We start from the raw sequence: 144,179 nt of genomic DNA on the forward strand, positions 1-144,179 counted from the left end.
ATTCATACCCTGCTTGAAGGAAGCTTACATGAAACAAACATATTACATTCATACCCTGCTTGGAATGTGCTTACATATACAGAGCATGACATTCATACTCAGCTTCAAGTAAGCTTACATGAAACAAACATATTACATTCATACTCGGCTTGGAATATGCTTACATATACAGAGCATGACATTCATACTCAGCTTCAAGTAAGCTTACATGAAACAAACATATTGCATTCATACCCTGCTTGGAATATGCTGACATGAAGAAAACATTACATTCATACCCTGCTTGGAGTAAACTTACATGAAACTGACCTTTCCTTTCAGGCCCAGTTCAGATAAGACAACTGAAGTCAGGGCAATAGTGTCCCAAGATGGAGAACTTGAAGCCATTAATCCCAGCAATAGATACATTCTAGTCCCTGAAGCTTTTACTGTGGTTGATATGGGTGACTTACGAGTATTTATATGTAATCTACAGACATACATCTCAAAAGAAAGTGATTAAAAGAAAATATTATTTACCTACATTTATCACGATATATGTGCTTTGTCATTTGTATTTGTTTTGTCATTGTCAGGTGCCTGTCTTTTAAACATATTTCTTACTTTGCTAAGGAATTTCATTGATCCAAGTTCATGGATCCTAAATAAATGGTGATAATAATTGTGATGCAATACATTTTAAGGATCATGAAAAATCAATCTGTTACTCTGTTACACTTCACAAAATGTTTTTCTGTGTGTTGGAATAATGTAAAGGCCTCTCATTATGTACAGATATAAGCACATTCTCTTCCTTTAGATAATATAATCGATGTATAGGTTCTGTTAGCATTGTGCAGCTTAGAGGAGTTGTTCTATCCTGACAACATCCATCATGTGATGTACATTTTCATTCAAGCCTTTCTTATTATCCATGTATATGTGCAGACTTACTACACTAAAGTCTACACAGGCTGTCTTACTTTGATAATAAAGCACTGTACACCTCAAATGTGTGTCTGAAGTATGTGCAGTTTGTTAATTTAGGCTGGAGGAGCAGTAGTGTATCCTATTGGTTAAAGTGTTCACTCGTCATGTCGAAGGCCCAGGTTCCATTCTCCTTATGTGTTAAGCCCATGTCTGGTGTAAAGTGGTATAAAACCCTACTCACTCTCACTCATGTAGAAATTCTTTTGTTTGACACCACTATGTAAATCAGATGCAACAAGCTGAGAGAAGGGTTTTGTCCTTGGTCCACATTCACAGAACGACCTCAGCTCAATGGTGATTGTAACTCCTCCAGTTTAACAGAACTTACGATAGTGGTAGCTCTAAGATTTTTTGTGTAAGTGGACCCTGGTCTCAGTAAGTTTGTCAGGCCTGGTACATACAATGTGAACCTCAGCCATCCAAACTTGACCACAGCATCAGTGTTGTGTCAGGCTGTCTTCCTATACAGGGTACCTTGTCATGCTGCTAGTCATAGGACCATGATTTTGTTTGTTTCATGTTGTTTAACGCTGCACACAGCAATATTCCAGCTATATGACGGTGGTCTGTAAATAATGGAGTCTGGACCAGACAATCCAGTGATTGACATCATGAGCATCGATCCACACAATTGGGATGAAGTGCATCAACCAGACAATCCAGTGATTGACATCATGAGCATCGATCCACACAATTGGGATAAGATGACGTGCATCAACCAAGTCAGCGAGCCTGACCACCCAATCCTATTAGTCGCCTCTTACGACAAGCACAGTCGCCTTGTATGGCAAGCAGAGTTTGCTTAAGACCTTTTCTACCGCAGATCTTCACGCGTACATAGGACCATGTACCTCATGGTATCTCCAAATAAACCATGCACCTGTCGTGGTAACTTTCGTGAGGAAACCTGTCAGTACTATTGTAGTTATAACACCTTAGTGTACCAATTAATTTGCTCTGCAGAATAGGGTATGCCAGAATTCTCTGGTTCTGGGTTTGAATGCTTGGAATAAATGCTTACACGGAAAAAATGCATAACTTTCCTACCCTGCTTTGAATATACAATTACACAGAAAAAATGCATTGCTTTCATACCCTGCTTGGAATACGCTGGCATTCAACAGAGCATTACATTCATACCCTGCCTGGAATACGCTTACATTCAACAGAGCATTACATTCATACCCTGCTTGGAATACGCTGGCATTCAACAGAGCATTACATTCATACCCTGCCTGGAATATGCTTACATTCAACAGAGCATTACATTCATACCCTGCTTGGAATACGCTTACATTCAACAGAGCATTACATTTATACCCAACTTGGAATATGCTTACATTCAACAAAGCATACACTGCAAGAACGCATTACTTTCATACCCCGCTTTGAATACGCTTCCAACTGAGCATTAAATGTACCTGAGCTTTCCTTTCAGGCTGAGCTTGGAATAGGCTTTCAGGCTGCGTTCAGATTCTGACAGGTGGCATCAGGCCTATACTGTCTCAAAGTTCAAGATGGAAACTTTTTGGACATGCTCACCTTGTGGTAAATTTTATGAGGTGATCTGAAAGTATTATTCTAGTTATAAACACGATAGTGTACCAATTAATTTGCTCAGCAGAGTTGGGCACGCCAGAATCCTGTGGCCGTGGGTTTGAATCCCAGATTCACCCTGATTATGAAATTTGCTTTGTCAGCACAATGCTTGTGCCCGTGGGTTTCACCAAAGTGGTAAACACAATGCCAGAGAACAACCAGTCTCACTTATCTGCTGACACAGACTCCTGGGCGCAAGGGCAAAACAGTGAAGAAAAGCATATGAATGAACCACTGAAAATAAGTGATGACGCCAGGTGTTTGCAGAAAGGGTAAGCATGTCCTGCTCTGTATGTAGCCGCGTCCGTCGTCTAGTGGTAGAGCGTCCGCCCGGAGAGTGGAAGGTCCGGGGTTTGATCCCCGGCCTCGTCATACCAAAAGACGTTAAAAGATGGTACTTGTTGTTACCCTGTCTGGCGCTCGGCATTAAGGGGCTAAAACAAGGGCTGGTCAGCTCGGAGTCAGTATACTGTGTCTGAGTGGGGTATTCATGTTAAAAAACTGCGGCATGGTATCTCAGTGGGCTAGCACTATAAATCGGCATCAGTCCGGACTAGTACAAGCAGCCACACACACACACCACACACACACACACACACACACACACACACACGTGCATGCACGTCGCTATATAAGTGCAATAATCGACGTTAACCCAATTCCACCTCACCACCACCACCTGTCTGTAGCATCTGCCACTCAAACAATTTGCATAAAATAGTAAGTGTTGCCTAACACTGCACAGCAGTACTCCTGCCATACAACGGCCGCCTGTGAACTATCAAGTCTCAGACAATGCAGGGCCACAATAACACATTTACTGATTTTGTTGAAACCAAAACCCATGTTAATTTTGAATAATGTCTGCTGTCTACAAGTGCAGAGATTCTGCTGCTCACAAGTAAAAAGAACAACCTAAACACAAAATGTCAACGCCAGAGAACAGTCAGTCTCAGAAACATGTGTTTTACAACGCAGTTGGAAGTGGGAGCAGTTTTAATGTCTCGGCCCAAACTAGGGACCTGCATCGCTTCAATCTTTCCTCCCATATCAATCTGTCATGCTGAAATTCTGTTAAAATCCTATAACACCCGGGACACATACCTACAAGTACATATTTGAAAAAACAACCAACAATTGTTAATTTATGAATGTTTTTAATCATAAAATGATTAAAAAAAGCATGACAAACACATACATTACAGAGTGTATCAATAATTATGGCAATACATACACAATGTATAAAACATAAGAGCCGACATAGAGCCACTTAAAGGAGGTCCTTGAGACCACAGTGGCATACACATAGCGATGATAACATGCACTAACACTGGACGACACTGGACTGATAAAGTATACACAATACTAGGTGTGACTATGACAGTGAGCACATTGTAGTCTCCTGCTACTATTCATTATAATACTTGAGCAGTCAAAAATTGCCTCGTTAGCAGATATGCATACATAACATGCTTAATATTCATGATCCTATCTGGATTTGTTGTCATATCATGAAATCAATAATCTGTTTCGAAGTAAGCTAATAAAGCCACTAGATTAGAAAAAAGGATCAATTTTGAAATTATTATCTGTATTAGGTAACCCAGATAAAACCATATACTATCAAAGAGATATCACATATATCACAATTTGTTTGATAGAAAGGGCACCATTTCTAATTTTGCCTTCGGTCGACCATACTTTTGAGTATAATTTTTTTTTGAAGAAATACAAAAATATTCCCACCAACTCAAACCTGACCGTGTTAAAATCACAAATTAAGCAATAATCAACAAAATATAGGGTGTCTTTTCCTCAGGTACCGAGCATACCATGTGTACAGCATTGCTTCCCCTCTCAACCGAAACCCGTTTAAGTATATAAAACAATGCCTTTGAAAGCAGGAAATACATTTTAAATGGAAAATCATCATGTCTAGTGATGTTTTATATCAAATTTCATACTTTTATTGACCAAGTTTGTTATAGATCTACCTGCTTATTCACCTGAAGGGATACGATGTGTTTTTTTGTTTTGAAAGCACATATTATACTCGATAAATCTTTTTTTACCCTATGAATCATAAATAACTTCTATTCTAATCTTTTTTGAAACTCTGAAATGTGCAGCGTAGATCGTGTTAGGTAGGCAGAGAATGTATACTGTTTTGTTGGTCATCTACCACCTACGACTCGGCCTTCGTTAAACTGCTGATAATCTATAACACTCATCAATTATTTGGACCCCGAAGGTAGCGTTGTAGGGAGGGATCACTGTACCATGCTGGTGTTTTTCTTTGTGTAGGAATACAAACAGTTCCATTGCTTGCATTGGTTACACAGACTAGGAATACTGCTCCATAAAGACAGCAAATCATTCAAAGGGAACTAGATTCTGAGTGAGTGAGTGAGTGAGTGAGTGAGTGAGTGAGTGAATGAATGAGTTTGGTTTAACGCCGCTTTTAACATTTTTCCAGTTATATCACGGCGTGTCAGCTTAATGTGGGAGGAAAGCCCGAAGTGATGCAGGTCTCAGATGTTTACCACTTCGGTGAAACCCACGAGCACGGGTATGGTGCTGACAAACCTAGAAACATAATCGGGTCGAACCAGGATTCGAACCCACAATCATAGGTTTCTGGCGTGCCCAAGGGACGCAACTCTGCGCAGCGAATTGCGGCGCCTTAGACGACTTGGCCACCCGTGCCCCCAGTTGGCATGATGAACAAGGGTGATAGCTCTATGGCTATACAAGCTATTGCACTTAATGCCATTGTAATACAGAAACTGGATATCCAGAGAACTATCTCCCTTCTGAAGAATTTGTAAGTTCTAGAGAAGTTCATTTACAATGTTTAAGAAACACAGTTTCTCCATAACTCAAATTCAGTTTTGCAGATCAATCGTTTAATAAATACCCTAATAACAACAAGACAGTTATTCAGTTTCACATAATGTCAGTATTTACAATGTCTTGATCTAGACTGGAACAAGGCATCTGGCCATGAAGCACAGCCTCCCTGTTGATGTTAATTGTTATTTGACAATGCGTGACAATCAGAGTCAGTCTTGGATTCAACTATGAGACCAAATGTTTTGATTTATGGAAGAATTACCGCATTCAACGTAATAGCGCCCTGCTCTAATAAGTGCCCACGGCGATATTTGCTAATATATTGGCTAGTGAACAATCCCTATTAGCACCCCTTCCGATTGTTCAATGTACACAAGACTTACTTATTCGTGTATAATACGCACTTGTGTGTTATATGCATCCTTATTATGGGCAATTAAATTCGGGAATAATATATATGTCGTATGTACACATTTCAGGCTGTCAGCATAAACCACGAAATTTACAATCTTTCAACTCAAAATAATATTCTAATAAGCGCCCCCTATTTCTAATTTTGAGAGCGCCCTGGGCGCTTATTATGTCAAATACGGTAAGCTAGGGTCTCACGAGGTACTGTAGTTCTAGAAAGAGTTGCATCAAACTCATCACATCAACTATGGAATCCCCATGGAATTCTGGTAACTTCTAATAATGCCTTTTAATATCAGTAACCATGAGGTATGTATGAAGGATGTTTTAATCACAAGCAACATGTTTTAATAAATTCATCAAAACCAGAAAATGAATTACACTAAAACAAAATACCAACATAAGTGCTTTGGCAAGATTAACATAATTAACAAACCATAAATCAACTAAAACCTATAAACATGATAAAATGAAGCAGTTAAAAAAATAAAATATTGTGAAAACTCTAATGCAGGTGCAAAACAAAATGTGCCATCAATATATCTCCAAAGTCAAATGTCAAGTTCCAACAAATGAATGCCTGTTCTATGAATGGCTCTGGACATGATTAGGCTGATGATGTGGAGTCATCTCCATCATTTGAATGAAATAGAGAATCATATCCACCACAATGGTCATTAAGCAAACTGAAACATCAACGTTAATTGCCATAAGTTTATTGAAACACAGAAACTATATTTCTCCAGAATATACCCCTCCCCCATCAAAGCTCCCCCTCGAAAAAATAAAAAATAAAAGAAGTAAAAAAATAGAATGCGTTGAGTCAATAATTTCCTTAAAAATTAGTTTTTTTCTTTGTCATCATAATCATTGAAACAAAACTGGCAACTACCATACAAATGGTGTTGGAAATGCATTTTTCTGTAAAAAGATGCAATTAATTAAAACTTTACTATTGTCTTTAATTTAATATGTTCATAGCGAAATCCTAAATGAAAATGTGATAGCTCAAGATTCCTGAGAGACAGACTTACCGTATTCGACGTAATAAGTGCCCCGCTCTTAAAGACGCCCACGGCGATATTTGCTAATATATTGGCTAGTGAACAATCCCAATTAGCACTCTTTCCAATTGATCAATGTATACAACATGTACAAGACTTATTTATTCGCGTATAATACACATTCGCGTGTTATATGCACCCTTAATTATGGGGAATTTAATTCTGGAAAAATATATGTCGTACATAAACATATCAGGCTGTCAGCATAAACCACAAAATTTATCTTTCAACTCAACTTATAAGAGCCCCCTATTCTTAATTTTGAGAGTGCCCTGGGCGTTTATTACGTCGAATACGGTAACTTGACATTCTGTCCCATCTACTACATATTGTACACTCTGCTCCACTCCATCGCTGGTTCCTCTTTGTAGCTTACTTATTGTTATTGAAGGACACTGTTGACCAAAAGGACATTACCCCTATTAAAAACACTCACCAATATCACACCACATGAGTGTAGACTTAACGTTAGAGATAAAGGACACATGCTTGTGTTAACAGTTAATGTGGAAATAACACATTTCTGTCTGCAGCTAATGTTTAAGATAACGGACACACATGCATGTGTTCACAATAAGTTATTGACAACAGACACGTGTCCACAGTTCACACTTGATATAACAGACACATGAAAGATGTCACAGTGTATGAGACCGCCAGTGAAATACATTTAATCAATTTCAAATATGTTCAGATCACCTCAGAGAATACTTTTCTCGAAAACAAAAACCACTTAGTTCAAACTGAATGCTTCCAAATACATATTTTAGTCAGATAATTTCTTTCCATCGTTCGTCAATGAACTGTCAAACTTTCCCTGTGGCGGTCTGACCACAACATTACAGAAATAGCACCATGGAGGTATACAGTGTCACTATTTAGCAAACAACAGGGCTGTATGACCAGACCTAAAAGGGGACAACACTCGAACCAATTGTCAATCCGAGGAAGTTTGGTTTGAATCAAACAAAAACAACTTCATCTACAACTTTAACTGTACACAGAAACACTTTGAAAAGTAATAGTGAGTGAGTATTGTTTTACGCCGCTTTTAGCAATATTCCAGCAATATCACGGTGGGGGACACCAGAAATGGGCTTCACACATTGTACCCATGTCGGGAATCGAACCCGCGTCTTCAGCGTGACAAGCGAATGCTTTAACCACTAGGCTACCTGACCGCCCCGAAAAGTAATAGTGGATTTTGACTATGATAAGTAACAAGTGACTGGAAGCTTATGTCCAGGTATGACAAAGTGAATTAGAATTCAAATTTTATTTTTGCAACGTTACTTGCGTTCAGACCTCACTACCACATACCAATTTCTTTGTTTTCTGTCAGTTCGCTGAAAATTATTTCCTAAATTCCACTCTGCATGTTCACAGCGTGTCAGTATATATTAATAAAGCAGTTAGTCATTACCCATGCGACATCTATGTTTCCCACATGGCACTAATTATAATGTCTCGACCCAGGATGAAGATGGGCACGAGACCGTGGAGCATTGTCCCCCTTTAAGAAGATTGTCACTGCCACAAGCACATCCACCTACAACACCTCAATATGCAAGACGATCAGATTGCAGAGTCAGAACAGTTTCAGTGCTGAAAGTTGGGGCTGAAACATAAGAGAAACATGCTTCCTGTGCACATTTGTGTGAGAACAGTTGAGGACAGAACACAAAAGATGGTTATGGAGCCTGACCCCAGTGAGAGAAGTCAAAGAATATCATCTTCGTTTAGTCCTGCGACACCTCAGTTTGACACATGGAACTGACCATGATGTCTAGACACAGGCTGAAAATGGGCGCAAGACAGTTGAGCATAGCCCAAAGTATGATCAAATTATACATTTCACTTGATTCTACTCAATACTATGTATTTTCAAGATTTCAGCATAAAAAAATATTAATTATTTTTTTCAGTATTAAGCTGAGGTGTTTCCTAAGAATCTTATCGCAGAAAAATGGAATAGGATTAATGCAACCTTTGCTATTCACAGTTAGAACATAAACCTATGCACATCCTGACAAAAACAACTACCAAGGCTTCAAGATTCCCAATATATGAATATCTATTATGTCAGTTGAATCTTGTAATATCATTGAGAATTGCACACAAAACTTCCCACTGTAAAATTATAACCTGTTGAGAGATCATATAACAATTGTCTCAACTACTACAAGACAGGTAATTAAAATTATGGCAAAATCTGTTATTTCTCTACAGTGTTGCCACATCAAGCGGTCATCTTGATCCTACAGAACTCTTCCATACTAAGCAAAAACAACCTGAATAGCAATATTCCTGCAATATCACTGCAGTCAAAATAAAAAAGGACCTTCTATTGTACCCATGTGGGATTCGAACGTGTCTGACAATACCAGTGAACGCTTTAACCACTTGACCAGGAAAAGTATTCTATGCCCACAATAAATACATTTGAGACCAAACCTTTCATTCAGTTTGAGACTGTATCTGAATGAGTCATTCTTTCATCATCAAACTTCTTTCTTTGAGGCAATACCTGTATCAACAACAGTTTAATAAACATACAGATCCTATACCATATGAGTTGTCATGATTGTGCTACGAGCATGAGTGGGTGGGTGGGTGGCTGGGCGAGTGAGTGAGTGGGTGAGTGAGTGAGTGAGTGAGTGAGTGAGTGAGTGAGTGAGTGAGTGAGTGAGTGGAGTGAGTGAGTGAGTGAGTGAGTGAGTGAGTGAGTGAGTGAGTGAGTGAGTGAGTGAGACTCAATATTTCAGTCATGTCACTGTTATGTCATCTCAATGTGGGATTAGAGGCAAAGTCAACTGGGGTGGCAGGTGTCCAATCCAAGCTCTCTGCCACCCACCTCCCATTTTGAAAATACCATCATTACATGAACCACAAAAATACATTCGCTATCTGTGATTGTCCAGCGGTCCTACTGGAGTTTGATCACTTACTTTCAAAAACTCTGGATCCACCTCTGAAACCCATGCGCTGACAAACTCGTAAGCTGGACAAATCAAGCCAGTGAATCCTGCAACTAGTACCCTCATGTTATGGGTTTTCGAGCCCCTAAAAAGTACTTCAAATTGTGTGTCTAATACCAATCCAATTAAAATTATGTCTTACCTTTTAGCAGATTTATTTCTGTTAACACTTGGATTGTTAAATGAGCATGTCTTGTTAATAGTGATAATGCCCGCCGAGTGATACCAGTCGATCAGGCACTATCTTGTTACCGTCACATAATTTCAAGCCCCTTCATTACAAGTTAAAAATAGATGCACAACATGATCGGTCACGTGACATAACAGACAGGACGTTTACAAACAGCAGCCGATACATTTTCGATGCATACGGTTGCTCTGATGTTTTACGCCGCTTTTAGCAATATTCCAGCAATATCACGGCAGGGGACACCAGAAATGGGCTTCACACATTGTACCCATGTCAGGAATCGAACCCGGGTCTTCGGCGACATATTCAGAAGGTTGGTCTCAGACTATATCTACATGAGCAGTTATTCAGGTGACCCCAGACCTGGAGATTGGTGAGTTGGGGAAATAGCTTCCAGATACTGTTCCCTGGTATTTTCAGAAAGGTTCTTCAATCATGGAGATGCTGCCACAACATATACACCCTGAATATCCTAACAATGTCTTCACTGTCGTTCTTTTTCTTAAAATAAATCAGCAGTTCATAAAAATTATTGAGGCTCAATTGAGTTTGAAATAGAACATGAAAGACAAAAAACATCGAGGCAACAGAGTGTGCTTGTGTGATAGCATGGTCTATTGGACATGATTAAATAATGTGAATAGTGCTTATTCAACACAATGATCTTTAAGGATAAATTTTTCCACCCTGCATAATCAGGTCAATTTGAAAATGGCTAAATGAGACTAATAGTCTTCCTCAGGATACTGGTATCTCATTTCAAAGTGAACTACTGTTTGTGAATATCAATATTTTCAGGAACATATAGACATCATATCTAGCCGTCTCATTTTTACATTCTCATCTGTATAAGAGCAAGCCATGTTTGACACAGAACATATGTAGTCATTAGGGAAATACTGTCATACACACACCAGTTAATACATCACAACATGGACAACTGTAGGCATGCGAGATTCTACACTTGAGAAAACAACCACTGTGGATACTACAATACTCTTGGCCCGCCACTACTGTATTGTACAAAGTGAAGTTATGTGTATGTACAAATGTTATGTTGGCAGAAATGTATGTATACCAAAATAAATATTTACAGCAACTGCGTCTCAGAGATATGTATCGGAGTGCGGAAGTCGAACGTGGTCGGATCACCATGCCAGTCTTTTGACACATGAGCAAGGGACTATCTAGGCTTCTCAGGCAAATAAGGGACATCGTCTAGGTAACAATCTAGGCTCTTCGTATGGGGTTTCTAGTGCTTCCTCACCATCCTTCTCAGAGCAGAAAGCTGACAACATCTAAGCACTTAGTACACCAGATACAAAGATACTTTGTCATGAATAGATGCAGTCTTCACGTCAGGTTTATACAGTTTGGACACATCTGCCATTATAAATGTATCGTTGTGTAGAATGGTAAGGGTTCTCGGACAGATTATCATAATTCTAGACATCAACTTCCTAACCTGTAAACCATTCAGAGGATCTATGCCTGGTAGTGAATCAAGGAAGCAATATCAAATGTACACCATTCAGGAAGTCAAAAACATCACACTGTATTAATCTGATCAACCACCTGACCCATCTTCCTAAAAATCTACAAACTTAAATGATTCAAAACCATTATTCATTTAAAAAAATGACTAGCATTCTTTAAAGAAATCTTTGTTTGAATGTAACATGAACATGGTTGTCAACCTAGCTTACTTGAGTTCCCTCCCTTTGCTTGAGGAGGAGCTGCTGAGTTGTGAAAGCTGCTGTGCCCCCCTCACACTGCCCTGCCTCCTACGTTACCTGCATATAAACTTCCTGTGTACAACTGTGTGGAGATACAGACTTTGTTTGTGGAATGTGGAGCCGAATGAGGTATACCTTGTTGTGGAAATAACCCAGTTTCTTTACAGTTGAGGCAGTGACAATGTGATTTGGATTGTTGTCTAACCCATGCAGCCATCCCTATTTCTCTTAAATAGTCTCTTAAAGTAGTCTCCTAATAGGATAAATTCTTCACATTCTTCAATGCATGACATAACCTGTTAATATTTGTAGAATATAGAAACTTATCCAAGAGACTTAGTTTTTTATTATTTTTTTTGTCAAAATGTGAAAACATTAAAGTTATCACATGTGATCTGGGAAAATCCTACATATGATGATGCACTATGCACATTTCATGAGAAGTTTGAGAAAATTGAGTTCTTCCAGTATATTTCTTGTTAGCTCCTTGTCACAAAATAGCAAGGCTGAGGAACATGTTTATGTCCAGGAACTACAATAAACCTATTTCTAAATAATACATTGTTTACAATGCAAATTGTAGTTTCAGTTATAATCACCTTTTCATATTCAGTTCAGGGTATTTCTTTACTTCAGCACTGAGTTGGTAACGTTGGTAATATATTACCAATCTCATAACATTAAAATGAATTATGCAAACTCTAGATGCAACAATGTTGCAGTACCTGTACATACTATTGATTTTGAGATATGTATCCCCATTCTCAAGCAAAACTTTCATAAAACGGAATCCTGACAGCATAATTGTACATCGGTCTATATCTCGTCTCTTCCCTTCCACATCAGACCAGTGACGACCCTCAGGTTCACAGATGGAAGTTGATGTCCACAGTCTTACATGTAGGAAACAAATACCTGCCGCAGAACACCTTGGGACTTGATCCTATAACCTTTAGTCAACACTCTATACTCAAGTATAACATTCTGCACATCATACTCAAGTATAACATTCTGCACATCATACTCAAGTATAACATTCTGATCCTTCAACAACTTAGTGTTCATAAACTGTCTTCCATTAAATGTAAACTTAAAACAAGAAAATCACCTGCACTTATATCACACACACAAAATAGTTTGAATAAGTGTACACATTCATTATATGAAGGCTTAACATATACACCGATCCTAACGTCTTAAACATATACAGCATCAATAGTCTAGTAAAACATGAAAACTGATTGATATGCAGTAGGTATGTAAAATACAGCTCATGTTTATATACAGTGACTAGATATAAGTAGTACACAAATAATACACGTCATAAATAAAACTTGTACATGAGAAGCAGTCTAGAATCTATCGGCAGTCTAGAATCTATCGGCAACAGCAGATCAGTTTAAACAAGCACAATAGTGGCAGTATCATCTTGCGGTACAGGAAACTCCTGCCTCTTGTATCCTTCATGTCATCTCTGTCGTCGATTGTTCCAACTTGTTGATGTATAATTTGTAACTAAAGTTACATAACTTCGCAGCAAGCTTTTGATTTGCACAACAGGCCATCATTAGAATCCTGCCATTGAAAGTTTAACGACTCACAAGATCGTAGTATCGATATACATACAGGGTAATCTCTTACCATTATCTGGTGCCATCATTCTTCCTTGCTGTACTGTGATTGGTCAATCATTCCTGATTCATCATTGGGGTAATGATTGATAGGACCTCAATATCAAGATACCTGCCATACCATTATAGTGTAATCTTGGACCATTATTTGGCGCCATGATTCTGTTCATGCTGTACAGCGATTGGTCCATCATGATTCCATTGGTTCCTATTGCGATAACATACGGTACATACTCATTCTGATTCAGCGAGAGTTTGTTAATCTGAATACATTCAGACCTTATCAATCTTGACTGATCTGGTTTTAGAAGATTACAAGAAATGTAATATTTATGACCAAACACATCCTATTATTCTGGAGAATCAGTTTTCCTAGGGACGGTGCCATGAAACACTTCACCAACTGGACAATCAGCCAATCAGCAGTGGTGTTGTCAGTCTCTAGACAGAACCACCACATCACATCATATGCTAAGTCTAAACAAGGCCCTGTCAACTACCTTGATTACAGCCTATTTCACAGTATAATCATCTTCCTGTTTTACATGGTGGAAATCGGATACCGTATTCGGCGTAATAGCGCCCTGCTCTAATAAGTGCCCACGGCGATATTTGCTAATATATTGGCTAGTGAACAATCCCAATTAGCACCCCTTCGGACTGATCAATGTACACAAGACTTATTTATTCGCGTATAATACGCACTCATGTGCAATATGCACCCTTAATCATGGGCAATTCTGGAAAAATATATCTGTCGTAAATAAACATTTCAGGCTGTCAGCATAAACCATGAAATTTATCTTTCAACTCTGTTTTTTTTCACCAAAGTAATATTCTAATAAGAGCCCCCTATTTCTAATTTTGAGAGCGCCCTGAGTGCTTATTACGTCGAATACGGTAGTTTGATTGTTAACAGTCATATATCAAGGGAAGTAACTCCAGATCCATACTTCATTAATCAAGATACTTGTTCCTCCAGACATTCATAACAAAGTCTCACTGTACAAAGATGAAACTAACTGATGTGTAATCTTCTTACCCACTGACACAATATGCTGCATATCAGATGTTGCCCAAATAACCAACAACAGGAAGACCACATTTATGAAAGGTTATGTCAAACTTCAGATGACAGAGTCAAAATGGCATTGCTGAGATATTTGACACCTCTGTCAATAAAATTAGTCTTGCTTGTTCCACACATTAGAAACCTGATCCACAGACCATTCATTCGAGAATCCAGTGTAAATATTACAATAATACATTTGATCTTATACACAGAATGTTGTGTACGATTAATAAAATGTGAAAAATATTTTCCATTACCTATCACTACTGGTATTACACTTAAATTATTGTTTTTGGTAAATGACTACTCTTAACACCATATTATTCTGCTTAAATAGTAATATCTGTACAATGCACATACTTTTCTCTACATCTCAAATATTGCGATTACATGAAAACATGAAATATTGAGCCGAAATTATTTCCTGTAGATTAGTATAAAATATGCAGAAATTTGTTATAACATTGTAGAATTAACTGTATAATTCTTAGTAATAAATGTGTTAGTATTTGAATAATTTTGCTTTGTTAATTTCTCTCACATCAACCAACGAACAAGAAGACCGTAAATGCTAAGCCTGTAAATGCATGGTGTTGAACAGAGTGCAACATGGCGGCATTGGTAGACAGCAGATCAGTCATTACTTCACCAGGCTTTCCAGAATCTACTGGAAAAATATAGACGAGGAATAAGATCCATCTCTCCACACCGGAACCTTCCTTCAGTGACACAATGACCATCAGTTTCCCCAATCCTGTTCCATCTCGCTGGTGTAGTTCCAGTGGTAGATGAGGTACATCTGTTTCAACCTCGACTCCATCGATGAATGCCATCGTCAACAACTGATCAACAGCGGAAACAGGCTTCTGGCTTAAAAAATGGACCATTTGTGAATTTAAAAAACAACAAAACCGTTTGATTCCAGGAAGAATTTGTTTCAGTGTCTCTGCAATTTGCAGTATATGACTGTCCGAGCAGCGCACAGTCTGAAACCGACCTACTGACCACATGGGTGACCACACCCTTCCTGTACCACGTTCCGAGCTGCAGATTCCTACTGAAGCATGCTAGAGGAGTACTTTCCTACTGAAATCCCTCAACACAGACATGGTGAGATTCCTTGGCGTAACAGCGCAACTGCCCCAATTTCAGTCACAGATAAAAATCAAATCTGTGATTTCCCATCCCATAAAAACTCCGTCTCGGTAGGATATATCTGAAATTGAATGGTTTGGCAGCAATGTGATGTCCTTAAAGCATCAAGCATATTCTTTGATCTTCCTAGCCAAGTCGTCCCGAACACTTCACTTCATCACAGGGCTTGCATCTAAGCTATTCCGATCTGTGAATTAGAGTCCATTCTCTGTAACCAGCAAGTCGGTGATGCCGTTGTCAACACAAGTCTATTGTTCTGTGAAGTGAGAGGAGCGTGTTATCTTGGACTTGCTCAGCCTTACAGGGGCTACACTCCCTGTCATATATTGGTCTCCGTCTTACTGTTGCTGTGACTCAGGGTTATCGTGTGAGGCAGAGTGCCGTTTTTGCGAACAGAGTTGTGGTGTTTGGGCGAGGAGTTGACAGACTCCCCACCGTCCTCTAGACTTGCCTTGTGGTAGCTCTCAACGGCCTTGTACAGGAACAGGTAGTCGTCCTGCAATGGAAGGAAGGAAGAACGAATGAAGGAGTATGGGTTTTAATTCATTATTCAACATAACAACACCAGGGTGCCGTTGTACAAAGCGTTGTCTTTGCGCTAAGTGATTGTAACTCCCATACCTTAACATAGACTTATGACAGTCACTAGCACTAAGGTTGTTTTGTAAAAACAGCCCCTGGACAACATATCCTTTCCATACACAACATACAAACACAATATTTTGTATTTCAAAACACTGGTATATTTTATTCTCAAAGAATAACCAATCCAGGATCATACATAAAGAAATATCAGCTCTCAGAAAGTGCCAGACAATTAGTTACGTTCATAGATTAATATCTTCAAAAGTTCTATATGTAAATAAGGCAGAACAGTATCACAGACCAGAGAAATCTATATCATATAATTGCAGCCTTAAAGGGGAAGTGTACACGCAAAAATCACTTTCTTTCTTTTTCTAAACAAAACGCAATTTCAGAATTAGTTAGTATCTGTGTTTGAAAATATAAACTAATTTTTTTCACAGTGAAAGTAGGAAGCTCACAATAGTGTGAAAATGATATGCCGTTATGAGGCCTTCGTTTTTCGAGCTGAACAGGCCTGAGTTATCCCCCTTAGATTATGACGTAATTGGTGCCAATTCAACTGGGTCCCTGTCTATTCTCAACGCAAAAGATATCAAGTACCAGTTTTCAGTAAAACAACATGGCCTACGACACACTCCGGCGCAGTGGTGACTCAGCATAACACTATGCTGGCTGGCATCTGAGACGCTAGAATCACACACCTGTACCTACACCACGTGAAGCGGCTCTAACAAAGCATGATGACGTCATAATGTTTATCAATTGGCACCAATGACGTCATATTGTAAGGGGCATAAGCCATGGTGTTTTTGTTATGGAAATAGAACACTTTGTAAATGTGAAAAATATAAATCATTTTAATGCAAAAAATATGTCAATTATTAGTGATATTTTTATATTTTTGTCTATGACACTTCTAGGTTAACACTTTTAATGTGGAAAAAGTACAATAAAAATAGGTTTATTTCCGTGTGAACTTGCCCTTTAACATAGACTTATGACAGTCACTAGCACTAAGGTTGTTTTGTAACAACATATCCTTTCCATACCTAACATACAAACACAATATTTTGTATTTCAAAACACTGGTATATTTTATTCCCAAAGAATAACCAATCCAGGATCATACGTAAAGAAATATCAGCTCTCAGAAAGTGCCAGGCAATTAGTTACGTTCATAGATTAATATCTTCAAAAGTTCTATATGTAAGTAAGGCAGAAAGGTGTAACAGACCAGAGAAATCTATATCATATAATTGCAGCCTTAAAGTGTGTTGGAATAAATGTTTGATGCAGGATGTTTATAATGGCATGATAGGGAAATCATAATGAAAAAAGTGAACCTTAAAAAATATAGTGAAAACTCATTACATTTAAGGTCAGATTGGCTGCTCTCTATAAAAAAAAAAACCAAGCATTTTGGAAACCAAATGTTTTTCATTACGTTTAAATACAAAATGGTTGTCCTCTCCAGAAAACATGCCCGCTGTGCTAAGGATGTAAAGTTGTCTGGACAAACCAGTGGTCAATGATGCGAGCATCACTTTGAACTGCCTGTGTAGGGTTAAAACAATCAACCAGGTCACATTTTGGAGCAGGTGATTGTGGCCACGTGTTCCCCATTTTAGTCAACTCCTGTGACACGAATGAGATAAGCATAACAATCCCCTGGATCCACATGGCGGCCTATTCACTAGCTCAGCACTATTCCATGCAAGCTTGTAAAAGTAGTAGTATATACTTTACAGAAGTTTTGATGAAACTCTTTCAGTCATTACAGAGACAGAAAAAACATTTGGATGATATCAAGAAGTGAGTGAGTGAGTGAGTTAACATTTAACGTCACATCGGCAATATTTCAGCCAAATCGTGATGAAAAGCAAGAAGTAATATATGAAATAGTTAGGGCACAACATAGACCAGATAATTTCTGTTTGGTTATAGTCTTGCCCTAAAAGCATCACAATTACACGTACATTGGCTATCAATTATATCAAGTATTTTGATACAGACAAGTGGTTCAAGGTAAAAGAAAAGATTCTTTCCTTGAGGAAAAAACAAAATTCCCTGACTAAACACCAATTTGAATTAAAGTCATCATTTAGGAGATAAACCTACTGTGTTTTGAAATTTGATGTAGTCCCACTGTAGTCCCACCTCTTTATTTTAATTTCGAACCGAGCGCTTTGTCGGTTGTTTCAATGGGGAAATAGCTTACCAATCAGGGTCACCAGAGAACATTTTCCTAAAGGTTTCATAAACATTTCATTTGTATGCAAAAGATATGTCTTCGTTAAATCTTTTAACGTCATCATCGAAGCGGTCAGGGTTGCGGCCTAGTATGCCCAAAACATTTGATATCAAACTACCATATTTCCTCCATTTGACAATATGCCATCTTTTAATTTCGCGAGAGCCCTTGACTCGCGTGTATTAGAGACCTGGCTGGTATTAGAGACCCAGCGTGTATTGAGGAAATATAGACACGTTTTACAGTTCATATGGGCGGTGATCGATCAGCAGCCATTTATTATGAAACGATATGTAGGCTATCTTTGTATTCATACCCACGTTTTGTGAAGAGGCTAAATATATTTGAAAGGGGTTTCCGTAGCAAAAAGGAAACCTCTTTTTAACCAATCAGAATCAAACATTCATCAATGCCATGGTAGAAATGTCCTTCACTCGGGAGCTACCTTTGTTCCGATGATGCCTGGTCTTTTGAGATGGTAAAGTTTGGCCAGCTGGTAGAGATCCACATTCTTGTCCTGTGTCAGCTGGTTGTACATCGTCCACAGCGCGCACAGCTTCCCCGCTTCCACCCCGCCATACCTGCGGAGGCAGTCACACATGATGAGGACATACAGTAAGGGAGTTCTCATCCCAATCAATAAACTGCGTGCATTCATATTCAGGTCTCTGTTACAAAAACAGGAACCCAAACAAAAAAGGTTTTTGAGATGAATACAATTATTAATGTTTTTCTTTGTTTGTTGTTAACACCACATCTCGCAATATTCCAGCGGTCTATAAATAATCAAGCTGAGCCAGACAATGATTGATACTGTGAACAACGATCAACCAAATCACCGAGCCTGACCACCAGATCCATTTTATCGCCACTTACAACCAGCACAGGTTGCTGGGGACCTATTCTAACCTGGATTCCTCAAGGGGTTACAATTATATTTAATAACAATATTGTTGATGTGATATATAGTAAGGAAATTAAGTGAGTTGGTTTAATGCAGCTTTAAAGAATATTTCAGTAGGATCAGTGTGAGATCACTGTTTGTTTGTTTGTTTGTTGTTTAATGCCGCACTCCGCAATATTCCAGCTATATGACTTCAGCCTGTAAATAATCAAGTCTGGAACAAGACAATCCAGTGATTGACATCATGAGCATCGATCCATGCAATTGAGATACGATGACATGCATCAACCAAGTCAGCGAGCCTGACCCCCCTATCCTGTTAGTCGCCACCTACGACAACAACGGGTTGCTGAAAACCAATTCTAACCTGGAAGAAAACCAATACCAACTGGGAAACACAGCCTGGACAAATATCAGATTTAAAAAGAATACTTTCGAAATTGGAGGCATACAAAGGAGCATGATGTTTAATAAGTCAAATGGGAAGCTGGTTAAACCAGCAAATACACACCATGCCTGGTGATAGGGGAGAAACATGTCAACATCTTAGGCAATGGTCATTGGGTAAAGGGTGAGCTGGTCAGTTGTTTTTCATAGCACAGTCATTGAAAGGAATATCTACCTCTCGATACACCAACTCTTCAGTACTGTACCACTACACCAAGTAGACACAAATGAAATTTGGCATCTTGAAAGTATGTGCAAACTTAGGCTAACTTTCATTGAAAAATCTTGTCTTTTGTCAACTAAGGCCAACTTACATTGAAAAAACTTTTATTTTGTCAACTAAGGCCAACTTTCATTGAAAAATCTTCTATTTTGTCAACTAACGCCAACATACATTGAAAAATCTTTTATTTTGTCAACTAATGCCAACATACATTGAAAAATCTTCTATTTTGTCAACTAACGCCAACATACATTGAAAAATCTTCTATTTTATCAATTAAATCCAACTTTCATTGAAAAATCTTTTATTTTATCAACTAAGGCCAACTTTCATTGAAAAATATTTTACCTTATCAACTAAGGCCAACTTTCATTAAAAAAATCTTTTATTTTGTCAACTAACATCAACTTTCATTAAAAAAACAACTTCTGTGGTCAAATAAGGCCAACTGCCAACGAAAAATCTTTTACACTGTATTTTGTTAACAAAGGCCAACTTTCATTGAAAAATCTTTCGTTTTGTCATGAGTTGAGAGACTTCTTTTACACCATCAGCATAATTTAAGCAACATAATGGCCACCAGTGTCAAATATTCACAATGACCAACAAGTCAGCTTGTGATGTGCAGGGGCCAAATAATTCCTCAGAAATCCTTTAAGGTCCTTACAATCAAAAGACAATGAAATAACAGCTATCAGTTTGACAAACCTATCAACAACTATGACAGGTCCAATGTCATTCTCCAGCTGCCATTTCTGCGCTGTCTCTATCAGCTGGAACACTGTGTGTAGAGGAGAGCATGCTCCCGGCCATCCGTCCACCGTCATCAACTTCGTCTGGAACGTGTAGTCGTACTGGAAAAGACAGATTACATACAACCCTGAATCAGGCATTTTGCCTACTATTTCATGGAACTTTTGAGGACATATTCAGAGTAACATGTAAGCTTTAACAAAGAAGTAAAGAGTTTTCAGACATATAAAACAAGTGCAGAAAAAAACACAAATGAACTGCCATCAAATTGTTATAACAAAAGATTCAAGTACATGGTATAGATCTACAAGCCCTTCACATTGGTAATAGGGGATGTATCCTACACAAAACTTTGCATAAACATTGAGAGCGGACACAAATAATTTGCACAGCAAGTCCCATGGCATGCAAAGATATCATGAAAGTCTATTTAATTATGAGGTGAGGAGAAATGGGGTTTAACGTCGCGTCCAAGATTATTGCACTTAAATAGCAAAAGGCATGCATGTGTGTGTGTATGTGTGCGTGTGTGTAATTGTGGCTGCTTGTACTAGTCCGGACGGATGCCGATTTACAGTGCTAGCACACTGAGATACCATGTCGCAGTTTAACATGAATACCCCACTCAGACATAGTACACTGACTTTGAGCCGACCAGTCCTTGTTTTAGTCCCTTAATGCCGAGCACCAGACAGGGTAACAACAAGTATCATCTTTTAATGTCTTTTGGTATGACGCAGTCGGGGATCAAACCCAGGACCTTCCACTCTCCAGGCAGATGCTCTACCACTAGACCATGGAGGTGGTCCTATTTAATTATGAACAAGAAAAGTTCAATTTTACTGTCCACATTCGATATTCTTTACTTTAATTTTAAAAATTTACCTATTATTTCAAGCAAGAAAACTATCATCTATAATTTACATAAGGGTTCCAACATACTTCATATTTCATTTGTTGTTACCCTGGCATCACCATTATAAGAATGGAACAGCCCCAAACCATTATTGAGGGTGCCTGGGACTCTTGCACAAAGATCCAATCCAATCCCTGGCAATGGTTCCATTACTGATTTAACTCCCAACAGGAACCCCAAAGCCTAAAGTGTCACTGCTTGTGGACGAGGTCATAATCAGGGCAATTCTGGGATTCCAATGTATGGCCAGCAGATCCTGACAGCAAAGGGACACAACTCTGTGTTGTCACTAACCTGTGTTGACTCCAACAAGAACCCTCTGGTGACACATGTGGACACCTGCTCTTCTTCCCGTGTGGTCAGCTTGAAGGGACAAGCCTCAAACTCCATAGGTTCTTCCTTCTTTGGCCAAAATTCTTTGAAATCCTGTTATCAGAAAAATATTATTCACTCCATCATGAAATAATGAGCCAGGGATATTGGTAGCTTGGAGATAGCAGTCTACCATGGCATGATAGGATCTCTTGTAGCAGCAGCAGCAGCTTGCTTTGCTGTCATGTGAGACGTCTCTCCCAACCACTTTGACCAAAAAATATTAGGGCCTTGTTCCTTAAAGCAATCTTAGTGTTAATACTCTTGTAACTCCCATTCTCTAACACAGTTACGATAGTCGTAGTGTTTGCAAAGTATCAAGCTCTTTATTGCCCTTGCAATTGTTCACATCAATAATGAAAACTGGTCATGAAGACATCCTCTATATTTCCAGAGCTTTCATTTCAGTAGCCCCAACACTAACCCCTTGATCCATTCCCGTGGTTCTCATGATCCTAAATTACCCGCCCTTGATTTCCATCAGTGGATTTGATTTGCTACGCTACTTAGTCTAACGTACCAATCAGAATGCGAGTTACAAACCAATGTCTCAATGTTGGCTTGGCGACATCAACATGTTAATACAAGTTACCTCCCTTATCCATTTCCTTTTTCCCTATCTCGATGTTTGATTGGTCGGTAAAATGTGAAAGAAAATCAAGGGTGTGGCACAGGTTGCAGTGTTGTTGGGGAAACCCATCAGTACAGGAATCGGTACGTTTTTTATTATATTTTATTTAACACTGCACCTCATCAGCTAGATGAAGGAGGTCTGTAAATAGTCAAGTCTGGACCAGAGAATCCAGGGAATGACATCATGAGCATCGATCCACGCAAATTGGGATTTGATGACATGCATCAACCAAGTTACCGATTCATTTAGTCGCATAGGTTGCACATGTATGAGGATATCGAACCAATGATCTCAATCAATTTGAGATTTGAACTTAAGATCTATGTATCCTGGCACTGATAAGGGAAGCAACTCTGCACATAGAGATGCAGATCAAAATGTCCTCCTTTCTACTATATTTCACCCACCTCATTGTTGACGTAGGAGAGGACGATGATGACAGGGCTGTTCCTGTCCCACACCATTCTCCAGAAGTCTTCTACAGTAGACTCCAGCGGGTGCTGGGTTACGATGAACTCATTTGACTTGCTGTAACCCTGGCAACAGAGGAGAAATTAACACATAAAATGTTTATCTTGTGGTAATGTTTGCTTTCTTCTATTCCCACACATCAGTGCCACCGTAATGAATAAAGAGCATACATTGTATATCCTTGGCCTTTTAAGATCAAAATTTCATTTTGGGCCAAACAGAACATACTTGCAGATATCCAAATATTACTGAACCAGTATTTCAAATAAGCAAACAGGCTTTTTCATTTTCAGATATTTTGACATTTGACACATGTATGCGTCTGTCCTAACCTGCATGTAGGTGGCGTTGATGTAGTCGGACCCGTCCATGCCTGGCTTCACGGGCAGCAAGACACGCTTGAGATTGACAGGCAGAAAGGTGCTGTTGCGGTTCTTGGCTTCATTGACTGGTTTGAGAGCTTGAGAAATCTCATCATCATTCCTCTTGTGGGCTGTTACCAGCTGGGATTTAAAGAATTGATAAAATCATATTGACATGAACTCCATCAGTACAAACTATAGAGTTCTGTTGGCTTGAAGCTCTGTAGTTCATCTTGTTGTGTTTCCCCCTAATCCCAACCCATGATATGTTTTCAATCCCACGTCCTAATCCAGGATGTGTACCCCACCTTACACCCCGATCAAGGGTACTTCATCTAGGTTATATCCAATCCTACACCCCACCCAGCATGTACTCCACCCTACACACCCCACCCAGCATGTACTCCACCCTACACACCCCACCCAGCATATACCCCACCCTACACACCCCACCCAGCATGTACTCCACCCTACACACCCCAACCCGCATATACCCCATCCTACACACCCCACCCAGGATATACCCCATCCTACACGCCCCAACCAGGATATACCCCACCCTACACGCCCCACCCAGGATATACCCCTCCCTACACACCCAACCCAGGATATACCTCACCCTACACACCCCACCCAGGATATACCCCACCCTACACACCCAACCCAGGATATACCCCACCCTAACACCTCACCCAGCATATACCCCTTCCTACACACCCCACCCAGGATATACCCCATCCTACACACCCCTGCCAGGATATACCCCATCCTACACACCCCACCCAGGATATACCCTACCCTACACACCCAACCCAGTATACACCCCACCCTACTCACCCCACCCTACACACCCCAACCAGCATATACCCCTTCCTACACACCCAACCCAGTATATACCCCACCCTACACACCCCACCCAGGATATACCCCTCCCTACACACCCCACCCAGGATATACCCCATCCTACACGCCCCAACCAGGATATACCCCACCCTACACGCCCCACCCAGGATATACCCCTCCCTACACACCCAACCCAGGATATACCTCACCCTACACACCCCACCCAGGATATACCCCACCCTACACACCCAACCCAGGATATACCCCACCCTAACACCTCACCCAGCATATACCCCTTCCTACACACCCCACCCAGGATATACCCCATCCTACACACCCCTGCCAGGATATACCCCATCCTACACACCCCACCCAGGATATACCCTACCCTACACACCCAACCCAGTATACACCCCACCCTACTCACCCCACCCTACACACCCCAACCAGCATATACCCCTTCCTACACACCCAACCCAGTATATACCCCACCCTACACACCCCACCCAGGATATACCCCTCCCTACACACCCCACCCAGGATATACCCCACCCTACACACCCCAACCAGCATAAACCCCATCCTACACACCCCACCCAGGATATACCCCACCCTACACACCCCACCCAGGATATACCCCACCCTACACACCCCACCCAGCATATACCCCACCCTACACACCTCACCCAGTATATACCCCTTCCTACACACCCCACCCAGGATATACCCCTCCCTACACACCCCAACCAGCATATACCCCATCCTACACACCCCACCCAGGATATACCCCATCCTACACACCCCACCAAGGATATACCCCACACAACACACCCCACCCAGGATATACCCCATCCTACACACCCAACCCAGTATATACCCCACCCTACACACCCCACCCAGGATATACCCCATCCTACACACCCCACCAAGGATATACCCCTCCCTACACACCCCACCCAGGATATACCCCTTCCTACACACCCCAACCAGCATATACCCTCTCCCTACACACCCCACCCAGGATATACCCCACCCTACACACCCCACCCAGGATATACCCCAACCTACACACCCCACCCAGGATATACCCCACCCTACACACCCCACCCAGGATATACCCCTCCCTACACACCCCACCCAGGATATACCCCTTCCTACACACCCCAACCAGCATATACCCCACCCTACACACCCTACCCAGGATATACCCTCTCCCTACACACCCCACCCAGGATATACCCCTTCCTACACCCCCCACCCAGGATATACCCCTTCCTACACACCCCAACCAGCATATACCCCACCCTACACACCCTACCCAGGATATACCCTCTCCCTACACACCCCACCCAGTATATACCCCTCCCTACACACCCCACCCAGGATATACCCCTCCCTACACACCCCACCCAGGATATACCCCTCCCTACACACCCCACCCAGGATATACCCCACCCTACACACCCCACCCAGGATATACCCCTTCCTACACACCCCAACCAGCATATACCCCTCCCTACACACCCCACCCTACACACCCCACCCAGCATATACCCCTTCCTACACACCCCACCCAGGATATACCCTCTCCCTACACACCCTACCTAGGGTATACCCCACCCTACACACCCTACCTAGGGTATACCCCACCCTACACACCCCAACCAGCATATACCCCTCCCTACACACCCCACCCAGGATATACCCCACCCTACACACCCCACCCAGCATATACCCCTTCCTACACACCCCACCCAGGATATACCCTCTCCCTACACACCCCACCCAGGATATACCCTCTCCCTACACACCCTACCTAGGGTATACCCCACCCTACACACCCTACCCAGGATATACCCCTTCCTACACACCCCACCCAGGGTATACCCTCTCCCTACCCCTCACCTTATACTGGTTCTCCAGCAAGGCCTCTGGGATGGTCTCAGCTCCATCTCTGGCAGGCATCGTCAGCTTCTCGATGTACGGTGTGAGAGTGTCTGCCGTCACCTCTGTGTCTCCCCCACCCAGGATATACTCCACCAACACGTCATGGATGAACATATACTGGTCCTGGAACATGCCATATTATCTAATTAATATGTGTCACAAAATCTGAGAACAGAAAAAAGGAGATCGACAAGCAGCCAACAATTTGAAACACCCTAAAGTTCAGTTAAAAGTGAGTGAGTTGGGTTTACACCACATTAAACAGTATTCCAGTTCCAGTTCCAGACATATGTATATCACAGCATGTCAGCTTAATGTGGGGGGAAAGCCACTTTGTGAAATCAACAAGCCGAGTATGGTGCTGACAAACCTAGAAGCATAACTGAGTGAGTGAGTTGGGTTTAACGCCGCTTTTAACAGTATTCCAGTCACATTGCAGCGTTTCAGCTTAATGTGGGAGGAAAGCCCGAAGTGATGCAGGTCTCAGACGTTTACCACTTTGTGAAATCCACAAGCTGAGTATGGTGCTGACAAACCTAGAAGCATAACTGAGTGAGTGAGTTGGGTTTAACGCCGCTTTTAACAGTATTCCAGTCACATTGCAGCGTTTCAGCTTAATGTGGGAGGAAAGCCCGAAGTGATGCAGGTCTCAGACGTTTACCACTTCGGTGACACCCAAGAGCACGGGTATGGTGCTGACAAACCTAGAAACAAAATCGGTGCGAACAGGGATTCGAACCCACAATCATAGGTTTTTTGGCATGCCCAAGGGACGCAACTCTGCACAGCCACCCGTGCCCCCTAGAAGCATTACTGGGTGAACCAGGAGTCGAACCTACAATCAGGTTTCTGGCTGCCCAAGGAACAGTTAAGGCTTGAAAAGAAGTAGGAATACATAAACAGAACTAGTCCAAGCATATGACAAGGAACAAGAAAAGAATTCAGTCAATACAATATTTATTGCCAGGGTATATCTTTGTATCCAGTACCTCAGTTTGCACAAGGAAGTTTCGTTGTTTCCGGATATGCAGGATGAACCCTGGGATATTGATGAGACTCTTTTCCTCCATCTTAGCTATCATGCTGTCAATCAAGATGTAAGTTCCTGTACGCCCAACGCCAGCACTGGAATAGAAACATCTCTATGATTGTACCCATCGTGTTAGAATGAATGGTGGCTCTTGGGTCATTGAGGTTTATTAACTAGCATCTTAATGTAGGGACCCCATAAATACTTAAGCCTTAACATTAGGGCGATGATCAAAAGCCTGTGGTTATCATTCTTTGTAATGATCACTGACAAACAATCTGGTTCAGCATAACAGTTCTACCTACCAGCGGAGCACAACTAGAGGTCCCCTAGATCGACCTGCCTTCAGTGTACAACTTAAGGTACCCTCCCCAAGTCGACTTACCTGCAGTGTTCAACTATAGATCCCCTAGATCGACCTACCTGCAGTGTACAGCTATAGATCCCCTAGATTGACCTACCTGCAGTGTACAACTATAGATCCCCTAGATTGACCTACCTGCAGTGTACAACTATAGATCCCCTAGATTGACCTACCTGCAGTGTACAACAATAGATCCCCTAGATTTACCTACCTGCAGTGTACAACTATAGATCCCCTAGATCGACCTACCTGCAGTGTACAACAATAGATCCCCTAGATCGACCTACCTGCAGAGTACAACAATAGGTCCCCTAGATCGACCTACCTGCAGTGTACAACTATAGATCCGCTAGATCGACCTACCTGCAGTGTACAACTATAGATCCCCTAGATCGACCTACCTGCAGTGTACAACAATAGGTCCCCTACATCGACCTACCTGCAGAGTACAACAATAGGTCCCCTAGGTCGACCTACCTGCAGAGTACAACTATAGATCCCCTAGATCGACCTACATGCAGTGTACAACTATAGGTCCCCTAGATCGACCTACCTGCAGTGTACAACTATAGATCCCCTAGATTGACCTACCTGCAGTGTACAACTATAGGTCCCCTAGATTGACCTACCTGCAGTGTACAACTATAGATCCCCTAGATTGACCTACCTGCAGTGTACAACTATAGATCCCCTAGATTTACCTACCTGCAGTGTACAACTATAGATCCCCTAGATCGACCTACCTGCAGTGTACAACTATAGGTCCCCTAGGTCGACCTACCTGCAGTGTACAACTATAGATCCCCTAGGTCGACCTACCTGCAGTGTACAACTATAGATCCCCTAGATTGACCTACCTGCAGTGTACAACTATAGATCCCCTAGATTTACCTACCTGCAGTGTAAAACTATAGATCCCCTAGATTTACCTACCTGCAGTGTACAACTATAGATCCCCTAGATCGACCTACCTGCAGTGTACAACAATAGGTCCCCTAGATTGACCTATCTGTAGTGTATAACAATAGGTCCCCTAGATCGACCTACCTGCAGTGTACAACTATAGATCCCCTAGATCGACCTACCTGCAGTGTACAACTATAGATCCCCTAGGTCGACCTACCTGCAGTGTACAACTATAGATCCCCTAGGTCGACCTACCTGCAGTGTACAACTAGATCCCCTAGGTCAACCTACCTGCAGTGTACAACTATAGGTCCCCTAGGTCGACCTACCTGCAGTGTACAACTATAGATCCCCTAGATCGACCTACCTGCAGTGTACAACTATAGGTCCTCCCCCTTCTGGGTTCATCTCAGCAGACTTGCGGACAAAGGTGAGACAGGGCAGCGTGTAGTCAGGGACGCCATGATCAGGCCACTCAGTGTAGTGGAACTGGTACACCAGCCTCTCTCCCACACCCTTCACGGAGTGCTTCTAAAGACGAAAACACAACACGTCAACACGGGATCACAAATCCATTGATCAGTCATTTATTTCAGTAATGACATCAATAAAAGAAACATATTTGGTTACCTTCTTCAGAGTTTTCCACAAAAGTCACCTATACATCTGCTATATGACACAGCTAAGGAGGGGAGTCGCCAAAACTTATTACAACTATAAAGGGGGGTGCGGAGAATGAAAAAATGACACAGATCCATTTTTTTAAAATAAAAATATTATTTAGGGACTAGACATTTATGACAGAGAGCGGATCATTAAAAAATGTTACAAGTATTTGGGTGTGTGTGTGGGGGTGTGTGTTTGGGGTGGAGGGGAAGCGTGCGGATGAAAAAAATGGGTGGTTGTCGGCAAAATATGATACAGTCCTTAGACCAATCTCCCCTCCATCATCAATGTACCTTAAACAACCTTACAGCATGAACTGTTTCTATGAAACCGTGCAATCTGCTTTGGATGTGAATGGCGGAGTTCCTGCTATCCTCAGTGTATAGTTCATGGAAAATCAAATCTTTGACTGTGCTATAAGATCGAGAACTTGTATGGACATACCGATATCTATAATATCAATCACAGTATTGTCTAGCCCAGATATGATTATTTACAGACCTCTGTGGTAAAGCTGGAATATAGCAGGAGAAAACTGGACTGTGTCGAAAAACAACATTCCTCAACTCAGAGCTCCACTCAGTGCTAATAATGACCACGTGGTAACCAGGATCCACTGTAAGAAGCAGTGTTCACACCATCCACAACGTCAGTGATGACGGACGAGTGTTTCACCAATATCCCTCTTACTATGACACCGGTCTCCATCAAGACCTGTCAAATCCTCCATAGCAGGTTGTGTCAGGGAGCTGTGAGCGTTGAAAGCCCAATCAAAATGAAGGATGCATAGCTTCTTGAGCCATCACCTGTCAACTTTCTCAAACTGTTCAGCTTCAACCTTCTACCATTCTATACATTATAATTCTAGGTTTGGAAAAAGGGTATTCATAAAATCGTAGAAGGATTCTGAAAGAAATCATATCAAAATGTAAAAATATCATCCAAGCATTGTCTTTTCCACATATTTGTTGCTCAGTGTTCAGCCAAGAAACTGAACAAGTGGGAACAGGGATACCTTCTAAACTTATGGGGCCAAGCTCTGAGAGATTACATAGGTTACTGCTGCACAATCACTGCCCACAAGAAACGTCACTGATAATGTTTCACATGACATCTTTCTCCGATGCAACGGGTTGCAGCAACAGCATCCAATGTCACATACAGTCAAGTCTCCTTAATCCGACACTTGTTAATCCGACAATCGGCTTTATCCGACACTAATGATGGGAAACGATTAAATCAGTGCTATTTAGACCTGTTAATCCGACAGTCTCGCACTCCGACACCCCTAATTTGCAACGAATTACCAAAATCACTCATTGATCAGTCTGGTTAATCCGACACAGTGATCAGTGTACTCCGTGGTCATCTGCCTGCGAGTTCACAGCCCGTGTTTTGATGCGAGACGAATCGGATGGTAGCTAAACTTGCTTAACAATAAACAATTATAAATTGGTCATACAGTCCGTAACAGTTGTTTTGTGTTAAACTTTAGAGGTTGCATGATTAGAAAACATATTCCGCCAACAATGTAACATAACAATATGAATATTTATTTTATATTTTTTATTACGTGTTTAAATCCTTATCTATCGTGTAGTTGTCCGATTTTCGATCACGAAAGTTGATACTACTAAATTTCGTTTATCCGACATACTCGTTAATCCGACACAATCATGTGCAACCATCGATGTCGGATTAATGGGACTTGACTGTACTGAGCCTCAACAGATTGCTTGTGATCACTGCTGTTAGCATGTCTCTTCAAGGTGCTCACTCTAAAATTTGAATTTAGCTTTGTAATTGAATTAAATTGGCCATGATCTACACAAAAGCTGACATGTCGTAGTATTTCTTTCTGAGTTGTGCTGCAACCACGTGAGGTCATGAAGCCAGGTTTGTAGAATATTTCTACCTTTCTCGGTGTTTCTACCTTTCCTCTTTCACCTGGTCACTGTCAGGTTAGCCATAGGAAACTTTCTGTGTATCTCTAACACAACTTGTGGTTGGTGATTCTGTGGAGCAGGGCATTATCAGAACTATGACTACATTATCTGCAAAAATGTGTAAGCTCGATTCTGATTGGACCATTTGTAACTTTCAGCCAAAGGCGTTGATAGTAAACCGAGATGCACAAGGCAAAAAAAAAAATCAGGACGTTTACATTCAATAATTGAAGTAGCAGTCAGCGACTCCCATAATTATATCAACATGAATGCATTCGATGTTCCACTGAGCGTAATAAATATAATGCACAAATCAATCGATTATTATGAGAATCCTGTGAGGCCACTTCCTAGGCATAACACTGGTTGCTACATATATAAAATAAATCTGTATGGCAATTCACTTGTTATGATCGGAGATATATCATCTTAAGAAGTAAGTGACGTTTTTCAGGAAATTTACATATCCCAGATTAATAATCGGTACTGATGGTACCACCATCCTATTCACACCAAACATTTGTAATTTAAGGCAAGGGTAAAATATTTGTTAATAAACAGACTAAAATTTCTACATATAGAGAAAGACAATGTCAGCAAAAGCTGATGTTCAAAGCAAATATTGCCTCCTGTTGATTATTTGCAGCATAAAGCATGGTGTACTTTGAATAGATAAATACATCAACTTGCATGGACTGGTATTAACCATGTGGAGTCCTGATATCCACGTGGAACAGACTGCCTGAAATTGTTGCATAAATGGATGTACAAAGCCTGTTTAATAGGTCAAACTTCATCACATCTTTTTTGTTGCTCAACAATTCTCTGAGCTGTATGAAGATGGCCTGTTAATAATAGAGCCTGGACCGAACAAACCAGTGATTGATTATATGAGCATGTCTTAGGGGTATGAACTGTATGATAACGATTAGCCAAGCCATCGAGCCAGACCACGCAATCTAATATGTTTCGTCTTATGACAAGACTTAGTAGCTGGGGACCTATTCTAACCCGGAATCCCCATGGGGCTGACTTCATTACAACACAACCTTCAGGGTCATTGGAGTGAGTGAGTGAGTGAGTTGGGTTTAACGCTGCTTTTGACAGTATTCCAGTTTTATCACAGCGTGACAGCTTAATGTGGGAGGAAAGCCCGAAGTGATGCAGGTTTCAGACATTTACCACTTCGGTGAAACCCACGAGCCTGGTATGGTGCTGACAAACCTAGAAACATAATCGGGGCGAACCGAGATTCGAACCCACAATCATAGGTTTCTGGCGTGCCCAAGGGACGCAACTCTGCACAGTGAATTGCTTTGCCTTAGATGACTGGGCCACCCATGCCCCCTCAGGGTCATTGGAAGTTACCTGAAGCAACATGTAATCATATCTTGTCTTGTACAATTGTTCTTAACAAACAATAGAAGCTAGTTTGTCAACACTGTAAGCATGTGACGACACACAATCATCCAGATTGGCCACGGTAATCAACCAATGTTCATTTCCTTGAGTCCTGACAGCCATATATCACCTGTCAGTGAGTGAGTGAGTGAGTGAGTGTGTATGGTCTTACGATGTTTTTATCTATATACTAGCAATATCATGGTGTGGGACACCAGAAATGGGCTTCACACATTTTACCCATGACGGGATTCGAACCCGGGTCTTCAGCATGACGAGCAAACGCTTTAACCACTAGGCTACCCAACCACCCCCATATCACTTGTGAGTCAGTGAGCAAGTTAGTCAGTTTGGCTTAATGCCACTTTCAACAGTGTTTCAGCTTTACCATGTCAGCTTGATGAGTGAGGAAATACCTAAGTGGCAAAGTATTTTCAGACATTAACCATTTTGGTGAAACGAGCATTGGTACAGTGCTGACAAACCCAGAAACATAATCAGAGCATACCAGGATTCAAATGCATGATCATAGGTGTCTGTCACGCCTAAGGGACGCAACTCTGCACAGTGAATTGCTGTGCCTTAGACGACTGGGCCACCCATGCCCCTGCTATATCAATAACATGGTACAGCAGTAGCGGTGATTCCCTAGTCTCAAGTTAAATTAATCAGATGGTGCTGAAGGCAAGCAGCAGTGCTGGTTAGTTGGTTACTTGGAAAGATAATGAAAGAATAACATAAAATCATAGAACATGGCACCAGAATCTGGACGTTCTGGATGAGCCAGTTACCTCAACGTGAGATAACATCAAACCATTATCGATAACAAAGTAGACACAATTTAAGGATAACAACTTCTTTAATTACCAACTTCTTTATTACTGTTATTGTTATCGATAACTTGTGTCTACTTTGTCATCCATCAACTTCTAATGCCTATCAATTCATAACTTGCTTGATAACAGTGTTAGTATCTACACCAAAACGTTGCATTCATTGTAATAAAGAAATTGGAGTGAGTGAGTGAGTGAGTATGGTTTTACGCCGCTTTTAGCAATATTCCAGCAATATCACGGCGGGGGGACACCAGAAATTGGCTTCACACATTGTACCCATGTCGGGAATCGAACCCGGGGCTTCGGCGTGACGAGCGTACGCTTAAACCTCTAGGCTACCCGACCGCCCCGTAAAGAAATCGGATATCCATTGAACTGTCTCCCTTGTTAATGATTCATGCAGTGCAAAACATATTCATATGACAATAAATATTTCTGAGATGTGTTTTTTATAAATTTTCAAAAGGAAAGAATGTTTTATCACTGTTTCATTAGGTCCCTAAAAAATTAAACTATAACAAACCTTTCAAAAGTGCAATGCTAGCATAAATCATACGACTTGAAATACAAATTTGCACAACATGAAATAGAAAAAAGAGGAAAATCATTCATCGAAGAAAGGATGAAACTCAGCAAAATAGATCAAACATTCTCAGCAAAATAGATCAAACATTCTCAGCTAAATAGATCAAACATTCTCAGCTAAATAGATCAAACATTCTCAGCTAAATTGATCAAACATTCTCAGCTAAATAGATCAAACACTCTCAGCTAAATAGATCAACATTCTCAGCTAAATAGATCAAACACTCTCAGCTAAATAGATCAAAAGCTGTGAGCTACACGACAAGATGCCTGATGGAGGCGCTGGCTGGTTAGCTGTCAGGCAGATGCAGCAGTATACATGGAACAGACTGAACAAAACACACTACCTGGAGTCTATGTGCATGCCTGGCCTCGGACTCATGAAGGTGATGCTAACAACAAAGTAAGGCAACATCAACCTAGATGGACGGTCATGCGGGAGGGTCCAGTGTCACAAACAGTAAATCAAGAACGCTGACAACACGTGTAGGTACATCCAGTTTCATCGTCCAGGATGCAACATCAGGCTAACAAAATATCATTCTTGGTTGTCAAGCCATTAAACACTTCCCGTTATTATTTGTGTTAAAAATTTACTCAGGGTAAAATGCTAAAACATTGCAACCCTTGCATTCAGTTTTATATGCAGATTGCCTGAGAACCAATTTATTTTCTTAGCCTAACATGTTGCGTCTGTGTTGTATGCTAAGGCAGATTTTAAACAGTATCTTAATTTTACAGTTTCTGAAACCATTTACTTGACACTTATTTTTCAAGTCACAAAGCTGAGAACATGTCAAAACGTTTGGCAAAAGTAAGGATCACAATCGTCACGTCACATCCCATCAAGGGGAACGTATTATTTTTGCAAGAGAGTTTTCAGAAGAAAACAAATTCCTGTACAGTACCATTCACATTAAGAAAGTTATTACACATTTTTTCAAGCTTTGATTTGCCAAGCTAGAATAAGTAATAAATTAAACTAACAGCTGTATCCTCACTGTCATGAAGTTGGACACTGTCTAGAGGTGGTCAGGGGGCACTAATTGGAGGCGCTTAACATGAAGAACACGGCATGTGTTTATCCTTCTTTCTTTACTTGACAAATAGAATCTTTAAGTAGACTTAACAAGCATTCATGTGTCATATGAATCACGTCAATTCCGAATATTATGCACAGAAAAAAATTACAGCATACCCCTTCAGAGAATTCCGGTAAAGGAATGGGTGATAAGAAACTTGGTCAGTACAAATTGGAAATTTGAGATAAAAAAATCACCAGACATGTTGATTTACCATTTAAATTGTATTTTTTGTTCTGCTAGGCATTGTTTTCAATGCAGGGATTAAGATTACCTTGTGCATTTTCTCCTAAACTAAGCAAGAAACAGCCATCAGCTGTACACATGTTTTCTTGGAATCTACCGGCGATTGGGTTAAAACTTACCCAATGATACAACTTAAAGCATTTTGATGCACGGATCAGGAAAAATTGTATCTGAAACTATTTTTTTATCAGGAATAATATATTCCAATTTCATGTTATGTTAGTTGCAGCTTTTACTAAACATATTTAAAATAATAATAACCCTGAGCGTAGCACTTCAGTGCAGCTGATCGCTATTGCAGGTTACTTTTTTCACATGGAACAATTTGACCAGTCACTGTCGAGGCTCCCGCACACATGATCGCGAGAACTACATGTTGACATAGAATCGTCACACTACAACAAATATGACATGTAACGAGTCTAAGTAAGAGGGTTTGGCTTGGAAGGGTAGGGGAGAGTTTGGGTGAGTGAGTGAGTATGATTTTACGCCGCTTTTAGCAATATTCCAGCAATATCACGGCGGGGGACACCATAAATGGGCTTCACACATTGTACCCATGTCGGGAATCGAACCCGGGTCTTCGGTGTGACGAGCGAACGCTTTAACCACAAGGCTACCCGACCGCCCCGGAAGGGTAGGGGAGAGTTTGGGTGGTTTATAATTGGGATGGGATAGGCATGTCGACCCACTAGGCTAAGCTGGGGGACAAAGATAATGTCTCTGCTTTTACGTAATCTCTTATATATGTGTTCCTAGACTAGACATGTTTCAACGTGTTTCCCTTGTTAGGATGTGACCCGACGATGTAGAACACTAACAGCTATGCCATTCCTAATGCAAGGCTCTTTGTAAACAGGCCAGAATACCTTGTGTGGAAATGTCAACTCGTCCAGCTGTAAGATGTCAGTGTCAGCATCAGTAAACACATTTTCCTCAACAACCTTTCAACACAACTTTATCTACTAATTTCCCAGTGAAAGAAGTCACAATAGTCCTGTCCTCGATGAAAAAGGACACATCAATACGCCAAAAAGACATTTGAACTTGAAATAAATTTTTAAAGTCTTTTTTATACTTATAAACATAATCCTGTTTTGATAATCTAACTGTCATGACTAAAACAAAGAACACAAAAACATGCTATTAAATTGGGTGATGACAAAAATATTAAGTAAGAGGTGTCACTTAAAAACAAATGTTGTCTCATGTTTATGAGATTGATGAACCGACTATATCAAATATAGGACTCAGTCAAGACCTTAATGTATTAAACTGGAATTATATTGAAAAGAATTCACAATGCAACTTGTACAGTTTGTAGCAAATATTCAGCAGTAACATAAAAGGTTGATTGAGGTATATTGAGTCAAACTTTGCATCCAGACACAATATTTCATTCCCAGTAACCAGATATATTCACATCAATGCCACAGATTGTTAAGTATTATAAATAGAGAATCTCACCCTTGTGTCTTTTGATATCAACACACTCGTTGATAAAAGTGGAAAAACTCAGAAGCTTGCCAAGGAGTTTTTCCACTTTTATCGAGTGTTGATATATTTGCTCTCAAAAGACACGAGGGTGAGATTTTATTTATCATCCAACATCATTCTTCCAACTTTTTCAGTGTAGACTAATATGCAGTGTCTTAAGTGTGAAAAGTACTTTTAACAGCTTCAGTAGCAGAGCCATTAGTGATGTCATTTGATTGTGACATCATGGTAACCAATGACATCACAATTTCATTGCAGCAATATCTACAATGTAGATATCGCTTGATCTCACCCAAGCGATATCTCCAGTTTTGGATGATAAATATATTTTCCAGATTGTTCCAATTTTTTTGTTCACATCAAAGACAGCAAAACAAATGTTGCATTTTCCAGGTTTCCAAACTGACTTTCTATGCGACATACGTTGTTAAGTGACAACCTCCACAACTGTTGCATCTTACATGAACCGAGGTGAAGACAACTCAAGAAAAGGCGGAATAGAACCAACACGAAGCCAGCCATCACAGAGCAGGGCATGCATACCTTTTTTACCTTCATATTCCGCACTGAAAATATGCGCACTGTGTAGTGAGCCCTCTGTATTGTGTTGAGCAGCTTGACCGACATGCTGCCGTAGATCTCCAGTCCGTCACTCGGCCAGTACTGGTCACATTTACGCTGGAAACAGAGAAAAAATAATAGTGAGTTTGGTTTAACGCTGCTTTTAACAGTATTCCAGTTATATCACGGCGTGTCAGCTTAATGTGGGAGGAAAGCCCGAAGTGATGCAGGTCTCAGACGTTTACCACTTCGGTGAAACCCACGAGCACGGGTATGGTGCTGACAAACCTAGAAACATAATCGGGGCTAACCGGGATTTGAACCCACAATCATAGGTTTCTGGCGTGCCCAAGGGATGCAACTCTGCACAGTGAATCGCGGCGCCTTAGACGACTGGGCCACCCGTGCCCCCCAGAAAAAATAATAAGGATATTATATGAGAATAATATATTCAGAGAATATTACACGGGAATATCATATGAGAATATTACATAGAGAATATTATACAACATTATATGGAGATTATATGCAGAATATTACATGAGTGTGTAGGTCACGTTGATTTCACAAGTTTCAGAAATTCTGTATTCCATCAGTAAGAGCAAGTAAAAAACATGAATACTGACACCAACAAATCCATCCACAACACTGTAGTAAACCATTAACTGTTTGTTTGTTTGTTTGTCATTATTTCAGCTACATGATGGCGGTCTGTAAATAATCGAGTCTGGACCAGACAATCCAGTGATTGACATCATGAGTATCGACCCACGCAGTTGGAATATGATGATATGCATCAACCAAGTCAGCGAGCCTGACCACTCGATCCCTTTAGTCACCTCTTACGACAAGCACAGTCGCCTTTTACGGCAAGTATGGGTTGCTGAAGACCTGTTCTACCCCGGATAGTCAAACCATTACACTGACGCAGCCAGGACAGGATAAAATAACAACCCTTCATATCTGGCTTTCAATACATGCTGTTTTACATGCAGGCGGCGTATATATATGTCTGCCTTGACAGATTATCGTCATATGAATAAATCTTCAAATTCTTTGAAGTATTGTGTATTCCATCTACATCACAGCCGTCGGTAAAAAATCAAATCTGTTTGTTTTGTCTTGTTTCTTTGATTGTTATTTAACCCCGCACTCAGCAATATTCCAGCTACATGACGGTGGTCTGTAAATAATCGAGTCTGGACCACACAATCCAGTGATTGACATCATGAGCATCGATCCATTCAATTGGAAGATCCAAGGAGCCTGACCACCCACTCCAAGGTGCCTGACCACCCACTCCAAGGTGCCTGACCACCACCCACTCCAAGGTGCCTGACCACCCACTTCAAGGAGCCTGACCACCCACTTCAAGGAGCCTGACCACCCACTCCAAGGTGCCTGACCACCACCCGCTCCAAGGTGCCTGACCACCACCCACTCCAAGGAGCCTGACCACCCGCTTCAAGGTGCCTGACCACCACCCACTCCAAGGTGCCTGACCACCACCCGCTCCAAGGTGCCTGACCACCACCCACTCCAAGGAGCCTGACCACCACCCGCTCCAAGGTGCCTGACCACCACCCACTCCAAGGAGCCTGACCACCCGCTTCAAGGTGCCTGACCACCACCCACTCCAAGGTGCCTGACCATCACCCACTCCAAGGTGCCTGACCACCACCCGCTCCAAGGTGCCTGACCACCCACTCCAAGGTGCCTGACCACCACCCGCTCCAAGGTGCCTGACCACCACCCACTCCAAGGTGCCTGACCACCACCCGCTCCAAGGTGCCTGACCACCACCCGCTTCAAGGTGCCTGACCACCACCCGCTCCAAGGTGCCTGACCACCCACTCCAAGGTGCCTGACCACCACCCACTCCAAGGAGCCTGACCACCCGCTTCAAGGTGCCTGACCACCCACTCCAAGGTGCATGACTACCCGCTCCAAGGTGCCTGACCACCACCCACTCCAAGGTGCCTGACCACCACCCACTCCAAGGTGCCTGACCACCACCCGCTCCAAGGTGCCTGACCACCACCCACTCCAAGGAGCCTGACCACCCGCTTCAAGGTGCCTGACCACCCACTCCAAGGTGCCTGACTACCCGCTCCAAGGTGCCTGACCACCTGCTCAAGGTGCCTGACCACCCGCTCTGACCACCCACTCCAAGGTGCCTGACCACCCGCTCCAAGGTGCCTGACTACCCGCTCCAAGGTGCCTGACCACCCGCTCTGACCACCCACTCCAAGGTGCCTGACCATCCGCTCTGACCACCCACTCCAAGGTGCCTGACCACCCACTCCAAGGTGCCTGACCATCCGCTCTGACCACCCACTCCAAGGTGCCTCACCATCCGCTCTGACCACCCGCTCCAAGGTGCCTGACCACCCGCTCCAAGGTGCCTGACCACCCGCTCTGACCACCCACTCCAAGGTGCCTGACTACCCGCTCTGACCACCCGCTCCAAGGTGCCTGACCACCCGCTCCAAGGTGCCTGACCACCCGCTCTGACCACCCACTCCAAGGTGCCTGACCATCCGCTCTGACCACCCGCTCCAAGGTGCCTGACTACCCGCTCCAAGGTGCCTGACTACCCGCTCCAAGGTGCCTGACCACCCGCTCTGACCACCCACTCCAAGGTGCCTGACCACCCGCTCTGACCACCCACTCCAAGGTGCCTGACCATCCGCTCTGACCACCCACTCCAAGGTGCCTGACCACCCACTCCAAGGTGCCTGACCATCCGCTCTGACCACCCGCTCCAAGGTGCCTGACCACCCGCTCCAAGGTGCCTGACCACCCGCTCCAAGGTGCCTGACCACCCGCTTCAAGGTGCCTGACCACCCGCTTCAAGGTGCCTGACCACCCGCTCAAAGGTGCCTGACCACCCGCTTCAAGGTGCCTGACCACCCGCTCTGACCACCCACTCCAAGGTGCCTGACCACCCGCTCTGACCACCCACTCCAAGGTGCCTGACCACCCGCTTCAAGGTGCCTTACCACCCGCTCTGACCACCCACTCCAAGGTGCCTGACCATCCGCTCTGACCACCCACTCCAAGGTGCCTGACCACCCGCTCCAAGGTGCCTGACCACCCACTCCAAGGTGCCTGACCACCCGCTCTGACCACCCACTCCAAGGTGCCTGACCATCCGCTCTGACCACCCACTCCAAGGTGCCTGACCACCCACTCCAAGGTGCCTGACCATCCGCTCTGACCACCCGCTCCAAGGTGCCTGACCACCCGCTCCAAGGTGCCTGACCACCCGCTCCAAGGTGCCTGACCACCCGCTTCAAGGTGCCTGACCACCCGCTTCAAGGTGCCTGACCACCCGCTCCAAGGTGCCTGACCACCCGCTTCAAGGTGCCTGACCACCCGCTCTGACCACCCACTCCAAGGTGCCTGACCACCCGCTCTGACCACCCACTCCAAGGTGCCTGACCACCCGCTTCAAGGTGCCTGACCACCCGCTCTGACCACCCACTCCAAGGTGCCTGACCATCCGCTCTGACCACCCACTCCAAGGTGCCTGACCACCCGCTCCAAGGTGCCTGACCACCCGCTCCAAGGTGCCTGACCACCCGCTCCAAGGTGCCTGACCACCCGCTTCAAGGTGCCTGACCACCCGCTCCAAGGTGCCTGACCACCCGCTTCAAGGTGCCTGACCACCCGCTCTGACCACCCACTCCAAGGTGCCTGACCACCCGCTCCAAGGTGCCTGACCACCCGCTCTGACAACCCACTCCAAGGTGCCTGACCATCCCCTCTGACCACCCACTCCAAGGTGCCTGACCATCCACTCTGACCACCCGCTCCAAGGTGCCTGACCACCCGCTCCAAGGTGCCTAACCACCCGCTCCAAGGTGCCTGACCACCCGCTCCAAGGTGCCTGACCACCCACCCCAAGGTGCCTGACCACCCACTCCAAGGAGCCTGACCACCACCCACTCTAAGGTGCCTGACCACCCACTCCAAGGTGCCTGACCACCCACTCCAAGGTGCCTGACCACCAACCAATCAAGTTTGGACCAGGCAAACCAGTGGTTGACAGCATGAGCAATGATCATGAGGTATCAGGACACACATCAGCCAGGTCACACACTGTAAGCCCCTTCCTTGTAAGCTACTCCACAGCTCTACAACTACCATGTGTAACTTGGGACCTTGTCTCCACCCCTCCCGCACCCCACCCCCAACCCCCCTCCCCCAGGATGAAAGTCTACCTACCCTCCCTCTCTCCATGAGGTTCGTTATCATGACAATAACGCTGCAGTTTTGTTCCCATATCATTCTCCAGAAGTCGGCAAATGTCTGCGGCAATGGTCCCTGAGTGGCGATGTAAGCTTTTGGCTTCTGGTAACCCTGAAACAAATTGCAAAACAAACATTTCGATTAGATTTTACATAAAACTTTTGACCAAAATGACCAACACATTACCAGGTATTTGTTATTGGTTTCAAATAACCAATTGATTGGTTGATTGATTAGTTGATTATATTTCAGTCATGTATCATCAAATATTGATACGAGAAGGAAGACCAAAGTAACACATTGTAAGTTAATAAACATGTTTATCCTAAATCCCCCAGTCAACAAAATAACACAGCGGTAGAAACTAACATTTTTTGTTCACTAGTCTTAATAATGATAACATGTAGCAAAACCCTTAGAAATGGCAAATTTCTACTAGTCCTTCGGATACCTTGACTACAGGGCAGTTTGGCAAGGACTACAGGACTAGTGCCCATTTTTATCTCTGGTACAGCTACATCCTGGCAGAGTCTGGATCAGCCATACCAGTGGCATCTTCCCGAAGCAAGAGAGTTAACTGACTTTAAAAGTCCAGTTTCCACCCTTGCCGAACTTGGCTGGAATTACTGGGCTCGATCGTAACGCCATCAGTGGCTATTACCAGTTATGTCTCTTCTAAGCCTCTCCTATGGACCAATCATATTCCACCTTGTATCACTTGCGTTTGCTTCACACAAAATGGTGGCACCCAGTCAGGACGATCAAGATCTATTTTGTGATAAAACGGGTCTTACATCGCGAAATGCATCAAATCACGTGAGCACCTTGATTAAAAACATGAAAAGATATGGAAAATATCTACTGACAACGAGTTGGCGGTGCACATGCTTTGCAAATCCTGCAATCAACCGAAATCTGCACGACAGTTTATGAACCAGATTTCGATTTCGGTGCGCGATTTTGATTGGACTATGCATAGATTCGTTAGTCCAGCCAAAATTTAACTCCATAATACCAGCCTAGTTCGGCAAGGGTGGAAACTGGACTTTTATAGTCAGTTAACTCTCTTGACTCAGGAAGATGTACCAGTGGTTGTGAGGATGAGTAACAATCCACACCTTCAGTGTAAAATGATGCACAGAAAGACAGGCCTAATGTCAGCGAATCACTTCCTGACCGCTTAGAAGCTACTTACATCGATATAGTTTGCATTGATGTAATCGGAATGGCGGAGTCTCCCCAGTTCTGTCTTCAACACAACTCGAGAGTGGTCAACTGAAAACAAACACACACAATTAGCAGATTGAAACGGAATAGGAGAATGCAGTAGGGCAATTTACTACAGTCATGTCTAGACTAACATCTAATCTCTGAAATGAAAATATTTTACAGAATTTTTTTTTTATGTAATGGAGACCAGAGACTATTCATTTCCTGAACCTGCAGTAATCTAGACTTGCCAACTATAATAGACTTGCATTGGCTGTATTGGATATATTTGTTTCAGGATGAGATAGTTGATATACAATGAACACTTAATTAATGACCAGAAAGAGCAATACCATAATCCATTACTTCAGTATGGGCTTGTTGACATGGTATTTCCGTTGTTATGTGCCCATGGTAATGTCTTTGCATTGGGGAAAAAACATCAAAACTCATTGTATACGTGTATTATGTCTTTTCTTTGGAAAAAAGAATGTACTTTACTCAAGATAATATGGTATCCAGAGTCACCACCTAAACCTAATTAGTTTTACACCAAGCATGATATTCTGCCTTGAATCCCATTGCTTGCTTGCTTGTGAGTTGGTTAGTGAGTGAGTGAGTGAGTGAGTGAGTGAGTGAGTGAGTGAGTGAGGTTTTACGCCGTTTTTAACAATATTCCAGCAATATCACAGCGGGGGACACCAGAAATGGGCTTCACACTTTGTACCCTTGTGGGGAATTGAACCCCGGTCTCCGGCATGACGAGCGAACGCTTTAACCACTAGGCTACCTGACCGCCCAAATTGTTTGTGTGACTTTTGTACTATCAAATCATCAAAAGAACCATTTTTCATGTTTTACTTACAAGCAGCTATGTTGATGTATCTGTTCTTGCCACGATTTTCTGGTAGGCTAGAACTCTCACATCGGAAGTCCACATTGGTATTCTTGTTGATATCCTGAAAAAGATGAGACAAATATAGGAATCCCATTTGATTTGTATGACATTAAATCCAGCAAGGATAACTTGCCAGAGCTAAAAACTGCTCAGAATTTAAAATCTTCCCTACCACCAGTAATATAGGTTAAAAGACAAATTTCATATATTAAAGTCCAAACAGAACTTTCATAAAGTGAGTGAGTGCATGCTAATACTGCCATCAGCAATGTCAGCCATTTCGCAGAAGATAGATAGATAGTAGATATTCGTGTCTATGCCAGTTAACTCTTAAAAGAAGAATGAGGAGTGAAGAACTATTCTGTCCTGATTCCCTACAGGGAATGTCTAAGTTGGCAGTGTAATCTCTGGGGAAACAAGTGTGTTTGTTTAATATTGTTTAACTGAGCAATATTCTAGCAATATGAGAGTGAACTGTTAATACATCAAGTAAAGGCCAAACAATCCAGTGATTGATACTGAGACAACAATCCACGCTGTTGGGTATGATGACATGCGGACAACCGAGTCAAGGTTTGTTTGTTTGTTTGTTGTTTAACGCTGCACTCAAGGTGCCTGACGACCCACTCCAAGGTGCCTGACCACCCGCTTCAAGGTGCCTGACCACCCGCTCCAAGGTGCCTGACCACCCACTCCAAGGTGCAATGACCACCCGCTTCAAGGTGCCTGACCACCCGCTCCAAGGTGCCTGACCACCCACTCCAAGGTGCAATGACCACCCGCTTCAAGGTGCCTGACCATCCGCTTCAAGGTGCCTGACCACCCGCTCCAAGGTGCCTGACCACCCACTCCAAGGTGCCTGACCACTCACTTCAAGGTGCCTGACCACCTACTTCAAGGTGCCTGACCACCCACTTCAAGGTGCCTGACCACCCACACTCCAAGATGCCTGACCACCCATTCCAAGGTGCAATGACCACCCACTCCAAGGTGCCTGACGACCCACTCCAAGGTGCCTGACCACCCGCTCCAAGGTGCCTGACCACCCACTCCAAGATGCCTGACCACCCACTCCAAGGTGCCTGACCACCCACTCCAAGGTGCAATGACCACCCGCTCCAAGGTGCCTGACCACCCGCTCCAAGGTGCCTGACCACCCACTCCAAGGTGCCTGACCACCCACTCCAAGGTGCAATGACCACCCACTCCAAGGTGCCTGACCACCCGCTCCAAGGTGCCTGACCACCCACTCCAAGGTGCAATGACCACCCACTCCAAGGTGCCTGACCACCACCCACTCCAAGGTGCCTGACCACCCGCTCCAAGGTGCCTGACCACCCGCTCCAAGGTGCCTGACCACCCACTCCAAGGTGCCTGACCACCCACTCCAAGGTGCAATGACCACCCACTCCAAGGTGCCTGACCACACCCGCTCCAAGGTGCCTGACCACCCACTCCAAGGTGAATGACCACCCACTTCATTAAGCTCCCGTGTAAGACCAGCATAGGTTGCAGCAGATTAATTCCAACCCGAAATCCCAAAAGGGACAATGACTATACAGTGATTCAGTGCAATAATTGTTGCTGATTTCTCCTTACATCAAATTCCTGAGAGAAGCCGATATCGGAGTCAGCATGCAAAGTTTCCACGTGGCGGATAAACTCCTTCACTGTAACATCAGGGTAAACTTTCTCATCTGAAACATAAGCACATCTTAATGAACTCTAAGATTCTGAAATGTCTGTAAATAATAAACCAAGAATCTAATTTTAGATTTAACCAAGGGCATATAATTTGAAAAGATGTCTGCCCTTTACACTTGACACACAAACAAGTGTGAGTTCATGCCCCTTCAAATCCGTCTCTTGTGGTATTAACATAAAATATTGTTCATGACCTGATACATTAATAAAACCACAATCAGGGGGAGATAACCATAACCGTACAAAGTTATCTCCCCTAAATTATCTCAGTAATAATTCAAAATTCAAGGTGTTTATCAAAATCAAGCTTAATAGTTAAATGTTTTGACAGAGATTGAACACTAGAGAACAAACTTGGTTCAAACTGATTTTGATAATAGTTACTAGGCAATTATACAGCCCTTCCACAATGCCGTGGTTCCAGTAAATTCTGCAACATACACGAGTGAGTGAGTGAGTGTGGTTTTACGCCGCATTTAGCAATATTCCAGCAATATCACGGCAAGGGACACCAGAAATGGGCTTCACACATTGTACCCATGTCAGGAATGGAACCCGGGTCTTCAGCTTGACGAGTGACGCTTTAACCACTAGGCTACCCAACGCCCCTCAACATACACAAGCAAATATGGCTTATCATGAATATTTTTAAGCTTAGCATGGCACTTATAATGATTACGTACAAATTGGTGTAGAAGTTGGTCAGAGGTGCTTATTATGGCAAATACGGTATTGTGCTATCATGCCAGTTTGTGAATGCAATACCTGCAGGCTCGGCGACAGTGACAACGGTTGGCGGTGTGGACTGGGAGTTGGTGGGAACAGCCAGGTAGTAGTATGCTGCTTGGTAACACTTTCTACACGCAAATGACCTGAAATTCACAAATACAACAATTAAATTTTGCTGAAGTCAACAATATTCTAGCTAGCATTGCTGCCTGCACATGATTTGAACAGTGTCACAATCATAGGTCGCGTGAATGCGAGGGAGTGAGTTGGGTTTTAATGCCTCTTTGAACAATATTTCAGTTATATCACGACGTGTCAGGTTAATGTGAGAGGAAAGCCCAAAGTAATGCAGGTTTCGGATGTTTACCTATTTGGTGAAACCAACAAGCACGGATGTGGTTTTGGCAAACCTAGAAACATAATTGGGACAAACTGGGATTCAAACCCACAATCCTAGGTTTCACGTGCGACCATTGGACGCAAACCTGCACAGTGAATTGTGATGCCTCAGACTTGGAGTGAGTGAGTATGGTTTTATGCCGCTTTTAGCAATATTCCAGCAATATCACAGCGGGGACACCAGAAATGGGCTTCACACATTGTACCCATACCATGTCGAGAATTGAACCAGGGTCTTCGGCGTGACGAGCGAACGCTTTAACCAGTAGGCTAACACCCCCCCACTTGGATGAAGTGTGTGGTCTCTATTTTGTTCCATTGGCACAGGATTATGATATCGAGAGCAAAAACAAAGAAAGTTTTTTGTTTGTTCTTTAAAAGTGCACTCATCAAATTCCAACTATATCAGTGTAGCCTGTGAATAATGGAATGATAACTAGTGATTGACGTTACGAGCAATGTCCAACACTGTCGGAGTCTGATGATACAATCAACCAAGTCACCACCAGATCCAGTTTAGTCGCCATCAATTACAAGCAGTAGAGTGGGACCTATTATAACCAAGGTCTCCTCTGTAGTGAAAAAATCTTTTTAAATACACTCCTTTCACTCAAAATAAAATAATATCTAAAAACATTGAAACACAGAAACGTACTGTTTGTTTGTTTGTTGTTTAAAGCCGCACTCAGCAATATTCCAGCTATATGACGGCGGTCTGTAAATAATCGAGTCTGGACCAGACAATCCAGTGATTGACAGCATGAACATTGATCCACGCAATTTGGATCGATGACATGTATCAACCAAGTCAGCGAGCCTGACCACCCGATCCCGTTAGTCGCCTTTTACGACAAGCAGTCACCTTTTACGGCAAGTATGGGTTGCTGAAGATCTATTCTGCCCCGGAAATCTTCACAGGTCAGGAACTGAATTTAATCACGTCATGACAAGAGATGTTTTTTTTAATACATAAACATTTGTAATTCCAAATCAGTGTTTCTGACCTATAGCCAACAAAGATGACGACAACGATGAGGCTGATGAGAACTGCAATGATGACGCCTGCGATGACACCGGCGGACATGACCTCCTCCTTATTCTTGGCACTTTCCATCTCGGGATCTGTTAAAACATTGCCATGACAACCACTCATACAGACAACTCTATCTGCACATGATAACCAACTCCAGTTTCAGGATAATTCAGATCATGCCAAATCTGCTGAAAAAATATGCCATTGCACATGCAAGTTACCAGATAATATTTTTCAACACCATCTAATTGTCTGATGCTACAATAAATGCATTTCTTTACCCTGCTTTGCACACAAAATATTAGGCATTGGAAGATGTTTTATTTCAAGTTTTTTCCATAAATATCCTAACCAAAAATATATTTAAATATAAAGAAGAATATTTCATGTTATAAATAATTTTATTATAGATAATTAAAATTGTCAATTTAGCAAAATATGTTCTGAATTTCACGAAATATAAGAATGGTCAAAACTTTAGAGATAAACAGGAATCTAAAAATTCAAAGAAAAAAGTACACCTAAAGCTGCTAACATCTAGGAAATAAAGAAAACTGCTACATGTCATAACTTCAAAATAAAATAAGATGAAAAAATTGAGTAAATTGTGCATTATCCTAATCTTCAAATCCATTTGAAAGAAAAATTATCTCTGAAACAGTAGTGTTTCCACTCCATTCTGACTTGATAACAGTATAAGAATCTGTATTGCAATGACGCTAAATACAATAAACCAGAAGTTGTTTCCCATAGAGTTGTACATTTTCATATGTATAATTAATCATCAAATCAACTTAAAAGATAAATATCTCTGAAACACTGATGTAATTAATAGAATTTCAATTAACCTGTTATGAGTACATATACAGCACATCTACCCTGTAATCTCTGCCCAAGAGAGGCAAAGTAAGTTGGGTATTAATTAGCACCCATCATCTACAGAATGTTATAAAAGACAAGAGAGTTATTCAGATGCTACTGTTGAAAAATCAGTTGACTTTATTATCATAAGAAAAGATCCTGAATTATGCGAATCCCAAAAAGGTGTTGAAAACCACTATCTTAAAAAACAATGAATGATACTGTGTGGTGACATCATGATCTGTTGGAGGTTGACACAAAGCAGACTTGTACACTGAGTGAGTGAGTGATTATGGCTTTACACTGTAAAGTCAGCTTCTGGGGACACCTGAAGTTGGCCACACACATTGAACCCATTTGGGGAAGTGGAGTCGGTAACATTAAATTGAAACTTATATTTCACTGGGCCCACTTGCACAAAGTGATCTTAGCACCAGGCAATAGCGTGCGTTAAGCCATGTGAGTTGCAAATGGCTAGGTACAAAGTCGTTTTATGAGTGCAAAGTGCATGTGTTTTTAACTGGGATGAAAAGGGACCCATGAAATTTAAATTTAACTATTTTCCTAAAATTTGCCAAGCAAGCTTTTCCTTCATGACACAATGTCTGACTAAGTCACTTGTTTCATTCACATGCTCAGCAGAACGAAGGGAAAGAAGATCTCGTCTGTGACATTCCTTTCAGCCCACTATTAGAACATGGCATCAATCTAGCCTTGTCTGTCTTCACAAGTCTGTTATGCATACAGCCAGAAGACTGGTCAATCTATAGCACCATACACTCCACATCTCATCTACTTCACAATCATAACTAACTCTCACTCAGAAATCGCAGTAAGTTCAATCTAAATCAAAATCCTATCTTTAATTCTGACATAATACCGCTTTGCTTGAAGATCTGACAACACCTCCGGAGAATGTCAGGAGAAACCATGAGTGGAATTTGACCGCCCAACCAAAATGAAGGAAGCATGGGTTGTTGAGACAGATGTCAGCTTTCTAAAACACTACTTCATTTCTTTACCAACTCAATTTGAAAAGTTTGATCTCAGCTAAAGAAAACCACCACTGAACACGTTTAGGTACAAATGCCATGGAGCTCAGAAACGTTAGAATGTATAAAATGTGCACAAAAATGTAATACCATGTTTTTCATTTTTTAGAAAATCCCCAATTTGTTTTCTACATACAGAAATCAGATATGTTTCGCTTCTTTGTATTTAGAAGTCCCGAGGTTGCCTACTTGTATTTAGAAGTCTTGATGCTGCTTAATTATATTTAGAAGTCTTGATGCTGCTTACTTGTATTTAGAAGTCTCAATGCTGCTTACTTGCATTTAGAAGTCTCGATGCTGCCTACTTGTATTTAGAAGTCCCGAGGTTGCCTACTTGTATTTAGAAGTCTTGATGCTGCTTACTTGTATTTAGAAGTCCCGAGGCTGCCTACTTGTATTTAGAAGTATCGATGCTGCTTACTTGTATTTAGAAGTCTCGATGCTGCTTACTTGTATTTAGAAGTCTCAATGTTGCTTACTTGCATTTAGAAGTCTCGATGCTGCCTACTTGTATTTAGAAGTCTTGATGCTGCTTAATTATATTTAGAAGTCTTGATGCTGCTTACTTGTATTTAGAAGTCTTGATGCTGCCTACTTGCATTTAAAAGTCTCGATGCTGCCTACTTGTATTTAGAAGTCTTGATGCTGCTTACTTGTATTTAGAAGTCTTGATGCTGCCTACTTGCATTTAGACATCTCAATGCTGCTTACTTGTACTTAGAAGTCTTGATGCTGCCTACTTGTATTTAGAAGTCTTGATGCTGCCTACTTGCATTTAAAAGTCTCGATGCTGCCTACTTGTATTTAGAAGTCTTGATGCTGCCTACTTGTATTTAGAAGTCTTGATGCTGCCTACTTGTATTTAGAAGTCTCAATGCTGCTTACTTGTATTTAGAAGTCTTGATGCTGCCTACTTGTATTTAGAAGTCTCAATGCTGCTTACTTGTATTTAGAAGTCTTGATGCTGCTTACTTGTCGTGACTTCCTATGGAGGTGTCCACAGATCTTCATGCAGAGAGGTATAGTTTGGGAGTAAAAGATCGGATTATAATGAGACTGACTATTGCTTTTGAATATTTTTGGTCCCTCATCTTGGTGTCAACCTCCGCTAGTATCAGCTACTGATGAAATGTGCAGAATGATTGTCAATGGAAGCCCATTACCACGTGAGTGATGACAACACGGATATATACTCACTTGCATAGTGGCCTTGAGAAGGAAGACATGACAGGTTACTCTCAGTTGAGTAAAATACTTCATACAACAATGTCTAATCCAGGATATTCATTTCTAATGTTTGACAAACATTTCATAAAGGAACCTTGAGGGTCAAGCTGCACATCGTCAATCTTTCATTGGTTTGTATACATTAAGTTCCTCTATCACCCAAGAACTATTAGCCTTCTAGCGCCTCGCAGGCAGCTTGGGTTGTATACTCCCCAGGGAGCTGGGAATGAAAATCAAGTGCATACTGATCCATTGACGGGTAACAATGTAGCACCTTGAGCAAGCTTCAGAGGGTGGCATTTGGAACATTATGAATAGGCACATTATTATTATTATTATAATTATTATTATTCCCATCTTGCCCCAATGTCATGCAATGGTAGGCTCGCACAATGTTAATGTTCATGCACAGTGTAGGGCTCAATTGCATTTGTATACAAAACCATGAAGTATTGATGATGAGCTGCTCAATCAAAATTGAATTCATTCAGTGGCCGTGTTTCACAAAGCGGTCTCAGCATCAAGCCACTTTATCAACGTAATAGCAGTCTATGAGTAGTCTGAACTTAGGCCATAAAAACTCGTCAATGTTTCCCCTCATCATTCTGGTCATATAAAATGGGCCTCAACAGATTAGGTTTTATTGTCTGTTTGATGTTTAACGCCGCACTCAGCAATATTGCAGCTATATGACAGCGATCTGTAAATAATCGAGTCTGGACCACACAATCCAGTGATTGACATCATGAGCATTGATCGACACAATTGGGATACGATGATATGCATCAACTAAGTCAGCAAGCCTGACCACCCGATCCCGTTAGGCACATCTTGCTTTTTATGGCAAGCATGGGTTGCTGAAGACCTATTCTATCCCGGATCTTCACTGGTCAGATTAGGCTTCAACATTAGTTCCAGGAATGAAAAGAGTGTCCACATATCACAAGGAAACATGCATTATACCCCTTTCTTTTCAAAATAATGATGAGAAACATTTTGCCTTTTCATGGTAGTTCAGGCTACAGGAGAAAGTCAACTAGGCCAGCGCTTTGGACAAGCTAGCAGCTGAAGTAGCAGTCCGCATCATGATCGCTTAATGAAACAGGGCCCTGAGGCTTAAAACACCACCACAGAAAGATGAGCTCGGAGCTAAGATCCTGGATTGAACATGCAATACATGATAGACATCCAAACATTTCAATGAGGCATGACAACAATGAATGATGATATATAGATCGGAGAAATAATGAAATGTCAGCTTGAAGCATAAGATGAGAAACAGGCACTACCCATAACAAAAAATTGACAGGTGCACTAGCGTTCAGGAAACAGGAAATGCATTTTCTTATTTAATGTCAATTTCAGTAACATCCAAATGTCTATATAATAAATTACTACTGCTCAGCTGTAAAAATCAGTTCCTACAAGGTTACGAGTGTATGTTAACACATGAAGGTATCTGAAAAAATTTGTTCATAATTCCATGTTTCTCAAACAGCAAACGTATTCAAAAGAAATTTAAATACCCAACTCATCTCAAATACATGAGCACTACAGTAAAATTTAGAGAATCAATGTAATAATTCAAATCTTATGAAATAATATACCACAAAATTGGGGATAATTTCTCGAAGAAATGTGCAAACTTTTCTTGGAGATAAAATGATTCAGAAGCAAGTATGTGCACTACTAAGTGGAGAGATGATGAGACACCATCCTACCACGATAAGAAAGGAAATAAATCTCCAACACAAGCCCAACACTACTAATAAACAAGGAAAAGGAATCTAAAACCCAGGGTATTGTTTCAAAGGAAACACTACAGGTCTACTGCAAGACATGGGCAAGGACTACGACTAGTGGTGCTAGAACACAGAATGTGCCATCATGAGACAAACACCATGCAAACTGTTGTCTTGTACAGATTCTTCCCCCCACACTGCAACACCACAGCCATGTTTCACAGACAGTTTGTTTTTAGTTCCGAAATGATTACCGGCGGTAAAAGAAGCTTGCTGTATACAATTCTTACATTTTGCAGCAAGTCATTTGTGCTACTGCTCAGGGTCTGGTTCACCAAAGCAATCTTAATGCTAAGGCGATCGTAACTCCAATACTTTAACATAGGCTTAAGATCATCGTAGTGCTATGACTGTCGAAAGTCAATGCTTAAGTATCGGAGTTACATTCGTCTTAGCGCTAAGATGGCTTTGTGGAATGGAGCCTTTATAGGCTACTGTTCTGAAATGTGTCTGATTGTGAAACACAGGAAGCCACGGCATAATAAAATAATAAAGATGTTGAGTTAGCCAAACACAGGCAGTGGAACCATGTCTAAATGCTACAGAAAACCATCCTCAAAACCATGTTGTTTCTTCCTGAGTGTAAAGGGGTGTCAGTAGATCGGTGTTCTTTAATTTGGTTTGTTATTTTGCTTAACAGAGGCCCGTCATGGATTCAGACCCTCTGATTCTATCGACCAAAGAAGTTAACCCCGTCAGCAGGTTGATAAGGTAAGGTTGTCATCTGTGAGATGACTCCACCCGTCCGTTTAGTTCTGTAACATCTCAAACTTGAACTAAATTTACGTGTGGACGTGGCTCAGTAGGTTAGCTGTCAGACAAAAAATCCCAAGGTTGTAAATTTGCGTCCGATGGATTCCTACAAAAACTGGTTGCTTGTCTTTGAGGCATGTGACCTATGGCAGAGATCATCCTCACAAAAGTTGTGGTACCGTATTCTAAAGAAGCTCCCAAAGAGGTTAACCCTGTCAGATAGCTGACAAGGTGAAAATGCCATATGTGGGATAACTTCAAGCCCTGCTACAAGTACTCTCAGCAATATTAAAGCAATATGACTTATGTCGTAATGTCCATTCTCATCAATTTTTGGGCTCTTAGCTGACAGACTTTTGGCTAGTCGACAAGGCACAGGCTGGTGTTTAACAACATATTCTAAGTTAATCTATCACAAATATGAAGTGATGAAGCTGAGTATTAAAGACTGAAAGTCAAATCGTTAAATAGACGGCAAATTAATTCCCAATTTACGACAGGTCGTTTATTGCTTACGGCAGCAGTGAATGGGAGCAGCATCACAACATTCTTTAAACTATGATGCCACTGTAGTGTAACCTCACTGCCTCACGTCCAATCAATGTATAACATTATAAATGGGGTGAAGGAGTGAGTATGGTTTTACGCCGCTTTTAGCAATATTCCAGCAATATCACAGCGGGGGACTCCAGAAATGGGCTTCAAACATTGTACCCATGTCGGGAATCGTCGTGACAAGCAAACGCTGCAACCACTAGGCTACCCGACCGCCCCCATTATTAATGGAATGTCACGTATTCAAAATATAAGGACATATTGACATTTTTTAGTGATTTGCGAACAACATGGCATACTAACATATTGACATTATGATTTTGCTCTATATACAGGACATAAACAATTATGATGATGATATTAAAACAACCAAGTCATTGAGCCTGACCACCCAATCTATTTTGCTTTACGGCAAGCTTCGGTTGCTGGGGACCTATTCTAACCAGGAATCACCACAGGGGATAATTCTTGTAACTCTTTAAAACATCCTAAATGTCTAGTTTGACAATACAGGAACATCGCAAGAGTGAGTGAGTGAGTGAGTTGGGTTTAACGCCGCTTTTAACAGTATTCCAGTTATATCACGGCGTGTCAGCTTAATGTGGGAGGAAAGCCCGAAGTGATGCAGGTCTCAGATGTTTACCACTTCAGTGAAACCCACGAGCACAGGTATGGTGCTGACAAACCTAGAAACATAATCGGGCAAACCGGGATTCGAACCCACAATCATAGGTTTCTGGTGTGCCCAAGGGACGCAACTCTGCACAGCGAATCGCGGCGCCTTAGACGACTGGGTCACCCGTGCCCCCTAACATCGCAGGAACAAATGGTTTTGAGGATGAAGAGGATGAACAACCTGTACAATAGGGTTAGCAGACTGGAGTGAAAAACTGTGACCATCCATGGCTGAACGACATCCACCTATGACAGCCTTCAGAGCAAACTGAGGGTGACTATCAGCATATCACAAAGTGTGGACCAGACAATACCTTACAACATCCACCTACCATGGTCTCGAATTATCTCCGTATCCACGACACCACGTGAAATATCAGACTGACTCCCTACAAATCATAAAATACCACTAGTGTCACACTATCGATTAGCAGAAAGACAGGCGAATGAGGGGACAGTTGCGACAGTCGGATAGTGTAATCAGGATGAGTTGTCACAAGATGCTTGTATTAGAGTGAATGAATGAATGAATGAGTGAGTGAGTGAATGAATGAATGAGTGAATGAATGAATGACAATGTAATGAATGAATGAATGAATGTAATGAATGAATAAGTGAATGAATAAATGACTAAGTAAATGATTGAATAAGTGAATGAATGAATGAATGAATGAATGAATGAATGAATGAATGAATGAATGAATGAATACCAATTTCATGTTTCCATCAACTGTTTGACAGCTTTTGTTTGCATTTTTGAAACATATATACTTTCTTTACCCATGATCTTCACCCTTGCAATATTTATAAACTGTTGTAATAGGAAACAGCATTTTAGGGCTTGAAAAGAATGTGAGAAAGATGGACACTTGAATGAATGAATGAATGAATGAATGAATGAATGAATGAATGAATGAATGAATGAATGAATGAATGAATGAATGAATGAATGAATGAATGAATGAATGAATGAATTGTATGATCATGCCAGTTTTAGAATAGGTACATATTCCTCTACAATATTAGTTTCGTGATATTCTGTCTAAAAATGACATTGCCTTTCTTTACAATAACTCTGGTTATTCAATTTGGAGATATGAAAGTATCACATGCATGGTATTATTTTATGCACAATTCCAGAATCCGCTATACATGAGCAGCTAAAAGCTTTCATTGGAACAAAATCCTGAAGACAGCAAATAAAGAGTCAAGCTTTTTACAAGCTTGTAATATGCAGGCTCTGTATTATCATTATTAGTTGTGGGGGGAGTAGTGTCTTCATACCTCCTAGAACAAACTCTGTGGCATCGGTAAACTCTCCAACATAGTGTGTCTTGCTGAAGATCCCATGTGTGACGCCAGCAATCTTCAAGCGGTAACGGCCATTGATGGGTAAGTCTTCTAAGGTTGTCTACACAGAACATCATATAATTAAACATGTTAGAAATATACACTTGAAGACAACATATTTAAAGCCCTACCAATACAGAATTGTTGCAAAGACAGTTAGTGAATTTATTAGGGCTGGGACGAGTCCAAATTTACTACCCGGGTACCCACCCCCCTATTACCCGACCTGTCCTACTCAGTACCCACCCGACCCAGGTACCCTAGTTACCCATCCCAGCCCTAGAATCATCTATGCCACAAAGCTTGGCCACACCACCTTGAGTGAGTGAATGTTTTATTGAAGCCTACTAATAATCAAGTTTGGGCTATGCAAACCTGTGGTTAACAATATGAACAACAGGCCAAATCATCAGGGTACACCAGGGATTTCTGTAGACCTGCCCAGAGGCCGCTATTCAACCCTATTCTATATAACAGATATATAAAGCTGAAGAGGTTTTTATGTTGAGTTTGACATTGAATTCAATATTGAAATACCTTTAAGTTTAAGAAACTAAGAAATTTGACAAAATCCCAAGTTTGAACAAAATTACAAAATTTTCTTGCCAAGGCACTTATTTTGTAATCCCTGCATCAACCAAGTCCCTTGTGATACCTCCAGATCTGTCAGAGAGGCTGCCTGACTATTGACCATCTTACGGTCACCTGACGGGGGCCATGTTTGACCTGCTTGGGCCATTGCCTCGTAGTCAACTGGTAATTAATTCCCTGTACACTGACAGAGTCCAGCAGGTCACACATTGCAACCAACCAATCCACATAAGACAGCTCTCACAAGCATGGAGTCTGTACAGAACTCATGTCACTAGGACCAGCTCACCTCGGTTTCAGTTCCATCAATAAGCCTGTCCTCGTAGTAAGAGGCTTCCACCACATCCCACCACTTGATGAAGTAGTTGTTGATGGTCTTGTAGAAGACATCCGGGGGCTCCCACTGTATATACACACTGTTCAGGCCCACAACAGTGAAGTTGGTGATGTACGGGGCACTAGGACCTGAACACAAAAGGGGTATTGGTCAGGACACAGTGAAGATGGTGATATATGGGGCACTGAACACACAAGGGGTATTGGTCAGTACACAGGGAAGTTGGTGATGTACGGGACACTAGGACCTGAACACACAAGGGGTATTGGTCAGTACACAGTGAAGATGGTGATGTACGGGGCACTAGGACCTGAACACACAAGGGGTATTGGTCAGGACACTGTGAAGATGGTGATGTATGGGGCACTGAACACACAAGGGGTATTGGTCAGGACACAGTGAAGATGGTGATGTACGGGGCACTGAACACACAAGGGGTATTGGTCAGGACACAGTGAAGTTGGTGATGTACGGGGCACTAGGACCTGAACACACAAGGGGTATTGGTCAGTACACAGTGAAGTTGGTGATGTACAGGGCACTAGGACCTGAACACACGAGGTGTATTGGTCAGGACACTGTGAAGATGGTGATATACGGGGCACTGAACACAAAAGGGGTATTGGTCAGTACACAGTGAAGATGGTGATATACGGGGCACTGAACACACAAGGGGTATTGGTCAGTACACAGTGAAGATGATGATATAATAGGGCACTGAACACACAAGGGATATTGGTCAGTACACAGTGAAGATGGTGATATACGGGGCACTGAACACACAAGGAATATTGGTCAGTACACAGTGAAGATGGTGATATAATAGGGCACTGAACACACAAGGGGCATTGGTCAGTACACAGTGAAGATGGTGATGTACGGGGCACTGAACACTCAAGGGGTATTGGTCAGTACACAGTGAAGATGATGATATAATAGGGCACTGAACACACAAGGGGTATTGGTCAGTACACTGTGAAGATGGTGATGTACGGGGCACTAGGACCTGAACACACAAGGGGTATTGGTCAGTACACAGTGAAGATGGTGATGTACGGGGCACTAGGACCTGAACACACAAGGGGTATTGGTCAGTACACAGTGAAGATGGTGATATACGGGGCACTGAACACACAAGGGGTATTGGTCAGTACACAGTGAAGATGGTGATGTACGGGGCACTGAACACACAAGGGGTATTGGTCAGTACACAGTGAAGATGGTGATATACGGGGCACTAGGACCTGAACACACAAGGGATATTGGTCAGTACACAGTGAAGATGGTGATATACGGGGCACTGAACACACAAGGAGTATTGGTCAGTACACAGTGAAGATGGTGATGTACGGGGCACTGAACACACAAGGGGTATTGGACAGTACACAGTGAAGATGGTGATGTACGGGGCACTGAACACACAAGGGGTATTGGTCAGTACACAGTGAAGATGATGATATAATAGGGCACTGAACACACAAGGGGTATTGGTCAGTACACAGTGAAGATGATGATATAATAGGGCACTGAACACACAAGGGGTATTGGTCAGTACACAGTGAAGATGGTGATATACGGGTCACTGAACACACAAGGGGTATTGGTCAGTACACAGTGAAGATGATGATATAATAGGGCACTGAACACACAAGGGGTATTGGTCAGTACACAGTGAAGATGATGATATAATAGGGCACTGAACACACAAGGGGTATTGGTCAGTACACAGTGAAGATGGCGATATACGGGGCACTGAACACACAAGGGATATTGGTCAGTACACAGTGAAGATGGTGATATATGGGGCACTGAACACACAAGGGGTATTGGTCAGGACACTGTGAAGATGGTGATGTACGGGGCACTGAACACACAAGGGGTATTGGTCAGTACACAGTGAAGATAGTGATATACGGGGCACTGAACACACAAGGGGTATTGGACAGTACACAGTGAAGATGGTGATATATGGGGCACTGAACACACAAGGGGTATTGGTCAGTACACAGTGAAGATAGTGATATACGGGGCACTGAACACACAAGGGGTATTGGTCAGTACACAGTGAAGATGGTGATATATGGGGCACTGAACACACAAGGAATATTGGTCAGTACACAGTGAAGATGGTGATATACGGGGCACTAGTTCGTACCTAAACACACAAGGGTAGACATGCACAAGTCTCTAGGGCAATAATTATTAGTTTAAATCCCAATGTCTGCTTCACTGAGAATGAAAGCTCACCCTCCACATCCGTGATTCCAGGGAAGTCGTCACTGAACTTGCCCTTGCCACCCCCAGTGTAGGCAGCCACTCGGATCTTGTATTCCGTGTAGGGCTCTGAATATAATTACATAGTGATGTGAAATAGATGACAAGTCCCCACCCACACACAGATACAAAAGCATTTATACTTAAAGTATGTGAAGGATTCAACAGGCTTACAATGAAAAGGAAGGACGTAAAACAAAAAGCCCTTTGTGATTTAGTTATGAACCTTTGCAAGATACATACAATCACCAAGGAAGACATCAAAATTAATGTGGCCGGTAAGTAATTAAATGTTCAGCTGGCTAATCAGTGGTAGACATCACAAATAAATTCACAAAGACAAAATCAGTCTGATTATACATTGCATCTGTCCAGATTTTGTTGTGGGGTACTGAAAAAATACTCTATCCTGGAATCCACACTATGTTCATTGCAGGAGTGAGTGAGTGAGTGACCCGCTTTTAGCAATATTCCAGCAATATCAAGGTGGGGGACACCAGAATGGGCTTCACACATTGTACCCATGTTGGAAATGGAACCCGGGTCTTCGGCGTGACGAGCGAACGCTTTAACCACTAGGCTACCCGACCGCCGTTCATTGTAGGAAGTCAAGATGGTGTTCACAGATACACATACTGCAACTCCTATACTAACCTAGATCTCTGATGAAGGCAGACATTGGGTTGTTGAGGTCCCCCTGGATGATGCGAGTTGCTGAGCTGCTGTTGTAGCTCCACTGCAGCTCATACTTCTCCAGGCGCCCGTTGAGTGTCTTTGGTGGTTCCCAGTGAACAAAGAAGGACTTGGACATTCGATTGGTGATGTGTGTGATTCGGGGCTTGGTTGGAACTGTAGGAAATAAGGTCAGATGCAGTGTGGACAAGGCAGTCATAGTCCAGAGTAAGAGTGTATTGTAACTACTGCAGAATATGACAACTTTGTTGTGGAATTCTTCATTGACTGAAGAAAAACAATCAAAATAGGACCGGACTGCAGCCGTAGTTTCATCCAAGACAAGACATTGTACATCTGCTGACATAGGTTTCTGAGTAGTTCAATTTTGACAATGTCTTAATTTCATACAGGGCAATCATTACAATGTTTAGACTTAGGCTAGAAATCTACACCAGACCAGGAAGCATTGTCTCGTTGTAATTACAACTAACTTGTATTTCACGGGCACAAAAACAAGAGTGAGTGAGTGAGTTGGGTTTAACGCCGCTTTTAACAGTATTCCTGTTATGTCACGGCGTGTCAGCTTAATGTGGGAGGAAAGCCCGAAGTGATGCAGGTCTCAGACGTTTACCACTTCGGTGAAACCCACGAGCACGGGGTGCTGACAAACCTAGAAACATAATCGGGGCGAACCGGGATTCGAACCCACAATCATAGGTTTCTGGCGTGCCCAAGGGACGCAACTCTGCACAGCGAATCATGGCGCCTTAGACGACTGGGCCACCTGTGCCCCCCACAAGAACAAGATACAGAAAAGCTATTATTCTTACCTCCCTCCGCTGTTCGGACAGTCACGTTAGCAGGGGGCCCGGAACCCACACTGTTGAATGCCTTCAGCTGAATCTCATACTTGGTGAAAGGCTTCAGCCCAAACAGCACCATGTTCTGTAATACATGCACACTCTTCAAGCAGTGGAGATGAAACATGACTAAATAGCTTTCAAATAATATATCTTACGTCATCATTTTTCATTCAAACCACCAGATAATGCAGAAAAAAACCCAATTCAAAATATGGAAGAAACTGAAATATGTAACATGTTAAAGAGACTATTAATTCAGATCAACAAATCTAATTTGTTTGTTGCTAATTGCAGCAATATTCCAGCTATGAATCTGGACAAGACAATCCAGTGATTGATATTGCGAGCAACGATCCATGCTGTCGGTGTACGATGACACACAATATATGACTGAAAACACAGTGAAGCTGTAGTGTGAACACGGGAAACCATATTGACTGCTGTCCTACTATCGTCACTCCATATTGACTGCTGTCCTACTATCGTCACTCCATATTGACTGCTGTCCTACTATCGTCACTCCATATTGACTGCTGTCCTACTATCGTCACTCCATATTGACTGCTGTCCTACTATCGTCACTCCATATTGACTGCTGTCCTACTATCGTCACTCCATATTGACTGCTGTCCTACTATCGTCACTCCATATTGACTGCTGTCCTACTATCGTCACTCCATATTGACTGTTGTCCTACTATCGTCACTCCATATTGACTGCTGTCCTACTATCGTCACTCCATATTGACTGTTGTCCTACTATCGTCACTCCATATTGACTGCTGTCCTACTATCGTCACTCCATATTGACTGCTGTCCTACTATCGTCACTCCATATTGACTGCTGTCCTACTATCGTCACTCCATATTGACTGCTGTCCTACTATCGTCACTCCATATTGACTGCTGTCCTACTATCGTCACTCCATATTGACTGCTGTCCTACTATCGTCACTCCATATTGACTGCTGTCCTACTATCGTCACTCCATATTGACTGTTGTCCTACTATCGTCACTCGACCTGTGAAGATTCTGGGGTAGAATAGGTCTTCAGCAACCCATGCTAACGCTGTAAAAGGTGACTATGCTTGTCGTAAAAGGCGACTAACGGGATCGGGTGGTCAGGCTCGTCGACTTGATTGATGCATGTCATCGATCCCAATGGCGCGGATCGATGCTCATGATATAAATCACTGGATTGTCTGGTCCAGACTCGATTATTTACAGACCGCCGTCATATAGCTGGAATATTGCTGAGTGTGGCGTTAGTTAAACAACAAACAAACAAAAAATTAAAAAATACTATCGTCACTCACATGTCTGGTGGGGTCCTCAAGGCGAACTCTCTCCGGCTGTCCGTCCTGGGCCTTGTAGGACAACTCGTATCCCTTCAGTTCTCCGTTCAGCTTGTTCTTTGGGATGTGGTTCCACTGGACATGCACCTCAGTGCTGTCCGGACTGTCAGCCTTTACGCTGAACGGGGGTTCCGAGGGTGCTGAAGGAAGATCGACAAGGTCCCAAAAACTGTGCCCTAAACTATTGAATCTACTGGCCACAGTGACCTTCTGCATCATTTCCAATAGAATCATAATTTATGCTAACTAAAGCAAAGGAAATAAGAGTGCCTGTAGTTTCAGACTTGAGGCTTAATTTCAGACACGGCTGATTGCAGATCACATAACAATGATAGGATTCAGACCATAATTTAGGGATCAAATTGAAAATAATTGAATGCCATCTCCATATGATAGTAACATTGTAATGAAAATGCCAAATTCATAAGAAACTTGACACCACAGTATTCAAGAAAACTGTTCGACAAAACTTATCAGCCATGTCAATTATCATTAGAAGGGGAGATAACTCTTCTAGCATTGTAGACGAAAAAGGACTAAAAAGCATAAATCATCCAGAAATGCACACCTGTGACCAACAAAAAGTCAGCTTTCAAAAGAAACATTTTAAGTCATCAATTTTTTTTCTTAAAACCATAAGTTCAACACCAGAAGATGCAGAATTATTTTTCTTCATAAAGACACAAGCTGAAATATTCAACATATTCGAAAAACTGTGTTCATCTGGATCAACAAATCAAATCCCTAAACTTCTGTACTTACGTTCTTCTAAAGTTAAAAACATATCACTGAAACTGCTATCTTCACTGCGTCCAACCCCATTCTTGGCGCGAGCCTTGACCTGATAGCAGGTGTGAGGGTTGAGCTCCCTGACGGTGATTTCCAGCGTTGACCCACCCACCACCACGTCCCGCTCCTCAGGCGGGCCTTGTGTTACCGTGCACTTACTGAAACATGGACAGCGGACAATCAGAATTATTTGTCGGTTGTTTTACACCAGTCAGCAATATTCCCGCTATATCATGATGGTCTGAAAAATTATCAAACCAGGCAAACCTTTGGTCAATATTATGAGCAATGCCCCGGTCTTCAATTAAGCATTGACTGTATTTTGTTCGGTTCATTGAGGTATGAATCGAAAAACCGATGTGCAAACTGTATGAATCCGCGTAGCGGATTCTTACAAAAGTTTGCACATCGGTTTTTCGATTCATACCTCAATGAACCGAAAAAAATATACAGTCAATGCTTATAATTAAATTCGACAATGTTAAACATGTTTTATCTACAATAGTTTAACCCAAAACAGTTGCATATATCAAAACAGACAAAAATGACGACATTGATAAACATTCCAGGTGTAGGAATATATACAGTGGCGTGACATGAATCAGGTGATCGTTTAATTTATGCACATAACTTGACACGCCTACACAGTCAGTAGCCAATCAACGGAGAGTGGGATTAAAACAATGTTCATTAGACCTGTAAGGCAAGAGGCGAAAAGAACTGCAACAGTCCGACTGTAACGAAACGGAAAAAATATGTCGACCGAGAGAAGGCGGCTGTTTCAAATAACATGGTCATTTACTGCTGATTCAAACATTACTTCCCTGATTACGGTAAAACACAGTTGGAGAAATGCTAGTTAGAAATGAAACCCGAAGACATGAAAGTTGAACCGTGACGAGCGGGAAAAAAATAGGCGAGAGAGCCTGCACGTTTGCTGTTTCATTCGTTTTCGGCCTTCGGTTTCAAAGGGTTGTTTGGAAAATGAATATGCATGAAAGTCGCTAAATGTCCTGTGCATGACGATACACGTGAGCAGAAAGGGAATTCCCTCGACTGTAATATTGGGATTCCCCGACATTCCGCGGTAATAAAAGTAGTGCGCCGCGGTGGGCGTGGCTTAATTTTTTACATTCATTGGGAAATGAATGCAATAACACGTGATCAATTCAGCTAATCAGAATGCAGGAATTTGCATGAACACAACGAAAATTTAATTATTGTAAAATGACTTCGATCTACCAAGTAACTATGCCTGACCAACCAAAAACATTTAGTCACCTCTTACAACACAAGGAGCTTTTCTCACCCCACAAGGTACAATCAGTACTAGTTATGTAACAGGCTCCAGTTTACTGTAATATTTGATACTCTAATATATTGATGTCTAGTAAGACAAGTATTTGTCACAAAGTGACGAAATGTCCCCCGCCTGTATACACACCATAGTACCAAATATGAAGACAATCAAGCGAATAGTTCTTGAGATATTGCGGCAACACCGTTTACCAACTCCAAAAGCAGATTTGCCTGCTGTGACCTTGAAAATGGGGTCAAGGTCACCAAAACCGACTGGTGTCTGCGGAGTCTGTATATACACCATAGTTCCAAATATGAAGACAATCCAGAGTTTAGTTCTTGAGATATCGCGGCAACAAACAGGTGGGACGTACGCACTTTCGCGGGGTGGGGGACAAAAATGTACAAATATATTAATCAGATGCCACTTGTGAGCAGACATTTTTCTAAACTAGGTTTTACATTTACAAAAAGTTGAAATGTGAAGGGAAAAAAAGCATTGTTTTCTTCTATTCCGCCATAAAGCTTAAACAAATAAAAGAATTGATTCTCAGGCAATGGTTTTTGAAAATTTAGTGCGGGTGGGTGGTGTCTTTTTATGGGGAGAGGGGGGTTGTTCAAACTAGTATGTAACCAATAAACAGTTGCGTAATCAATAAACAATGGTGTACAATCAACCTGGGAAAGGGCCTCCCTACATAAATGTATTTCTTGATAAGTAAAATACTAGAATACAGTATTTGACTACCATTGGACTTGGAATATTTAAGGATTTTTTGGTGTGTTTTTTTTTTAAATGGAAATAAAAACAAAACGGTGGCGAACTTTATGATGTTGCGTGTGGTGCCTGAGAACCAAGACTATTATTTTTTTTAGCCTAAGCAAATGTTTTTAAAAAAATAATTCATTTTCTGTCGCTCTCAATATAAATTATATATTAAAACACAATAAAAACTGTTCAAAATATATCTTAAAAACTTGCGAGAGGATATGAAAGAAAGATATTTGAAATTGAAAATTTCTTTTTTTTTAGGTTTCAACCGACCAACCTGCCAAAAATACATACCCGGTACCCCCCTTCAAAAAAAAGTTGGCCTAAAGTACCCTGGAACTACCACCTCTGTGGTCTTGCGGATAGAGCGTCTGCCTGGAGAGTGGAAGGTCCGGGGTTTGATCTATGTCCACGTCACACCAAAAGACGTTAAAAGATGGTTCTTGTTATTACCCTGCCTGGCGCTCAGCATTAAGGGGCTAAATCAAGGACTGGTTGGCTCGCTTGGCTCTATGAGTGCAATAATCTTGAACCCGACGTTAAACCCCTTTCCACCTCACCTGGGAACTATTCTCCTGTATCCCAGAAGTGTGAGGTTTGAATTAAGAATACAACCCACTCAAATACGAGCCACCCACCTAACATGGAGGATGTAGACAGATATAGGACTGTTGTTATCTGAGGCACTCTTGTCCCAGGTGACCTTCACCTCGCGAGACTCGATGTTAAGGATTCTCGGCTTCCCCGGGGGACTTGGAACATCTAAAACATAATCAGTCAACATGAGCACATTTAGACGGCATCTGTCAATGTAACTATGACTAATATTGAAAACTTTGGTTGCTAAACACATATTCAAACAGTATAACACACATGCAGTTAGAAAAGGAGGGTTGTTTTCTTGATGAATTTAAAAAGATTTTCCATCTCATTTTTCTTTTCTTTTCAAGAATAAAAGAATTATGCATTAAACATAATAGTAGTTTCACCTGATTCTCTTAAGACAGAATTAGTTACTGCAAATATAACACACACAGATTTTGAAAAGATAAACAAATTCATAGAACCAAAGTTTTCATCGGATAATCAACAGTTGAAACTGTTCCCGACAATATAATGATGATGGAACATTGCAGAAATGATACCGGGAGTCTACAATCTGTAATGTAGATTGAGCAACAGTTTGAAAGATGATAAGAAAATTCCTTATACCGTATTCGACGTAATAAGCGCCCTGGGCGCTCTCAAAATTAGAAATAGGGGGCTCTTATTAGAATATTATTTTGGTGAAAAAAACAGAGTTGGAAGATAAATTTTGTGGTTTATGCTGACAGCCTGAAATGTTTATGTACGACTGATATATTTTTCACGAATTTAATTCCCCATAATTAACGGTGCATATAACACATGGGTGCGTTTTATACGCGAATAAATAAGTCTTGTGTACATTGATCAATCGGAAGGGGTGCTAATTGGGATTGTTCACTCGCCAATATATTAGCAAATATCGCAGTGGGCGCTTATTAGAGCGGGGCGCTTATTACGTCGAATACGGTAATTGAAATATTCTATGACCATGAAATTATACACCAGTAGTTCACTGATATTAAAAATAAATGTGAAAAAAAACAATTTTGCATGCAGTTGAGGTTCTCAACTTTAAAAATATCACTATATGTTGAAATTTCAGATACCGAATTAATGCCAAATTTACTTACTTACCATCAGACATATATACATTTTTTAAAACTTAAGAACAGGGCAGTAGAGTGCTAGGTAGACCTTGGAATGATCATTGAAAATGAATCCGTGTTGGGCACCAAACCCAGACAGGATGGTAACAAACCAACCCATACCCACTGCCCTAACTAACTGCTCAGACACATCTTAATACATAGCCATTGGGCACCAAATCACATGTTTCAATGTGCCATGCACTGGATTGCTACAACCTAACAGGTCAAAGTTATTTTGGCAACAGCTACCAACTATCTACAATAGTAAAGAGAGTAGTCTAAAGGCTGTGCAGAATTAAAATCTAGACCCGTGAAGATCCGGGTTAGAATACGCCTTCAGCAACCCATGCTTGCCGTAAAAGGCGACTATGCTTGTCGTAAAAGGCGACTAATGGGATTGGGTGGTTAGGCTCGCTGACTTGGTTGATGCATGTCATCGATCCCAATTGCGTGGATCGATGCCCATGATGTCAATCACTGGATTGTGTGGTCCAGACTTGATTATTTGAAGATGCCGTCATATAGCTGGAATATTGCTGAGTTGCGGCGTTAAACAACAAACAAACAAACTAATTCTATTGTCTGACAGGATTACTTCAAGAAGACAAAGTTTATGACTGAGAGAAACGACAAGGAGTTGATGATGAAAGAAGATGGAGACGGAAAGGTGCATGATGTGATGGAGACTGTGAACAATCTGTCATGCTCTCTCAAAATAACTGCACAGAATTGATAGGCTGGAACACAAATCTTCAAATTAGAGTCAGAAAAGTTGTTTCCAATTTAAACAACAAACAGTGCAGACATGAAATTAGCCATGCTTCACACTCAGACTCACCCATCTTTTCTGTTTACATAGCCGCAGGAGAATTATGGAATAAATTACATTCATTTACAGGGTTGTGGATTAAAACTTGCACACTTTAAAAATACTGCCACAGTTTTCAGTGACTATTTCCTGATCGACAGAACTTGGCACAACTATCAGTTTTTTCTTCTTATATTATTCACCAAGTACAACCCCCCCAAATATTCAAGTCATTTGTGTTTTGAAAACCATTGCCTTGCTACAATAAAGTTTCAAAATAATTTTTGACATACAGACACTTGAAATAATTCAGAAATTTTCCCTATTTCAATGAAGTGTGTCTTTGCACTGACTCACTCATTCGCCATGTTCACAGTGCGTTCACAGTGCATTCAGATTTGGAAACAATTCTACATTCTGGACTGTGAGCTTTAGTGATGAGGTAAAGAGGGACTAGGAACTGGGGCAAGTAGAAATCCTTGCAAGTTTCATAAAGATCCCCAACAGCCTTTGAAATTCACGCTTGTCTTCAAGTTGTGCTGAGGTAAAGTAAGACACCAATGATGGTAGGGCTGGGATGAGTCCAAATTTACTACCCGGGTACCCACCCCCCTATTACCCAACCCTACCCAGGTACCTGCTATAGGTCTCAAGAGATGTCCGATTGAGAAATTGTTTCCTGTAGCCAACGTTTACTGCTCAATAGTAAAGGTATCCTAAGGACTAGCAGAAATTGGCCCATTTTAAGGAGTAATCCTATATGTTATCATTATAAGGACTAGTGGACAAAAACTGTTAGTTTCTAACCCTGGACTAGCCCTGGCAAAATGTATTTTGAACGATCTGGTCATGCATACACTGAAGTTCACTGAAGTTTTATCTTTATTCAAACATATAAAAGTCAGAAGGAATGCGTAGATAGTCAGAAAGAAATGCGAACATTAGTGACTTGTAGTGTAACCATAAAGTTTTAGATAATTGTTGACACTAAACAGTATATTGCGTGACTAACCACGGGTCCGGGGAGTCCTGTGGGTACCCAGGTGCTACACAGTACCCACCTGACCCGAGTCCCCAGATTACCCTTCCCAGCCCTAAATGATGGTGAGTGAGTGAGTGAGTGAGTGAGTGAGGTTTTACGCCGCTTTTAGCAATATTCCAGCAATATCACGGCGGGGGACACCAGAAATGGGCTTCACACATTGTACCCATGTCGGGAATCAAACCTGGGTCGTCGGCGTGACGAGCGAACGCTTTAACCACTAGGCTACCCGACAGCCCCCTAAATGATGGTAGTCCTCATTGTGACATGGCATTTGAGGGCTATAATTCTGAACCAGTTCTCAGTGCTTCAATTTGCTACAAACTGGAACTGAATAAAACTGACAGAATATGTAAACAGTTTTGTCTTCTTCAAGCAGGATCAGAAACAAACTCTGAGAACAACTGAAACAAGTGAGGTGAGGTGAAATTGGGTTTAACGTCGCGTCCAAGATTATTGCACTTATATAGCGACGTGCATGCACGTGTATGTGTGTGTGTGGCTGCTTGTACTAGTCCGGACTGATGCCGATTTATAGTGCTAGCTCACTGAGATACCATGCCGCAGTTTAACATGAATACCCCACTCAGACACAGTATACTGACTCCGAGCCGACCAGTCCTTGTTTTAGCCCCTTAATGCCGAGCGCCAGACAGGGTAACAACAAGTACAATCTTTTAACGTCTTTTTGTATGACGCGGCCCGGGATCGAACCCTGGACCTTCCGCTCTCCGGGCGGACGCTCTACCACAAGACCACGGAGGCGGTACAACTGAAACAAGGTTAACGCTAGTCCTCTGATTTTCTAAAACTGTTCATACTGTTTAAAACTTACTTTGTTCATGTTCATGTTAACTCAGATTTTAAGATGTAGATCAGTCTTGTAGTTATGATTGCCGTGGTCACACAGACAGGATGATGCTACATCTAAACCTCGACTAGGCCACGGAGCAAAGTCCCTCTTTAAATCACACTTCTTCACACCAGAAAACCATGGTTTTAAATAACTAGGCGACGCAATAATGGCAATCCTGGCAAGTTTCGTTCAAATCTTCATTATTCTGCTTACTCAACAGCTCGGGTAGACTGCAGTATTTGGGTCCCTAAACCGAAGGCACACTTATCGTATTTATGGAAGTTCACGAATCCAAAACGTTTCGCGCATGCGCACTTTGTTATTTACAAATGAAGCGAGAGGATTTGACGTGCACCTTTGTCGTCATATCATTATCAGAGTAAAAACTAGGGGTAACGAAATCCCTTTTAAAAACAGAAACAGTTAAAACTAGGGGGGCAAAAGGGGAGGTGGAACCCACCTTTTCAAAACAAAATCACTCAGTGGACCCTGCGGTAAGTTTGATTTGCCGGGACCACGGACATGGATGTCAAACTCGTTAGAAAGCTTGCTCGACATTGTATTTAAACATAGGCATTCAATGTAAACTGAAAGTGTTTATATTTCTAAACTCATCATCATGGCATCAGGTGGCAAAACGACAGGACTATATTTTCTCATGTTCAGAGATTTTTTTGCTTTTTGTGAAATGAGTGAGTGAGTGAGTATGGTTTTACGCCGCTTTTAGCAATATTCCAGCAATATCACGGCGTGGGACACCAGAAATGGGCTTCACATTCTGTGAAATGAATCACCGCCAAATGCTAAAGCTATCATCATCGGCTGCCGGCTGTGACCTATCAAACAATCGGAAGAAATAACTACTCACTTATATAGTTGGTTGGTGTTGCGAATTTTGGTTCTCACTTGTCACGCACGAAATATATTCCAATTTTTCGGAAATGATAAAGTTGCTACGTTTGTCTATCAATACCACAGTTAGACACAAGTAGTAGTAGTAGATCCTTATATGGAAAGACACGTGACCGTACATGACGTCAGTTGTTCTCACGTACCAAAACGACAAACATGAATGCATGCTAAAACGAGTTCAGTTTCAATCGTAAAACTCTCAGCCCCCATTTTTAACATTCGGTTCAATTTAAATGTTCTTTAATTTCCCTCTAAAATGCATCCTGACAGATCTAGGAACACTTGCACGTGTCCAGTTATACATATAAGAAGCTACTAAAGGCAGTCACATCGTTACGGAAACCGCTGAACTTGGGACCCAAATACTGCAGCTCAAATCAATCTAACGGTCAAATGTCAGCAGTGTGTAGACCTACCGTATTCGACGTAATAAGCGCCCAGGGAGCTCTCAAAATTAGAAATAGGGGGCTCTTACTGGAATATTATTTTAGTGAAAAAAGTTGAAAGATGAATTTCGTGGTTTATGCTGACAGCCTAAAATGTTTATGTATAGACAGATATATTTTTCAAGAATTTAATTGCCCATAATTAAGTGTGCATATTACACATAAGTGCGTATTAACGTGAATAAATAGGTACATTGATTAATCGGAAGGGGTGCTAATTGGGATTGTTCACTGGTCAATATATTAGCAAATAACTACGTGGGCGCTTATTAGAGTGGGGCGCTTATTACGTCGAATACGGTATAACCATAAACACACACCAGAGAGGGGAATGCTGTCTTCCTTTAAAAGCTTTAAACTGGGGCTAAATGTTACCAAGTCCATTTGAATCCTTCAGAAAAAGATAATCCCTTCTTAAATCTTATAAACCGAAAAATATGGAAATCCTTAACAACTTAACGAAAACAATACTTATTATTAACAAACCTTGCACAACTAAATTGCGGGTGACGTTCCTTTCTTTCATTGATGCATTCTGGGAATCTTCAACATACACTTTACATGTGTAATTGGCTGTGTCCCTGACCTTGACCGTGTACAACACTAAGCTGTGATCTTCCAATATGTCCGTCTTATCCTTGTAGGCTGGGTCAGCAAAGTTGATCTTCTTGCTGTTTCCCTTTGATGCAAAGAAGACGCCATTTTTATACCACAGGATCCCTCCGACCTTCTCGTCCCCACGCACTTTGGTGCATTTCAGAGTCACATTGTTGTCTGTGGTCGCGTGTACTGTAATGTCTTCACCCACTGTCACACCTGAAACCAGACAAAAATGTTAGATATCTCTTGATGACGAGAAATACTTGCAGAATCTCTCCATCTCATACAATACCTCAACTGTCAACTTTTGAAATAGTGAGTGAGTGAGTATGGTTTTACGCCGCTTTTAGCAATATTCCAGCAATATCCCGGCGGGGGACACCAGAAATGGGCTTCACACATTGTACCCATGTCAAAAATCTAGTAACTTCACAAATACACTATATTACCTAACATAGGATTTTTCAATTTTTGTTTGTTTGCTGTTTAACGCAACACTCGGCAATATTAAAGAAATATGACGGCGGTCTGTAAATAATCGAGTCTGGACCAGACAATCCAGTGATTGACATCATGAGCATCGATCCACGCAATTGGGATACGATGACATGCATCAACCAAGTTAGCGAGCCTGACCATTTGATCCCATTAGTTGCCTCTTATGACAAGCATAATCGCTTTTTACTGTAAGCATGGGTTGCTGAAGACCTATTCTACCCCAGATCTTCACGGGTCCCCTAACATTATGAGGAGGTTGCAATAACAGATGTTTCTTCATGTTGTCATGGATACTGTCTTAGAAAGTCAAAGTGCTAATGTTAAATGACATGCATCATATTTACTTGGCAAGAATGTCAATAGAAAGTTGGGATCAGCTATAAATGTACATATATCAGTCTTTTTTCTAAAGCAATTACCGTATTCGACGTAATAAGCGCCCCGCTCTAATAAGCGCCCACGGCGATATTTGCTAATATATTGGCTAGTGAACAATCCCAATCAGCACCCCTTCCGATTGATCAATATACACAAGACTTTTTTATTCGTGTATAATACGCACTCGTGTGTTATATCACCCTTAATTATGGGCAATTAAATTCTTGAAAAATATATCCGTCGCATGTAAACATTTCAGGCTGTTAGCATAAACCACGAAATTTATGATCTTTCAACTCAAAATAATATTCTAATAAGCGCCCTCTATTTCTAATTTTGAGAGCGCCCTGGGCGCTTATTACGTTGAATACGGTATTATCCTTACTGTGCATAACATGACTATTGTTCATAACTTTTGAGACTATAACGCACAATTAATGTTTGACAGTAGTTTACATGCATTGGGTCAACATGACATAATAATGTCAAACATTCACCTCGGGATCAACAATAAGCTGCCATTCTGCTGACTCAGGCTTTCTACATACTCATAATACAATCATTATATATCAAATTTGAACAATCAGCAACATATATTTTCATCACAAGACTTTTCAACTTTTATTACAAAATCCCACAAAATCCATTGTAATGATCTGGTTTTAGCCTGTGATCTGTTAACAGTGATTGAATGATTCATGATTTAATTCTCTGGTTGAAGTCAAAGTGTGTCAGCAGGGACAGGCTGAACAACGATATGTGTCCCCTTGGGGAATCCAGGAAAAGATCTAGGTCAAGTGCAGCTATGCTACACCTACACTTGCGACAAAACCATGGGAGCTCTCTGTCTTTGAATCCATGGGGGCCCCAGCAGACTATGCTGGTCGTAAGAGGCGACCAAATGGATCGTTTTGATGAGACCACGCTGTCCTAGTACTGTCTGCAGCAGTGAATGGAGGTAGGGGTCAAGGTCACGCTGTCCTAGTACTGTCTGCAGCAGTGTATGGAGGTAGAGGTCAAGACACTCTGTCCTAGTACTGTCTGCAGCAGTGAATGGAGGTAGAGGTCAAGACACTCTGTCCTAGTATTGTCTGCAGCAGTGAATGGAGGTAGAGGTCAAGACACTCTGTCCTAGTATTGTCTGCAGCGGTGTATGAAGGTAGAGGTCAAGACCCTCTGTCCTAGTTTTGTCTGCAGCAGTGAATGGAGGTAGAGGTCAAGACACTCTGTCCTAGTATTGTCTGCAGCGGTGTATGAAGGTAGAGGTCAAGACACTCTGTCCTAGTATTGTCTGCAGCAGTGAATGGAGGTAGAGGTCAAGACTCTCTGTCCTAGTCGAGTCTGCAGCAGTGTATGAAGGTAGAGGTCAAGACCCTCTGTCCTAGTACTGTCTGCAGCAGTGAATGGAGGTAGAGGTCAAGACACTCTGTCCTAGTCGAGTCTGCAGCAGTGTATGAAGGTAGAGGTCAAGACACTCTGTCCTAGTACTGTCTGCAGCAGTGAATGGAGGTAGAGGTCAAGACACTCTGTCCTAGTAGAGTCTGCAGTGGTGTATAAAGGTAGAGGTCAAGACACTCTGTCCTAGTACTGTCTGCAGCAGTGTATGAAGGTAGAGGTCAAGACACTCTATCCTAGTATTGTCTGCAGTAGTGTATGAAGGTAGAGGTCAAGACTCTCTGTCCTAGTAGAGTCTGCAGCAGTGTATGGAGGTAGAGGTTAAGACACTCTGTCCTAGTAGAGTCTGCAGCAGTGTATGGAGGTAGAGGTCAAGACTCTCTGTCCTAGTAGAGTCTGCGGCAGTGTATGAAGGTAGAGGTCAAGACACTCTGTCCTAGTAGAGTCTGCAGCAGTGTATGGAGGTAGAGGTCAAGACTCTCTGTCCTAGTAGAGTCTGCAGCGGTGTATGAAGGTAGAGGTCAAGACACTCTGTCCTAGTATTGTCTACAGTAGTGTATGGAGGTAGAGGTCAAGACACTCTGTCCTAGTACTGTCTGCAGCAGTGAATGGAGGTAGAGGTCAAGACTCTCTGTCCTAGTACTGTCTGCAGCAGTGTATGGAGGTAGAGGTCAAGATACTCTGTCCTAGTACTGTCTGCAGCAGTGTATGAAGGTAGAGGTCAAGATACTCTGTCCTAGTACTGTCTGCAGCAGTGTATGAAGGTAGATGTGAAGATACTCTGTCCTAGTACTGTCTGCAGCAGTGTATCGAGGTAGAGGTCAAGATACTCTGTCCTAGTACTGTCTGCAGCAGTGTATGGAGGAAGAGGTCAAGATACTCTGTCCTAGTACTGTCTGCAGCAGTGTATGGAGGAAGAGACCAAGACATTAGGTGGCATTGGCAACAGGGCAGGATCTATGCGGCATCCATTTGTACTGATGATGGAATATTTCTTAAGTTTGCTGATATCATGTTACTGTCTGATCAAGAGCTTCACTATAATTGCATCTCCTCATTTGTAGCACTGGTGACAGTACATGTGTAACGGTCCGTGGTGCAGTACAAGCACCAACACCACTACAAGATGGCCATTGTATGCATTTAAATGGAAATTAATAGCTGGACTGACAACGCTGGGAAGTGTTTAGTGCTACAATCTACACTAAGGGCCATTTAGGCAAGATGTGATAATACTAATAGAACTGAACCGCTGGCCCAGACAGACACTGGCAAGTACACAACTAAGTATTGATTACATGATTGAATTACAAGCCTCAAATCCTGACTGGCTACTGACTCTAGCCATGTCTCTCTGACATTGGTGGGGAGGAGGGAGTTGGTGGTAGGGACATTCTGTGGGGAGGAGGGAGTTGGTGGTAGGGACATTCTGTGGGGAGGAGGGAGTTGGTGGTGGAGACATTCTGTGGGGAGGAGGGAGTTGGTGGTAGGGACATTCTGTGGGGAGGAGGGAGTTGGTGGTAGGGACATTCTGTGGGGAGGAGGGAGTTGGTGGTAGAGACATTCTGTGGGGTGGAGGGAGTTGGTGGTAGAGACATTCTGTGGGGAGGAGGGAGTTGGTGGTGGAGACCTTCTGTGGGGAGGAGGGAGTTGGTGGTAGGGACATTCTGTGGGGAGGAGGGAGTTGGTGGTAGGGACATTCTGTGGGGAGGAGGGAGTTGGTGGTGGAGACATTCTGTGGGGAGGAGGGAGTTGGTGGTAGGGACATTCTGTGGGGAGGAGGAAGTTGGTGGTAGGGACATTCTGTGGGGAGGAGGGAGTTGGTGGTGGAGACATTCTGTGGGGAGGAGGGAGTTGGTGGTAGGGACATTCTGTGGGGAGGAGGAAGTTGGTGGTAGGGACATTCTGTGAGGAGGAGGGAGTTGGTGGTAGGGACATTCTGTGAGGAGGAGGGAGTTGGTGGTAGGGACATTCTGTGGGGAGGAGGGAGTTGGTGGTAGGGACATTCTGTGAGGAGGAGGGAGTTGGTGGTAGGGACATTCTGTGGGGAGGAGGGAGTTGGTGGTAGGGACATTCTGTGGGGAGGAGGGAGTTGGTGGTGGAGACATTCTGTGGGGAGGAGGGAGTTGGTGGTAGGGACATTCTGTGAGGAGGAGGGAGTTGGTGGTAGGGACATTCTGTGAGGAGGAGGGAGTTGGTGGTAGGGACATTCTGTGGGGAGGAGGGAGTTGGTGGTGGAGACATTCTGTGGGGAGGAGGGAGTTGGTGGTAGGGACATTCTGTGAGGAGGAGGGAGTTGGTGGTAGGGACATTCTGTGGGGAGGAGGAAGTTGGTGGTAGGGACATTCTGTGAGGAGGAGGGAGTTGGTGGTAGGGACATTCTGTGGGGAGGAGGGAGTTGGTGGTAGGGACATTCTGTGGGGAGGAGGGAGTTGGTGGTGGAGACATTCTGTGGGGAGGAGGGAGTTGGTGCTAGGGACATTCTGTGGGGAGGAGGGAGTTGGTGGTAGGGACATTCTGTGGGGAGGAGGGAGTTGGTGGTAGGGACATTCTGTGGGGAGGAGGGAGTTGGTGGTAGGGACATTCTGTGGGGAGGAGGGAGTTGGTGGTGGAGACATTCTGTGGGGAGGAGGGAGTTGGTGGTAGGGACATTCTGTGGGGAGGAGGGAGACGGTGATAGGGACATTCTGTGGGGAGGAGGGAGTTGGTGGTGGAGACATTCTGTGGGGAGGAGGAAGTTGGTGGTAGGGACATTCTGTGGGGAGGAGGGAGTTGGTGGTAGAGACATTCTGTGGGGAGGAGGGAGTTGGTGGTAGGGACATTCTGTGAGGAGGAGGGAGTTGGTGGTAGGGACATTCTGTGAGGAGGAGGGAGTTGGTGGTAGGGACATTCTGTGGGGAGGAGGGAGTTGGTGGTAGGGACATTCTGTGAGGAGGAGGGAGTTGGTGGTAGGGACATTCTGTGGGGAGGAGGAAGTTGGTGGTAGGGACATTCTGTGAGGAGGAGGGAGTTGGTGGTAGGGACATTCTGTGGGGAGGAGGGAGTTGGTGGTAGGGACATTCTGTGGGGTGGAGGGAGTTGGTGGTAGGGACATTCTGTGGGGAGGAGGGAGTTGGTGGTAGAGACATTCTGTGGGGAGGAGGGAGTTGGTGGTAGGGACATTCTGTGGGGAGGAGGAAGTTGGTGGTAGGGACATTCTGTGGGGAGGAGGGAGTTGGTGGTAGGGACATTCTGTGAGGAGGAGGGAGTTGGTGGTAGGGACATTCTGTGGGGAGGAGGGAGTTGGTGGTAGGGACATTCTGTGAGGAGGAGGGAGTTGGTGGTAGGGACATTCTGTGGGGAGGAGGAAGTTGGTGGTAGGGACATTCTGTGAGGAGGAGGGAGTTGGTGGTAGGGACATTCTGTGGGGTGGAGGGAGTTGGTGGTAGGGACATTCTGTGGGGAGGAGGGAGTTGGTGGTAGAGACATTCTGTGGGGAGGAGGGAGTTGGTGGTAGGGACATTCTGTGGGGAGGAGGGAGTTGGTGGTAGGGACATTCTGTGGGGAGGAGGGAGTTGGTGGTAGAGACATTCTGTGGGGAGGAGGGAGTTGGTGGTAGGGACATTCTGTGGGGAGGAGGGAGTTGGTGGTAGGGACATTCTGTGGGGAGGAGGGAGTTGGTGGTAGGGACATTCTGTGGGGAGGAGGAAGTTGGTGGTAGGGACATTCTGTGGGGAGGAGGGAGTTGGTGGTAGGGACATTCTGTGGGGAGGAGGGAGTTGGTGGTGGAGACATTCTGTGGGGAGGAGGGAGTTGGTGGTAGGGACATTCTGTGAGGAGGAGGGAGTTGGTGGTAGGGACATTCTGTGGGGAGGAGGGAGTTGGTGGTAGGGACATTCTGTGAGGAGGAGGGAGTTGGTGGTAGGGACATTCAGGTGGGGAGGAGGAAGTTGGTGGTAGGGACATTCTGTGAGGAGGAGGGAGTTGGTGGTAGGGACATTCTGTGGGGAGGAGGGAGTTGGTGGTAGGGACATTCTGTGGGGTGGAGGGAGTTGGTGGTAGGGACATTCTGTGGGGAGGAGGGAGTTGGTGGTAGAGACATTCTGTGGGGAGGAGGGAGTTGGTGGTAGGGACATTCTGTGGGGAGGAGGGAGTTGGTGGTAGGGACATTCTGTGGGGAGGAGGGAGTTGGTGGTAGAGACATTCTGTGGGGAGGAGGGAGTTGGTGGTAGGGACATTCTGTGGGGAGGAGGGAGTTGGTGGTAGGGACATTCTGTGGGGAGGAGGGAGTTGGTGGTGGAGACATTCTGTGGGGAGGAGGGAGTTGGTGGTAGGGACATTCTGTGGGGAGGAGGGAGTTGGTGGTGGAGACATTCTGTGGGGAGGAGGGAGTTGGTGGTAGAGACATTCTGTGGGGAGGAGGGAGTTGGTGGTAGAGACATTCTGTGGGGAGGAGGGAGTAGGTGGTGGAGACATTCTGTGGGGAGGAGGGAGTTGGTGGTAGGGACATTCTGTGGGGAGGAGGGAGTTGGTGGTAGGGACATTCTGTGGGGAGGAGGGAGTTGGTGGTGGAGACATTCTGTGGGGAGGAGGAAGTTGGTGGTAGGGACATTCTGTGGGGAGGAGGGAGTTGGTGGTAGGGACATTCTGTGGGGAGGAGGGAGTTGGTGGTGGAGACATTCTGTGGGGAGGAGGGAGTTGGTGGTGGAGACATTCTGTGGGGAGGAGGAAGTTGGTGGTAGGGACATTCTGTGGGGAGGGGGGAGTTGGTGGTGGAGACATTCTCTGTCCACTAGTCTGAGACAAGTAAAATTACAAGAAAACACACACAGAACCATGGGAACCTGTCATCATTGACACTACGTCTTCTAAATACCACTCAAATATACAGGAAGAACTATTTGGTGTAAGAAGCAAGGCGTTGTGGAGTTGGTGTAGTAAGTAGAGGATAATAGGGGCCTTGAAAGTAAAATGGACTCCTGAGCCTCCTCATCGTATGACCTTGCGATAAGGATAGTAATTTGCTACAGCCCACTGGCTTAACTTAGGCAGATTTACTCATGTCAATAGGTAGTCTACATTCCTATCATTCTGCCTGTCTCACTTGAATTCACCTACATAGCAAGATGATTTTACTCCATTGTTGCGCTTTGGGACGTGTTTCTCATCATATATTTAACTATTATAATCCAAAATGTCTTTGGAATGTTCAAATTAAAATTACAATATGTCTAATTATTTAAATGCCAAGGCCATGAGTGAGTGAGTGAGTGAGTATGGTTTTACGCCGCTTTTAGCAATATTCCAGCAATATCACGGCGGGGGACACCAGAAATGGGCTTCACACATTGTACTCATGTCGGGAATTGAACCTTGGCGTGACGAGCGAACGCTTTAACCACTAGGCTACCAAACCGCCCCTCCAAGGCCATGAAAACCACCTTCCAGCGACAAATGCAGTAAATGTATCACCTATACACCACCAAGGGGATATGGAGGAACAAAAAAAATCAATTATCACACTCTCCTAAACCTTCCATACGTAAAATTATATTTATCTTTTATGTAAACATTTCCAAAATGATTTTATTACTTCAGTAAAGAACACAAATATAATGTAAAACTACTGTGAGATGAGGTAAAATTTGGTTTAACGTCGCGTCCAAAATTATTGCACTTATATAGTGACGTGCATGCACCTATGTGTGTGGCTACTTGTACTAGTCTGATTAATAGGACTGATGCCGATTTATAGTGCTAGCTCACTGATATACCATGGCACAGTTTAATATGAATACCCCACTCAGACACAGTATACTGACTCCAAGCCGACCAGTCCTTGTTTTAGCCCCTTAATGCCGAGCGCCAGACTGGGTAACAACAAGTACCATCTATTAACGTCTTTTGGTATGACGCAGCCAGGGATAACAATACTGTGAGATAGTGAGCATCTTAGTACTGATTAAATAGAAAGCTCCTTCAGTGATGACTCTCTTATGGACACTGCAGCACATATTTAATAAAACCACCACCCCCATTCCTCCCTCGTCGTCTTCTTTACATAACATCACTAAGAGTTAAGAAGAAAACAGCTTCATCTCAGAAACCACATGTAAGTCTTCTAAGTGCCCTTGAAGTTTGCATCTTGAATCTATTTAACTCTAAACTTTAAACACCAGGGTCATCAGAACCCCCATGACTTTCATGATTAATTTCAAACACTCTTTGTTTGTTTGTTGTTTAACGCCGCAACTCAATATATTCCTGCTATATGACGGCGTCTGTAAATAATCGAGGCTGGACCACACAATCCAGTGATTGACCACATGAACATCAGTCCACGCAATTGGGATCGATGACATGTATCAACCAAGTCAGAAAGCCTGACCACCCGATCCCGTGAGTCGCCTCTTACGACAAGCATAGTCACCTTTTACAGCAAGCAAGGGTTGCTGAAGAACATTCCACCCCGGATCCTCGTGGGTCAATTTCAAACACTGAGTACACATAGTCCCCAAAATAAAGACATCTTATTAAAAAATATATAGAAACAAAATCTAAAATCAAATCTAAATGGAACCCAAAACAATGCTTGCCAAATCATAAAATAATTGATTCCCTTCTTCAACTTCCCCCTAGGTTCTAGGAGACAGAGTAAGTATACATGGTATACAATGGGGCTGCAACGAATACACTTTGAGGCGAATACGATTCGTATCACAAATATAGGGTAACGAACACAAATATTAATTCACGAATACAATAACAAGTCAGCAGTTGATGTATTATTTGTTATACTAGCAGTTGATGTATTATTTGTTATATTAAGTGAAACAAAAGCAACATAAATTATTTGACATGGTTTGTTAATTATTAATATATTATACATTATATACTTCAGCTATCCAGGTACTAGAATCTGCTCAAATGCAACAATGACCAGTGACCACTGTCAAATTAAATGTTATGAGAGTGTTGTCTTTGAAGAAATCTATGCACGTAATATGTTCTTATGGATATTTCTAGGTACAGGGTATGTAAATGCACATGACTTCCTATTCATAAATATTTGATTCTAGTGGTCACAAATAACGAATTCAATTCATGAATGAATACGTTCATTTGCTAAATACGCAGTAAAATAAAATCCAAGCGTATCAAATACGCAATGAACATTACAGATACACTACAAAAATAAAACTTGTGCGTATCACCAAAATATTGTGAAGTAACCCTGCGTATTCGATTAGCAAATGAGCAACTTATTTTGAAATCATAAACGGGCATTCCGTCAACCTTGCCAAACTCTACGATGACAGTTACATCATGATCATTTGCCATCACACTTTCTTGTGGAAGTATCGTGGTATTTTTGAGTCCTATAAGTCCTCTCGAACCCACACGAAACCAGTTTGCAGGGACTAGATGAATAGTGTTTTTAAATATTTAACTTAAATACCCACATGTGTAAAAACTAGTGGGTAACAGAAATTTGAATACCCAGATAGAATTACTGATACCCAATGATTTTTAAATGCATGGGTAAAATACCCACAACACCAAAAGCTTATCTGGAGCTCTGTATGAGAAATCCCCATCCCCAACTACTGTAACCCATACTCCTCTGAACCAGCGGACTGGTTCCCTGCGTGCATGTCGTGTCATCATTATTATCTAGGAATAGAGCACATAAACTCCACTTCAATCAGACCAGGCTGGGGACTGGGTGTTTGCCTGATAGAACTGACTATCACTAATATGAGATCTATGAGAAATCCCCACCCCCAACTACTGTAACCAATACTCCTCTGAACCAGCGGACTGGTTCCCTGCGTGCATGTCGTGTCATCATTATTATCTAGGAATAGAGCACATAAACTCCACTTCAATCAGACCAGGCTGGGGACTGTCTGTTTGCCTGATAGAACTGACTATCACTAGTATGAGATCTATGAGAAATCCCCACCCCCAACTACTGTAACCCACACTCCTCTGAACCAGCGGACTGGTTCCCTGCGTGCATGTCGTGTCATCATTATTATCTAGGAATAGAGCACATAAACTCCACTTCAATCAGACCAGGCTGGGGACTGGGTGTTTGCCTGATAGAACTGACTATCACTAGTATGAGATCTATGAGAAATCCCCACCCCCAACTACTGTAACCCATATTCCTCTGAACCAGCGGACTGGTTCCCTGCGTGCATGTCGTGTCATCATCATTATCTAGGAATAGAGCACATAAACTCCACTTCAATCAGACCAGGCTGGGGACTGTGTGTTTGCCTGATAGAACTGGACTGGTAGTTACAAGGCAGAGATCAAAGCCTGGTTTTATTATGGATGAGTTTCGAGCTGCACTGACGAGGCATGGGAGAGAGGGATAGGGTTATTGAATCACGGATGGTCAAGTGGGCCGAGCTGGAGCGTTCACAAGGTTATAGCATATGGTGATTGGAGGTACCTAATAAAGATGGATTTGTGGATTTAGGGAGCTAATGCTCAAGGAAAAGGGTCGGTCTTGTTCAATACCGAACTGTTGTGTTTGTCTGAATAAATCTGACCTTGCAAGCATTGTGCCTGATTGGTCTTCAGAAAAATGACAGGATGGCTTGAAATAGAAAACATGTATTGCTATATTGCAAGATAAAACAAGGGTAGACAACTCATTGTTAAAGATATTTACGAATGGAATCCCCTGTCGAGCAATTTCAGAGCCATTTCTGTATTAAGGAGGGCAAGTATCCCCCTCGGCTCTGTCTCGATCCCCCACAACTATAGATGTTCCATAAGACTAAGATTAAGATAAGACTGTAGATTATGCCTTGTCTACACCATGCCACTCAATGTCATTCTTCTGCAACTGCTCGAAAATACACATGAATGTACTAAAATACATGTCTTGCTAAATGCAACATACATACACACAACATACAGGCACACACAAGTACATAGCTCCCAAACGTGGCGGTGTGTAATGTGATCTTAAAAACAAGCCTCTTCCACCCATAAACTTTAATTTTGCTGCATAAGTAATAGTGTCCCCTACAAGTTGTCTCATCTCACACATCCCCCTCTCTCCCCAGTCCCCCAACACAGTGACGACCCCTGTCTACAACACAAGTTCCCCTGGCCCCTACCATAACACAGGTCTCCTTGTCCCATAACACATCCCCCTCTCTCCCCAGTCCCCAAACACAGTGACGACCCCTGTCTACAACACCAGTCCCCCTGCCCCCTACCATAACACAGGTCTCCTTGTCCCATAACACATCCCCCTCTCTCCCCAGTCCCCCAACACAGTGACAACCCCTGTCTACAACACAAGTCCCCCTGCCCCCTACCATAACACAGGCCTCCTTGTCACATAACATGTCCCCCCTCCCTCCGAACACTTCCCCCACACCAGCTCCATGGGAGAGATGAGCGGGAGATAATGAAAGGGCAGTGCAGTGATTGCTAGGGAGCAAGTCAGTTGACTCTTTCCCATGATGTAATTACTTGTGCCTGGTTTCCTCGTCAGGAGAGACAGTCACATCACTCAGGCTTTGTCTTTTCAACAAATTCACTCAAATATTTGTCTTTCCTTGTGTTGTAAGCCTGACCTAGGCTGACCGAATAGCAAGATTTGACTAACCTGTCCACAGTCAATTTGAAACACATTTGATTGTCATTGCAGATGAATGAGGAGTTATGCATACTCTAGTCAAGCAGAAGTGATTATCCCAAAAAATATATAAATTAATTATTAATACATATAAGTAATTATAAGTATACATTCAATCACACAACTTTCAATCACATAATTTACTTGAATATAATTGCATAACGATATTCATATCATTATATGAATAGATCTAGTATTAAATACATAACTGACCCTCAATGAAAATGTCAGAGATTAGTTATGGCAACATCAGACAGGTGGTGGGAAAAAGGTGTTGGAGAAACTAATAACTTAATAAATTTCATTATTTCATAAACAACACATACTTGTTATGACTCTACCACATTCATGTTTATAGTTAAGTTGGGAAGAAGGGTCGGGATTCTGGGATCCTTGAGGTAGAGTGCTGCAGTAATACATGAAAACTAGGGACCCCCTCAATCTGAAGTTTTTTACAGCAAATTATTTAAAAACAGGTTTCTCTGACCAGCAGATTTGTAACTTCATCCATGTAATTCAACTACCCATGCCTACAACTAAAGATAGGGGATAGTCGGGGAGCCTATTGGTGAAAGTGTTCGCTCGTCACATCGAAGACCTGTGTTCGATTCCCGACATGGGTACAACGTGTGAAGCCCATTTCTTGTGTGCCCCGTGATATTGCAGGAATATTGCTAAAACCATACTCACTCACTCACCACTAAAGACATAAAAGTCCACATTGATGTGGGTCCTCCAGGACATTCCTCCACATACACTATGTACACACAACAAACAGGGGACTCCCCTGACTGTGAATAATAGATAGACTGTGACTTATCACGGCATGGCACTATAATAAGCTGAGCTGATTTGTTTGATGAAAACTGATTCACATCAACAGTCAGAAGATTATTTCAGGATGATGAGATTTTTTTTTATGTCGCCATCAGCAGAAATTTGAAACATTAAAGGTGCCTATCTGTGTGTCATCTTGTTGAAATGGGTTTTCATTGCATGACTTGGATCATGATTGGCGCTGACAGCCAACGAAAGAAAAGAGTTCTTCATGCAAATCATTAATTCCAAAGCAATAAAAGATCTAAACTTTTCATGGACAATATCATGTTAATAACACCAGCAGGGGTAGTTGGAAATACAGGATTTATTTTTCACTCATGTTCAACCTTACAAGTGCAGTGATTGTTCTAATCTAAAAAAAATACAATTGACATTTAGATTGCGATATAAAAAGCATCCTTCATCTAGGAGAAAGACATTTCACATCATCAGTCTAAAGCCACACTGGATTAATTTGAATAGCTATGTTTGCAGTAACCAGCTGTGATTATATGTGAAAACAATTTCAGGAATATAAAGCTTGATAACCTGCCTACCTCAAACACTGAAAGATAACCCTGCGCGGCCTCCTGAGTGAGTGTCAAGAATCAAGAATCAAGAATTTTTCTTGTACAGAACACCCTCGTTGGGTAGGGTACAGACTATCTGACGCCAGTCTGTAAAATAATCGAGTCTGGACCAGACAATCCAGTGATTGACATCATGAGCATCAATCCACGCAACTGAGATCAACAACATGCATCAATCAAGTCAGCAACTCTGACAACCCGATCCCGTTAGTCGCCTCTAACGACAAGCATAGTCGCCTTTTACAGCGTTAGCATGGGTTGCTGAAGACCTAATCTACCCTGGATCTTCACAGGTAAATTCCAGGGGTGATCTATTACCTGTTTGTGCCAAAATATTTTGATCCTACTTTCTTTACTGAGTGAGTGAGTATAGTTTTACGACGCTTTTGGCAACATTTCAGCAATATAACACCGGTGGAAACCAGAAATGGGCTTCACACATTTTACCCATGTGGGGAATCAACTAGGCTCACGTAACCCCACCGTCCCCTACTTCCTTGAATTGTCCTGAAGCAGATGTAGATGTTACCCTTAACATGTGGGAGAGCACAAGTGGCACAGTCATTTAAGTTTCAGCAATTCACTGTACAGAGTTGCTCCCCTAGACGTACCAGAAAAACTTCATGATCGTGGGTTCTAGTCCCAGCTTGCCTATATGTCATGTTGCTAGGTTTGTCAGCACCTAACCCATGCTCATGGGTTTCACTCAAGCAGTAAATGTCTAAGACCTGCATCACTTCAGGCTTTATCCCTGACACTCTGACACTGTGATAAAACCAGAACATTTAAGCAGTGTTAAACCAACACACCCAAAATATGAAGTCTGGAAGCAAAAAATGCTTAAGTCACAGACTCACTCACTCACTCACTCACTCATGGCGTTTAAATGTATTAAAACACCATCCATGACAACGACCACTCCTAAAATACATCATGTAGCAAAAATTGAACAGCAAGTCACCATCAATTCGCTCCCCCACATCCTGTGCAGTACGGGCATATGCCAACATTTATGATATTGATTTTCAGCCTGCAGTCACCTATCCCTAAGTATAACAGCCTGCATGTGTTGAGCGATTTATTACATAAATGTACACCTCTGGAATTTCATTCCAGCACTCTTTATGTAGTCATCTGCAACACATCCTCACATTTCATGCACCCCTCACACATTACTCAGCCAATCACGCCATTCCCAGGACGACAACATCTAATATTCATGTAAATTTTGCATTATGTTCTTTTCCTGCACTTGGCAAGCTGAGCTAATATCTGATGATGAACGGACGGATGCTGGTTGCGAAAACGGGCGACCATGAAATACTCCTAGCAACTTCCCCGACGCCTGGATTACACAATATTGATCTTTTCTTACTACTACATGAATGGTGAGCAGTTTTTTTGCAGATGAACCTCAAGGAGATAATACCACATAAAGCAACGCCTCACACTCGATGCAGGCAGGTTGAATGAATCCATTTTGCACAGACACACCATGAAGACAAGGATAACCATTCTTCAATGAGCCATACAATTTTGTCAATGACCTCTTGGAACAGGGTGAAAATACATAATATTCACATGGAAATGTAAAGGCTGTAGCTCTGACCCTGGCCCAAAGACGTCCTACACCTTGCCTGCTCATGTAAGCAATAGTTTGTGCCATGATAGTAACTATTACCGTATTCGACGTAATAAGCGCCCTGCTCTAATATTTAGCGCCAACAGCGATATTTGCTAATATATTGGCCAGTGAACAATCCCAATTAGCACCTCTTCCAATTGATCAATGTACACAAGACTTATTTATTCTATATAATACGCACATGTGTGTTATATGCAACCTATATCATGGGCAACTAAATTCTTTGAAAATATCTCTGTTGTGTCTAATACTTTTCTTTTGTATCATTTCAGGCTGTCAGCATAAACCACGAAATTTACGATCTTTTAACTCTCTTTTTTTCACCAAAATTTTAATAAGAGCACCTATTTCTAATTTTGAGAGTGCCCTGAGTGCTTATTATGTCGAATACGGTACATGGTGTGGTTGATAAGTTCTGAGCCTGACATAAAGTCTTGACTTAATACATTACCATATTCGACGTAATAAGCGCCCATTGTGATATTGTGAACAATCCCAATTAGCACCCCTTCCGATTGATCAATGTACACAAGACTTATTCACTCGTGTGTTATATGCACCCTTAATTATGGGAAATTAAATTCTGGAAAAATGTATCTGTCATGTATAATACGCACAGACATTTCTTTTGTATCATTTCAGGCTCAAAATTTACGATCTTTCAACTCTATTTATTTTTCACCAAAATTTTATTCTAATAAGAGTCCCCTATTTCTAATTTTGAGAGCGCCCTGGGTGATTATTTTTCAACATAATCACCTTCCACAATGATACACTCTTGCCAGCGATGTTCCCAATCGGACATTTTGGTACATCTCCTGAGACCTACAGTGGGTACCTGGGTAGGGTCGGGTAATAACGGGGGTGGGTTCCTGGGTAGTAAATTTGGACTTGTCCCAGCCCTACAATCAACCCTCGTAATACAACATCAATGGTTACTTAGTATTGATAGTATCTCATATATATACATATATATGTATCAAGTATCAAGCAATGTCCAGTATCTTTTCTATATACTGTGTAGTGTCAACAATCTAGTGTCTGTGATGGGGGCTAACCTAGACTAAGCTGATTATTCATGTTATACTGTTGCCAGCATATTCTAGACTGGTCGGTTATTATTTAGTCTCCCATCCCATCGAACTAAGTTTCCATACTTGCTGCAGATGTTTCATGATTTGTGAATTGATGTTAATTGAAATTCAATTTTGACAGATGCACTGAAGGACACCAACTGCATGTGGTAATTTGATTCTGTTTAGCATTAAGTATTTACCACTCTGTGCCTAATATAGTCTTCCTTCACAGGTACAACGCTTGCAGGTGATGAGCCTTTAAACAGGTTCCATGGTGTGAGTTTACATTGCTGAGGGTGAGCTGGCTCCATTAAAGAGAAACCTGTAGTTATTTTGAACCTTGTCTACCTCAATGCAGTTTGGCTAGTTACATATTGGACTTGTTTTGAACCCAGCTCTGCCCTGAGCTCCATATTGGAGTTATTTTAAAGCCATGTCTGCCCCAGTGAAGTCTGGCCAGCTATATATTGGAGTTATTTTGAAGCCATGTCTGCCCTAGTGAAGTCTGGCCAGCTATACACTGGAGTTATTTTGAAGCCATGTCTGCCCTAGTGAAGTCTGGCCAGCTATACACTGGAGTTATTTTGAAGCCATGTCTGCCCTAGTGAATTCTGGCCAGCTATACACTGGAGTTATTTTGAAGCCATGTCTACCCCCAGTGAAGTCTGGCCAGCTATACACTGGAGTTATTTTGAAGCCATGTCTGCCCGAGTGAAGTCTGGCCAGCTGTACACTGGAGTTATTTTGAAGCCATGTCTGCCCCAGTGAAGTCTGGCTAGCTATACACTGGAGTTATTTTGAAGCCATGCCTGCCCCAGTGAAGTCTGGCCAGCTATACACTGGAGTTATTTTGAAGCCATGTCTGCCCCAGTGAAGTCTAGCCAGCTGTACACTGGAGTTATTTTGAACCCATGTCTGCCCCCACCATGTGAAATCTGGCCAGCTACATATTGGAGTGATTTTGAACCCATGTCTGCCCCACCATGTGAAGTCTGGCCAGCTATATAGTGGAGTTATTTGGAACCCATGTCTGCCCCACCAAGTTAAGTCTGGTAAGCTATACACTGGGGTTATTTTGAACCCTGACCTGACCCAATTCCTTGCGCTCAGCATCAACTGGCTCAACATAAACATAGCAAAACACCAAGATGGAGCTCAGAATTGGAGTAAATGATTTTCCCTAATCCTCTCAATGTCAACAAAAGCCGATCAAGCTCATCTTATTCCACCAGTCATTATTGGCAAGGTCAGCATGGCACATTATCTTGGCTGTTTTAATGCCTCTCGCCTTCAAATAATTGCTCGACTTCATTCTGACGAGTCCTGAGGCCTCGGGGCCGGGATACAGAACGGAAGTCAGCCTTGAGTCAGGCAGACCTTAGGGATAGGTTGGGGACAAAATAGTTCATCTGTAGAAATGATTACAGAATGGCTTGTTTGGCTTCAATAATAGTTACTATTATCCGCTTACGATGTGCTTTAGGAATGTGGTCAAAGGAAGATTGGCAATTATTTTTCATTTACCTCTTTTATAACTTTGATTGAACTCCTGGTTGTGAAATTCTTAGTCAGTTCACCAAGCATAGCGTAACCACAAAATGATACATAATGCCCACATGACTACAAAAGTTGTTTTATGGGCTTGTTGTGGCCATCACACAGTGCACTGATCATTCCAGCTGAGTTAAAAAGGTAATGATTACAGGGAAACAGATAACACAATTGATGCCTGTTTCACAACTAGTGTCTCAGTAACCATGGGTCTAATACATGGTGCTTGTACTGGACTAGTCCACATCAGCATCAGAAACTGGCAATAGTCCTTTAACCACAACCAAAATTCATTACTGATAAGAGTTAACAGGACAAGCAGAACATTAATGATGTTTAGGATGTTTTCCTTCTGCATAATCCTTGGGATTATTGACCATGATAACTAAAATGAATTTGGCATCCCAATTAGTTGTTTCCATTATTTATTTTTATGGATCTGGCCGACAGGTGCCCAACCACTCGATTATTAATGGAATAGAAAAGTTTAAACATTGATAAAGACACAAAGTTCTACAAAAATCTTCAAAATTAAAGTAACTATTACTATGATTACTTAATTGAACAATAATCATAATTGATCAAATGTTTTTTATGTAGCCTCTTGCCACTGCAACCCTCTTGAACAAAGAGAACAAAGCCTTCTCGGAAGTAACACACCCGTATGTTACTAAAAAACACTTAACATCCTGCATTCAACAGTACTAGCATCTATATTTTTCCAAATAAAAGGACCTACCCAAACAACATTATGCACCCCCAGAAATATATCTTTTTCATCACAGTCTAAGGGCTATTGTAACGAACTTAATTTTCAGAGAACATGGCTGGGGCTTAGATTAATAGCTGTGTCTTGTTCCAGTACATCCTTAATTCTCACACTTAGTTGCAAGTGTAACAGTTGATAATCCCCAGGACAATCTCCAACAAAACAAATGAGCTTTGATGAAAGCATGTGTACATCACAATGATTACCCAGATCAAGCAGGTCGGCATGACCCCAGTGTGTTCCTATTGATCGTGGAGACATTGATGTGATTGTGTTACTACCTGGATCACCTCCCATCAATCTCTGTCAGCCTGCAGGCTTCCTCCCGCTACACATTTCACTACAGACCTTGGGACCTGCATATGTAACAACTCACACCTCACAGGCGACAGACCAACAGCATGAAGTGTAGTAATTAAGGGAGTCCTTGGGTCATTGGGGTTTGCTCCTATTGTGTTTGAATCTAAGAATCCCTAAATGTTTAACCTTTAGAGGCCTATGACCATGATGACAAGGACGTCTTGAATTAAATTATGCCTAATTTCAAACAGTGACATGCATTTATGATTAATTTGGCACATTGTTGTTTAACGCCGCACTCAGCAATATTCCAGCTATATGATGGCGGTCTGTAAATAATCGAGTCTGGAACACACAATCCAGTGACTGACATCATGAGCATCGATCCACGCAATTGGAATCGATAACATGCATCAACAAGTCAGCGAGTCTGACCACCCAATCCGATTAGTCGCCTTTTACAGTAAGCTTGGGTTGCGGGATACCTATTCTACCCTGGATCTCTCTTTACGAGCATGCCATGGTTATAACCATATTTAGGAAGTGGAAACAGATATGATGGCTATTTTCCTGCACTATAGGTGTCTCGGTGGGAGATTGAAAATGTCCCAATATTGCCAATTGTTTTTTATAGCAACAACTGCTGAGGTTCCAAATACCTGACCCACCCAAATATCTTTGTGTTAATCATGTTAATGCTGTCAAGTGTTGATATTGTTGACCTTGTCACTAAAGATATAGGTTAATACTAATAAGAGTTTGACCTAAAAGCATTGTCCATTCAATGCAGAGTTGCTTCCCTTGGCCCACCTAGGATATGATTGTGAAAATGCAGATTAAGAGGTGGGGTGCAGGGGAGTGCATCATTTGGCGACGTTTTCAACAAAATAACATTTAATTAACTCTCTGGATAACAAAAACAAGTTGTGTCTTGAATGATGTGCTAGCCATGGTAAAACTGAATTCAAGCTGACTGCAGTTTTAAATATTTTCACTGGAAAATATAAAAATATAAAATATAGAGCTTCAAATTGATTTCAATACATTTGAGTCAAGTGATCCATCACTTGTTAAAAATCAAGGGCATGGTTTAAGAAAAGTATAGGGCCAGGGTAAGTTTATGCTCGTGGAGGGACATTTGTTTTGAACCGATCAATGATCCATGGCCTCTAGCGATCAGCAGCACTGCAACATGACCTCATGTTCTTCCATTACAAAGGCATTGGTATCATACTATGTACTGTTAAGATGAAGCATCACATAGCATAGACTGCGTTCAGACTAAACCTTCTTGATGAATACCTGTAAATACATGACCGTACAGGGGTAAAGAGATACAACTGTGTAGGTGGGAGTTCAGTGATGACAGAAATGCCCAGAATGCTGAGTTTTGTTGAAAGTCAACCGGCAATGTCAACATGGTCAAGTATTAAGTTGGGAGAGCAAACATTACAAGTGCTAGCTCATATAGATAGAGTGTGCCCGGGTCACTTTCTCTCTCCTACTCTCTTAGTGTTACAGCGCATAGTCGTATTAAGGTTTCCAAAAGATTGATGTCTCTATGCCATTTGCAAATTTCTAAAAGAAATTTTTTAGCACTCCAAGTTCATGAAATAGTTCAACAAACTGTCAGGTTTCAAAAGAAGGTAACTGCGACACTTCCATAATAGACCAAATAAAAAATGATACCCATTTTAAGTAATATGTCCCGAATCATGTTTTAAGATGTGGATTTGTAGTTCAAATAATTATTCTGGTGGGTGGTGGGTGTTGGGGGCAGGCTGGGATTTGTATGATGACTAGATATTTCTTCAGCTACATCTGCAAATCTAAATATTTAAAAAAAATAAAACTATCAGCCCAAATGAATGTGAAAAAAAACACATCTTGCAACAACATATTTTTTATTTTCAACAGTCTGAAGCTTAAATACATTTTTCAAGCATATTGTGGGAGAATGTATTTTTTTGCAGCCTTCACTATATTCTAATAAGAGCCCTATATGTCTAATTATGTGAGCGCCCTGGGCGCTTATTACGTCAAATAAAGTATGTTTTTTCTCTGTCATCATTTTCGAATTCATATGTACAAATGGAATATGTCTAGCTCAGCTATATGTCTTTTGAGTTTAGTCTAATCATTCTGATGAATCACACAACAATGAGAAATTTATCAAAAAAGGATTTGGCCAAGCCCATGGCTAGATATGATTAGTAAAATGCCACACCTTATTAAGAACAAGATAGGGGTTTTATTGCCATCAACATCTGTCTGATGGATGAAAAAATATCAAGCAATGAACCTGATATTCACAGGTCATTGAAGCCAACGAACATAATGGAATAGGCAGTCTGTTTCAACAACTGATGCTGAAAACATGATCTGTGTCAGTAAAACCCTCCGATGAATGCCTCAATGATGAACTATTTGCCATAAATGCAGAACTTCACATATTTCTTTAGGAAGCAAGCTGATTGGAAAGCGTGATGATAAAATAATGTCAACAAGGCTCATTTAATTGTTAAATGTCATGCAACAAAAAGTTAAAATTTATGAACCAAACTTGAATAATGGTCTCTTTCTTAAACTGTTTCACGTTATTTCAAATTTTATTCATTCAAAAAATGCTGTGGTGTTATGTTTACATTGATAAAAAAAAACACATAAAAAAGTGACTGAGTTTGGGTTCAACGTGCTAAATGATGTTTTGATGAGAATTTCAGTTTTATCACCAAATGTAAGCTTCCTCTACTTGGTGGAAAGCCACAAGTGATGCAGGTCGCAGACATTTACCACCTTGGCGGAACCCAACAACATCATACTGGGAATCATAGCATCAAAAATTAATACCAGATTGTGACATCAACTCAGTCCTGTTTAACCGAAAGGCTGCATAAAATCCATAAGAAGCAGTCAAATACTGCACTACCCGGTATTCATTCGTTGGTTTGTTTGTCTGCACTCGGCAATTTTCCAGCTACATATGACGGATGTCTGTAAATAATCTTCTGGACCAGACAATCCAGTGATTGACATCATGAGCATCGACCCACGCAATTGGGATAAGATGACATGTATCGACCAAGTCAGTGATGCAATTTCATTGCAGCGATATGTTCAAAGTGAGCGAGCTGGACCACCCAATCCCATTAGTCGCCTCTTACTACAAGCATAGTCGCCTTTTACAGCAAGCATTGGTTTCTGATGAACAATTCCAGCCCGGATCTTTACATGGGTATTCAAAAATTGTCTAGTTACTCGAAAATTCTTTCTTACAGTTTATCACAGATTTGATTTTATCCGTCAAACAACTTGACGGCTTAATATAGTTTTCCATTTAGAAACAACATTTTGAAGGACATTTTAAAGGACATTTTAAGGACAAATATTAAAGCAGCAGACTAGATGCTTACTTTAACCCACCAGATTCTTTTGAAATGTTTTTATCATTTTTGACAAAAGATCTTGATAATTTACCAAAAGATATGGCAGTCTCATCCATGACACATGGATTTAAAATAATTAGATGTAGTACATAGTCAGAACAAAACTAAATCAATAACCATAAACAAACCAAGGAATTCACACTCTATTGCCTCTGAGACATCGGCCCATAGGAGGTCATATGACAAATGAGCACACGTATCTTGTTCGGATGTAAAGGGAAATTACAAAACATAACCCCATTTGTCCAAACCAAGTAACAGTCCAACACTAGGATTTCCCAATGGCTACACAGATCATGGCTGGATGAATTTCACTGACTCAGTACAAAACCTCTTCACTTTTTATCGACTTATGTTTCAGTTATGATAGCATTCAGGCAAATATGTTCTTCCCCCAAGACAAACTCACAATCGTGAGGTGAGGTTAGATGGGGTTTAACGTCGCGTCCAAGATTATTGCACTTATATAGCGACGTGCATGTACGTGTGTGTGTTTGTGTGGCTGCTTGTACTAGTCCGGACTGATGCCGATTTATAGTGCTAGCTCACTGAGATACCATGCCGCAGTTTAACATGAATACCCAACATAGTATACTGACTCCGAGCCGACCAGTCCTTGTTTTAGCCCCTTAATGCCGAGCGCCAGACAGGGTAACAACAAGTACCATCTTTTAACATCTTTTGGTATGACGTGGTCAGGGATCAAACCCCGGACCCTCCGCTCTCCGGGCGGACGCTCTACCACTAGACCACGGAGGCGGTCTCACAATCATGACTACATTATAGCACATTATAAGTGAGTTTCCATGCCAAGAGAGGACAATGGTGCAACTGATCTTAACTCTTGTGAAAACAAAACACAGACTAAGTTTACAATAAAAGACCTCCCACAAGAAAATAGATCCGATTCTGATCTAGTCTAGATTAGGAAATGGATTACATAGAGCTAACATTCAAGATGAACAAGCATGTGTACATGGTGTATGTTGATAATATAGGATGTCTTAACGGTATACATTGTGGGGCATCGTTATCAAGGGATCACGGTGTTTATGAACCATGTGGTAGGCATTTATCAGTCTGAAGTGCTGATGGCTTCAAGGCAGACCCAGACTGGTTTTAGCATATCATGAGAGCTTATGTTCCATTTGCCAACATGAAAGTCTTTTTGGTAAAGACATACATTTTTTTTTTAGAAATATTGAAAGATAACTACTTCAAATTCAACGACAAAAACTGTAGACATGTTAAGTAAAACAGTTCCCCCTAGACATGCTAATACACAATAAATGTATTTGTATTTCATAACCTATTATGTTTCATATTCAAGTAGTGAAAAAATATTTGATATCGGTATATGTTTTTCATGAATGGAAAGTCTGTATTTCAATGCTTAACACCCACCTTAACTTAATGCACCACAAACCATAGCAATACTGTTTTGTACGTTACACAGGATTACCAGAAATTTGTGATGCCCTCACATGAGGCCCTTGTGATTGAGACTGATTCCTGGTAGTATATGAACTGCATCCCCTTTATGATGTTAGAGTTAAGAGGCTGATTTTTGGTGATGCGATTCTGATGAATCCGTTTTGAGTCATCAGTCATACGGAGATGAAGTGAATCCTTTTTCTAACAAATACAGTATGAAACAATTATAAATTTCTGACTCCTGGTCGCAAAAAATAAAATCCTATTATTACTAACCATATTAACTACAAAGGAATGTAAATTAATTAATTTTTTTCCTTTTAAAAACATATTAAACTCCTGAAATGTTATATTTGTATGGAAAATAAGCAGCAAAAAAACGATAGTTGATCGCCAGATGTCTGCGATTAATTCTAAAAGGTCAATCGCATCACTGGCAACAAGCTTTTATCCTCATGCAATATTTCTGTTGTCAAAACATCCATCACTAATGCAAATTATGCTGCAAATTTCCGAGCATTATTTGCAACCAACCACCCCTCCACAAGTGCCTCATCTGATTAACAGCAGTGAGCGTGAGTCAAGAAGGACACGGAGAGAGACCCCCAGCAGTCCACAATAGCACTGAGGGCTATTGAGTCTGACAACCTGCAACTTGTCAGATTTCACAGCCCACTGCATTGAGAGTAGCCACACGCTTGTCTGCAGAGCAGAAGGACATCTTATCTGCTGGCTGGCGTTCCCTAGCCATACCTCACATTTAGCTTGCACCGAGTCTTCCGTCTTACTCTACTTTCAGCCCTTGTGTGTGGGTGGTGGGGCAAGACCCCGCCCAGGCAGGTTATCAAGGACAGATAAGAATGTAAAGCATTAATTATAGCCCCACCAAAACAATGTTCCCTCTAGTTTGTTATAGCCTCGTGCAAACAATGTTCCGTCTCATCAATTATGGCCTTGAAAAATGTCTTGTGAATTTGCAGGAGACAAGTGACAAATGGATAGGACATTCTGGTATTCATGAAAACTTGAATTGGGTTTGTTCCTTATATAATAATAACCTCACCCATCAGAATTCATGTGAATATAAGAGCCAGGTCACACACTGTAACCTAGCCTTGCTCCAAGGCTGTACTGAAAGATAAGTCCATGGATGTGTGGTAATTTGATCGTCCCAATAGGCAAGTCTAGATATGTGGACAGTACACCAGTCTCTCATCAGGACAACTTATGATTATGATTTCTTATTACTTATGACAAATTATGATTTAAACTAATAATTATTGCCTTAGAGACCTGTGCAAGTCTACCTGTAACCATCTAATCCCTGTTTTTGTCAGCTCTTACAAAAAGCATGGGTCACTGAGACCTACACATTCTACACCGAAACTCAACGGGGCAAAGATAGACACCATTGGTTCACAGAAATGTTGGACTTGTGGTTTATGAGAAATCAGGCAGTGGGCTAGCCTAGTCGTTAAAGTGTTTGTTCTATATGACAAAAGCCCAGGTTCGATTCCATGGATACAATGTGTGAAGCCCATTTCTGGTGTCCCCTGCCGTGATATTGCTGGAATATTGCAAAAAGCGGCGAAAAACAACTCACTCACTCATCAGTCTTGGAATAGTGGGCTAGTGGCCATGTCCAACCCAGGAGGGTATCCTAAATACTCCAAGCTGCCCTCAACACACACACAATACACAACAGTGAGTTCATCAGAGACCCCGAATAACAAAGAGTTTGACTGCAACAACAAGCCCTGTCTAGATCTGGGGCCATGGGGGGATCTGATGCAAGCAGCCGTCTGCTGCTGATGCACTAGTCCTTATTTCACTGAATAATTCACTGCAGTCATGACAGTAGTGAAAGGGGTTTTCCCTGTTGCCATGGCAATGATGAGTCAATATGTAGGTGAACCTCTACCATTTGTCTATGATGCTACACCAAGATGAAGAATGATGGAGTCAGGATGAGGGACAGGTGACTGCCAGTAACATAATCTAAGTGTTGGTAAACATCTATCAGTTGTAGTTTATGATGAGGAGCAGAGTGAGTGAGTGAGTGTGTATGGTTTTATCCCGCTTTTAGCAAATTCCAGCAATATCATGGCAGGGGACATCAGAAATGGGCTTCACACATTGTACCCATGTCGGGAATCGAACCCGGGTCTGCGGCATGACGAGCAAACGCTTTAACCCCTTGGCTCCCCAACCGCCCCTGAGGAGCAGAGAACCATCACATTCACTCCACTCATTATAACATGTTGTGAACTCAAGCAGGGGTTTTATCCATTTACTTCACACCTGAATCACAGTAACCTTCAAAATTATGGACCTACAAATCACTGTGAGATGTATCCATATATTCCTAGACTAACAATTTGTACAAAACTATTTACCAAAATGGTCCAAATAGTGCCAGAACAGTGCTTTATTTCAGACTGAGGCAATCTAGACTTGCAAAATCATTCTAGACTTGAATTGAATTCATGTTTTAATTATTCCCTAGGGTCTGGGATACAGTTTGATATATCCCATACAAACAGAGTCTTCGAAACTAACGGGTTCCTGCCTGGGTCCTTGTGGTTTTGGCAACAGCATTTGAAATTAAGAATTCTGTAAAATTATCAATGTTAACAACAGAACTTCAAGATTTTCATCCACAATTTGAAACAGCGATATTTCGAAAATCTAATTCTGACGTTTGTGAATATGGTCACTAATATTTTTAAGACAAAAATATTTGAATCATAACAGTGATAACTATGACCTCCTTATTAGGTCAAATGCCTTGATTTTTCCAGTTTAATGCCTAAAAATGAGAACATTTACCACAGTTCCTGCAATACTAGTAGCTGCCTTAAATGCTAAAAAAAATGACAAATGGGGTTGCTTAAAACCATACACAGAGGCGGCACTCAGCAATATTCCAGCTATATGACAGCGGTCTGTAAATAATCGAGTCTGGGCCAGACCATCCAGTGATTGACAACATGAGCATTGATCCACGCAATTGAGATCGATGACATGCATCAACATAGTCAGCGAGGTCAGACAAGTGGACTAGCATGAATTCCAAAGACTGACTTGGTTGAGTGCCGATTATTCTCCACATGTATTCTTTTATACTACAGGCACTTAACCATGAAACACAACAGACAATACACCTGTAATGTGGACCACACTTCTTACACTGTTCAGACACATCTCATGCAACAAAAGACAGTCAATAAATAATGTCTTCCAAAATCATAACAATGAATGAACAACCAACATTCAAATAACTCACTGCATTAACTAATGGTGTTCATTCCTGGACTCTAAACGAAGACATGTGAAAAAGAATCACTTCAGTTCATACCTTAATATACATCACTTATTAATAACATGTTACAAAACTTGGAACCAATAGTGCTAACACCATGGAGATTTCAGAGCATCCCTGCTTCATCAAAGATTATCAAAGTCACCTACAACCTTAACAATTCATCATTGGTGGCAAGTACCAAACTGATGCTAAAAAACATTGATTGATGGCCTGATTATGAAGATACGGAATGCAGTATTCAATATTAAGGGCCCATCTTTGAGATTTACTCCAACAGTATTTGAATCCAGGAACCCTCAATCTTTAATTTCCAACACTAAATTATGACAAGGACACCGAAAGTGCCATGCTTAATTTGGAACACTGAAAACGTGATGCAGCTATTTTATCAGGCTCTCAGAACATCTGACCCTCAAACAATTCTTCCAACCAGCAACAGTTCACAGCAAATCAGTAGTGGATATCACATTTAATTCCAAAGGCTGTACTTCCTTCATAGAACAATGATTGTGAAGCCTACAGCCACAAAACCTTTCATTCTGGCACGTTAACGAACCATTTAATTCCTCCGGCCACAATGAGTAACCATTCCACCACTATTGATCATAGGACATGTAGAAGGGTGGTCACCATCAAGGTCTCATGTCATCACATTATCAGGCAATGCTCAGGAAACATTTTTTGGTTCACTCAAAAGCAAAAGTAACTGTCATCATATAAAATTAACTATGAACACAACAAACCACTTGTCAAGACCGACCAGTGTAGTTTGATGTTGTTTTAATTTGTATTGGGAAAAAAAGCAAGTCACATCTCAAGTTTATTTCACTTTCAACTGCTGTAAATCTCTACTGGGGAGGAAAAATAGCCCAACAATCCGCCAAAACTTTCACCAAAAAAATTGTGAGAAAGAGTTTCAATCTAAGTTTTCAATGTTAAAAAGTTGAATTTGAATAATAAAATCATTAGAAAATGTACAGAGTTTATCTTCAGCCAAGCCAAACAATGTTAAACACCAGGGCCCACTTGCACAAAGCGATCTTAGCTCTAAGACTATTGAAAGCCTATGTTAAAGTATGGGAGTAACCATCATCTTAGCGCCAAGATCGCTTTCTGCAAGTGGGCCAAGGGTACACATGCACAAAGCAGTCTTAGCGCTACAATGATCGTAACTCCCATACTCTAACATAGACTGACGATAGTCATAACGCTAAGATCGTTTCGTGCCAGTGGACCCAAAAGTCTTCAAACAAGATGAGTGGAGCCTTGAGCCATTTGCTTCAAAACATTCACTATACATGTATATACAAGAGCATGATACACAGTCACATTTACCTTTCAGCATCTACAGATGAGTGAGTGAGTGAGTGAGTGAGTGAGTGAGTGAGTGAGTTTGGTTTTATGCCGCTTTTAGCAATATTCCAGCAATATCAAGGCTGGGGACGCCAGAAATGGGCTTCACACATTGTACCCATGTCGGGATTCGAACCCGGGTCTTCAGCGTGACGAGCGAACGCTTTAACCACTAGGCTATCCGACCGCCCCCATCTACAGATGAACACACGTTATGCCCTGACATCTTTTCATAATATCAAAGGCAAACAGTAGCGAATGTTATTTTCATAGTATTGGGAGGATTCTATTTCAAACAATGGACAACTTGATATATAATGGATTGAATCACTGTAAGTTCAAGTATATGTAGGCAACAGGCCAGGGATTCTCTCAATAGGCCTCTTACAGTTAGGAATAGGGGTGACTATTGGTCTGGAAATCACTATTGCGATAATTATTGATATTGAAAGAAACTATTGCGATAACTGTTGATATTGCAAGCATCTATTGCGATAAATATCGATGGTTTTCAGTGTATCATTTTAGATGGATTTTATTTGGTATACTGACTTTAAGTGCTTACCCATAGCAATATATCAATATTTTGATTTATCACAACACCCTAGTTAGGAACGTGCTGATAATAATTATTCTGTTACTAAATATTCTGTTTAGATGATTTATCATGTGGAGAAAGTAATTGATTTATCTGAACAGGACTTTGAAAAAGTATATTGATAAATTTTAATGGAACTGGAATACTAACAATAGCCACATCTGTAGCATAATCATTACTTCTAGTGTGTTCGAGTTCAGGAGCTAGTGCTTTTAAATATCTCTTTGAATACTATTTTAGTTATATCACAGAGTGTCAACTTACTGTGGCAGAAAGGGCAAAGTAAGCAGGTCTTATATATATACAGTCTAGCAAAGGTTTCAAACCCAGAAGCATAATCAGGGCTCTGTTTCATAAAGCTATGAGCGTTATAAGTCTAGCGTAGGTGTTACGATAGTTGTGGGGGCCCAGGTTTCTGGTACACCTAAGAGTGAGTGAGTGACTTTTTATTTTACGCTGCTTTTAGCAATATTCCAGCAACATCACGGCGGGGGACACCAGAAATGGGCTTCACACATTGTACCCATGTGGGGAATCAAACCCGGGGCTATGGCAGGACGAGCTACTGCTTCAACCACTACTAAGGCTACCTGACCTCCCCTACACCTAAGGGATGTAACTCAGAGAAGTGTGGGGACAGACAACTTACCACATAGCCCTTTGATATAAATAACATTGTGAAGATTTTGGTTTGGTTTGTTGTTTAACGCCGCACTCAGCAATATTCCAGCTATATGACGGCGGTCTGTAAATAATCGAGTCTGGACCAGACAATCCAGTGATTTATATCATGAGCATCGATCCACGCAATTGGGATCAATGACATGTATCAACCAAGTCAGTGAGTCTGACCACCCGATCCCGTTAGTCGCCTTTAACGAAAAGCATAGTCACCTTTTACGGCAAGCATGGGTTGCTGAAGGCCCACATTGTGACCAATATACTTTGATACATAATATAATGTATCAACCCTGTTGGAAAAATGTAACATAGGCACAGGTTTTTTGTCTTGTGTGACACTTTTTGGAAGACAATGAGTGAGTGCATGTTGATTTATGCCACAGTCAGTATGTTACAGCATTCTAGTAATAAGTAAGCATGCGCCAGGCAGATACTACCCCCTTTGACTTCTCACTGTTTGGCTCTTGTGGCCCGTGAAGTGAGTGAGTGAGTGAGTTGGGTTTAATGCCGCTTTTAACATTATTCCAGTTATATCACGGCGTGGCAGCTTAATGTGGGAGGAAAGCCCGAAGTGATGCAGGTCTAAGACGTTTACCACTTTGGTGAAACCCACGAGCACGGGTATGGTGCTGACAAACCTAGAAACATAATTGGGGCGAACCGGGATTCGATCCCACAATCATAGGTTTCTGGCGTGCCCAAGGGACGAAACTCTGCACAGTGAATCGAGGCGCCTTAGACGACTGGGCCACCCATGCCCCCGGCCCGTGAAGATCAGGGGTTATAAGAATAGGTCTTCAGCAACCCATGCTTGCCATAAAAGACGACTAGGCTTGTCATAAGGGGCAAAAAAACGGATCAGGTAATCAGGATCGCTGATGTGGTTGATGCATGTCATCGTATCCCAATGGATCCATGCTCATGCTGTCAATCTCTGGATTGTCTGTTCCAGACTCGATTATTTATAGACCACCGTCATGTAGCTGGAATATTGCTGAGTGTGGCGTTAAACAATAAATAAACAAAAACAAACAAACTTTGGCTCTTGCAAACCAATACTTAGGATTTGTGCAGGAATGGAGTATTATCACTGCAGCCAGAAATATAACAGTCGTATCGTGGCAGCCTGTAAATAATCAACAAAACAAGCTTGGATCTTGACACTCTTCCCCCAAATCTCTTCCGTCATGATGCATTCTCAATGTTCAAAAATCCATCTATACAGCCCTCTCATGATCTTTCAAAACTGATGATTGATCGTCAATCTAGTACCAATGCAATGATTGATTATAAGTGGCCAGAATTGATTGTGGAGAAAATGCTGTTTGGTATAATTTTATATCAAAATGTTCCACCATTTCTTTGATCTGTTAATAACTACACATTCACCAACAAGGCAATTTCTATCATTCCTGGAAAAACATTATTAAAACGTCATGGCGTAACGGTAAAATCAGGTTCTGGAGTTCCTTGAAAATCCTGAAAAAAATTTAGCATTTGAATCCTAATAGAAGACCTGCTGGAACAAACCAATTTAATCAATGATAAAGATCCCAACCGTTTCTCGGCACTAGCAAGTCATACCTCTGTCACAAACACATCAAAGCATAAGCAGGAATGGAAACATATCTTGTTTCAAGTGTGCTCAAAGGGCATTCATATTTACTAAAGTGTGCCAACTAAAGTTATAATTTTGATCCATCATTCAACTCAGTGAATGTCATTTTACCAAGAATAGGTACCGTATTTGACGTAATAAGCACCCTGCTCTAATAAGCGCCCACGACAGTATTTACTAATGTATTGGCTCGTGAACAATCCCAATTAGCACCCTTTCCGATTGATCAATGTACACAATACTTATTTATTCGCGTATAATATGCACTCGTGGTGTTATATGCACCCTTCATTATGGGCAATTAAATTCTGGAAAATATATCTCTCGTATATAAACATTTCAGGCTGTCGGCATAAACCACGAAATTAATCTTTCAGCTCTGTTTTTTTTCGACAAAGTTATATTCTAATAAGAGTCCCCTATTTCTAAATTTGAGAGCGCCCTGGGCGCTTATTACGTCGAATACGGTAATATGCATTTGTAACTGTGAAAGTTTGCCACCTTCCTTTTCACTGAGATTGATTATTAACTACCTTTTTTCATTTCTGAAAACCCAAATTTATTATATGAATCATACTGTACAAATAAGCATATTTACATGTTTATCATTTTGGCATGTTTGGCAATTAATTTTATCTGTGGCTTCATGTAACAAACGTTGTCACAGATCTTGTTTATCAAAAGAACTTCTAAGTGTGCCATTCGGGTACAAATAGCTTATTTTAACCATGCCATTACGAGCGGTGGGTAAAAGAAAATCCAATTTACCAGGAATGGGCTTAACACATGGTACCCATATGGGGAATCGAACCTCCACCTTCGACATGGTGATTGGATGCTTTACCCACTAGGCTATCCCACCGCCCATCCCACCGCCCATCATCATTAAGACTCACCTCTACTCAAAACATTAACATGACAAGGCGCCTGAAAGGAAGAATGATAATTGACCTATCCAGAATGCCCCGACTACAATCGCATACCCACAGAAACATGTTGAAACAACACTATCAAGTCCTCGGGATATCATAACCATTAGTCATTATGGCTCGCGGTAGATGACTTATAACGGCTAATTTCTACTTTGTGAATGACAAGATTTGACCTGATCAAGTCAGCAATACCTCACAGGCCAAGACATCAACAAAGATGCTTTATTACTTGATAGCACGTGTATTCCACCGTGGCTATTATACTGCTACTTTGTCATTGATTAGTGTGATTCATGGATACAGGTCAATCTTTGAAAGAATCAATACATAATTCCTTTTTTCTATGTAACCAATTGCTGGCATGAGTGATTGAAACAAGGAATTCTAATTACAGCTGATGTGTATAATGGCTATATCTTTGTCTCCTGGATATCCAGTGTATGGATAACAATCTTAGACTCTAGATAAGTTTCAGGATAAGAAACAGCAACAAAAAACAACATTTACCACACTAGAAAAATTAAGATCACAAGATATCTTTTCTTGTCTAATGAGAGGTGACGAGATGAGACACAAATATTATTCAAAGGCGAACATTTCATTTATGCATACTACTGAAAAGAAGTTAAATAATACCAGATTTTTTCATATGACTATAGTCAATCTGTCATGACACTATATGTTCCTACCACTCATCTCGAGTCTTCTGTATTTGAAAAAATATAAAAAAGAAGAAACGACAAGAAATACATTGCACAAATGCAGCGTTAGAAATTGGCACTAGTCCTGTAGTCCTTGCCAAACTGCTCAATAATAAAGGTATGATAAGGACTAGTAGACATGGTAGAAATTTGCCATTTTTTAAAGGTTTTACTATATGTTATCATATAAGAACTAGTGAGTAAAAAATTGAGTTTCTATGGCTGAAATGAAGGAAACAAATCCAGATTGCTCAAGGCTAGACACCAAGGTGGGCTGCTAGCCTCTTGGACAGTTGTTGGCTGGCCACAATGAAAGTGAGTCACCAAGTGACACAAATTGAAACTGGCACCGATGGATCCATGATGGCCTTATATGTGGCTGAAAAATATTGATAAAAAAGCCTCCAAAAAGCACATAGCCCAGTGAGTGAGTGAGTGAGTGAGTGAGTGAGTGAGTGAGTGAGTGAGTGAGTGAGTGAGTGAGTGAGTGAGTGAGTGAGTGAGTGAGTCTGAAAAGTTAAATCACAACGATGAAATCCACAACCACAGGAATGGTCCTACAAATCATAGAAACATAGTCAGGGGAACTGGAATTCAAACCCATGATTCCAGGTTCCTGGCATGCCTAAGGGATGCAACTCTCCACAGTTAATTGCTTGGATGACAGTAAATTAGTACCTCAATCTACAAACTCCATAACTCTATATTTAACAGAATGTTATATGCTTGTATTTAAGACCGTATTCATTGACTGAACCACTCTAATGTGGTATCATTCTTTGATTTAGGGGTGGTCGGGTAGCCTAGTGGTTAAAGCGTTCGCTCGTCACGCCAAAGACCCAGGTTCGATTCCCGACATGGGTACAATGTGTGAAGCCCATTTCTGGTGTCCCCCGCTGTGATATTGCTGGAATATTACTAAAAGCAGCGTAAAACCATACTCACTCACTCACCATTCTTTGATTGGACCACTGCTAATTAAGCAACCATGTAACATATTCGTGTGAGGGACCAGCTGATCATTCACCAGTGTTCCAAAATAAACATGAAAGTCAAGGGTCCTTGTTATAAGCCTAATGTTAAAACTTGAAGGTTCGATTTTAGGAAGACCTCAATGACCCCGACTGATTTCAAAAAACTGATTAAGCAATGAATAATCTGTCTACACCAGACTGTTTCAATACCAGAGTTTACACTAACATTAATCCTGAAATACCTAATCCCTTGAGAATATTAAACATGTGTAAATGTCCATGAGGCTCTCTATTGAAATGCACTGTTCCACACCACTGGTTCCAAACAGTTCACATATAAAGCATACCATGACTTAGCTAGTCCTTGGGTATATCAAGCTGTTATGTCACCTGACACAAATACCTCCAACAAAACTAACTAATACAAACAATTATTCTTTTGAATGTGCAAACATAATGCCATTTGGGTGTGGTGAAATAGCATATTCTGGTCCAAGTTGATGTCAGTTTAGACATGTAAAAAAGGTCTCTTTTATTCTTTAGAAGTTCTTTTTATAAGGAATAGGCATGGATGTAAAAACAAACTTAAACAATACACTGAACTTGAAAGGCATTGAGTGAATGAGTGAGTTGGGTTTTAACAGTATTCCAGTCACATCACGGCGTGTCAGCTTAATGTGGGAGGAAAGCCTGAAGTTATGCAGGTCTCAGACGTTTACCACTTCGGTGAAACCCACAAGCATGGGTATGGTGCTGACAAACCTAGAAACATAATCGGGGCGAACCGGGATTCGAACCCACAATCATAGGTTTCTGGCGTGCCCAAGGGACGCAACTTTGCACAGCGAATCTCGGCGCCTTAGACGACTGGGCCACCCGTGCCCCTGAAAGGCATTGAGAAGTGATACACATAAGGAAGAGAATTTATGGATGTCAGCTTCTTTATTATCAGAAACACAACGTTTCGGAGTATATATGTTTACTCCTTCATACTCCGAAACATTGTGTTCCTCATAATACAGACGTTAACATCTATAAATTTGCTTCCTTATATACACTGAACATTATTTATCTTAATTGGTTGAAAAAAAATATGAAAAAGTTGAAAACTAAATTAATCTGAAAAGCACCTGTTTTGTTCCACAGTATTCAAAATAATGTGTTCATCACAGAAAAAAAAATGCTTATAAAGGTTTATATTGCACGTCTGACAAGACAACTAAGTCAACATGACAACATATTCAGATAGAGTCTTAAAGAACAAAATAAATCTAAAATATCTTGCTTTTTGGTGTTTTTTTCAACTAACCATGCTAACAAGCATCATTTTTTTTACAAAAGTCAGTTAATCAATAAGACCAAAATGCCTGGCCTTACAATCATGATATAATATTCATATACAAATATACCTACAAACTTCTCAGTTACATGTGGTCCTGTACGTCCATGCTGAAAGCACTAAGCTGCTTATCAGAATATACCTGCCTCTAGCCTATTAAACAACTGTTTCCTTTTCCTGACAAAAAGTTTCATGAGTGATAAATTTAGCATCAACTGTGTACCGTAGAGGTTATAATCTTTCATGGTTAACAGCTAGGAAGTGAAGAAAAATGGTTCAGAATTGACAAAACAAAATGCAAAAAGACTTTTTTCAAAAGGAACTATTCACAATGATTATTCTTTCAGTGCGAAACTCTCAAGATGCTCAAACAGGAAGAATTCCGGCCTTGAGATTAAATGTGGAGTGGTGAAAAAAAACAAAAAAACTTCATTTGTCCCCGGGCAAGATATCTATCAAAGTCTACTCATCCTGGCCTGAGGGCCACTGGGAGTTCCGATAACCACAGGACACTTCAGCTTGTGTAATGCATTTCATGGGCATCTGGGTTACCGTATTGGACGTAATAAGCGCCCAGGGCACTCTCAAAATTAGAATATTATTTTGGTGAAAAAAAAGTTGAGTTGAAAGATATATTTCGTGGTTTATGCTGACAGCCTGAAATGTTGATGTACGACATATATTTTTCCGGAATTTAATTGCCCATAATTAAGTGTGCATATAACGAGTGCGTTTTATACGCAAATAAATAAGTCTTGTGTACATTAATCAATCGGAAGAGGTGCTAATTGGGATTGTTCACTAGCCAATATATTAGCAAATATCGCCGTGGGCGTTTATTAGACTAGGGCGCTTATTACGTCGAATACGGTAAACCTTGGCCTTGATGTGGAGGTTAGGGTTGTAGTGATACACTTTGTCACAATAAAGTACATATCTCAATAGGAGGGTCGTGATACGAAACACAATACCAGCGGTTTTAGTCCACTGGTGCTCATAGTGGTAACATATCGCAAAACCCTTAAAAATGGCAAATTTCTACTAGTCCTAGTCTGTCTTACAGACCCTGATACAAATATATCAAATACAGCCCATGCGAGTCTACAATGTTTGGCAAGTCTAGATTACAGTCTGGAAATGAAGAGAGTCTGGGCTACTTTTTATTATATTTTTATTAAGATAATTTAACAATTGGGTTTTTTCTGTAAGAGATGTTCATTTCAGAGACTAGATGTTAGTCTATACTAGTCCTTATGATACCTTAACTATTGAGCAGTGGGACTGGTGCCAATTTCTAATGCTGAATATGACACATTCATCATCAAAGGCAATGAACAGAATTATCAAACACACCTTGCAGTGTTCCAAACTACAGGGGGCGGTCGGGTAGCCTAGTGGTTCAAGCGTTTGCTCGCCACGCCGAAAACGCGGGTTCGATTCCCAACATGGGTACATTGTGTGAAGCCCATTTCTGGTGTCCCCCGCCGTCATATTGCTGGAATATTGCTAAAAGCGGCATAAAAACATAATCGCTAATCGCTCCCAACAAGGGGGGCTCCTGGAATCTTTGAGATTTGTTCTCATAGTATTTGAATCTTTGGACTCTTTAGTCTTTCACATTTTTAACAATAAGGATATGACACCTTGACTTTCATACTTATAGAAACACGGCCCTGTACGTCTGAATTAATTAATCTGGATGTGCCTTCAGACCTCATTGTACATGCCGGTAGAAAGGAATATTTTACAAGGAATTTCCATAGTTTTACATGACAATTACCTTATATATACCTGTATTGATCTGTATCAATGCAGAACCTCACAGTACGATACTCGTGTCACAGACAGGACATGATAGAGTATGGCAATACATTAAACATTCGGTGAATGGTTACACTCCTACTGGAGGTTACAAATGCTTTTGTTATCACATATCAGTACAAATCAGATCACATGTACACTGTTCAACAACTTGTACACCTGGAATAGATCATTTTTTAATGACAGGACACAGTACATACTAATTACTCGGAGTACAGTAGTACTATTCATACGTCATACGCATAGCAATCTTCATGAACTCCAGGTGAAAACAGCACTGTCGTGAGATGAACACACAATTGTTGTTTTGCTTGCGCAGGAGGTTCAAATATCATAGAAGGCTTTAACGATCCCTTTAATTTCCAACACGGTATGTGTATCATAAGTATTTGTACTGTAGTAATGGTTAATGTCAAAGATAAAGAAATCCTATTATAGCTAACACTTTAGCAAAGTTTGCAATTCTTGCTATGAAACAAATGTGATGTAAACAACTAGGACTACTGTAAAGAGCAGCATGGAGCCTCTCTCTCTCTCTCTCTCTCTCTCTCTCTCTCTCTCTCTCTCTCTCTCTCTCTCTCTCAATGATATTTAACCATACTTGACAAGAAATGAGTACATATGCCTTCAGCTCAATTTTTACCAAAGTCCTAATACTCATACAGGTGTATTGAACACACTGTAGACAAGGTGTAACAAAACCTTGCATTACCAGTTTCCTCAAAAATAAATGGTACTAAACATGCCAAAGTTATTCACGACAGAACATATAGGTGTGTTCAATATTAGATGAATTACCGAATTCAATGTAATAAGCGAGGACGCTCTCAAAATTAGAAAGAGGGGGCTCTTATTAGAATATTATTTTGGTGAAAAGAGTTAAAGACAAATTTTGTGGTTTATGCTGACAGCCTGAAATATTTATGCACGACAGATTTATTTTTCCAGAATTAAATTGCCCATAATTAAGGGTGCATATAACACCCGAGTGTGTATTATACACGAATGAATAAGTCTTGTGTACATTGATCAATTGGAAAGAGTGCTAATTGGGATTGTTCACTTGCCGATATATTAGCAAATATTGCTGTGGGCGCTTATTAGAGCGAGGCGCTTATTACGTCGAATACAGTAAACATAATCAGTAGATGCTGCTGAACTGTGGCACACGTGCACAGTGACAACACTCTTTCTACTTCCTACATGGACCTCAAACACCTTTTGGGCCAGGGTATAATTCAGACTCAGGAACTATACAGGAACTATATATGCTGTTTCATCTTAAAGTGAGTGAGTTGGGTTAAACGCTGCTTTTAACAGTATTCCAGTTATATCACGGCGTGTCAGCTTAATGTGGGAGGAAAGCCCGAAGTGATGCAGGTCTAAGACGTTTACCACTTTGGTGAAACCCACGAGCACGGGTATGGTGCTGAAAAACCTAGAAACATAATCGGGACGAACCGTTTCATCTTAAATGTGATAGAGATGCATTCTCAAATTTGTTGAGTTTTTCACATCACGGTGACACATATGCCCTCCTAACACGCCTAAATTCCAAAACCCACAAACAACCTTTCCAATCTTACAATAACAGGAACATATCTATTCCGCAAAGTAGGCATCTCATTTCAAGAAGCAGGCATGACACCATTTTGTTTCTATTTTGCCCTTATAGAAAATATACCACACCAAAATAAATATAATCCAATACTATAGAAACACCACAAGAGAAGGTGTATCAAGAACACTCTGTGATCAAAGTGATGCAAAAACCATTCGGTGTGACGTCTGACTGTTGATAAATGTGCAGCAAGTTTAGTATACAGATATATATATACTCCAGTTATATGCCAGTTTATAGATAAAATCATTCTAAAAGATATTCTCAAGTCTCTTAATATCCATTTAGTTCAGGCCCTGAAAAGGTAATGGGTAAGACTGCTTGTGCTTAAAAGGGATGAGAATTGAAATGAAGGCGACTGCTTTAGAAGGATTAGGGTATCCATAGGAGTCGTACCCGACACAATGTCCAGTACATCCCGGCAGTCTGTGAACAACAAAGTCTTGATCTGGTAAACTAGTGGTTGACAGCATGAGCAACACTCCACATCATCAGGGTGAAATGACAAACAAGCAGCCATCACATAATTATTGTAACAACCCCATTCTCGTAACTCATCTGTTGCCACAAGGGTGGGTTTCTATTCTACCGTGGATTCTCCACAGTAGCATCATTTCTAGAGCAAATGATGACATGAAAAGCTCATATCCCTCGCCCGTGATATTGTGCCGATTATCAAGTGATCATGCCACTACTAAACTGTGTATAAACTTGAAGTAATGTCTTACCTATAAGTGATACAATGACCAGTACAATCATCCTGACTAGACTGGTCTCTTCCTTTGCTGAAACATCAATGTAAATATATCATTAATAGTTGTAAACAACCAGAATAATAATAACAATAAAAATGATGATGATGATGATGATGATGATGATGATGATATAATGATAAATTTAGCTAGTGCTGTACTTCAAGAAAAGAAAAGAACCATAATTTTGTTAGAAATTGGAATTTTCCTAAAAGTCCTTATTTTTGTAATTTAGGTGTATTTCAATATTTCATTCAATGCAAAAATTCAAAACTAAATATTAAAAGCTCTTCTGGTTTGTTGGTCCTGTTATCAGTGAGATGCAAGTCACCACTGCAAAGCAGTAACATTATTTATCATAATAATAACATAACTTCGAAAATTCTTAATTCCAATCAGGGAATTTTTTACTGACATTAGCTTCGGGCTTTGGGCCAAATACTGACCTCAGAGAAGATCTATATAATTCCCTGTTACCCTAAATAACCTTCTCATTACAAAATGATGGAGTCCTCGTGAATTCTATGTTAACATGAGTAAAACTGTCCATACTCCCTGTAGCATAACAGCTCCACACTGATAAGAAATATAGACGTGGAATGTGCTGCTCACAATATTCTAAACTCAGACTGCAACTGTTAACTGCATCCAAAAATACTTCAAGACATTTTCAGGCTCAATTTCAAAACAACAAATATATTCCTTGTTCTTGAGTGTACAGCCCAAGGGTGGATAACTCTAAACACACCGCAATGGTGCACATGACCAGTGAACCAGAACTCACAGGTATAATGTATGCCACAATGAAGACTGGATTGACTTTTTTTAATTCTTGTAATTGAAATGAATCCTGTCTCCATTGAAAAAATCTCATTACAATCAGATCTTAGTTCTCGCTACCGCAAAACAAAGATCTGAGGACATCCCATTACGGGTCACACCCTTGCACAAACTTTGACCGACCAATGGAATGACAAATCAGAAGGCAGCTTTCTACGGAACAAATTTCAAATTGGTGACTACGCTTCGAAACATATTTTGACAAATTCTCGATTACAAATTTAAAACCTAAACAAAAATACATTCTAGAATGGCTAATAAATGGTCTAGATTGTGAGGATTCAGTCGTTAAACCTGTAACAATCGTTCGGAATACCCCATGTTAAAGTTTTCGAGATTGCATTCACTTAATCTTGTAAGCGACGCACTGATTGGTCGGATGAAAGGTCGTTCTGATGTGAGTGACCCCTAATGGGATGTCCTCAGATCTTTGTTTATCTGTAGCGAGAACTAAGGTCTGATTTAAATGACATTGTTATTGATACAACAGCTTCTAATTTACACTTAAAGACACAGTAGACCCGTGAAGATCTGGGTTAGAATAGGTCTTCAGCAATCCATGTTTGTTGTAAGAGGCAACTAATGGGGTAGGGTGGTCAGACTCTCTGACTTGGTTGATGCATGTCATCATATCCCAATTGCATGGATCGATGCTCACTGGGTTGTCTGGTTGTCTTATTGAGTATTATTTACAGACCACCGTCATATAGCTGGAATATTGCTGAGTGAGAGGTTAAACAATAATCAAACAAAGATACAGTAAACCATATGTGTAGAGAAAAAGCTTGTATGAGCAATTTAGCATCTATCTTAACTGCCCACTCAATACTGAGTCTATCCATGTAACAGAACCTGTATTTCTGGTGTTCTGCTGGGTTCTCAAGAACCACTGATTCTGTCATTACCTTTAGCCTGCTGAATTTCTAGCACAGGTTTTAGCCATGCTTTGGTTTTGGTTTGGTTTGTTGTTTAACGCCGCACTCAGCAATGTTCCAGCTATATGACGGCGGTCTGTAAATAATCGAGTCTGGACCAGACAATCCAGTGATTGATATCATGAGCATCGATCCACGCAATTGGGATTGATGACATGCATCAACCAAGTCAGCGAGCCTGACCACCTAATCCTGTTAGTCGCCTTTTACGACAAGCATAGTCGCCTTTTCAGCAAGCATGGGTTGCTGAAGACCTATTCTACCCAGGAATCTTCATGGGTCTGTTAGCCATGCATCTGGATGTATTTCACATAAGGACTGTAAAGAGTGTGGGTGATTTCAAACATTTGAGGCTTCCCTAAACATGGGACAAATGAACCAATACCTCGCACATGAATTCCTGATAGAATAATATATATTATGTCCAATTAACCTGATAATTTCCAATATACAGAGGTTAAGACCAATGCAAACAGAACATTCGTAAATCATCTTGAATTAGAAAGAATTAATTGAACTATGTGACTGAATGTGAAAATGTGTTTCATATGGCTTCCAACAGTAGCATAGCGAGAAAACAGTAATGAGTGGTGCATTTGTGCTCAATCGCTTTGTCTTTTTGGACAATAAAATATGTTCTATATTAACAGTAGCACTGACAGTTTAAGGATGTCCCTACATAAACACATCACAGCAGGAACCACCAACAGATGCCAGAACCACCACCTATTTCAAATACTGATCATTTCATTAAATGTTTTACATTTGTGTATGGCTCAATCATGTCAAATTTGTACAAGAAATTGGTTTTCACTTTGAAATACGGACCAGTTTTAGAAATTAAGATCTATTTGGGATTTGAGCTATAGTATCATATTTGGGGTTCCTGAAAACTGTATCGTTTAAGTTCTAAGTTTAAGGACCTGCTGACTTCCATCTGTAAATTTGAGCATGTATGAATTATGATGCTTTTGAAATTCACGAGACGATGACAATACTTTCATGTCAGTTAAGCTGTTTATACCTTAATTATACTTAAAATGCAGAAATGTAACACCACAATACGTATGTATCCACATCAAACCTGGGTAGGCACCGTTGGTCATATCTAACTAGTCCATAGATCATTTTGGACCAGTAGATTATGTACATAACATTATGTAACATACCTAGATTTGGGGAGAAAACAACTAGTCTGTCTACATTTTCACTAGACTCAGTCTCATGGACCATCAGCCTTGTCTATCCCTGTCAAACATGTAACAGCCAAACACAGTAACAATTCATGAATCAGATTGTCTACACAATACACCATTTATCAAATATCCACAGACCACAGGTATTTCACTCAGTTTTAGAAAGCTCAACATACTCAAAATAAATAAAAATCAGAAATTTCCAACAAGGTTGAAAGGCATGGACAAATACCAGACGGTTGAAAGAGATTTTGAGAAGACATGAATTTATCTAGATTCTAAATAAAGTGGGATATTCCTCTTCCTTTTGCTAAAAATCAGATCATGCTATTTGAGATATTTTGACTTTGTTCTACATTTAACTGCAGACTTGGGGCTAAATATTTGCCTTTGCAAAGGTCCATATAAATCCCTGAAACACTGTTTGCTATCACTACCAGTAATTTCAATACCTTAAGTGCTGTCTTCAGCTAGCATTCTGTCCATATAAACTGTGTGATGTCGACTGTATCACCACAGAGATCACAGACAACCGTGTAGACTCAATACTGGATACACTGGTTGCGTAATGTGTATTACCCAATTAACAAAAACTGGCAGGTGATTGGCATGCTGCACAGCTGTAAATTGCAAACAGTTCTGATCAATTACTTTTTACAATCATTGCCATGTCGGCTATTATCAAACTACAAACAAAATCTTCAATGTAACTTAATGCCCATGCATAGTAAACAAAACTGTATGCGTAATGTCAGAAATTGAGAGCGATCATAAAGGTTTTCTGAAATAGCCTGTATATGCCAAATATATGTAGATGCTACCTGTATATATCCTTCTTTTTGTATTGTCGGTATGAGTCGGTAGGTATAAATCTAAGTAATGTACTACACAATTTCATTTTGTATGTGTGACTTCGTGTTTACACTGACAGCGATACAACAATCAACTATAACACAGAATAAATAGTTTATCAAAATTAGAGGTGACATGAGCGTATGTATGCTCAACCTGCTCTACAGGAACAGCTTTTGTTCCTTGGTACAACAAACAGATTCAAATAATACCATCATTAGATAAGGTGTCTTACTAACAACCTCAGTCAGTCAAAGGTGACAGCACATCATAATACATTTACATCAAATACTGGACAACAAAATGGCGGACACGATAAAGGCGACGGAAGAGATATTTAAAGTTGTTCATGAAATTTTATGGTCTGGTTCAAATTAGCAATAACTGGTTCCCTTATTAAACAGTATCAGTATCACACACAATAAATAGTGTTTAAAGGGAATATAGTAAATATTGTACATCATGTTTGTTTCATTGACTTTGAACTAAGTTTTTTTCTCAACAAATATATTTTAAAAAGCACACCTCTATCTATTTTCTGACCACCCACATTGCTTACCACTGCAAATACAGTACATTTCAAAGACTAGGATTCAAATACTAATTGACATGATTGAACCAAACATATCACATACCTCTGAACATGTGGAGAGTAATACATATTGCAGTTGTTGTATGGATGGTATTATCATATTGCCTCAGAAATATTATAAAAAATGAAAAAGAGACGACTGTACAGTTACAAATATTAGGTATTTCCTTGAACGTGGAACAAATCCTGTTTGAAATTACAATCATATTATTATTAAGAGAAGGCTGTATTCTAATATTTATCACATGTTATGATATTGGAATAAATAATAATAGTAGATATATATAGATATTTAGCTAGGATTCATCTTGTTCATGGTACACTTTCTAAAAACATCTTCAAACTATAAATGTTTTAGTGTTTCCAACATGCATCATGACATGTTAGGAACATATCTTTTGTTTCAGAAACTATGTTCAGTGTTTGAACTTGACATGAAGTCCCATTTCCATTGCATAAATATGAAGTGCATGCCTTCATACATACATGTGCTCAAAAACATTTGAGCGAAATAAACAAAGATATGACAGACACATGTCAGTTGTCAGTTGCATGTCAAGCCATCTGTTATACATTTCGGCTTCAATTCGACCCAAATCTAACGTGAATATTTCATCAAAATGGATTGCATATGCACGATGTAACGAAAAACCAGAAATACACTGCCCAGACAGAACTACTGCAATTGAAATACTGCACGATCTTCAAAATACATAGCTGACATTCACCGATAAAAATGATTATGTGAACGAAGAGAGCCCCAATTTACCGTTACCATTGAAAAATTCTGACCCCGATTACGTTTCAATCGTGGATTCGTTTTAACACATGGATTATGAAAGATTTTAGTTTCAAGGTGTGTACTCACAAGAGGGATATTATCAGTATTTCTTCAATAATTACATCACTATCGTGTTATCAATTTCATTCACATATATTCGTCCGGATCCGCCATCTTCCTTAGCTTCTACACTTCCGGTCACGTGAGCACCCGGTGCCCTTTGTCAATGCTCTCATTCCCATGGACGGATATAATGTTATAAATGTTCAAGCGATGAAAGAAAATATACTTGTCAATATAGATACGATTATCCTGTAACTTTATTCCGTTCATTATCGGATTGTGTAGCGAAAGTTGATCCGTAGGGTCTAGCTATTTAGCGTGTAAACTGTATATTCAAACACAGATCAACTGAAAATAGATCAAAGTATATACTTTTTATTTTAGATTTATCACGTATGTTGTTTCGTGAAACAAAAAAGATTTAAAAAACACTGTGCTTTTCGGAACTTTCCCATTACCAATATCTCTATATTTCAACGAAACCTTAAGAAGATCATGTATAGACACTTACTAATTAATACAAAGTGATAAAAATATTTGGCCATTTCAATATAAATCCGCATTTGTGCAAAGACGACGTCTGTGCAAGTGTGGTATAATATAATGTAATATAATATGATATAACGAATCTTGAGACACATACCACATCATATATATACAGATATTCATGAAAATATGCCTATACAGATTAAAATGTAGATTCAATCGCTTGATTAAAATAGATTACATAATGTTTTTTTATAAGTTAAGTTTTGCGCGTTAGTGAGTCACTCATTTCAAAATATATATGCTCTTAACTGCGCTGCATTTGCTTCCCCAACGATATTTCAAAATTAATTTCTGAATTGATTTAGATCAGTTGATATAAATATTTACACACACACGCACGCACAAACACAGACGTGTGATTTGAGACGGGTCATTCGTACCGGTCACTAATGCTGTTAAATTTTACAGAATATTCCTGCACAGTTGTGTCAACATGAACAAAGGCGGTTTCGATACAAAACGAATATTATCGGAGCACTGAAAACTTGCTCAATCGCGAAGCATCAAATTAATGTTGCACTAGTGGAAGGGAGGTAATTGTAATTGATAGTGCGCGAAGCGTATTAAAATATAAATCTGCCCCGACTGGACGAATTCTAACGCGTTCCCGGTGTCGCAAACCTAAGTTCGAAACAAGAACCTGTCGTGTTATTTGGTAGAAATTAATTATCAGATTAACTCATTCCTATAAAGAAAAAAACAACACGATGACCGATTCGGCAGTCTACCCCAAACTGCATCTGACACAATATAATTGCACAATTTAGGTGAAGTGAGAGGTTTTCAAGAAAGGCGTGGGGCAACTTTCCAATGATTATACTGGCTTAACGACCGTACGGATGTTATGGCAAGCGCGATTATGTGATGATAATGTAACGTTTCAGAAATATAAAATGAATATCATGTCCTGAATGAATTATGTCCATGTTACAAAAACAGCAGGGACAAATTGATCGCCCAGTATTATCTTGTAGAACCATACTTTCATAAATTTATCAATATTCTATCAAGGGAGATGAGAATGAAATTCGAGCGCACACTGATCCATTTACCGAGGTAATAAGGTACATGGGCGGATACACAGGGGGGGGGGGGGGGGGGCTTTTTGTTTCGAAAAAATCTTTATTTCTGTATAAATTACCACCAAAGACAATGAATAGATCTTAGTTGTGCACCCCACCTTTTCAAAAAAAGCTGTATCCGCCTCTGAGGTAGTGTTTTGAGCATGCTTTAGATGTGGATTTTGAGGTTATTTTAGATACGCAATAAGTCCAGTTTCCACCCTTGCCGAACTAGGCTGGAATTCCTGGGCTCAATCGTAGCGCCACCAGTGGCTATTACCAGTTATGACCCCTTCTATGCCTCTCCTATGGACCAATCAGATCCCAACTCTCGTATCACTTGCATTTGCTTCAAACAAAATGGCGGCGCCTAGTCAGGACGATCTGATCGATAATCAAGATCTATATTGTGATAAAACTAGGGTTACATCGCGAAGTGCATCAAATCACGTGATCGCCTTGATTAAAAATATGAACAGATATAGAGGTTATCACGCGAGTGTGTTTGGGGATGGTAAATATCCTGCATTAGGAATAAACATTGTATTTAGCGAGCCTTGGCGAGCTAAATACATAGTGTTTATTCCTAATACAGGATATTTACCATCCCTTAACACACAAGCGTGATAACCTCTTTATCATATAATGTAATTCTTTAATTCTGTGCTTCAAAATCGCTTTCCCTCTCTCACAAACATTACCGAAACATTGCGAGTTTTCCTGGAATGCGCGCATTAATATTTAGTCCGTTACACGGTTAGTGATGTGTCAGTCGGACAGTGACAGTAGCCAATATAGTTCCAACTAAAAACTGTTTCTTATACAGTGGCGAATCAACTTATACGCAAAACAACAGTTGTTTTTAATTGCCTTTTGCGGCAATCCATCGGTCTGTCCGCTAGAGTAACTGCCATTTGTCAAAGGGAAGCTACTCTAACCCTAGTCTATGAGACGTCACGGCCACGGTCAGACGTTGTTGACAGTCGGTCTGTCCTGTCATTACGTTAAGAAGTATAGTCAGATGTACACTCAGCGACAAAACGAAACAAGGTAACAATTCAAACATATTTCGGCCCAATCCAACTATTTTAATATGTGGAGAAGGTTTTAAGCCGCAGAGGTCTACAGGCACAGATATGGCTACTGATCCCGCTTGGCTAGGCCTCGTGCCCTCGCAAAATTGTTTCAAAATTTATATCTCCAAAGTTGCCAAAACTTATAAAATGCCTTAGCTACGTCACGGTTAGACACTGATTCTCAGTATATTAGAATGTTCTTTTGATAATGATAGCAATTATCCCTGTAGTTTATCCAGATTCCCGATGGTTAATTCTGACTCGATCGCCGAATGATGAGGGCGACGCCATGTTTGTTTATAAACAGTGAAAGTAGTCCTACTTGACCTTTGATATTTGCATTTCTATCCGCATATGACCCCATCGGATATCGTTTTTATCCGTTGGCTTTATCCTGCCGAGAAACCTACCCATTATATGAAAATTAGAAAATATCTGCTGACAGCGAATTTGCGGTGCAAATGCTTTGTAAATCCTGCAATCGACCGGATTTCGATTTCGTTGCGCGAATTTGATTGGACTATGCATAGACTCGTTAGTCCAGCCAAAATGTAACTCCATAATACCAACCTAGTTCGGCAAGGGTGGAAACTGGACTTTTATAGTCAGTTAACCCCCCTGCCTCGGGAAGATGTTAGTAGTATGATGCCGCTTTTAATGCATATTGACGTCAGAGAAAAAGCCACACCTCAAATTTACTTTCCCCTTCAAACTGTTATAATTTTTTAATTTGAAGTTTACACGATATACGGCTTTTCAATTGGACGAGAGGTCGGTCGCCTGACCCCGATATTGACGTTCATAAGTGAATGAATGACACAATTTGACGTTCATACGTTTTTCACGAGACCGTGTTCTTGAAAAGACGTAAACACTGACGGACTACTTCCGCATTCCTGGGGAAACTCCTGGGAATTCCCTTGCACGAATACACACAGAAGCGTTCTGTTTTCTGATCATTTAGACCCTTTAATCTTGAATTCAGCATTTTAGTATACATTGAGAAACGTCAGAGAGTTTGACTGCATGATCGTTCACGAATATCCTCGCTATGACCCATACTAGTGAACAAAACAAAAAAATGCACATCCAAAGTATCGTAGTATCGACTCGATCCGTGTCTAGGCTGACAGTGACAGTCTACAGCAATCTATGAGTTTACCTTAGAGTCTATTTAACACATCTTTAATCACCTTTCAATGGTCGGCCAATTGATCAATGACGACTAAAACATGTAACCGCCATAGGTTCATTAACAACTTCCGAAATCTCTCCCGTCACGTTTATCGTGTCGGCCATTTTGACGTTTTGTACTTTTGTACGTTCTCATTGTGACTGACTTACTAAAGTAATTCTTTACAGACCTTTTTCATCTAATGGTGATATTATTTGAATACACGAGTTGCGTAAGATGTTTCAAAATATCAAGTTGTGCATCCATACGCTCATGTCACCTCTCTTTTTGAGGAACGATTTTATTCCGCGATATAGCTGGTTGTCGTATGGCTGTCAGTGTAAACATGAAGTCACACATACTAAATAAGATTATGTATAAATCTTGGCCTTCATACTTTGAGTTAAGAAATTGTGATAAAAATTATTTTAAATGTAATATCTAATGAGGTATGAAATAACAGATAGTTCATCATAACAGCTCCAAAGGCAGAATTTAAATTTAAAAACAAGAAAAAGAAAAGTCTATTTTCACACATAACACACTCTACATCATCGAAGAGTGGAGTTTTAAGTTTTGTGCTTCTAAAAAGTCACCCAGTGTAATAAATTAATGCTACGACCACACGCAGTCACCTTTGCCTTGGGAACGGTCTATGGATACATTGTGCGTCATCAGTATTGTGACGTAACCACAATTGGATGACGTCATCAATGACATGACGTCATGAGTTCCGTTTTTACAGACATGGCGGTGATATGGAAAGGGCAGGGATTCAAGTAAAATCACACGCAAATGGATATGACTGTGAAAATAGCAATGACTCTCCAACTGATTCGTGCGTGTTGGCTGTGGTAACAGAGAACTATCTCCAAGTGCTGGAAAATTAGGAAAAGATTTCAGCAAGTCTATTGCCATCTTCCGTTAGTCTGAACCATTCCGATAGTGATCAGGAACTACCCATTGACGAAATGGATAGACTAAATAAGACATATGGGAAAAACGACACATTTGTCGTGTCTCCCATTCAGGATATACCCGTGAAGGACACGGGTTTTGAGTACACGCCACAAAGGAAAAGTGTGAGGGAGAAATCCAGGAGTCTTTCAGCCACATCAAAACTCTCAGACCGTCTGCGTTTTGAAAAAAATAAATTTGCAAGGCAACATATACCGCCCTTGGATCTTGATCAAATTAACATACTATCCGAAACAAGACGTACTGCTGATCTTAACGAAAATCAGAACTCTGCTTTTGTTTCTTTTTCAAGCGCTGAACAAGTTAATCCGTCGGCCGCCAGCTCAAAAGAAAGACACGGATCAACTGTTGCAGGCTGCCTGTTCAACATGTGGCAGTCTCAACGCATGTGCGATATAATACTGAAAGTCGATGGCCACGACTTTCCAGGCCATAAGCTCGCTCTCGCAGCACATAGTCAAGGCTTTGCCAACAAGTTTTGTGCCAACAAGAATACCGCGGACGTGGCCCAAATACCCGTTCCCAACTGTTCCTTTGAAGCTGCGCAGGAGGTGATGCGATACGTCTACACATCTGAGATCAACATCACCCTGCAAAATGTAGACTCTGTTCTCTCTTGTGCCAAATATCTTGGCATCACGGATGTGGTGGAACAAGGCAAGCGGTTTCTGTTGAATCACTCTATCCAAGAGGCCCTGACGGTCATGAAAATCTCCCGCAAACATGAACTGCTAGACATCTTTTCGAACGTTTACGATTATGTTTGTCTCAATTTCAACAAAGTGGCAAAGACAGATAGTTTTCTTCGTGCACACCACACCGACATGTGTCATCTCCTGTCTGACGACAACCTCTGTGTACAGAAAGAACTGGATGTCTTTTTTGCCGCCACCAGATGGTTGGACTACAACAGACAGGATCGGCAACAGTATGTTCAAGATATTTTGTGCTGCATTCGCTTTTCCCACATTACTCCCGAGGAGATGGTCTCTCACGTCGAACCTAAAGCCCTCCCGACCGAGGATTGCAAAGACCTCTTGATGGGCGTATTCAGGTATATATTTAGCTCGCATGTTTCACCCCACTAGCTGGTGTTCTTTGTTATAACCAAGGGATTAACTTCCTACTTGAACATGTTCACTCACCCACCTACCCACCATCCTTCCCACTATCCTTCACTCACTCACTCACTCGTCCAAGACGCCGTATATCGCTGTGCAGGGCCCTCAGGCACCCCAGAAACCTACGATTGCTCTGCCTATATTTCTATGTTTGTCAGCACTATATACCTGGGGCCGTATCAAACAAATTAAATCATGGTTTCACCAATTTGGTAAACATCTAGGACCTGTAGGCGGTCGGGTAGCCTAGTGGTTAAAGCGTTCGCTTGTCACGCCGAAGACCCGAGTTCGGTTCCCGACATGGGTACACTGTGTGAAGCCCATTTCTGGTGTCCCCCGCCGTGATATTGCTGGAATATTGCTAAAAGCGGGAACTCACTCAATCACTCTAGGACCTGTATACTCTCTTTGGGCTTTCCTTACACATCGAGCTGACACGCCTTGATAAAACTACTCTTCGAAGCAGCTTTAAACCCCACACACTCGTATAGTTGATGAATGAGTGCCTTGTGCCCGTCTAAGTGGACGGGGCCAGGTGAAGCTGGTGTGAGCATTTTTTACACATCGATGACAAACAGTCATTCAGGGTCCCGTTCCGCAAAGCGATCTTCAAGCTACGACCGTCCTCAGTCTGTGCTGAAGAATGGAGTTAAGATCTCCTTAGCGCTAAGATAGCATTGTTGAACGGGACCAAGGTTGGACATCTACGATCGCTGACTTTGTGTGCTGGCGATTAGATGCCTCATCCTGACAGTGTGGGTTCGAATCCCGGACGGGACTCAACCCAAAATAGTATTAGAATCTGTACTTTTCTAAGAAAGTGTTATCCCAAATATAACATTTGTTACATCTCCGATCTGGTTCCTTAGGAGATTAGACATGATATTAATATGAAACACCGTGAAAATTCAAAGAGGGCGTACAATTCAACTCCCAACTAAACAAATATAGCAGCCAGGGCTGTTCCTTAAACCAGTCTTTTTAGATAAAACAGGGACCTTGCCAATTACCCCCTTTATGTCTATGTCATAAAAAAAGCTACCCCCAAAGACGTTTTTCATTGAATTGTTCATAATTTTATCACATAATAATATTTTATGCAAATATTGTCTCGACAAGTATATATATATGTGTGTTATCTGTTCACTCAGGCTTTATAGAACTAACCGATTTTTAAAACGGGCCGTATGTATACAAGAAAAAAATGTGTGTTCGTATTTTGGTCAAAAGACGTTTTGGAAACCAACACATTGGATTTCTCGTAGCTGCGACAATAAGCAGGTTGTATTTAATGTTGATTTAGCATTATTGCATCATATCACGCCTGGGGACCACGAGGATTGATACGTTGTATACCAACCCCGGAAGTCAAATCTGGGTCCGCGGCGTATATAGATGCTTTAACCATCTTCATGTGGGAAGTAATACTGAGTGGCGTAGAGCGTGGGAGTTTCCCTTTGACGTTTGTTGTTTTACGTCTGACAATGTGCCATGAAACTATATACAATATCAATAATCCATTCTGGACCAAGTAGGCCAGTGATTGATATTAAGAGCAACGAACCACGTAGAATGCATTGCCACTTGCATTTAATTTCTTTCATTGATTTTCACTCTTTGCAAGATAACTTTCAACATTGACGTGTTGACATTCGCGTACTAGATAAACATTTTATTGCATCAAGCGGACTGCACTGCAGTATCCGGAATACAGGGCCCGGCTTCCGACGCACGGAAAGGTAGCCTCATGTGTCTGTCCCACCAGTGTATTACAAATGTCGTGGTCGGAAATACTGGAAATACTATGTTTTTTTACAGATACCATGCACTGAGGTATAGCGGAAGTCAGCTGACGGCATCAGAGCGCGTCCTCCCTGAACGACAGTATCACCCAAACCGAGACAGCGAGGGCAACAACAGCCCTCTCGGCAAACGCAAGTCACTGGTAAAGTCACACCAACTGTCACGTTTCAGCTTTCTTTGTGCAGAAGGGATCGAAACATTTAATTGAGTTAGAGCAAATATGTTTAAACTGTTTACAGTGCGGATGCGCATTTGTTTCAGGTACAAACACCATACTATGAAGGTATTGTGTTAAATGTCTATATTTTCACAACGTCATATGATCAAAACCAATCAGACTTTTTCAACGCCTGAAATTAGACCAGACATTTTTTTTAAACCAAAAGTCGCAATGTAAAATGTAAAAAAATATATTACTTCGTTTTCTTACTTCAACGACCAAAAATAAGTATTATGTTGAAAAATTAATGTACTGTCGCTATCAATATCAATAAATCATATAGAATGCTACTTTTTGTTTCACTTTAAAAACATGTCGAAAAACACCAAAACACAACAAAGTATGACGAATAGCGACATATCCATGTCTTTAACGGAAGGAGGTGTCTTAAAGAAATATATAAAAAAAACAAATCTGAAATGGAAATGTTTTTACGTCGTTCAGCCAACAGACATGAAAAAATGTCTGGCCTAACACTTTGTCAAATGCGTTTGTTAGAATACAACCGACGTTATTCCTTGAACTCGTTTCTGTCGTGTTTTAGTTTATATTCCTGTATAGGAGCGCTATATAACGGGGTTTGGGATTCGGGTACAGAGTGAGTAAAAGGCGTCAAACATGGTGATCGGTTGGCCACAATGGATGCGAAGTATGGCTCGTAGGGTGAGCGACCACGCTGGAATACCTACTCGCTACCGTGACCTGGCTGATGCGGTGTGTCATTGTACACCGATGGTCACAGATGTTGACAGAAGCATTAACAACGTGTTTGCTTAAAATGAAACGTGCATTGTAGATACGGATGCATGCTGTGCAATTCACTACTCTATGTATTCGCCAGTATTCAAGCCCTAATAGCAATGACTAGGGCATGTAATATCTTTATATCTTACGCTCATTGATATTATGAGCGACGTACTTCGCAGTAAACAACGAAGTCACTGAAACTTAATACCAATCCCTAACGTCGTCTCGTACAACAAGCATTAATTGTTTGAGTTCTATTTTAACCTGGAATTCCCTGGAATTGTCATACCCTTCTGAGAAAATGTAGATGAAATGGGTTTCCTGGTCTCAAGTGGTGTTGGCCTATTGCTGGTGCGCTTCACATAAAATCATCTTCAAATAATTGCGACAGTGCCGTCATTTGACGTCGCGTTGCTAAAACACTCTTCTCGAACATTTGTCACCACTCGCCCCTTTCCTTTACCTGCAAGAAGACTTGTCCCCCTATCGTTGAATGCTATGTGCGAAACTACGACAAACCAATCAGACTGCGCGAATCATTACGCAACGAGTTGACAATTCTTTAGCTATGCTCGTTTGCGCTTAGACGGAACCCAGTAAGCAAATCATGGCCACGAGAAGGGCACGAGTCGTTATTAGGCTTGTCTCGGAATAACACGAGTTGGTCACGATGTCTTCTCAAACAATAACAACAATGGAATAATTAAACGCATATTATAATCCTCATCCTGAAAATGAGCTCACCTATATCCGTGTCGGGTAACACTAATCAAAGAATCCAGTAACCTTATTTCATTAGTGTGACAGTGTGTAGTTATCGTTGACCACAATACGTTGTTTTTTTTAAGATTTAGGGGTTCTTAGTTCCAGCCCATCCCCACGAAAGAAGATCAGCAAACCCTCACGACAAGCTTCAACAGGGCAAACGGTTTCGTTTCTACCCCACTCGTAGGATTGAGCACAAAAGCCAGCGTGCACAACCAGCCCCTCCCTCCCCGGCCCCCACTGATGATAGCCAGTGGAGGGGTCAACCCCTTTCGGACCGTGGATGGAGACGCACCCTGTCGGCTAGTGGAAGAGTTCAACCCGTATACCAACACCTGGGGCTTGTTGACCCGAATGCCGGATGCAAGGCACCATCACGGGTCGGCGGTTTTAGACGGCCAGATCTATATCATTGGTGAGTCGAGAGAGACATGACGTCACTCTGGTACAGGTGACGCAGCTGTCAATCTTGAATACGGGTCATCTGGGCCCGCTTGCACAAAACAGTTACTGTGAATTCTTAAGATCGCGATCTTCGGTAACTAAGACTGCTCTGTGCAAGTTGGCGCTGTGTGTGTTGTGCCGATAGTTAAATGCGTTGAGCCTATTTCCGGTGTATTGAAAAAAATCGACGTAGATCCCAACAGTTACTCACACATTCACTAACTCGCTCAGTGTACAGAAGTACGCATCTTCCCGAGGCAAGAGAGTTAACTGACTTTAAAAGTCCAGTTTCCACCCTTGCCGAATTAGGCTGGATTTACTAGGCCCCATCGTAGCGCCACCAGTGGCTATTACCAATTGTGTCCCTTCAAAGCCTCTCCTATGAACCAATCAGATTCCACCTCTCGTATCACTTGCGTTTGCTTCACACAAAATGGTGGCGCCCGACCAGGACGATCTGATCGATAATCAAGATCTATATTGTGATAAAACGGGTCTTACATCGCGGAATGCATCAAGTCACGTGAGCACCTTGATTGAAAACATGAAAAGATTTGGAAAATATCTGCTCACAACGAGTTGGCGGTGCACATGCTTTGCAAATCCTGCAATCGAACGAAATCTGCACGACAGTTTACGAACCTGATTTCAATTTCGGTGCGCGATTTTGATTGGACTATGCATTGACTCGTTAGTCCAGCCAAAATGTAACTCCATAATACCAGCCTAGTTTGGCAAGGGTGGAAACTGGACTTTTATAGTCAGTTAACTTTCTTGTCTCGGGAAGATGAGAAGTACAGGGATATATACCAAGTTTATATCTCAATTACAGGTTGCTGTGTTATTTATTTGTTTGTTGTCTATCGCCACACACAGCAATATTTTAGCTATATGCGGCAGTCTGTAAATAATCCAGTCTAGACCAGACAATCCAGTGACTGACATCATGAGCATCGATCCACGCAATTGGGATACGCTGACATGCATCAACCAAGTCAGCGAGCCTGATCACCCTATCCCGTTAGTCGCCTCTTACGACAAGCCTAGTCGCCTTATACGGCAAGCATGGGTTCCTGGAGACCTATTCTACCCCGGATCTTTATGGCTCTGCCGTGATACCACAGTTTTGGGTAGATTAGAAATACGCTACGTTAAATTAGCCGTTTAGTCAAACAACAGATGTGAGCGAGAGATACTCCAGGGGGAAAAGGATCTCCTAACGAAACCATGGTAGCGAAATCTGGGGTATTTCTCACGATTGAATGAGGATATGGGGGCGGTCGGGTAGCCAAGTCGTTAAAGCGTTCGCTCGTCACGCCGAAGACCCGGGTTCGATTCCCGACATGGGTACAATGTGTGAAGCCCATTTCTGGTGTCCCCCGCCGTGATATTGCTGGAATATTGCTAAAAGCGGCGTAAAACCATACTCACTCACTGAATGAGGATATAGAAACAATGCCATGGTTTATTGAATATGGGTGTACAAATCATTCACTAATCACACTTGATGTGGGAATAATCTGCCAGACACACACGGACTTCTTTATAGAATTCGCAAATTCAGCGCTTGAACACCCACGATCTTCACATTTTACTTATTTTGATAAGATTATTTATCTACTGGTTTCATTTCGAAAATGTGGCAATTTCCTATTACTTGAGTTCTACTGCTGGATATTTGTAGCATGTACCTTCTATTAGTCATGTAAAAACAATCGTTTAAGGTATTTTAAACATATGCAATAGACTGTACATAGAGTCTAGGATTCAATGTCGCGCTTGAAAGTTTCAATTTCAATAGTGTTGAATTTTTTTTTTATTTCCAGGTGGGTCATTGGTTGAATGTAGCGACCCCGGGGATCTGGCAAACCCAACCAACACGTGCTACCGCTATGACCCATACGGGAACTACTGGACATGCGTGGCTTCTATGTACCACAATAGGATGTACCACGGAGTTGCCGTTCTTGGCGGAGTCCTGTATGCCATTGGCGGTCAGAATGAATTTGGAGAGTAGGTGTAATTAAAATCTAAATATAAAAATCTTTTGAAAACAATCTCAATATGTTTAAGTTAACTAGCTAAGGTAGATTTAGTTGAGGTAAATATCAATATTAGATCAAACATGCTAGATACATGGCTTTGCAATATATTATCTCGGAGCTGCTCCGTTGTTTGCATATTAATGAGACCTGGGGACACCTGATTGGCTAAATATCCGGCAAATCTAGTTTGTTGTAAACAATTAAACGGCAATCTTTCTGGAAATAGGTATATATTTATTTCGACAATTGTTCCAGTTGAGCAATAAAGCCTTTTAGACTGTTATTGAGATGCAATTGATGCCATTCGTAGCCTTTCGAGACACGGGATAGGCTAAAGTGTCTTAAACAATTACTGTTTAATTAGCCTTTGACCCCAAACCATTTGACCTTGACCCAGGAGTTTGCCATATGTGGAATTCTACAACCCTGACACCGACACGTGGGGCGGTGCCTGCGCCATGACGGAAGCAAAGATAGGAGCGGCGGCGGTTGGACATCGCGGCCTCGTCTACGTCGTCGGAGGCTTCCTGGAAACCGTGGATGAGAAGGTTGTACTTGGCACGGTGGAATGTTACGACCCGATGAAAAATAGGTAGGTATTCATAAACCATCATGTACAAGTTACACACAACCAAATGTTTTCCCATAGACTTTACAAAATAACTAAGCATTCAACAGCTATTACCTGTACGTGTGTGCACAGTTTGGCCTTAGAGCAGCAATAAAAAAATAAAAAATGACTAGCTTACCCAGCTCTTTTTCCGAGTACAGGAAGCTAAACACACCACCCCCAGTTTCGCACCAAATGTCACCTACTTGAAAATAGCTGTGGTCACATTCAGCATAAGTCATCATGTTGAAAAAGACAGTACTAAATATAGAAAAACATAGTCAGTTTAAATAACTGGATGGATGTACATTTGAAAGACATAAAAATCTTACAGGATATCCTCCAATCACAGCCTGCAGATATCTCTCGATCTGCACTGAAGGCCCCTACGAAAACCGCACTGTCCAAACTGGTTCTGATTTGGTGTAGTAGAACCTAGACAAGACCTTTGGTTAGCTAGTGCAGAGACCATATAATAGAGGGTCTCTGGCTAGTGGTGAGGCTGAAAATATGGAAAGCGGTTTCAATTGTTCCATTGTTTGTTCCTGTTCCATGGCGAGGTGACGTCAAATCAGCGCATTGTCGCAAATAATTAACGATGACTGCATCTATTGTTCACAACCGAACTCCGGCGCAGTGGTGACTCAGCATAACACCACTGCCACAGGCTAATTTGCATATCACGTGACCGGACTTTTCTCTTGTTCGTAAACAAACGCGCTTTTTCAGAAATCAGTTTTCAACGGACTCATGCAAGTATTTGGGGTCGCTTTACATATTGTTTTGCATAATTATACTACAACTGCGACAGTGAGATGCATGACAATATATATTTATGTATCAAAGTGACCGTATCGCCAGCTCTCCGTTGGGCTTCGATGACAGCACGTGGAGCCTTACAACCAATTTAACCAGAGAATAACTACGAAAAAACAAATAGATTTTCACGTATTAGGATACTTTCTTAATGAACTTTAACCATTCTTTGACGTTTGTTGAAAATGGGTTGACTTGTCAAACATGAAACGGATGAAAAGCATATTCATTATCTTGAATGGACTGTGAAAGATGTGACGAATCGTCACATGGCGCTGGCTTGTGGCAGAGGTACTATGCTGGCTGGCTGCCGGCCGCATGGAACTCTGGGTAGGAGAGTGGTTCACAACGTCACAGATGGTTTCATGTGCCGTCATTTCAATGATACACCCATGTGTCCGCTCTCCTACCCAGAGTTCCATGCGACCTCTGCCATAGGCCAGCACATCTTACACAGTCCATTCAAGATATTGCAAACGTTTTTCATCTGTTTCTTTTTTTACACAAGTTTACATATCAAGATAAACATATGTCATAGAATTGTTAACTTTTCAGTGAGAAAATATCCTAAATCGTGAAAAACTATTTCCATTGCGTAGTTATCCTATGTTTACATTGGTTGTACGGCTCCACGTGCTGTCATCGAAGCCCTAATGAGAGCTAGCAATACGGTCACTTTGATGTGTAAATATGTATTTTCATGCAACTCACTGTCGCACTTGTAGTAGCATATTTATATAATAATGTAAAACAATATGTAAAGCGCCCCTAAATACTTGCATTAGTCCGTTCTATTCTGATTTCTGAAAATGCGCGTTTGTTTACAAACAAGAGAAAAGTCCGGTCATGTGATATGCAAATTAGCCTGTGGCAGTGGTGTTATGCTAAGTCACCACTGCGCCGGAGTGTGTCAAGTGTGCCAAGTGTTGAGTTCAGAAAACACACTAGTTTCTCCATTCTCTCAGAATATGGGTGATAATAAAGCTATTATATATTTAAGAAATACACGACGAGTGGGAGTTTTCTATCGTACAATAAAACACTGCAGGGAGAATAGACCACGAGGGGCTACATCTATGGGGAACAACGCCAATATACGATCTCATTAAGTTGCGAGCACATGTTAGAGAAATGAAGTCATGATTGCTATTGTCCAGGGCTCCGTTCCACAAAGCGATTTTATCCCTTAGATGATCATAACTCATGCAACACATCATCTTAGTTAGTGGGCACGGGTGGCCCAGTCGTCTCAGGCGCCGCGATTCGCTGTGCAGAGTTGCGTCCCTTGGGCACGCCAGAAACCTATGATTGTGGATTCGAATCCCGGTTCGCCCCGATTATGTTTCTAGGTTTGTCAGCACCATACCCATGCTCGTGGGTTTCACCGCAGTGGTAAACGTCTGAGACCTGCATCACTTCGGGCTTTCCTCCCACATTAGGCTGACACGTCGCGATATAACTGGAATTCTGTTAAAAGCGGCGTTAAACCCAACTCACTCACTCATCTTAGTTACTGTCACGTAGAACGCCTTGAGGAAGTGACCCCTGTACATGGGTCCCAGATGTTAATGTAATGTAATGTAATGATATCAGTGTATGTGACGTCAATAAAAAACATTAGATGATGTCATATAGTATTTTTCTCATCAATGAATGGCTTCAATCAGCACTGACAATCGCTAAATGCACATTCTATCCTTATGGTGAGGTGAGGTGAAATGGGGTTCAACGTCGCGTCCAAGATTATTGCACTTATATTGCGACGTGCATGTACGTGTGTGTGTTTGTGTGGCTGCTTGTACTAGTCCGGACTGATGCCGATTTATAGTGCTAGCTCACTGAGATACCATGCCGCAGTTTAACATGAATATCCCACTCAGACACAGTATACTGACTCCGAGCCGACCAGTCCTTGTTTTAGCCCCTTAATGCCGAGCGCCAGACAGGGTAACAACAAGTACCATATTTTAACGTCTTTTGGTATGACGCGACCGGACGCTCTACCACTAGACCACGGAGGCGGTCCCATCCTTATGAGTAAAATCATCCTTCTAGCTCGTTGTTGTTCTCCGCTGTTTAAGCCTTCTCTTCAGCTTTTTAATTGCTTGTCTCAAGAGCAGCCGAGTATATGTATCACAGATTGATGGAAAAGATGCTTTGTTTTACCAACTCAGAAAGCTGCAACGGCCTTCATCAGATGTAACTCTTCCTGTCGCGTGTCCGTGATATTACTAAAGTACTGTTAACGGAAACATAAACAGTCTGATGAAGTTTCCGTTCTATTTCATAACGCACACACTTGATCCCTCTCTGCAGATGGTTGGGCAAAAACCCACTTCCGGGTCCCCGATGCCACGCCGGTCTCGTCGAGGTCAAGGACACGTTGTACCTGGTGGGAGGGTCAACCTTCTACGATGACAGTGACGCCATCACCAGCCTCGATGCCATTCTTCGTCTTGACGACGACCACGACCGCTGGGACCGTGTGCAGACACTCCGAGTGCCTCGACACGACGCCGGTGTTACTGCTATCGGTGAGTGCTAAATCATGATTGAAACATGTTATATGCCGCTTGACAGGGAAAATGGCTGTGACGTAATACGGGTCATAATAGCTGGTCATTTGCATAATTTATTCATTGGTAAAAGGAGCAGAGAAAGTGCGACGTGGATCGTTGCTCATGATATCAGAGTGCCGTCATACTTGGAAGCACCAGCAGTCTTCTCTGAAAATCTAGTTCGTTACAGAAGTTCATAGACTGTGATAAAAGTTCTTGGTTAGAATAGGTCTAGAGCGACCCATGCATGCCGTAAAAGGCGTTTATGCTTGTCGTAAGAAGTGACTAACAGGATCGGATGGTCAGGCTTGCTGACTTGTTTGATGCATGTCATGGTATCCCAATTGCGTTGATCGATGCTCATGACGTCAATCACTGGATTGTCTGGTCCAGACTGGATTTTTTACAGGCCACCGTCATACAGCTGGAATATTGCTGAGTGCGGCCTTAATAACAAACATCAAGTCCTTCACCATGATTGCTTTGTGGAAAGCGCCCAGGACCCCGTACCAGAAAGGGACCTCAGCTCTACGATTGTCGGAATTCAGTTTTAAAATATGGGACCTACGATCGTCCTAGCGCTGAGGAATTGGGCCCTGATCCTCATCGGCTGTAAAGATGCAAGGGGTCCTGAGTTCACATCCTTCACCGGACACACAACGAGGAAGTGCACCATGAATTATATAGGAGTGAACTCGACAGCCACTGTGGATTCTTTGCCTGGAGGGACGATGAGAACCATTGTCCGTTACTATTTATAAGTCCTTTCGACCATTGTCTTGGTTTGACTAGGTGTCCACTTATACAGAGCGTTAGCGTCTTTTGGTATGACGCGGTCGGGGATCGAACCCCGGACCTTCCGCTCTCCGGGCGGACGCTCTACCACTAGACCACGGAGGCGGTCCTCGGGGCCCAGAAAGACGGCGTAGACGAACTAACGCGGTGTACGGATTTGCATAACGTTTTAATTGAGACATCTCAGGACGTCTTTCTAAATTTGATAACCCATATAAACTTAAAAACCAGGTGATGTTTACTTGTTATCATGTGTTGCTGGACGTAAATATTTATGTTGTCATTACCTTGCCCGATATACGAACAAGAATGCACTACTAGACATGAAGCAGTCCCCTTTACAGTATAAATTAAGATCACAATAGATATATTACCTTCAAGAGTTGTGTTGAACGTCGCGGATTATACAACTTATATAGAGATGTGTATGCTCGTCTCTCTCTCTCTCTCTCTTTCTCTCCCCCCCCCCCCCCCCCTCTCTCTCTCTCTCTCTCTCTCTCTCTCTCGTTATAAAATGATAATTTGTCATTTTCACGTCAGAGAAGAAAACCCACTGAAAATATTATTTGTATTCATAACCGAACCAATATGTCAGCTTTTGTTTCACCCATTAGAGTATTTACCCGGAACGTAACAATCACATGCTTTCCCAATTGATATTTTCCAAAACGTTTTTCTATATTTTTCCTTAACAACAGCATCCTTCGCAACAAGGGTCGACAAGCCATTAAGTAAAATGTATCCGACTCTGTCGGGAAAACGTTACGTTTAATTATTTCTCGAATTTATAAACACCTCAATTCGATAAGAATTTTATAACATTTCAATTATTTGTTATTGTTAAAGTAATAATAATTAATATAATTATAATAAATTGAAGAATGGTCAAGTCTAGTACACAGTTTATACTGAAGGGGGTGATAGGTAAGGGTTTTTTTCCACCGCTTTTCATCAAGTATCAACATGCTAGTGATTATGTAAAGATAACGTTACCATCCATCACGTGGTATTGCCATATCTGCAGCCATTGACTGATAAAGATATTAAGGTTCACTAGGTCTCAGTCATGATATCTTGGGTCATTTCGTGAGACGCTTTCAGGATAAGTAAACGTTTTGTTATGTAATCTGTCAGCCCATTTGTGTCTGCACATATCTTGATTTGAAAATACGGCTGTCTCAAGGTTTCACGATAGGCGTCTTTTAAATGAGGCCAACAAACCCCGTATAATCAGATGTTGACGTGGACCAAACAAAACATATCATGGTAATGATGGTTCTTATCTGAAAGGAGGTGGCGAGGTAGCCTTGTGGGTAAAGCGTTCGCTCGTCACGCCGAAGGCCCGGGTTCGATTCTCAACATGGGTACAATGTGTGAAGCCCATTTCTGGTGTCCCCCGCCGTGATATTGCTGGAATATTGCTAAAAGCGGCGTAGAACCATACTCACTCACTGTTATCTCAAAGAATGTCGACTATTGGTTGCTTTGAACCAGGGAGCATATATGTATTTCCCAAGTGAGAGCTAGACAAATCTACACGCACTCATTGTGTTGTTCAGTCATTTGTATACACACACGTGTGGATATAATCTTATGATTATCAATACTTTGTGGGGAAGACGTAGTGTCTTCTGTATTGAAAAAAGTGTGATGAGGTGAAATTGTGTTTAACGCCGCGTCCAACATGTAGTCCTAATGTAGTGACGTACCGATCTAGTGCCAGCGCATTTAGATTTTATGCCGCAGTTTAACATGAATACCACTCTCAGTCACAGTATACTGACTCCGAGCCAACCAGTCCTTGTTTTAGCCCCTTAATGCCGAGCGCCAGGCAGGCTAACAACAAGTACCATCTTTTGACGTTTTTTGTATGACGCGGCCGGGGATCAAACCCCGGATCTTGGCTTTCCGGGCAGACGCTCTATCCACTAGACCACAGAGGCAGTCCCGTGTCCTGAAGGTAACGTCTTAAATGCCGTCTTGTATTACTTTTGGTCAAAGACTAGGGTCTTTGCATCACGTCAACCATGCTGTAGAGAGAAATGTGAAATTCATCGATCCTGACAACGTAAGTGCTTCGTATAGATTTGTATCAAAATAGAATAGATAGCGTGATTGATGCTATAAACCAATCCGATAAACACGGTATCACGATCCGATAAATATGCAAATGAGGTCATACTAATTTTAGTAAGTTCAAGTTGTAGATGCGTGATCTATTTGGACGTCTAACAATTGCATAACGTCCCAAACACGTTCCCCAACGTGTGGCCGCTTATGCAAACAAAACGGACGGCAAATTACTTGGCACTTAATAATAAAAAGTGCGAGTCACTCAGTCATTGTGACTTACGCGGTTTCCAAAGTTACTTTGGTGAATGAAAGTATGGCTTAATCTCACACCTCTCACCCCCCGCCCCCCTCCCCCTCCGCACGCACGCACGCACGCACACACACAGACACTCTCTCTCTCGCTCTCTCTCTCTCTCTCTCTCTCTCCTTCCTTTCCTACCAAATCGGTTCATCATCTCGCCTCCACGTACCACCTCTCCTTCCCTTCCCACCTCCGCAGCCGGGACCGCCTCCGTGGTCTAGTGGTAGAGCGTCCGCCCGGAGAGCGGAAGGTCAGGGGTTCGATCCCCGACCGCGTCATACCAAAAGACGTTAAAAGATGGTACTTGTTGTTACCCTGTCTGGCGCTCGGCATCAAGGGGCTAAAACAAGGACTGGTCGGCTCGGAGTCAGTATACTGTGTCTGAGTGGGATATTCATGTTAAACTGCGGCATGGTATCTCAGTGAGCTAGCACTATAAATCGGCATCAGTCCGGACTAGTACAAGCAGCCACACAAACACACACACGTACATGCACGTCGCTATATAAGGGCAATAATCTTGGACGCGACGTTAAACCCCATTTCACCTCACCTCACCTCCGCAGCCACAGATCTGAATTGTTTCACTTTCAAAATGGTATCCACACAACCCAGACCAGTTGTTGATTAATCGCGATAAATATTCTCTCATTCACGAGGATTGTGTGCAACTACAAACGAGAGTACGTCAGAAGCGACCTTAGTAAATGGAATTGGTCTCACAAAGTTACCATAACGAATGTCGGGTGAGTGACTTGCTTGTTTTCGCCACTCTGGTCAGTATTTCAGGGATCTCAAAAAGTGTCAGCTTAAGGTGACAGGTAGCTCGAAGAGAGACAAGACGTGGACGTGGTGAAACCACGAGTACGGGTATGGTGTTAACTGTTAAGGATCACAATCGGGATGCTCATATATTTGGAATTCGGACCAGCGACCGAAAAAGAAAATGTTCCAAAAAATTCTTTAAAAAATAGTTATGCTTCAGACTGAAGAAATGTTTTTTGCATGCCACAAAGATGGCATTTGTGCAAGGTGTTTTTCTTTAAAAAAAAGCATATTCAGGCTTATTGCTTTAATGACAAAAATGTCTGGTTTTGCAGCTGTAGCTGAAAAAAACAAAACACCCCCCCCCCCCCCCCCCCTTAAGACGGGTCCCGGATGTTGCAATTGTGTTGCAAGTCTACTACCCGCCTAATGTCCGGACATTTGCACTACTTGCCCAAGGACAACCTGCAGATAAGGCCCGCCTGTGTTATAACAGTTCTGGAAACAACATGCAGCGACCTACATCTATACCGTTATCTGAATCTCTCCCAAACCATTGGCCGCGTATGCACTGCGTTTAGTGCTACTAAATACCGTTCGAGCATAATTACTTATTAATAAAAATAAATTGTGTACAAACTGCTCCTGAAAAAGAATGTTCTGAAGCCAGTGTTTGGCAAGAAAGTTTTAGCGCACGACGAGACGGTAACATTTTGACGTCACAACAGCAATCTTCAGAACTTTGGGTGAGGTTCATTATGGATATGAAGCCATACCACACCGTCCAGACAATACCTACTGTGCATGTATGGTTCAAGTAACTATCGATCTCCCCGTTTTGGTTATAAAATCGAAAACTGTTACTTTCAATTTTTTTGTCGGATATTGATAATGGTAGTGTCATGTTACATTGTACACTTGAGTCTATTTATGCCGGTCCTGGTCGAAACAATTGTTACCACAAGGTATGTCACACTGTTCGGTTCCTCACACGGGTACAATGTGTGAAGCCATTTTTCACTGCCCCCCTCCATGGCATTGCGTGAATATTGACAAAAGCGGCGTAAAACCATACTCACTTACTCGTGATATCATAAACTGGGGCTCAAAAGAATCTATACCTCTCAGATTGTATGTTTGATGTTTGTTAGTGATGTTATATCCAAATAATGAACTGCACTGGCGCTTAGTCAGCATTCATAATATTATTGGATTTAAGACTTTAAAAATTAAAAATTAAATTAAATTAGACACCTTATATTTGAAAATCAATATTTTTCGGCCCTCATTTACAATATTTCAAACATGGTATGAGTCATGTGGTTGCAAATTCATTTCTTACTCCAGTCTTTATTAAACCAATGTATTATTTTACAAAATTACCCAGCCACATCCTTTCACAACCTGTTGCAGGACTAAGTGATGGTTAAATAGACATAGTCAAATTTAACAACAATTATTTCAATTTTCAATTATATAATAAATAAACTGGGTTTTTCGTTTTTGCCCCTCAGTATATGTACGTTTATGTGTTTATCATGATTCTCAACTCAAACGTCTCATGTTGGCCTTTCCTCTCTCGACCCGTAGGGGCGGTCGGGTAGCCTAGTGGTTAAAGTGTTCGCTCGTCACGCCGAAGACCCGGGTTCGATTCTCAACATGGGTACAATGTGTGAAGCCCATTTCTGGTGTCCCCCGCCATGATATTGCTGGAATATCGCTAAAAGCGGCGTAAAACCAAACTCACTCACTCACTTACTCTCTCGACCCGTGAAGATTCCGGGGTAGAATAGATCTTCAGCAACCCATGCTTGCCGTAAAAGGCGACTATGCTTGTCGTAAGAGGCGACTAACGGGATCGGGTGGTCAGGCTCGCTGACTTGGTTGATGCATGTCATCGATCCCAATTGTGTGGATCGATGCTCATGATATCAATCACCTGATTGTCTGATCCAGACTCGATTATTTACAGACCGCAGTCATATAGCTGCAATATTGCTGATTGCGGCGTAAAACAACAAACAAACAAACAACCAAACCTTTCCTCTCTGTGTTCAATGTGACAGGGATTCCATGTTGGCTGATGTCCCCTGTACATCATGTGTAGTTATGGATCAGGTTGGTCACAACGTGTGCTTGTGATTGTGTGTTGTAACAGAGACCCGAGTCACCGGGGTACCTTGCCGCAGAATGCCGTATCTCGTTATCTACCGAGAGCGACGCCACTGAGTCACCACTGCGATGAACATCTGACAGACTTGTTTCCGACTATCTGTGCGCTGCTCGTTTCCATATTCAGGAGTGAGTGAGTGAGTTTGGTTTAACGCCGCTTTTAACAGTATTGCAGCTATATCACGGCGTGTCAGCTTAATGTGGGAGGAAAGCCCGAAGTGATGCAGGTCGTTTCCCACTTCGGTGAAACCCACGACCACGGGTATGGCGCTGACAAAACTAGAAACATAATCGGGGCGAACCGGGATTCCAACCCACAATCATAAGCTTCTGGCGTGCCCAAGGGACGCAACTCTGTACAGCGAATCGCGGCGCCTTAGACGACTGGGCTACCCGTGCCCCCCTTTCCATATTCAAGATCTATTCTGATATGTTGCCGAATAAAATGACATGATTGTGACTGTTTTTGAATAATATCTTCTCACAATTGTGCTTTATAAATGTCACATCGTGCGATTTATCGTCCTATATTTTAAAGAATACATACAAAAGGTATTTTACAAATTGCAGCTTTAATCTTGCGCCTTTTTCAAGCCCCCGATCGTGATCAAATTTTGTCTTTGACTTAAGATATTCTCATAGATTGAGCTTCGTGAGCCCCGATTTAAGACAAAATTTGGTCTTAAATCTAAATCAAAAGACAAATTATGTCTTAAGTTAGTTTCATGGTCCCGGGACCTAGTTCATTCTACTTGCACAAGATCTTTAGCCGTCTTGTGTTATTGTGAAATTTGTAAGTATTTATTTACAAAGTTTGTAGGAAATGGCCCATTCTGAGTTGCCTTAATTTACCTTTTTGATCGAGTCACGTGGCGGTCCCTTAAAAGCTGACCCCCTGATGCCTTTGTCCCCACGGACGGGGACATCGGCTTTTGCTCTCATGGTTTGAAGGACACGAGTCGTATAGAAAGTGTAAGTGTGCCTGCTAAAATTACGCTCATTCATCAGGCTTTTTTTACAAACTGAAGTCCGGTCACTCTATTTGGTGCGGCCATTAGCAAGCGTAGCGAGTGCTTTATCAACAGACAAGCGCCCAGACAATTTTATCACGTGGGCACAGTACGACAACGTCAAATGTTCTGACGACGCACCCTCTCGGTCCGGTGACTCTATATCAACGCTGTCAACTCCATATCAGACTGATAGCAACGCAGGCAACTCCACATTTGACTGATAGCAACGCAGTCAACATCCATATCAGACTAATAGCAACGCAGTAAACTCCATATCAGTCGGATAGCAACGCAGTCAACTCCATATCAGACTGATAGCAACGCGGTCAACTCCATATCAGACTGATATCAACGCAGTCAACACCATATCAGACTGATATCAACGCAGTCAACACTATATCAGGCTGATAGCAACGCACTCCACGTGTAATGGTTGTGAAAATCGTCGTTTGTGTTTTTTTATATTTCTTTCGACAACAAATAGAAATATATCTTGCAAACAATTTGGTATTTAAAATATTTATCAATCTACTTTCCCTAATAATCCAATCGGGGAACTGTTGGACAGACGTCAGACAAAGGAAACAGTCGAAATATGAAAATACACTATATTACCTGCATGAAAATAAACAAAGGATAGTTTGATCATGTTTTCCAAATTTAGTAACACTGATCATACTTCAATGGTTCAACGATCTTCCGTCACTGATTGCGCCGCGGTTCAATTATTCATTGGTTCAACGTTTAATTTACGTCGTCCTGGTGTCGTGTTAATGGAGATATACTTCCTCACAGGAAATTATTATTTATAAACGTGTACGTTTGTGTACTTTCAGGCACCCAAATATACATAGTTGGGGGAGTGACGTCATCAGACAACCATGCACTGGCTGACGTCGAGGTGTTTGACGTGGCAACCTGTGATTGGCTGGACGGCACAGACTGGCTCACGCATGCAGCATTGGGTATCTCTTGCTGTACTCTTGATGCCAACAACGAATCTTAAGATTCGAAATCAAATTGCATGTACAGCATTGTTAACCTTATAACATTTATGTTTTATTTACCTTTTTTATTATGTTGTGATAGAAATATACATCAAACAATGAAAGGAGTGTTTTCTTAAATATACGTCTAACGGTTTACCTTATTTATACAATATAAGGAATACAAATGTTTGCTTATTAATTTGTAAACTATGATTTCTATATTTGGTGAATAACCTTCATATAAAGACCACGGTGCAATCACAATGTAAGGAATATAAATTTACAAGAAGTTAGTTTTTAAAAAGATATCATTTTTAACAATTATTGAACACCTATAGTAGTAATGATATAACAATTTGAGGAATGTGAATGAAATATAACAACTCATTTTGCAACAATGTGTTTAAACAATTTAGCGAATATGTTACACATAATAAGAAGATAAAGTGATAAGCTGAAAACAGTATAATAAGCTATGCCGTTCTAGACTATAGGGTGCTTGCTTTTTGTACGTCTCTACATGATATTAATGTCAACATATATTTTCGGAATAAACCATGAGAAATGAAATCTTGATGTCGATTTTGTCCTTAGCTCTTGCGTACCAGAGCTGTTACTGAACAAGTGCAAGTAAAGCACGACGCCACATGACGTCACTTCCTTACCACCACTCAGAACAGTTGATCAGCGTCAACATTGCTTTACATCCCAGTGGGGATTCGAGTTACAACAGCTCAGAAACAACCCATGCCATTGTTATCCTACTAAACGTCTTAATGGATCGGGTGGTCAGGCTTTGTGGCCTTGTTGAGTGCGTCGTTGCTGCATGATATCATTCCCCAGGTCCTCACCACCAAAAGAAACGCGAACCTATACAAAAACTCGGCAAACGAATGTTCACTCGGTGTACATGTAATATAACTTCTTCCAGTGGCATTTAGAGTGAGTGAGTGAGTGAGTTGGGTTTAACGCCGCTTTTAACAGTATTCCAGTTATATCATGGCGTGTCAGCTTAATGTGGGAGGAAAGCCCGAAGTGATGCAGGTCTCAGACGTTTACCACTTCGGTGAAACCCACGAGCATGGGTATGGTGCTGACAAACCTAGAAACATAATCGAGGCGAACCGGGATTCGAACCTACAATCATAGGTTTTTGGCGTGCCCAATGGATGCAACTCTGCTCAGCGAGTCGCGGCGCCTTAGACGACTGGGCCACCCGTGCCCCCAGTGGCATTTAGAAGTTGGTGTGATGAAGAAAGACAAGTTCTATGGATGAACAACTTCTTTATTACATTTAGTGCGACGTTTCGGTGTTTCACTTGCTTGATATAGGTGTTAGGATCTACACCGAAACGTCGCACTAATTGTAATAAAGAAGTTGTTCATCCATAAATCTTGTCTTTCTACATGTAATATATAATAAAATAATAAAGTCCACGTTAGTCCAACATCTTCTTTTTATCAGTTTCAGACATAAACTGATATATATATATATATATACTCACTAGAGAAGTATCTACGTTGATTCCACTGTGTACCAAACAGTCAAGTGTTACCACAGAGTGACTTTAGTCTCATCACGATATGCTACACGTGATTTCCAAACTTTACACACTAATCCTGCGCGAGACAAATCTCAAGTCATGGATCTATGCGTTCATGAGCATAGGTTCACACAACATACCCCTATGTTCGTTTGTGCATTGCATCAATCTAATATCTCTTAAATATATAAGTAAGTCCTCACATATTAACCAACATGTATGGTATTCGCGTTTCTTTTGGCGGTGAGTATATTAAGTTACAAAATTGCTGAGTGGGGCGTTAGAAAATAAACAAATGAGAATTACCCTGGTTACACAGACACAAGGTACTAATTGCAACGTCTAGGTTCTTTCAGACTGGAAATTAGAACCAGACCGTGGACTTTATAGTTCCCATTAAATCTTCACACTGAACGAAGATAGTCGAGGGGTTGTGGAGACAATGACGCAAAACGCGCCTTCTTCATTACGCTGTATGGTGTGCCACGTGTGTGAATTGCGACACATTTTATCTTCAGCCTGACCAGACCGCTCGTTCACAACCACGAGACGATCACCTGACATCAGGCGACGAGAAGTGCCCTGTTGAGATTATCTTTAAGAAGTTTAGCAGCGATTGTCAATGTGTTTCGCAAAGGCCAACACGTGACAGTTGCCAAGGAAAACGGTACTTCTGTTATATCACGCCGTTTCAACTTAATGTGAGAGTGAGTGAGTGAGTTATAATATAACGTAACATCGGCAATGTTTCCGACATATCGTGACGAACTTAATGTGAGAGAAAAATGGGATGGTGGCGTTTACCACTTTGGGGAAACTTACGAAACCTGTCGCGCTGACAAACCAAGGATCATAACCATTGCGCCTGTTGGATTCGAACCCACGATTAACGGATTCCAAACAACCCCTACCTACTCCCTTCCCCTACCTCATGTCGTGGAACTATGGAGGTGTGATACACCAGGGTAATCAGGGTAATTAACCACACCCCACTATGTTGCACCGCACTCGATTCGGAACGCGTCGCGATGTAACGCCACGCAACGCAACGCATCGCGTCAACGCGACTGTATAGAAAACTGTGTGTCGTCGTTATTGTTGTAGTTTCCTTCTTCCGCCTCCGTGGTCTAGTGGACACAGCATCTTCCCAGAGAGCGGAACATGGGTGGTTTTATCCCAAGGCCTCGTCATGCTTTAAGGCGTTAAAAGATGGTACTTGTTGTTACCCTGCCTGGCACTCGCCATTCAGGGGCTAAAACAAGGACTGACCGGCTCGGAGTCAGTATACTGTCCCTGTATCTAGCACTGTAAAAGAGGCATAAGTCCGGCCTTGTACAACAACCACACACGTCAACGCACGTCGCAATATAAGTGAAATAATTTTGAACGCGACGTTAACCCCATTTCACCGCACCTTATCTTTAAAAAAAATAAAGACAACACGTTATGTGCAAACATTGTTCATTCTACGACAAGTGTTACATCAACAAAGGAGTGAACGGTGATCTTCTAAGGAGTACAAAAAGTACAAAAAGTAACGCCACGACTGATAAGGGGGCATGATGTATGAGGCCGCCAGTGGGTGTGGACCATCTGTCGTGTTGTATCCACCGACCCATCTCCTGCAAGCCCAGCACGGATGTACGTCGTTCACCCACCCACACGTGGAAATTAAGTATCTCTCACTGCGGAACACCGGATGTCCGAAACACCCAACCCTAAACAAGTCGGGAAGTGTTGTCTGATATTACCCGCCGAAACTTTTGTTTGGAGTGAGTGAGTGAGTGAGTGAGTTGGGTTTAACGCCGCTTTTAACAGTATTCCAGTTATATTACGGCGTGTCAGCTTAATGTGGGAGGAAAGCCCGAAGTGATGCAAGTCTCAGACGTTTACCACTTCGGTGAAACCCACGAACATGGGTATGGTGCTGACAAACCTAGAAACATAATCGGGGCGAACCGAGATTCGAACCTACAATCATAGGTTTCTGGCGTGCCCAGGGGACGCAACTCTGCACAGCGAATCGCGGCGCCTGAGACGACTGGGCCACCCGTGCCCCCACTTTTGTTTGGAAACTCTTAAGGACATGTTCATGGGGATGTTAAATTCATAGCACGGAGGGCGTTTTATTTAAGATACGTGAATTCTTTTCAACACTGTGAGGGAGTTATCTTATTGTCTATCTGGAACTGACGTGGTATCAATAATTATACATTGTTCCGATCTGATACCACCAGTTAGTGGTTTTCCTCCCCAGACCTCAAGTAGACTACAGTGTTAAACGTATTCACTCACTCATACCAGGGTTCATTTGCAAGCGATCTTAACGTTCCGGGGACGGTGAGGTAGTCACGCTCATCACGTCGAAGGACCGGATTCGAATCTTTACATGGGTACAAGGTGTGAAGCCCATTTCTGGCCCCGGGATCACGAAAGTGGTCTTAGCTCAAATTTTGCTAGGCACGAATTTTGTCTTAAGTTTGTAAGATTTTGCTTAGCTAAGATTCGGTCTCAGACTGGATCTTGAAACGGTCTCAGCAAAATCTTAGCTAAGTCTAAGTCTAAGACCGTCGTCATAGGGACACGCGCACGTCGTTGTACAGATCAAGAGGGTTGAATCGGTCTCGAAATGTCCGATGAATTGCTATTTTGTCCTTTTTAGCCCTTAGGCGACGCATGAGGCGAACAACCTCC

General features: G+C 41.7%; 2 protein-coding genes across 6 annotated transcripts; one reads left to right on the forward strand and one right to left on the reverse strand.

Annotated features, from left to right (window-relative positions):
• Positions 1-14,256: 14,256 nt before the first annotated feature.
• LOC124144274 (tyrosine-protein phosphatase 99A-like) lies at positions 14,257-116,000 on the reverse strand. 5 transcript variants are annotated; one of them, XM_046513604.2, is made up of 30 exons: positions 115,891-116,000; positions 110,584-110,640; positions 71,232-71,561; positions 65,584-65,707; positions 62,848-63,032; positions 62,047-62,225; positions 60,698-60,812; positions 59,847-60,041; positions 59,166-59,261; positions 56,871-57,046; positions 55,925-56,051; positions 54,973-55,029; positions 50,826-50,837; positions 47,687-47,804; positions 46,320-46,426; positions 45,450-45,547; positions 43,818-43,911; positions 42,939-43,018; positions 41,720-41,854; positions 37,472-37,606; positions 34,451-34,495; positions 29,037-29,200; positions 27,359-27,494; positions 26,328-26,492; positions 23,550-23,720; positions 23,154-23,282; positions 22,035-22,166; positions 20,780-20,925; positions 18,943-19,078; positions 14,257-16,154 (listed from the first exon to the last, which is right to left on the reverse strand). In XM_046513604.2, exons 2-30 carry the CDS (start codon positions 110,612-110,614, stop codon positions 15,978-15,980), a joined length of 3,795 nt encoding a protein of 1,264 aa, XP_046369560.1. In that variant the 5' UTR covers positions 110,615-110,640; positions 115,891-116,000; the 3' UTR covers positions 14,257-15,977. The 5 variants fall into 5 exon arrangements, with proteins under 5 accessions (XP_046369560.1, XP_048252754.1, XP_048252752.1 ...); XM_048396797.1 differs by lacking the exon at positions 54,973-55,029; XM_048396795.1 differs by lacking the exon at positions 50,826-50,837.
• A 4,458-nt stretch (positions 116,001-120,458) lies between these two features.
• LOC124144272 (kelch-like protein diablo) lies at positions 120,459-140,511 on the forward strand. The gene is made up of 7 exons (XM_046513602.2): positions 120,459-121,758; positions 123,644-123,770; positions 125,460-125,775; positions 127,631-127,817; positions 128,247-128,441; positions 131,592-131,809; positions 139,789-140,511. Exons 1-7 carry the CDS (start codon positions 120,698-120,700, stop codon positions 139,956-139,958), a joined length of 2,274 nt encoding a protein of 757 aa, XP_046369558.2. The 5' UTR covers positions 120,459-120,697; the 3' UTR covers positions 139,959-140,511.
• Positions 140,512-144,179: the final 3,668 nt, after the last annotated feature.

Source organism: Haliotis rufescens, unplaced genomic scaffold (assembly GCF_023055435.1).
Source record: "Haliotis rufescens isolate VD_foot unplaced genomic scaffold, xgHalRufe1.0.p SCAF_16, whole genome shotgun sequence".
Taxonomy (NCBI): Eukaryota; Metazoa; Mollusca; class Gastropoda; order Lepetellida; family Haliotidae; genus Haliotis; species Haliotis rufescens.

Coding starts and splice junctions, on each gene's coding strand:
- LOC124144274 (XM_046513604.2), bottom strand. CDS start 110,614: ATGATTGTACTGGTCATTGTATCACTTATAG. Junction 63,033..65,583: donor GTCTACATCCTCCATGTTAG/GTGGGTGGCTCG, acceptor TCCATGTTTCAG/TAAGTGCACGGTAACACAAG. Junction 43,912..45,449: donor GCTTCTCTCAGGAATTTGAT/GTAAGGAGAAAT, acceptor CATCTTTTTCAG/GATATCAACAAGAATACCAA.
- LOC124144272 (XM_046513602.2), top strand. CDS start 120,698: ATGGATAGACTAAATAAGACATATGGGAAAAACGACACATTTGTCGTG. Junction 125,776..127,630: donor CGGCCAGATCTATATCATTG/GTGAGTCGAGAG, acceptor TTTTATTTCCAG/GTGGGTCATTGGTTGAATGT. Junction 131,810..139,788: donor CGCCGGTGTTACTGCTATCG/GTGAGTGCTAAA, acceptor GTGTACTTTCAG/GCACCCAAATATACATAGTT.